At 46.0% G+C, this 144,179-nt stretch overlaps 1 long non-coding RNA gene across 1 annotated transcript; it reads left to right on the top strand.

Moving 5' to 3' along the window:
• The first annotated feature begins 34,044 nt into the window (after window positions 1-34,044).
• LOC144767012 (uncharacterized) lies at window positions 34,045-109,376 on the top strand. Its single transcript, XR_013598022.1, has 3 exons — window positions 34,045-34,162; window positions 107,252-107,568; window positions 108,780-109,376. It is a non-coding gene; the product is annotated as an uncharacterized LOC144767012 (long non-coding RNA).
• The last annotated feature ends 34,803 nt before the right edge of the window (window positions 109,377-144,179 follow it).

Here is a 144,179-nt window from a genome sequence, read left to right as displayed (position 1 = left end):
GTAACAAAACTAGCGCTGTGACAGAGAGAATGCCACGGTGTCGTGGAGTCAGCATAAACTGCAGGGCTGCGTTGTGAATTATGACAAAGTTTACAGCAGGTAAATTACATTTGTCTTTCTACCAACCCCAAAGAAGTTCCCTTGTTACTCACCCCTCCTCGAATATTTCCGTCGCACTGAGAACAGTGCAGGTGCGCGCCTGCATCCAACTTTTGGGAATCACCACGCAGTGCGGAACATTGCAGCCTGCGCCAAGTAGGCCCATCAGTATGCGCGGCCGGATGTGAGGCGGCAATACGTCCCGCACCGTGGTCATGAAGAGTAAGGGCGGGCTCCACTGCAGGCTCCAGAGCGACGTCAGTTAGGCTATGTTTCACCCTTGTATTTGGTAGACCCCGGGCTTTCCATTCCGGTAAGTCGCGCCTTTGCGATGTTTTTACACGTTTATTTTGACTAGCTGCTTGATTTAAATAGTTTACTTTTCACTTTACTTTTTTGTAGACCACATACCTCTTGCGTGTGTTTCTGACACAGTTAAGAGGTAAAACGTTATGCATTCACTTTTTTGTCACGGTGGCCACTCCTTCATAGTGTTTGTATGACTCGTTAATCTATGACGTCGTGACTCTTGCATACATCTGAGGTGCCGCTTTTGCCTATGTAATATCGGGCACTCGCACTGCATGTGGGATTTAACCTAATGCTGTCCTTAAACTAGTGCATGCTCTTGTTTGTTGGTTACTGCAGCCGGGGGTCTTTGAGATTCTGCATTCTGGAAGTCTGTTGTCATTGGTTGCGTGCTGGATGCAGCTCGGTCTCGAGCCTTTTGGGCTTTTGGTCTCTGGTCATTGCTTTTCAGGTTGGAAAGCCCACCCGATTATATTTTGGGGCTTCTATGGACGGGGTCTCTCGGCACTGGTAATAATACTGCGGCAGGTAGTCTCTGTTGCTATTGGAGTCTCCAGCCACTGACTGTGGGTGCATCGCTGTTTTCGGGGGTGTCTCTAGTCCTTATGCGTGGTCACTTGGCTGCTGCTCTCACTGACCTGCTCTCCGCAGGATCCATGGGGATGAAGGAGCTGTTCTGCTCATTCGAATATTGGAAGGGGGGCTGCTGCTGCTTCACTGACGCTGTGCACGAGAAGGCGCCTCTGGTCAGGTAAGGGGCTCAGTTGTGAGTGGGGCTGCAGGACCTATGCTCCTGTGATGGTGGTGGAACTTTCTGAAACACGAAATTGTTTCATCCTCTTTCTGACCTGTACCACAAACCCAGGAGCCTACATATTTGACAAGCTTACTTGCATCCCTCCTAGGCACTCCCACCTTCCGACCGTCACTCCATACCCTGCTGCACCATCACTCTTCTTGTGCTCACAAAGCCCCCTCTTCCTTCTTTATTTGGGTTTCACATTTCACTCATAAGGCCTTGCTCCTCACTGGGTGGTTGTTGCCGGTCACTGATGTGTGTGTGTGTGTGGTGGTCTTTCTGCAGTGGGTGATTGTTTGTCTGCACTGATGAAGGTGATAGTTTGTCATTGTTGCAGAAGCTTCTGCATCTCTGATCTTGGTGGTTGTCTGTCGTTGATGTGGGTGGGTGGTTGTCTGTCGTTGATGTGGGTGGTTGCCTATGTGTCAGTCATCCGCTAAAGTGTTTTCTTTTCTTCTACTGCCGTGAGTGCTTCTGTCTCACTGTCATTGTTACATGGAGATCTGCTTACCAACATGTGGTTATTCAATGTTTGTATTGGGTTACAGTGACTTTTATAATACAGGTGTTGCTAAGCGAGGAATCTAGATCTTCAGCCCTGGTACAGACCTGTAGGTGCACAACAGGAATTTTCTGTCCATGTTCTTCTATATTTGAAGCGATTTCTAAAACATTACAAATATCTTTAGCAGTATCCGAGGCAAGTTAAATCCATTTCAACCATCCATTTGTAAACTAGACACCTAACATGTCTCTCCTAACTTTACACAGCTAAAGAACCATATACATCCACTGGAAGGAAATTCTGGCACTGGACTAAAAGGGCACATTTGTTAAGTGCTTTGGTGCTATACTAATGATAACAGCGCTATACAAATGCTGATAACATGGTTTGCCTTCCTGGAACTATGCATCACTGCAGATACAGGCACTCCGGCCCTCCAGCTTCAAAGTTCACTGTCTGCTCCAGTGCTTTAAATGGGGGAAACCTATGTGCAGGTACTCGCCAAATGGACTTCTGGCAAGGGGTGGAGTTTGGGTCAGGACAGGGCTGTGTTACTAACCTTCCAGCCTTTACATACACAAAATCTGCATGCATTGGCAAAAAGTGGACAAATAGAATCATCTCAGCAGTTCTACCAGGCAAGAAATATGACTGACACCCTATGTTCAGGCGCACACAAAATCAACATCTGGGCGTGAAAGGGCTTGCCTCTCTAAATGAAACCTTCAGAAAACAATTTGGCAGTGCCAGAACGATGTTGGAATTTGCGAGTCATCAAATTCCTGAATGAAATTGCGACGTCCTAATAAATACTTACTACTGCATGTGTCCTTGTCTAGCAACTGCCCCCATTTAACTGTCTTGATAGAAAATGACCAGCAGAGGTCAGTAAAATACCAGAATCACTTCACCCAGGGTAATTGGCTTCATAGCTAAAAACGTTTAAGGTCCCAAAGGCGAAACCTATTGCATTGCAAATGCTTTTTAGGTCGAGCTGGCGTTGGAGCGCGAAGCGCTCCCGCCAGCGAGACTATAGTCACCTTCCTCCCTGTCAAGGGAGTAACAGCTGTGAACGAGCCCGATACAGACCTGGGCACGAGCCGACCCAGGTCTGTGAACGAGCTTCAAGGTTGAGTAGCTTGTGCACGTTTGTTGGACGTCAGGCGCTGCAAGCCCGCCAGACCAATTATCCCAGCATGAAACTCTACTTCCTGAGGCGCCACAAGACCAATTATCCCAGCAGGAGTCTCCACTTCCTCAGGCGCTGCAACAATTATCACAGCATGAGACCCACTTATCACAGCATGTCAACAGGCGCCCCAGGCTGCTGGAGCACTCAACTATAATTAATGTGCAGTTGAGTGCTCCAGCAGGTGGGGCGGCTCTCTGCATGCTGTGATAATTATCACTTTGGGGCCTCATGCTGTGATAATTATGGCGGCATGCTCTATTTGCAGCACTGAACATTTTCAAAGAAGGCGAAGCAGTGACATTCATTGGAGACACTCGCCCTCACCCCCTCACCCCTCACACACCTCCTCACCCTCACACACCTCCTCACCCTCACACCCTCACCTTCACACCCCCTCACACACACCTTCACATACCCTTACCAGCACAGCAAAACACAGCACAGCAAAACACAACACAGCACAGCAAAACACAACACAGCACAGCACAGCAAAACACAACACAGCACAGCACAGCAAAACACAACACAGCACAGCAAAACACAGCACAGCACAACAAAACACAACACAGCACAACAGAGCAAAACACAGCACAGCAAAACACAGCACAACAAAACACAACACAGCACAGCACAGCACAACGCAGCACAGCACAGCAAAACACAGCACAGCAAAACACAACACAACACAACACAGCACAGCAAAACACAGCACAGCACAGGACAGCACAGCAAAGCACAGCACAGCAAAACACAACACAGCACAGCAAAACACAACACAACACAACACAGCACAGCACAGCAAAACACAGGACAGCACAGCAAAGCACAGCACAGCAAAGCACAGCACAGCAAAGCACAGCACAGCAAAGCACAGCACAGCAAAGCACAGCACAGCAAAGCACAGCACAGCAAAGCACAGCAAAGCACAGCACAGCAAAGCACAGCACAGCAAAACACAGCACAGCAAAACACAGCACAGCAAAACACAGCACAACACAACACAGCACAGCACAATACAACACAGCACAACACAACACAGCACAGCAAAACACAGCACAGCACAGCACAACACAGCACAGCAAAGCACAGCAAAACACAGCACAGCACAGCAAAACACAGCAAAGCACAGCACAGCAAAACACAACACAGCACAGCACAGCACAGCAAAACACAACACAGCACAGCAAAGCACAGCACAGCAAAACACAGCACAGCACAGCAAAACACAGCACAGCACAACACAGCACAGCAAAACACAACACAACCCTCACGCCCTCACCCCCTCACCCCTCACACACCTCATCACCCTCACACACCTCCTCACCCTCACACCCTCACCTTCACACCCCCTCACACACACCCTCACATACCCTTACCAGCACAGCAAAACACAACACAACACAGCACAGCAAAACACAACACAACACAGCACAGTACAGCAAAACACAACACAGCACAGCACAGTACAGCAAAACACAACACAGCACAGCACAGCAAAACACAACACAACACAGCACAGCACAGCAAAACACAGCACAGGACAGCACAGCAAAGCACAGCACAGCAAAACACAGCGCAGCACAACATAGCACAGCAAAACACAACACAACACAGCACATCAAAACACAGCACATCAAAACACAGCACAGGACAGCACAGCACAGGACAGCACAGCAAAGCACAGCACAGCAAAACACAGCACAGCAAAACACAGCACAGCAAACCACAACACAACACAGCACAGCACATCAAAACACAGCACAGGACAGCACAGCACAGGACAGCACAGCAAAGCACAGCACAGCAAAGCACAACACAGCACAACACAGCACAACACAGCACAACACAATACAGCAAAGCACAGCACAGCAAAACACAACACAACACAGCACAGCAAAACACAACACAGCACAACACAGCACAGCAAAACACAACACAACACAGCCCTCACCCCCTCACCCCTCACACACCTCATCACCCTCACACACCTCCTCACCCTCACACCCTCACCTTCACACCCCCTCACACACACCCTCACATACCCTTACCAGCACAGCAAAACAACACAACACAGCACAGCAAAACACAACACAGCACAGTACAGCAAAACACAACACAGCACAGCACAGCAAAACACAACACAACACAGCACAGCAAAACACAACACAGCAGAGCAAAGCACAGCACAGCAAAACACAGCACAGCAAAACACAACACAGCACAACACAGCACAGCACAGCAAAACACAACACAGCACAGCAAAACACAGCACAGCACAACACAACACAACACAGCACAGCAAAACACAGCACAGCACAACACAACACAACACAGCACAGCAAAACACAACACAACACAGCACAGCAAAACACAACACAGCACAGCAAAGCACAGCACAGGACAGCACAGCAAAGCACAGCACAACACAGCACAGCACAACACAGCACAGCACAACACAGCACAGCACAACATAGCACAGCACAGCACAACACAGCACAGCACAACACAACACAGCAAAACACAGCACAGCACAACACAGCAAAACACAGCAAAACACAGCACAGCACAGCAAAGCACAGCACAGCAAAACACAGCACAGCATAGCAAAACACAGCACAGCAAACACAGCACAGCACAGCAAAACACAGCACAGCAAAACACAGCACAGCACAGCAAAACACCGCACAGCACAGCAAAACACCACACAGCACAGCAAAACACAGCACAGCAAAGCACAGCAAAACACAGCACAGCAAAGCACAGCACAGCAAAACACAGCACAGCAAAACACAGCACAGCAAAGCACAGCACAGCAAAACACAGCACAGCACAACAAAACACAGCACAGCAAAACACAGCACAGCACAGCAAAACACAGCACAGCACAGCAAAACACAGCACAGCACAGCAAAACACAGCAAGCACAGCAAAACACAGCACAGCACAGCAAAACACAGCACAGCACAACCAAGCACAACCAAGCACAGCACCACCAAGCACAGCACCACCAAGCACAGCACCACCAAGCACAGCACCACCAAGCACAACACAACCAAGCACAGCATAACCAAGCACAGCATAACCAAGCACAGCATAACCAAGCACAGCATAACCAAGCATAGCGTAATAAAGCACAACAAAAAATAGCATAACAAAAAATAGCATAACAAAAAATAGCATAACACAACACAACAAAACATAGCATAGCAAAACAAAGCATAGCATAGCAAAACACAACACAACATAGCATAGCATAACAAAGCATAGCATAACAAACACAACAAAACATAGCATAGCATAACAAAACACAACATAGCATAGGATAACAAAACAAAGCATAGGATAGCAAAACAAAACATGGCATAACAAAACATGGCATAACAAAACATGGCATAACAAAACATGGCATAACAAAACATGGCATAACAAAACATGGCATAACAAAACATGGCATAACAAAACATGGCATAACAAAACATAGCATAGCAAAACATATAATAGCATAGCAAAACATAGCATATCAAACACAACAAAACATAGCATAGCAAAACAAAGCATAGCATAGCAAAAGATAGCATAGCATAACAAAGCATAACAAAGCATAGCATAGCATAACAAAACATAGCATAGCATAGCATAGCATAACAAAACACAACATAGCATAGCATAACAAAACACAACATAGCATAGCATAACAAAACACAACATAGCATAGGATAGCAAAACTAAACAGAGCATAGCATAACAAAACAAAGCATAGGATAGCAAAACAAAACATAGCCTAACAAAACATGGCATAACACAACATGGCATAACAAAACATAGCATAGCAAAACATATAATAGCATAGCAAAACATAGCATATCAAACACAACAAAACATAGCATAGCAAAACAAAGCATAGCATAGCAAAACAGAGCATAGCATAACAAAGCATAACAAAGCATAGCATAACAAAACATAGCATAACAAAACATAGCATAACAAAACATAGCATAACAAAACATAGCATAGCAAAACAAAGCATAGCATAGCAAAACACAACACAACATAGCATAGCATAACAAAGAATAGCATAACAAACACAACAAAGCATTGCATAGCATAACAAAACAAAGCATAGGATAGCAAAAAAACATAGCATAGCATAACAAAGCATAGAATAGCAAAACAAAACATTGCATAGCATAACAAAACATAACATAACAAAACATAGCATAGCAAAACAAAACATATCATAGCCTAACAAAACATAGCATACCAAACACAACAAAACATAGCATAACAAAACATAGAAAAACAAAGCATAACACACACAAGCACACACACACAACCACACACACACAACCACGCACACATAACCACAACCACACACACAACCACAACCACACACAACCACACACACAACTATCTATCTATCTAGCGCCCTCACTCTATCTGTCTATCGATCTATCGCCCTCACTCTATCTGTCTATCTATCGCCCTCACTCTATCTATCGGCCTCAGTCTATCTATCTAATCGCCCTCACTCTATCTGTCTATCTATCGGCCTCACTCTATCTAATCGCCCTCACTCTATCTATCTATCGCCCTCACTCTACCACCCTCACGCTATCTATCGCCCTCACTCTATCTATCGCCCTCACTCTATCTATCGCCCTCACTCTATCTATCGCCCTCACTCTATCTATCGCCCTCACTCTATCTATCGCCCTCACTCTATCTATCGCCCTCACTCTATCTATCGCCCTCACTCTATCTATCGCCCTCACTCTATCTATCGCCCTCACTCTATCTATCGCCCTCACTCTATCTATCGCCCTCACTCTATCTATCGCCCTCACTCTATCTATCGCCCTCACTCTATCTATCGCCCTCACTCTATCTATCGCCCTCACTCTATCTATCGCCCTCACTCTATCTATCGCCCTCACTCTATCTATCGCCCTCACTCTATCTAATCGCCCTCACTCTATCTATCTATCGCCCTCACTCTACCACCCTCACGCTATCTATCGCCCTCACTCTATCTATCGCCCTCACTCTATCTATCGCCCTCACTCTATCTATCGCCCTCACTCTATCTATCGCCCTCACTCTATCTATCGCCCTCACTCTATCTATCGCCCTCACTCTATCTATCGCCCTCACTCTATCTATCGCCCTCACTCTATCTATCGCCCTCACTCTATCTATCGCCCTCACTCTATCTATCGCCCTCACTCTATCTATCGCCCTCACTCTATCTATCCATCGCCCTCACTCTATCTATCCATCGCCCTCACTCTATCTATCCATCGCCCTCACTCTATCTATCCATCGCCCTCACTCTATCTATCTATCGCCCTCACTCTATCTATCTATCGCCCTCACTCTATCTATCTATCGCCCTCACTCTATCTATCTATCGCCCTCACTCTATCTATCGCCCTCACTCTATCTATCTATCGCCCTCACTCTATCTATCTATCGCCCTCACGCTATCTATCTATCGCCCTCACTCTATCTATCTATCGCCCTCACTCTATCTATCTATCGCCCTCACTCTATCTATCTATCGCCCTCACTCTATCTATCTATCGCCCTCACTCTATCTATCTATCGCCCTCACTCTATCTATCGCCCTCACTCTATCTATCTATCGCCCTCACTCTATCTATCTTTCTATCGATCTATCGCCCTCATTCTATCTACTTATTTAGATACTGATCGCCATCACTCTATCTATCTGTCTAGCTATCTATCGCCCTCACTCCTATCTATCTATCTACCTATCTATCTCGCTCACTCAATCTCTCTATTGCCCTCCCTCTATCTATCTATCCCACTCACTCTATCTATCTATCCCACTCACTCTATCTATCGCATCACCACAGCATCACTAAGGGGCACAACAACATCACTATGCGCTACCACAACAACATCACTATGCGCTACCACAGGATCATTGAATGCCACAGCATCACTAGTCGCCACCACAACATCTCTCAGCCCCACCACAGCATCAATCTGTGCAACCATTTACCAACAACTGGGTCAAATATGATCTCTCAATGTTTCAAGCTTTATTACAAATGTCACAAAAAGAGGTTAGTATTTCACTTCTGTTCTTGGATTTTCGTCACAATAAAATACACTGAACATATTCTTCAGAAAAGTTATTTACAAAAGTTTAAGCTATTGCCATTATAAATTACAATAACTTTTATTTAAGTATTAATTATTAAAAAAATTCAAAGCCATTGTTATTTGTAATATCAATACATCTAAGTCACGTGAATACAACACATATTGCATTACAAATGCTATAGGTGTCACAAGTTATAACTATTGGCATTGTAAATGACAAAGCTATTATTTTTGCTATTTTCAAAACCAACACATATATAACAAATGTGTCATTTACAATACCAATAGCTCAAACTTTCCTAATGCGAGACCTTATGCATTGCAAATGCTTGTTTTTTACTGGAAGTGCGATAACTTGGTGTGAATACCTCGGCTTGAGGCTCAAAGGCTTTGTTCAGCTTTGCCGCAAGCGTGTTTTGTGTGGAGGTGTTCTTCAAACATGGCGGCGCTACGATCACGGGTTCTAAGCAGGGTGGGTTGTTTGTCTGGCACTTGCTGGAAGAATTCTTTGTTGGAAGATCACAGCTTCTAGAACACAAACTAATATACTCTAAAAGGTTTCTCAGTTTGACCACATGAGCCGTCTGTCGGCATCTGCGTCACTGTGTTCGCCCCCGCCCTTTGGTTCAAGCCCTCTAATCTCCCTCTGCACGCCCCGTTCTTCCTAACCAACCAGTAAGTGCACGTCACTGTCTTGCTTCATTATTTCTTTCTTTTCCTCCACCTAAAACAAAAAAATGCCAACTACCCGCTTCTTTTCCGCCCTCCTCGCTACAATGTCTGCGTGAAACAAGGGCCACATTGTGTGTTTTGGTCTAGCTAGTCCGACTTATGCTGCCAGCCTTTTGACTTTGTCAATGCATTAGCTTTCTCAATGCATGTTGGTTTTTGTAAAACATTGTTTGAGACTAACAGTTACCTTAACCCCTTTTCATGGCGCCCTACTGAAAACAAATGCTCTTTTTTTTATAGCAGTTGTGTAAGGCTTAATGACAAGACTTAATATAACAGCCAGGATAATGTGCTGCATAGGTAAATACTTTTAAGATCCTAAAGGCGAGACCGTTGCATTGCAAATCCTTGTTTATTCCAGTTACTTCCCAGTCACACAAAATGTAACCCAGAGTGCTTCTAGGCCTCCTTGTCAGTCTACAGCAGTACAAAACACACACACCTAGAGGCTTCTGAGTGCTTTGGTGCTTGCTTGATTTCCTTCCGCCCGATTTGAGAATCGAACAGGGTGTCTAATGGAGTTGGGCGTAGCCTGAATTCTCTGTTAGAGATTTGGCAGGAATAGGGGCTTGAGTGGAAGCTGACCAAAGGGTTGTGTGCCCCCTCTGGGGATGTTGGGCGGGGTGATGTAATTCAGATCAAAGTAAAGGTTTTTGAGCTACTAGCCATAATTTTGTAGTGGTTATACACTGTGGCGGTAGCATGGAGTAGGCAGGGAGAAGTATTTTTGGGGAACAGAAAATTTGATAGAGGAAAGGGATATGGCTGGGTGCGAGAATGTGTTTGTCGTCAAAATTCGGGTCGAGCAGGAGTGGGGCTGAGCTCGGCCTGTAAGGAGAGCGTCGGAGGGCATGGCAGTGACAGTCCTGGCATGCTCGTCGCCACGTCCAAAGTATTTTTTTTTTAATGTTTCTTTTTATTTAAAATATAAACAAGGAAGGCAAAAAAAACATGATATACAAAGTACCAGTTCAAACGAGGAAGAAAAAGACAGTACAACAAAATCAGCAATCGGTATAGGGAAAGCGAGGGGGGACAGGGGTCAACTCAATAAACATACAATGAAATAGTCAGAATGTGGGGTCGGGGAGAGTGGGACATCAGTTTTATCTACAGCAGGCGGTGTACATATGTTTCCACGATAACTATTCCAAGGTCCCCACACTCTACGCCATTTCCGGGGACGGCCCGGGCCAAATACACCGTTTTTTCCCTGAACATACACTAGTCCATGTTTTCCTTCCATACTTCGACTACAGGAGGTCTCTGGGACCCCCACAACTGAGCAATATCCCGCTTGGCACGTCCAAAGTATTTAAGGAACGTGAGGAACGCTCTAATGGGGTGCAAGCGCAGCTCGAGCAGTGTGGGAATGGAGCAGCGTGGCCGGTGAAGGCAACCACCAGTGTTCGCAGGGGAAAGTGGGTAGTTTTCTTGTCAGCGATAAGCAGAGGGATGAGGTGGAGACTTTAAAAGGGGGAATGGTTGATGAAGGCATCAAAGAAGTGGAGGTCCCCTGGCAAAGGCAGGTGGTGTGGCACACAGGGTAAAGGGGAAAGGCGCAGCCAAGGATGCTGCAGTAATGGGACAGGGAGAGTTGCAGGAGGCAGGGAATAAAGAGGGCAGGGGCATACAGGTCTGGCGGGGACACCAGGAGAATTCAAGGGAGTGCATGGTCCATGCAAGACAATGCTTCAGCTCTGGGGGAGTCACTCTTAGAATAGAGTGGAGATAAAGAGGAGAAGGAGGGAACACCCAGGTCAATATGGGGACAGATTAGAGGGAGGACGAGGCCTAGACAGTTTGGGGAGGCTGCACAAAGTCCTTATGAGTATGTATCAGAGGACCGTGAAAGAAAAGTGGCACTCTGGGCAGAAAGGTGTGAAACACAGGGTGATATGTAGGTAGCAGGGTGAAGGTCTCAAGTGGGATGAACTCAGGCACCCACTGGAGGGATGAGGAGGGCCAAAAAGGAGAACAGAGCAGGACCAGAGAGTGTAAGGGTAATGGGTGTGAACAGGAATGGGTATGGGTGCCTGGGCAGGGACAATACGAATACAGGGGTGGAAGCAGTGCCAGTATATCGGCCTTCCCTAAGTGTGCTTGGGATCCAGATTAAGACCGTTCCTGACTCAGGAGAATCTAGGGTGGCTTCATTACCCAGAGGAGTAGTGACCGCATGGTCCAGGTGGCCGGCCCCAACGTGGCGATGGACAGGACTGGAATGGCTGGGGAAGGTCCACGTGCAGCCATTTCACCTGACTTGCAATGGAGCTGCTGCGTGGATGTGGCCCACTCCAGGACTCTGAATGCTTCGCTTTCACTGGAGCGGGTACAACTTATTTCGGGCATGACTGCCTCAGGCAAACTTGCCCTATGCCAACAACATTAATTCCACTGTACCCACTGTAATTCGAAATTGCTTATAGGTCTGCGACATAATCTATCCACATAGAACTATATGGATCCCCGAATAGAGTATGCAAATACAGTTTTTTTATAATTAATACACTTTACTTACAAATAAGCTAAATCCTTAGTCTATCAAATTCATTGATACATATAAACATCAAAAAAGAAGACAATTCCTCTTAACCAAAGATACCCAGATAAACTACCCCACCCCAAAAAGAAGTTAAAAGCCCATTGTGTTCTACTGTATATCTCATTCATACTGCGTCCTTACTACAATCACTCAACACCTCTCACCATGATAAAACCGCGGCGTCTCGGACTGCTTGTGTTAGAAGCTGTAAATCGCGGAGCTGACTGGGGGCTGAGAACTAGCCTGTTTGTTAGAGTTCGACACCTGGGGTGCACAGAGGGACGCTCGCTGCAAAAGGAGGACTTCTAGTCCTTGGGCGCCCACACCTGCACCAGGGAATACCCAGCACCGCCCCCCGCCATAGACATATTTAATCATCCACCTCCTCAGCTGCGCGGGAGCCTCCCGGGATAAGGGCGGGACCGTCTGTGGCCATCTGTTGTCGGACGAGGCTGGGCTGGGCCCCCCTTTACCTGAGTCCTAAGAAGTGAGACATTGTGTATTTATTCTATGAATATTATGGATTTTAATATGCATCACTGTTGATTTGGATAATTTTATCGTTTTATCCTTCTACTACTCATATTATCTCCCTCGGTGTAATTAGCAATGGCGCTCCGCCCAAGGAAAGGGAGGAAGATCACACATGGTAGTATTGGGGGTCTGTGTCCGGAACCTTATATCAGTTCATAACTAGAGCGGCAGTTGTACTAGAACATGAAATTGTACTAACTGAAAAAAGGTTGTCTCTAGAGCCCCTATTTTCGAAGCGATCCTCATTGGGTACAATTATGGCTGCCGTACCCCCAGAGCAGCAACCAACCCATCAGGATAATGGTGATTCCTGCCCGGGAACTAGTACAGAGCTGGCAGGGTCAGATGGGTCTGTTGTTTGTACCTTATTAAATACAACCATAGACAGTATATCTACAGTAGGAAATAGACGAGTAGAACCGAATATCCCCACCACCCCCAACCTGTCCCCTGTTAAAATAACTGCTGCGCCAAGATTTGGTAAAGTTGCCAAACCTCTACCAAATACTGGCAAAAGAGAGCGCGGGGGAGGGATTCAAAAGGGTAGATGTGCAAAATTAACAAAAATCACTACACCGACCCAACCGTTACATACCAAAGTGCATCTCCAAACATCCACTACTGATTCTAGAAAATGGACAAACCAGCACACATCCTGCCCACCTGTAGTAAATCAATTTCCCAATGGCATCCTGGAAACACCAGAGCAGTTATTAAAATCGCTGATGCTACCACTACTCGATAGGGTCAAACTAATTAATGAGAACATGGGGAAACTGGAAAGAGCTGTAATGGCTAATTCAGTCATACTGGAAAAAGCCGCGGCGCTCATACAGGGTTTTGGGCACCCACCCCCTATGTTATGTTATGTTATTTGGATTTTTTAAGCGCACAGCTGCCCCAGCTAAGGGGCGTCCCGGCGCTGTATCTGAAAAGGTAACATAACTAACAACACAGAAAAAGTAGGGAATGATTAATAAGACAAAGGAAAAAAATGGGTTTTACAGCTTTTCTAAAAGCAAGAAGGTCATTCAAAGAGCGAATGTAGGCAGGAAGTGCGTTCCATAGTTTAGAGGCTAAGACCGTAAATGATCGGCCACCCAATCTACATTTTTGAAAGCGGGGGACAAGTGCCAAATTTTGGCCGGCAGAACGAAGGCTACGCGAAGGGGTGTACAGAGACAGAAGGTGCTGAAGGATGATGGGGGTGTCAGATTTAAGAATTTTAAAAGCAAAGCAGAGGGACTTGAACTCTATGCGCCTGATTACTGGCAGCCAGTGCAAATTGAAGATTGTACTGCGGGCTGAGCAGAAACGCGGCAGGCCCACAAGGGCCCTAGCTGCCGCGTTCTGCACCCGTTGAGAGTGGCTACTGATCCGAAGAGTTTTCCAATAGATACCCCGCAAGACAAAGTAACCAGCCCAATTGACCAACAAAATCCTATCGTTACTGAGAATGGCATAGTAACAAGAATCGTAACTGATCATAGTAGAGAGGGAGCTGAAGCAATTGGTAGTGAATTTAGAAAGAAGTTGATAACCCCTGAACGAGGTGTAAAAACAAAAAATAAAGGGAAGAATGTACTAGGGAGGGAGGGCATGCCATTGAAGATCCCCTGCATTAACTTACCCCCGGAGTCTGTACCGTACACGGTAATTTTGTCTGGTGTTCCTGGGATCCAAAATGACAAACTGGAAACCCATAGAGAGCTGAAGAATAAGGTCATCTTTTGGCTCAACAGAAACAGAACACTTCCAGCATATATGAATGCTGAGATTTTGCATGTAAGAAGGATGGGTTGGTTGGGGCACAGAATTAAGGATCTAGAGGGTGATTGCATAATTATGAACTTTAGGGACCCTAGAGTGGTAAGGTTCATATGTTATGAAACTGGGAATAGTGGTGTTAGTGGAATACAAACCCTCGATTTGAGCTATTTCTATCCCAGTTCATTCTGTGGTCTGACCTCTATTCAGCAAAGCAGGCGTGAAAAGATATCAAGACGCCCAAATACTGTATGTAGACAGGAGTTCCACCTCCCCCTGCTTAATCGATATGAGACACTATGTGGATTGGAGGGGGTGGACTGACTGGGCCCAAGTCGCAGGGGAAATAGCGCTGACCGGCATAAGGCGAACGGAAATAATGACTGGGCTGAGAACTGACAGTAGTAGCATTAACTGGGCGAAACTTGGTGTAGGTTTAGAGGTTCCAAATAAAGTCCCTCCCCGATTCCTAAAAGTATTGGTGCTCCACCTGGGTATGACACACTGGAGGGTACCCACGTGCCACATCTGCCCTGTATAAATTCCAGGACAAACCTGGTAGAGGAGCTAGCAGGGGAAGTCAAGAAGAAAAAAAAGGAGAGCACAAGAAAACTGTCTTTAGGCTCCACGAGTATGGGTGCTCCAGTATGGGTAAAGCCAGTAACATGGACCCCACAAAGGCCAAGGTTTCCCCACAGACTTGCTTAGCAAGTGCAACACACAAGCTTACTCTGGTCTCCTGGAACATTGCAGGCTTAAAGAGCAAAATATCTATAGTCGAGTGGTCAGATCTGGTGGAAGAACACGATATATTGATCTTCCAGGAGACGTGGGCTTTGGACCCTATTTATCGCCCAGGGTACCTTAATTTTCATAAAGCGGCAGTCCGAGGGACAAAAGGTAGACCTTCAGGGGGCTTAACTATCTGGGTTAGGCAAACTATTAACTTTAGACCTTTAGAATTTGTAGTAAATAGCCCGGATCTTCTTGTTATAAACCTGCATCGGCCAGACCAACAAGATATCCTTATTGTAAACGTGTATATAAGAGGACAGCCTGGTGGGCATAGATCTGGAACCTTTTTAGATCTGGATACCTTTTTGGATTCTGTTAGGCCCGACAGCCACATAATAATTGCAGGGGATTTTAACTGCTCATTTGAGCCTTTAAATTATGAAGGGGAAACTCTCCTGGTAGAAGAGGATGTCCAGTGGAATATTCCTCTCCTTGACCTCAAGCCCATCAAAAAATGGACTGAATCTGCTCTGCAGTGGATGGGTCTCTGCTTAGAGCATGGTTTTAGGGCGGCAAATGGACGGTCTACCTCTGACAAAACTGGAAGGGCAACCTTTGATAATGGCTTACACAAAAGTCGAATAGACTATATCCTTATCAAGATTGAGTATTGGTTCACATTAGAGGACATGGTGATTTTGGATCGCCCTGAGAGTGACCACAATCCTCTCGTAGTGAGTTTACAACTCAACGGTGGCTCAAAGCGTAACAACCAAACTGAGATAGCCACCTCTGACGCCCTGCTTACTAATGATTTACGCAGGGTGTGTTGGGCGAGGATCGCTATTGACCCCGGGGTTCTGGAAGAGATAAGGCTAAAGGTAACGCGGACTCTGGGAGTTTTGAGCTCACTTCCAACCCAGGAAGATATAAATGGGAAAATAACCTTGTTACATGAAGATCTATTTAATGAAATTAAATCCCATTTTTCCAAACCTAGGAAACCCCAAAAATCTACTGGCCAACCCACGAGTAAATCATGGTACAACAAATTGTGCCGGGAATCATATGGCATACTGGCGCTAGCCATTAGGTCTAAAATTACGCCTGACATTACGAAGGCCAGGATTAACTATCATAAAGTCCAGAATCGCGCCAAACTAGATTGGGACAACCTACATTGGCAAGAACTCCTTGTTGCTAGCAAGCTGAAAAACTTGACTTAGTTCTGCATATAGTTAAATGGGGAAATACTCACCATTCTCAAGTTCCCACAAATCCTCTCCCTATTGAGGTCTGGGTAGAGCATTTTGAGTCCCAGTTCTCTGGGCTGGACTTGAACAACGATTACTCCCCCCCCCTATGACCCTTGTCCTATACCTACCACACAAGTTATAACATTTAACTGTAGAGAAGTTGAGGATGCCTTGAAAAAGATTCCGTGTGGAAAGGCCCCGGGATTGGATTGTATCGCAGCAGATCTCTTCAAACATGATCCAACAAATTGGGTCCCCTACATTGTATTCCTGGGAAATGCAATTGCCATGGGGGCACCTATCCCGGACTCTTGGCGAGGAGCTGAGATCCTGCCAATACATAAGAAGGGTGATCGCTCCATTCCGGGGAATTATCGACCGATCAGTTTGATCGACTCCATACAGAAAATTGTTGCCAGGATGGTCTTGGCAAGAATACAGAGCTGGATTGAGCTTGAGGATATATGGTCTCCCTTACAGGCAGGGTTCAGATCATGCATAAGCATTATCGAGCAGGTCTTCAGGTTCCTATTGATATACTGGAAAGTAGTCAGTTTGGGAGGTGGCACTATCTATGCCGCTTTTGTTGACCTCAAGTCAGCATTTGACTTAGTACCCAGGGAAAAATTGTGGGGGGCTATAAGAAATATGGGGATGCCCCAGGAGCTTCTGAATGTTGTAATTAAGTTACACGAGGCAAACTTTGCACAAGTCCTCTGGGGTAAGCAAGGGCAGGTTACCAATAGATTTGCAGTGTCCCGGGGTGTCAGACAAGTTTGCGTTTTAGCGCCAACCCTGTTTTTGTTATTCATCAACAGGGTTGTGCAGTACTACTCAGCCTTTCCGACTGATGCCCCCTATTTGGGTGGCACCAAGTTTCCGCTAGTTATGTTTGCGGATGACACCCTTTTATTATCGCAGACACAGGTGGGTCTGCAAGCGGCCTTGAACAAATTTGAGGAATTTTGCCACGATCACAACCTGCAGGGTAATGTAACCAAAACTAAATTCATGATCCTTACAAAAAGTAGACCAGTGGTTGGCCATGTCACGATGAACAATACACAGCTAGAGCAGACTAATGTTATGACCTATCTGGGGATTGTTTTAGAGAGTAAACTAAGTTGGAAGCCCCAGATTGATATTCTATCTCTTAAGTTCGCCCAGCTTTCAGGGTGCCTGGTCAAAGAACAGAGATCTTCCCAGACCAAAAGGATAGGCCCAGCTCTTAAGATCTATAATTCCAGGATAGGTTCAGCGATCTTGTACGGTGCGGACCTCTGGGGTTTTGCGGACCTCTCCCCAATGGTCAAAGTTCAGAATACATTCTTACGGAACATAACAGGCCTTCCCCCGCTCTAGTCCCATGAAGCCACTATTAATGGAGTTGGGCTGTCACTCATTAGATGATATGGCTCGCTATAAGTCAGTGGCCCTATGGATGAGGATCTGGACCACCCCCGAACTGGCACTATTTTCAAAGGCAATTATGGATGTCAGATCTGTTATGGGCTCGGGTAACATCTTATGGTTCAAAAAAGTTAGACTGCTCTTAGAGACTATGGGTTTGGGCAATCTGTGGACTGATCCTGTTAACCATCCTTTTCCATAAAAAAAAGTATTTAAAAGCCTATATTGGTCATCAGTCCGTCAAAAACATATTGGACAATTATCAGCCACTTCCCTGTCCGATATGTTTCTGGAGCATAAAATTGATACATCCCTAGTAAACTACTGGGATACCATCACCAGGACCAGCGATAGGAAACTATACCACCAGCTAAGGGTTGTCTCTCTCTCAATTAGAACATTTACAAAAAAAATGGAAGGGCCAGGAGGTTGAATTCTGTCGATGGTGTATTGACCGTAAGGAATCTATTGGCCACATATTTTTTGAAGGTCCCGCGTATGCAGCCCCTCGGGCAAAATGGCTTAAACCTATTTGCCGTAACATGGGTACAAGGGTAGGGTTTGAAGCTTTAAGGATTATTAGGACTGACACAAGTGAACCTCTTGCAATCGCTGTAGCGAAATGTTTAGGATGAGTGTGGATAATCGGGGCTAAACAGTAAGCAATGGGTTGGTTTTATGCAGACCCGAATTGATTATGTTTTATGGAGTAGCATTTTTTTTATAATGTTTGTATGATATGCTAAAAGGGCATATACAATTTACTTTTATGTTTCTTAAACTTGATGTGTGTTTTTATGATGTATTTTATTACGGCAGCGTCTTTTATGATGAAATATTCAAAATAAAGATATATATATATGATGATGATGATAAAACCTATAAACGAGGATAAATGCGGTCATTTTAGGTCCATACCTAAAATGACCGCATCGTTATATGTGCTCAATATTACATTATTCATGTATACATTTTCTTCAATATAGATAAATTCAACAAATGATCTCCTCCTTAGGAGCCAAGATGAAGATCCTTTTATTTGCTTCTCTTAATGAAAGACCTAGACTACTCTGCTAGGTCTCTCTCGTTCACTTGGCGTCAATGCTGATGTGCGATTTGGTATGAGACTTCTTTTTGGTCATGCACCTTTCTCCGGGCACGTCATATATTTTACATTCTAAAGGGTGCACAAAGAACTGAAAGAAGGGCGGGGTGCTCCAGCAACATTAAATTCATAGTATAATGTAAAGAGACTTGATGGCTTATACTAATTTAATCAAACACAATGAAATCTCTCAAAATATGTGTGAAATTATACCAACAGTTAATAACAAAACACCACAGTGACAACACCCTGATGAAGCTCATACACCACCTGATGACAACATAAATTCACCACTTGGGACAATCTTGCAGGAGAGGCATAATGGAATTGCTGGTATTGCTAGAACCTCCTCTGTGGCCATCACCAGAAAAACTATATTCACATCTCTATGTAGAAATGGGAAATCAGCAATCCACATCCATACAACTTCCTCGTGTCAAGATAGGAAGCTGGTAAACATATTACAAGTGAATTTACTGAAAACAAATGGCAAAACAATATGAGGTAAAATTATACTTTCAATTATAATCTTATCTGTTACTATTCTCATGTACCAAGCCTATACCTTAGTCTGTCACGTTTACCTTCTTACGAGGCAAAACCATATTTTTTTACTTCCTCACCTTCAAATGCCTTGACTAAGTCAGAGATCATCTAACTCATTCCTCCTCCATCCACAGTCATACTGGTCGCATATCCAAATGGACTGGCCGGTCATCAAACAATTGTCAATACTGTGACGTGAAAACCATAACAAGAAATGAGTAAAAATGTGTGCAAATACCAGATATGACTTGCACTCTTGATTGCAAGTCAAAACTAGCCTTCCATACTAGTAGACCACTCACAGGGAAAATGCCACTAGCTAATAATTCTTAGTTAGAATAATGGGTCAAACTCTGGTCTACAAAATAAAAACACGTAATATTTTTACTTACTTGTATATCTAAGTCGACATTTTAGAAAGGGTCATTTCTCTAACCCCATATCAAGACGGATCAGAAAGCGCTGATAAAGTGACTGCAAAACACATGCGCTATATATTCAATCTGGCAATTCCGGATTTTTCAAGTTTTAAGAGGCACATCTCATATTTTGGCAGCAAGATTAATTACAAGGTGTTCTAAGACTGTCAATTTTTAATATTTTGCACGTGGCCACTTTATTATACCAGATGCACTGAACAACAAGAATAATGGATCTTGTACTCTGCATGGTGATTAAACTATATCCATGCTAATGACAAGGTCAGCTCGTCATGCAGTACACTGAACGTGTGCTTATGACGAGCTGACCTTGTCATGAACAATGGGAAATATTATTCTTCAGCACAGGAGAAAAATCTCCATAGCATTGAAGGTGTTAAGCAATATTTACAGATACTACAGCACAGTTCCCTGGATGTGAAAGATGCATTTTGGGACTTGTAGTAACATCCCTGTGTCACATGGTGAAATGAATATATAGCACCTGTGTTTGCACACCTCGATTCCTGTAATCAAATCAGGTGTTTAAGGTCAACTACTCCCGCTTAAGGGTCTCAAGGCGCTGGTGGGATGTGGGGGGGGGGTTCGTAGGTTCCAGTCCATCAAGGAGGGGGGTCTATCGAATAGCCAGGTTTTGAGGTTTCTTGCGAAGATGGGGAGCGATGTTATCTGTCTAAGGTGACGCAGAAGGTCGTTCCAGATTCTGGCTGCGCGGAAGGAGAAGGAGCGGCCTCCGATCTGGTCTCTGGTGCAGGGACCACAGCGTAGGAGAGCTGGGCTGATCGTAGAGTACTTTGGGGTGCATGGAATTTGAGTCGGGTGTTCAGGTATACTGGTCCGGTTTTGTGGAGGGCCTTGTGAGCATGGGTTAGCATCTTGAAGGCGACTCTAGCTTCAATGGGGAGCCAGAGGAGTGTGTGCAGGTGCTGGGTGATGTGGCAGTGTCTTGGCAGGTTGAGGACCAGTCTTGTGGCGGCATTTTGGATGTTCTGTAGCTTGCGGGTGAGGTTTTTGTTTATTCCGGCATAGAGTGCGTTGACTGTCTTTCTTTGTTGAGGGGGATCCATTTGAAGGTCTTACGTAGGAGGCTGAAGGTGTGGTAGCAGGAGGATGAGACAGAGTTGATCTTGCGGTCCATTTTGTGCTCTAAGTTCAGGATGATTCCCAGGTTGCGTATATGGTCAGTGGGGATGGGTGGGCTTCAGAGGGCGGGGGGCCACCAGGTGATGTCCCAGGCGTCTGGGCCCATGATGAGTACTTTCGTTGTGCTGATGTTTCGTTGTAGCAGCTGTTTTTCGTCCATTTAGCAACGGCTTTCATGCCTTCTCGAAAGTTGTCTGGCAGTGCTGGGTTCGTTAGATAGGGAGAAGATGAGTTGGGTGTCATCTGCGTATGATACAATATTGAGTCCGTAGGCTCTGACAATGGGGATGAGCGGAGCCATGTAGACGTTAAAGAGCGTAGGGCTGAGGGAGTACCCATGGGGGACTCCACAGGTGGTAGGTGTAGGGTCCGAGAGGAAAAGGGGGGAGTGTGACCCGCTGCGTTCTACCGGAGAGGATGGAGCAGATCTAGTTGAGGGCCTTGTCTTGGTTCCCTGCTTCGTGGAGTCTGCGCATTAGGGTGCTGTGAGGGACTGTGTCAAACGCTGCTGAGAGGTTGAGGAGGATGAGGGCTGCTGTTTCTCATTTGTCCAGTAAGGTACGGATGTCGTCTGTTGTGGCGAGGAAGGCGGTTTCCATACTGTGGTTTTTTTCTGAAGCCGGATTTGGAGGAGTTGAGGATGTTGTGCTCTTCGATGAATGTGGCGAGTTGGCTGTTGATGGCTTTCTTGATGACTTTCGCTGGGAATGGGAGCAGGGATGTGGGTCTGTAGTTTTTGAGGTCGGTGGGGTCCGCTGAGGGTTTCTTCAGGAGGGGATTTATCTCAGCTTGTTTCCAGTCAGGGAACAAGGCAGTTGCCAGGGAGTGGTTGATGGTGTGTCTTTGGTGGTGAGGGTTTTCCAGTTGTCGAATGCTGGCTTCTGGGTGTTGGGGTGGTTAGTGAGGGTTGAGTGTGTTGGTTGTCTTAGTCAAAGTTGTCGTAGATGCTCTTGATTTTATGGTGGAAAAAGGTGCTGAGTTTGTCACAGAGGTCTTGTGAGGGAGGGATGTCGGTGGACTCGCTGGTGGGTTGGACAAACTCCTTGATGATGAGTTCTTTGCTGTTGTGTGCATGAGTGGAGATTCTGTCTTCAATCGCTTTTTTCCTCATATTTCTGATGAGTTGGTGGTGGGCGTTGGTGGCGGCTCTCAAGTTGTTGTGGGCTTCTGTGGATTTGGTGTTCCTCCAGGCCTTTTAGAGGCGGCGGCAAGTGCGTCTGGACTCGCGAAGTTCAGTGGTGAACCATCTACCTTTCTTGGCGTGAGGGGGTGTTGTTTTTTTTGAGAGGGGCTATGGTGTTGGCGCTGTCGGAGAGCCATCTGTGTAGAGTTAGGGCTGCGGTGTTGGCGTTGTCTTTTTCCGTGATGGTTGGGGTGGAGTTGCGGAGTGATTAGGTTAGCTGGTCATCGGTGATTCTGGTCTAGTTTCTGCGTGGGAGCAGGTGCTGGTGTCTGTGGATGGTGGGTTTTCTGAAGGTGAAGTGGATGCATCAGTGGTCAGTCCATGGGAGTTTGGTGGTGTGGCTGAATGTGATGGAGTTTCCTGTTGTGAAGAGGAGGTTGAGGGTGTGTTCTGCTGAGTGCATGGGTTTGGTAATGATCTGGCGGAGTCCAATGTTGTGGAGGTTGTCCAGGATGGATGTGGTGCTGGGATCCAGTTGGTTGTCAAGGTGGAAGTTGAGGTTTCCCAGTATAGTGTAGTTGGTGGACGCAATGGCATGTGGGAGATATGATGTCCGTGATGGATTTGGCGAAAAGTCACCGGGGTCCAGGGGGTCAGTAGATGAGGGTGGAGGTAGGGCTGGGCAGTATATTGAAGTGAAGGTGTTCCATCAGGTCTGTGGGCTCGTCGAGGAGTGTGCTCAGGTGGAGGGTGGATTTGTGGACGATGGGGATTCCTCCTCCCAGGCGTGTGGGGCGGTCCTACCTGGAGATCTTTTATCCTTTGGGAATGGCGACGTCCAGTCCGGAGGTGGTGTTGGTCCAGGTTTCGGTAAAAAATGCTAAGTCCATGGTAGTGCTGACGAGTAGGTCCCAGATTTCTGTGTCGTGTTTGTGGAGGGATAAGACATTGAGGAGGATGAATTGCAGGGTCTTTGGTTCGGTTGTGTTCTTGTGGGTGGGTTGGCTGGGTCAGTGGTCTTGGCGGTGCTGCAGTACACCGCCTAGCTGCCTTGAATCATAATTGCATATAGTTACCTAGTGCATAATTGCTGATGTATCCTCCTCCCATGTTTCCTTGTCACCCAGGGCGATTGGTCAAGTGCTTTCCTGACATCACAAAGCTATAGCAGGGTGTCATCTGACATGAGGGACAATCAGTTGCCTAGCAAGCACTAGGATACATTTATCATGGTGTTGAAATGGGTAGCAGGGTAAACAGGGTGCCTGCTGAAGACCTAGATGGTTGTATGAAAGAAAGTAGGGCATTATTTGAGATTTGTGCATCTTTTTGAAGGTGTGGTTAATCACTGTGTTCTCGACTTCTCTATAGCTTAACTGATAGGGATGTACTAAGATGAAGATGTTAAGATGTCGTTTATAGTTTTTATTATTCCCACTAACTGTAGCGTAAACCTTCCTCCCTCAACTTCTCACATCACTTAATTGCTATTGGCATTTCATAACCTAAAAGAATTGCACTAAGAAGGGGACGCCGTCACTTGGCTGGTAATCACACCTTTTTATCTGCGTCCTGATGTAGGTGCTAGAGTGGTGTAGGGAGTGGTAGAAAATGAGGCACAGGATTGAGAGATGTACGCCAGGTTGAACATGACAACTGAGATTTAAATTTTTAGTAAGCTGTGGATTTTCACAATATTACTATCTCCATAGTAATATTTATCAAGGTTTAGAAAATCCAATGTTCGAGGCATATGAGCTACAGATTCTACACTTTGCATTAGATCGCCACCTGGTGTTGGGCTCGGATGATTGCATGTTGTCGTCTTGGAAGAAGTCTTTGTATGGAAAGGACACCATTCAAAAAATGCCCTGTGTGGAGCAAAACTTCCACACAGCGACCATCAGGTGGTGTGTAACCTGTGTTTATCACCTTAACACGACAAGTCGAGCTGCACAGCTTGTGTGTCCTTTCGATCCAAGAAGACCATTCGAGATCGGAGGGCCCGTCGACGCGACATGCAGAGATCAGCTACAGAACTGGTGGATATCTTAGAGAAAGGTCCATGTGTCCCTGAGGAAGATTCCGATGATCTCCAGATCGTATCTGAAGCAGACGACTCCGATGACTCCATACCATCAGGTCAACGCGTGAGTACGACTGCCACTACCCTAGCCCCAACCCATAAACCAAAGGCTAAGGTCAAAACTCCGCCTTCGGGGCCCAGTCGAGACCGAGACATTGCTTTGAAAGCCCCACCATCGACCCCGGCTCCAAAGAAAATATTAAAGCCTTCCGGTAGCTCCATACCGAGCAAAACCGCACGTGCCGATACTACCAGCTTCCTCGACACCGAAACCCAAAGAAGTCCCGGTTCCGAAAAAGACTCAGAGCTGTCGACTCCTAAAGACAGGATGGCACCAAAACCAATGAAGCCTGCTTACACCCCAAAATCTTCTGTGCCGAAACCCACAAAGCCTGCTTCCAATGCCTTCAAGCCCTCAAACTAGGCCTTGACTCCAAAAACCATACCTTCGGTGCCGAAAAGTACGCCAGAGGACTATACAACTACTCCTAAGGCTAAAGACAAGCAGAAACCAGACCCGGAGCTGAAAAAATTGGCGCCAAAAGCAATTTCTCAAGAAGAGGAGCTTTTAGGAACTGATCCTTTGCAAAAAAGGATATACATAGATCCAGAAACAGGACATGTTTCCACCACACCACACAGGAAGAGGAAGTCCGATACAGCACCTACACCTCCAGTACCTGTCAAGAAGAAGGACTCTGCCACATCTCCTATGCACCCTTCTTCTCCTGTATCTCCTTCTCCTGCTCTCTTTAAACATTTCAGCTAAAAATTCTCCTCATTCTCTACAACATACACCTCCTGAGGATGCTGAAGATGATCAGTATAGCATGGGGTGAGGGAAAGACCCAGATGACCCTTTTCCCTACCCAACAGGTTCACCAGACTGGGAGTTTCCAAACCCACAGGATATACCAGATATTCCTCACCCACATATATATCCATCTAAACCTTCTCCTCCAGAAGTCACTATTGGGTTTGGACACTTAATTAATAGGGCTGCCATCTATCACAATGTCACCATGCATTCAGATGGGGCAGAAGATTATTTTTTACTAGACACTTTTGAACAATCCCAAAAATCTGTGCAAATACTGCCAAGGATCAAAGGAGTCATTAAACATGCACCAGAAGTGTTTAAAGATCCTGTAAGAGCTAGAATCATAAACCCAAGGATAGAGAAAAAGTACAGAGCAGCTCCTGCGGGTCCTGCTTACATTAAAAGACAGATATCCTTAAACTCCCTAGTAGTTTCAATTGCTAGGAAAAGAGCAAATTCCCAAACATCAGGCAAAGCAGCACCTCCTGATAAAGAATCAAAGATCATAGATGCTTCAGGAAAAAGAATAGTTCCCCAAGCTAGCAATGCATGGCGCATTGCTAACACACAAGCCCTCCTCGCAAGATACGACAGAGCTCACTATGATCAGCTAGAGAAGCTCTTACAACATCTACCTGACCAACATAAGGCACAAGCAGATGACCTCATACAAGAGGGTAAGCTTATATAAAATGCCTCCATTAAATGTGCACTAGATGTAGCAGACCCTGCATCCAGGGCAACAAACACCAGTGTCCTCATTAGATGTCACGCGTGGCTATGTATTTCAGGATTTAAGCAAAAGGTACAGACTACTATAATAAATCAACCATTCAGCCAACAACAATTGTTTGGTCCAGAAGTAGACACCGCTCTTGAAAAAATGAAAAAAGACACTGACACAGCCAAGTCGATTGGAGCTCTGCAGTCCACCCAAGCTAGAGGCTCCTTTCGTTGCTCCTTCTACAGAGGAGGCTCCAAACAAGCTGGCGCAGACAATTCAGCTTCCTGTAAGACAAATACACAAGCATCCTCTAATAAAGGATACTTTAGAGGGGGCTACAGAGGTAATAATAATAATAAGGGAAGAGGTCGAGGTAACCACAACAATCAATCCTCTACCACCACTAAACAGTGACTGCCTTCATCTCCCCCAACAGCATACCACTCCTGTAGGGGGGAGATTAACACAGTTCCTACCTGTCTGGAATTCCATCACAACAGATAAGTGGGAAAGTGCAATAGAGCTAGTTCCATTGCAACATCAAAGAACAGGGGTCTACTCACTCTACTTCCTAATACCCAAAAAGGATGGGATACCAAGACCAATTCTAGATTTAAGGCCTCTCAATCTGTATATACACTCGGACCATTTTCACATGGTCACTTTACAACAAGTGCTCCCATTATTGCAACAGGGCGATTTCCTCTCTACACTAGACCTCAAAGACGCCTACTTTCACATTCCAATTCATCCTTTTCACAGGAAGTATCTCAGGTTTGTGATAGGACAACACTATCAATTCAAAGCCCTTCCATTCGGGGTCACAACTGCACCAAGAGTGTTCACTAAGTGCCTAGCAGTAGTAGCAGCACATCTCAGAAGACAACATATCCATGTCTTCCCATACTTAGACGATTGGCTCATAAAAGCCAAGTCATTCAACCAGTGTGTTCAACACACCTCACACAATTCAAACACTGCACAACTTGGGGTTTACAATAAACCACACCAAGTCACATCTACAGCCCTCTCATGTACATCAATACCTAGGGGCTACCATAAACACCAATACAGCTCTAGCTTATCCCAGTCCAGCCAGGATACAGAGCATTCAAGCCTTACTCACAAGGTTTCAAAACCAACACTCTCTCCCAGCCAGAGTGTTCATGCAATTAATAGGCATGATGGCATCTTGCATTTTTATTGTACCATATGCAAGACTGCAAATGTGCCCATTGCAGGAATGTCTAGCACATCAGTGGAATGCGGCACAAGGACAGCTAATGGATCTGGTGTTGGTGGACAGCATCACACATTGCTCTCTGCAGTGGTGGAACACCAAAAACTTGGCCAGAGGGCGGCCGTTCCTTGAGCCTGTTCCACAGATGGTACTGACAACAGACGCATCCCTCACAGGATGGGGAGCACATCTGCTCCGCCACACAACTCCGGGAAGATGGATCGCTCAACAAAAGGTGCTTCACATCAATCACCTAGAGTTGCTGACTATTTTCCTGGCACTACAGTCCTTCCAAGTGCACATACGGAACAAAGCTGTCTTAATCCGGACGGACAACATGACAGCAATGTACTACATACAAAAACAAGGAGGCACACATTCCCTGCAACTGTCCCAGCTCGCACAAAACGTTTGGAGATGGGCCAATCCACAAAAGATATATCTGCTTGCAGAACACCTTCCAGAAGTTCACAATCGGATAGCCGATCTGTTAAGTCGTCAGAAACAACAAATTCACGAATGGGAACTACATCTGCAAGTTCTTCAACCATTCTTTCACAAGTGGGGTCATCCAGACATAGACCTGTTTGCCACACACAAAAATGCAAAATGCACAACCTTCGCCGCCAGGTTTCCACACCCTTTGTCCAAGGGCAATGCGATGTGGAGGAACTGGTCAGGTAGATTTGCATACGCTTTTCTGCCAACCCCACTAATACCACTAGTGGTACGCAAGCTCAGACAGCAGTCTCTCAAACTGATCCTGGTAGCTCCCACATGGGCACTCCAACCGTGGTTCACCACACTGCTAGAACTCTCTCGAGTTCCACACCAAAAATTGTCTCCGACACCATCCATGCTAACGCAGAACCATGGAGGCATCCAGATCCAGGTCAACTGAATCTGGCGATCTGGCTCCTGAAGTCTTATTGTTTTGTTACCATAACCTGCCACCAGACTGTATGAATATCATTGAAGAAGCCAGAAGACCTACTACTAGAGCTTGCTATGCTGCTAAATGGAAAAGATTTGCCATTTACTGCAATAATAATCAAATTGATCCTTTAGATGCTGCCATCCAAAATATTATCTGTTACCTTCTCCATTTACAAAGATGTAACTGGCATATTCATCTATACGTTTACATCTTGCAGCCATTGCCGCATATCTACAAAACAGACAACATATGTGGTTTAGATCTGAAAGAGACACGTTAGTGATAGATTCCTTACCTTAGAATATCCCCAGGCGTCAGACTGGATCCGGAAATTTTTGCGTAGCAGTACCCTTGCGCGTCGGTAGGCGTCGTCTGCAGCTCCGCGTCCGTCATCGGCGTCGTGGGCGCCGTGATGACGTCGTCTGAGTACTTAGACGCCGCCTCCGCGTGCTGACGTCCGTGCTTCGCTTTTCCGCGCCAGCAGCGCAGATCCGGAAAAAGTGGTACCTTAGTCACTTTTTGACTAAACCTTTTTTGATCTTTTGATCTTTCTTTTTCGAAGGCTTCGACTCCAAACTGTGCCGGTAGGGATGCCAGGTTTTAAGCCCTGTGAGGATTGCGACCGGCTGATGTCGGTCACCGACCCTCACAGTCGGTGTCTCCACTGTCTCGGCGTCGACCACGACGACAAGACCTGTTCCGACTGCCGGACCCGGACTTCGAAGGCTAGACGGGAGCGGTCCCGTTAGCGGCTCGAACTCCGGCAGTCGGCCCCGCGCCTAGAGAGGTCCCGGTCCGGACGGAGGTCGAGGGACCGGTCGCGGGGAAGTCGTCAGGTGTAAGCACAAGAAGTCAAAGAGGCGTCATCGCTCTTCCGACTCCCCCGACGCGGCCGGGGGGGGGTTCAGGTGGCACTGCCCACGCGGCTCCGTCGGAGTCGCAGGCGCCGCGTCCGGCCTCATACCCTCCGGTCCCTGGGCCTAACGCGGCGCCGGAGGAGGTCGAGCGGTTCCTCATGGCCATGAGGTCCCTCTCTCCTCAGACGGGCTCCGCGGCGCCTTTGGGCCCAGCGGGACCCGTCTGGGGGTCCTAGCGGGTCTGGGGCTTTGGCCCCGATGCCGCCGGCACCTTCGGGCCCGGCGCCGCAGGGCCCCGCTGGATCCGGTTCCGGGTCGTCGCCGGTGGACTTATCGACCTCCCCGGCGCCGACCCCGCAGGTGTCACCCCCGGCGCCGTCCTCAGGTGGCGCCGTTCCCGATGCCTCCCTCGACCCGGTTCCGGCGCCGCTTCAGAAGCCGTTCGGAGAGTTTACTTTTCATGAACCGGCCCGATCATATTCTGACCCTGAGTACCAGGAGATGGGTGATGAGGAGGATTGGGAGGGATCTGAGGACCCTCTGGCACGTGAATGCCAGTCTCATGAGGACTAGGCAGGTGACCTTTGGGAGGCCAGTGGTATTGAGACTTCGCCAGACACTGGCTTTGTCTCACCTCCTACCGTGGCTACGGAGGAGGGGGCAACCTATAGTGTGGTGTTGATGAGGGCTGCCAAGGCCTTGGGCCTTGAGCTCCCCGTCGCGGCCGTGAGGACTAACCTCCTCACTGAGGTCCTTAAGGCGCAGTCATGCTCAGCCGAGCCTCTGCTGCCGTTTAATGAGGCCTTAACCAACGTTCTTTTGGGCACTTGGTCCAAGCCCGCTACGGGTTCGGCCGTAGATAGGAACGTGGCCAGACGCCACTGCCCGGCTCCGGGCGACCCATGTTTCCTGTCCACCCCCGAGAGCCTGGTCATCCAGGCCTCCAATTCCCAGACCGCATTCCCGTCGGCTCCACTGCACAGGGAATCCAAGAGGTACGAGCAGTACGGTAAAACGGTCTTCTCCTCCCTTAGTCTGGGACTGCGGTCTTCCAACACCGCATGCCTCTTGGGCCGCTACACCCACTCTCTGTGGCATACGGTTGCGGAAGTGCTGCCAGAGTGTCCGTTGGAGGTACGGGCCAAACTCGGCCAAGCCCTTGTGGAGGGCCGGGATGCAGCCAGATATTCTATCCGGTGTGGGCTGGATACCACCGACTCACTAGGTAGAGCGATGGCAACGACCGTGGCGGTCAGACGCCACGCCTGGTTGAGGTCCGCCAACTTTTCGGCCGATGTCCAAAACACACTGATGGACATGCCGTTTGATGGCCGTCGCCTTTTTGGCGACAAGGCAGACCATGCGCTTGAGCGCTTTCAGGACTTCAGGGCTACGGCCAAGTCCTTGGGCCTCTCGGCCCGCGCCAGCAATCGGCTGCCTTTCACTCCTTTCGCGGCCACGGAAGGGGTGTTCCCACACGTGCTGCCAGCCACGCTCCACAGGGTAATACCCAACGTGGTGGCGGCCGTGGAAACCGCCATGGCGGCGGTCGGGGTCAACGGCGAGGTCAGTCCACACCTCCCCCCCGCAGCATCCGCCTCAAAACCCTCCTAGTCCGTGCTTTCAGGCCCATGTGACGCCAGTGGGGGGCAGGGTTCGCCATCACCACCTCCACTGGCGCACTGTCACGTCGGACAGGTGGGTGCTGCAGATCGTCCGAAGGGGCTACTCCCTCCCCTTCGAGGCAACTCCTCCAGCCATGCCACCGCAGAACCACCGTGTATCGGGGGATCATTTGCGACTTCTGTAGGAGGAAGTTACGGCCCTCTTGGCCAAGGGGGCCATCGAGCGCGTTCCTGGGCCAGAAGTAGGGTGTGGTTGCTACTCCCACTACTTTCTGGTACCCAAGAAGGGCAAAGGGGGCCTACGCCCTATCTTGGACCTACGGGACGTCAACGGCTTCCTCCGGAAGGAGAAGTTCAAGATGCTGACTCTGGCTCTGGTCTTAGCTGCCCTGGACCCAGGAGACTGGATGGTAGCGTTGGACTTGCAGGACGCGTATTTCCACATCCCGTCCTGCTGGCCCACCGGCGCTACTTGCGGTTCTGGCAGCCAGGCGTCCCTCCACTAAGTCGGTATACGCCTGCAGGTGGAACAGATTTGTGGCATGGTGCACAGCAAAGGCTGTGGATCCTCTTGCTGCCCCTCTTTCTGCGGTTCTTCTCTTCCTTCTTTCTCTTGCCCAGCAGGGCTCTGCTCTGGGCACTATCAAGGGCTACCTTTCTGCCCTTTCAGCCTTTCTAAGGCTGCCTGATCAACCTTCTTTGTTCAAGTCCCCTATTGTAAATCGATTTCTGAAGGGCATATCACACACATTCCCTCCTGTTCTGTTTGTGATGCCTCAGTGGGACTTGAACCTTGTTCTTACGTTTCTGATGTGCGCTCCCTTTGAGCCACTTCACAACTGTCCTCTCTGTCTTCTTACCTTGAAGACTGCCTTCCTGGTTGCCATCACCTCTGCCAGGAAAGTGAGTGAGCTCCAGGCCCTTTCGTGTACTCCTCCTTTCCTTTCTGTCCATCCGGACATGGTTGTGTTACGTACTAAGCCATCTTTCCTGCCCAAGTTTGTCACGGCCTTCCACATCGGGCAGTCAATCACATTGCCCACCTTCTGTCCGCCACCGCATCCCTCTAAAGAGGAAGAGCGCCTCCACCGTCTGGACCCAAAACGTGCGCTTTCATTCTATTTGAATCGCACACGCCAGTTCCGGGTGGATGACCAACTCTTTGTTGGTTACGTGGGCGCTAAGAAGGGAAAAGCGGTGCACAAGCGGACCATCTCTCGGTGGATCATCTTGTGTATCCAGGCATGTTACTCCTTGGCTAAAAACAAGCCCCCTGTTGGATTGCGGGCTCACTCCACCCGAGCCACGGCGACTACAACTACCCTGGGCCGGGGCGTGCCCTTACAAGACATCTGTCAGGCAGCTACGTGGGCATCTCTGCACATGTTTGCATGACACTACTGCCTGGACAGCCAAGTCCGGAGGGATGGCTTCTTTGGCCGTTCCGTCCTCCAGGACTTTCTGGTGTGATTATTGGTTCGCAGACCCACCACCGGGGTTGGTATTGCTGGGGTATCTATTCTAAGGTAAGTAATCTATCACTAACGTGTCTCTTTCAGATGCACAAGTTACTACTTGTGTAACAATATATCTGTAAGAGATATTAGTTAGTGATAGATTCCTTACCGACCCACCCATCCTCCCCGTTATGCGAACCGATATCTAGGGTTAGGGTTACCCCCTTTCAGGGCCCTAGTTTCAATGGCACCAGTGTTGGTTTTTAACATGGCTCAGCGCTTCTGGCGCAGAAAATCTGTGTCTAAGAACCTACGTCAGCACGCGGAGGCGGCATCTAAGTACTCCGACGACATCATCACGGCGCCGACGACGGACGCGGAGCCGCAGACGATGCCTACCGACGCGCAAGGGTACTGCTACGCAAAAATTTCCGGATCCAGTCTGACGCCTGGGGATATTCTAAGGTAAGGAATCTAATACTAACTAATGTCTCTTACAGATATATCGTTACACAAGTAGTAACTTGTGCAGTACCAGCAATAAAAGTGTTTATTGAAGGATTAAAAAGAATTATTCCTCTTAGGTTACTACCCTCTCCAGTGTGGAACCTAAACATTGTTCTTACCAGGCTCATGGGACCCCCTTTTGAACCTTTACACAAATGTGAACTACAATTTCTCACATGGAAAACAGCTTTCCTCGTTGCTATTACATCTCTTAGAAGAGTTAGTGAGATTCAAGCTTTCACTATACAAGAACCATTCTTACAATTACACCGTAACATGGTGGTTCTAAGAACTAATCCTAAATTCCTTCCTAAAGTAATTACTCCTTTTCATCTAAACCAATCTGTTGAGTTACCAGTGTTTTTTTTCAAAATCCAGACTCTGTAGCAGAAAGAGCTCTACACACACTAGATGTCAAAGGAGCTCTTCTCTATTACATCGATATGACTAAGTCCATTCGCAAAACAAAGCAACTATTTGTAGCTTTCTCTCCACCACATAAAGGTAACCCCATTTCTAAATCAGGAATTGCAAGGTGGATTGTCAAATGTATACACATATGCTATCACAAAGCAAAACGCACATTAACAGTTCCTCCTAAAGCGCACTCCACACGCAAACTAGGAGCCTCCATGGCTTTCTTAGGGAACATTCCCCTAGAAGACATCTGCAAGGCAGCAACATGGTCTACAACACACACCTTCACTAAACACTATTGTGTTGATGTGCAAGCCAAGCAGCAATCTGTCCTTAAAACTCTTTCAAACTACTGCAACAGATTTGATTTGAGGATTTATAAAGTGCAACGAATGCCCATGGGCGTCTTGGCGCTGAGTGAAGTACGGGACCTGAGCTGCTGAACAATTGGTATATTAGCCAGAGGTGAAGAGCCATGTCTTTATCTCCACAGACACAGGTGACCACCGCTAGGGGAGACACTGCTGCACAATCGATGCAAAGTGTAGAATCAGCAGCTCATATGCCTTAAACGGAAAATTCTACTTACCAGTATGCATCTGTTCTTGGCATGTAGAGCTGCAGATTTCTACACGCCCTCTTGCCTCCCCGGGACCTGTATCTGTTCCAGTTTTATCTTAATTAGATATACACGCATGGACATCCTTTCTTTCTACTGACTCCCATCATTTCCCATCATGACAATAAACAATCTAAGGATGGAGCCGATGCCCATGCACACTATCGTCCAAGGGAGGAGTCACCTATCTCGTGACTAAAAAGACTTCTTCCAAGACGACAACAACATGCAATCATTAGAGTCCAACACCAGGTGGCGATCTAATGCAAAGTGTAGAAATCTGCATCTCTACATGCCAAGAACAGATGCATACTGGTAAGTAGCATTCTCCTTTTATTGCAGTGCATATTCAAGTTCTAATGGACTAACAGTGGACTTTTCCTTCTGCAGAATATACTGAAAGAACAGAGGTGGCAGTGCTGCAGAAGAGAATGTGTCTGCGTGCTGAGACACAAAAAGAAAAGCCATTCCTCAGCACTCTGCTTTCCTTCATCAATTTACATGGTAAGTCAAACTCAAGTTGAATACTTTTGCTTGTCATAAAAAAAGTTCATTGCATCGGAGGGCCCTGTGTTCCTTTATAGTGGGGTCTTTGGCATGATTATATTTCTGTCAAGACTGTAGCAAAATCTATGATGTTACAGTAATCATCATATTTTATCAAAGACTTTGTCTCCAAAGCTGACAAAGCCTGCTTCAGAAACCTGTGCAAATAATGTATCATCGGAGGACATTACTGTCTTAAGGCTAAAATGAGTTGCCTTAATTTGGTGCGATGGAGTTACTTTATCATAGAGTGAAGCTCATTTGACCTGTTTACCTGCACTCTGTATGTGTGACTCTGATACTCCAGATGGATTGCTGTTTAAGATACTCTGCGGTCTTGCAACTACATCCCATTTTCAAAAAGAGCCCAATGCTTTCAGTGGTTCAGAGTACTTTCCGAGTGCACCGCCTAGCTTCCCTTTAATCATAATTATATATAGTTACCTAGTGCATAATTGCTGATGTCTCCTCTTCCTGTGTATCTTCGTCACCCAGGGTGATTGGTCAAGTGCTTTCCTGACATCACAAAGCTAGAGCAGGATGTCATCTGACATGAGGGACAATCAGTTGCCTAGCAAACACTAGGATGCATTTATCATGGTGTTGAAATGGGTAGCAGGGTAAACGGGGCACTCTGCTGAAGACCTAGATGGTTAGATGAAAGAAACTAGGGCATTATTTGAGACTTGTTCATCTGTTTGAAGGTGCGGTTAATCGTAGTGTTCTCGACTTCTTCTCTATAGCTCAACTGATAGGGATGTACTGAGATGAATAAGTTAAGATATCGTTTATAGTTTTTATTATTCCCACTAACTATAGCGTAAACCTTCCTCCTTAAACTTCTCACATCACTTAATTGCTATTGGCGTATCATAACCTAAAAGAATTGCACTGAGAAGGGGACGCCGTCACTTGGCTGGCAATCACACCTTTTTATCTACATCCTGATGTAGGTGCTAGAGTGGTGTAGAGAGTAGTAGAAAATGAGGCATAGGATTGAGAAATGTACGCCAGGTTGAACATGAAAACTGAGATTTTAATTTTTAGTAAGCTGTGAATTTTCACAATATTACTGTCTCCATAGTACTGATTATCAAGGTTTAGAAAATCTAATTTTTATTGCAGTGCATTTGTTAGAAAATATTCAAGTTTTAATGGACTAACAGTGGACGTTTCCATCTGCAGAATATACTGAATGACCAGAGGTGGCAGTGCTGCTTAAGAGAATGTTTCTGCGTGCTGAGAACCCCCCCAAAAAAAAGCCAGTCCTCAGCTGTTAGATTTGGGGGTCTCTAGTTGGCACAGGTAGGTTCTTGTGACAAATAGGGACACTCTCCTCTAGTCAGGACAAGGGGATTATACTCCTAAAATAACCCCTGCTCACCCTCTAAGCTGCGTGGTGTGAGCAGTCAAGGCTTATTTCAGAGGCTTAGTAAGTTAAGCAGTTGTGACCACATACAGTAACACAGTGACAACACTGCAAATGGACACCACACAAGTTTTATATAAAAAATAAGTGGACTTTACATAGTTACCACAAGACCATAAACCACAAAAATACACACTATGATTACTTTAAGATGGTAGATTTAAGCTTAGTTCAGTTCTTAGATGCGACACTGCGACAATGTACCTTAAGTTGGGTTGCGCTTCCACGACGAGCAACGTTGCAGCGATGGGAAATGCGGACAAGTTCAGATACAAAGAAATAAAGACGTGAAGATCTTCCAGATGCGGCACGCTTCTCGGGGATGCGAGAAACTCTCTGTTGGATGCGTGGACTGCAGCGGCGACACCATTACGATGCGACGGCAACAGCTCCAGCGGCGACGCTCTTCTCCACAATGCGTGAAGCTTCCACTCGATGCAACAACTACAGCGGCGACATTCAAGATGCGACGGCAGCAGCACCGACGGCGGTGCGCTTCTCGGGGATTCGAGGGGCTCTTGGTCGATGCGGTGCAATGCGACCGTTCCAGCGGCGACACCCTCCTGCTTTGGAGTTGCGACGGCACACACAGCGACGGCAACACGCTCCGACCTCATTGCGAGATTCTTCTCCTGATGCAGTGCTGTGGGACAGCTCCAGCGGCGACACCCTCCTCCTTCGGAGTTGCGACGGCAGCAGCAGCGACAGCGACAGGCTTCCTCTTCGTTGCAGCACGCTTCTCTCCGATGCTGTGCAGTGCGACAGTTCCAGCGGCGACACCCTCCTTTGGAGTTGCGACAGCAGGCACAGCGACGGCGACACGCTTCTTCTTGTTGAGTCGCACTTCCAGCTCCTTGCAACACGCAGTTCCTCAGAAGGCCCAAAACAGCAGCAGACACTTCCAAAAGAACTCTGGGGAGCTGGGCGGTGAAGTCTGTTGTCCCTGAGACTTCAGCAGGAGGCAAGCTCTTTTCCAAGCCCTTGGAGATCCTTCACAAGTTGAAAGCAAAGTACACAAAGTTCCTTTCTCCTTCCTTTGGCAGTAAGGCAACCACTGCAGGCCAATCCCCCAAGCAGCACTTCAGCTTGGGAATAGTCTCTCCTCAGTTTCTTCAGGTTTTTCTCCTCAGTAAAGGTTTCTTCTTGTAGTCCAAAGTGATCTAATTTCATAGGATCATCGTCCCAATATTTATACCCCATAATCCTTTGTTCTCTGAGGGGAGAGTGGGCTTTGCCCAGTCCAAACCAGATCTGAAGCACTCTGTTTACCAGAATTCTCCTTTCCTTTCACAGTGCAGGGCATGCACATCAGACGCCCCACAGGAGGTGGAGCCAGCATTGTGGAAGGCAAGTACAGTCCTGGAGCACTTTGTTTACAGGACTCCTTCTCTTCTTTCAGTGTGCAGGGCAGAGACATCAGCCGCTCCCCAGGGGGTGGAGCCAGGATTGTGGAAGGCCGGCACAGCCCTATTCAAGGTTCAGGTGCAACTCCTCCCTCCCATCTAGATGCAGATCTCTCTATTCACCACTGGGTGACTCAGCCTGTCTCCTGGAATTCCCCAGCCCTGTCACTCCCAAAATCAGACATAGGAATACACAACCTAGCGGAGGCAGGTTTGAATGGTTAGACAAGCAAATACCTATTTTCTAAAAGCTGTATTTGCAAACACAGAATATTAAAATAACCTTTACTGAAAGATGTATTTTATTATTCTGAGTTCAGGCATACTAAACTCTAATTTCTACCATGTTCTCTGAGCCTGTTAGGATTATAAAGTGTAATAATTCTAACACCCCATTCTAGCCTATGGAGAACAGGTAGCCTTGCAATAGTGAAAAATGAAAATGGCTGTAATTCACTGTTAGGACATGCCACACACATCAGGGTTTGTCCTACCTCATACTTACAATGCACCCTGCCCTTTGGCCTACCATAGTGGTGACTGAAATGAAGAAAAGGGAAGGTTTCGGGACTGGGAAGTTGGTGCACTTGCCCAGTCAACATGACAGTACCAGACTGCACGCAGGCTATGCAATGGCAGACATTAGACACATTTTACAAGGCTGCTTCTGTGGGTGGCACAACCAGTGCTGCAGGCCCACCAGCAGCATTTGGATTTACACGCCCTGGGCACAGTGCACTAGACTATGGTGTGACAAGTAAACCAAATCCAAGCATGGAACCACTGATTAACATCAATTTACAGTAGGGAGCACTTGCACTGTGGCACTGGATAGCAGTGGCACAGTGCCCAAAGCATCTAATACCACCAAAAATACATGAGACAACAGCAAAAATGGAAGGGTGACCTACGCTAATGGTGCCAGGTCTAACACGTGTTCCCTCCAGCTGAAGAGTGGGGAGAACTACCCTAACTCCTGGGAGTTCTCTTCACTAAGTCGGCGTTGGCGTGTTCTGTTCTGTACCAGGGCGGTGTTCCACCGTAAAGTCCATACCCTGTAGGGAGATGGACCACCTCAACAGTTTTGGATTCTCACCCCTCATCTGCATCAACCATCTGAGGGGCCTGTGGTCTGTCTGAACCCGGAAGTTAGTCTCAAACCGGTATGGTCTCAGCTTCTTCAGTGCCCAGACCACAGCAAATGCCTCACGCTCAATAGCACTCCACCTCTCTTCCTGTGGTAGTAACCTTCTACTGATAAAGGCTACAGGTTGATCTAGGCCCTCCTCATTCATCTGTGACAGAACAGCCCCCACACCATGCTCTGAAGTGTCTGTTTGGATGATAAACTCTCTTGAGAAGTTTGGTGCCAGGAGCGCGGGCGCCGTGCACATGGCAGCTTTAAGGGCCTCAAAAGCTTTCTGACAAGTGTCAGTCAGTTCAGATCACCTTCTTGTGCTGCTTCTTAGAAGTCAGCTCTGTCAAGGGAGCAACAATGTTGCCATAGCCCTCGACAAACCTCTTGTAATACCCTGTGAGACCTAGGAAGGCTCTCATCTCTGTCTGGGTTTTGGGTGGCTCCCAAGCCAGGATGCTTTCAATCTTGGGTTGTAGGGGTGCCACCTGGCCGCTCCCAACTTGGTGTCCCAAGTACACCACGGAACCCTGCCCAATCTGACACTTTACTCGCCTTGATTGTGAGGCCTGCTTTCCGCAGCACCATCAACACTTCCCAGAGGTGGTGCAGATGTTCCTCCCAACTGGCACTGAACACTGCGATGTCATCCAAGTAGGCGGCACTGAACTCATCCAGTCCAACCAACACCTGGTTGACCAACCTCTGAAAGGTGGCAGGGGCATTCTTCATCCCAAAGGGCATAACACGGAACTGGAAATGCCCATATGTAAATGTAAATGTAAATTGATACTTGTATAGCGCACTACTCACCCGCAAGGGTCTCAAGGCGCTTGTACGAATACCGCTGTGGAACCCATCCTGGCTTTCCCTGTGAGTTGTCCACTCCTGGGCACCCCCAAGGTGGAGGCCAGGCATCCTTAGCGTTGTGGGGGCCGTTGTGGAGATTAAGCAAGCTATTGCCCAGAGTTGCAGAGTGGGACTCCATGATTGGAATAGGCACCGAGGCGAGAATTATCAGGTCCGTGGAATTTTTGAGCTCAAGACCCGCCGAAGCGGGGAATTGAACCCTGGTCCTGGGCTAGACATCTGCATCAGGGTCTGCCGCTCTAACCATTGAGCCACACTTCTCATCTGGTGTGGAGAATGCCGGCCTCTCCTTTGCCCCATCAGTCAAGGCGATCTGCCAGTACTCAGACGTTAAGTCAAACTTGCTGATGTACCGCGCAGCCCCTAGCCGATCAATGAGCTCATCAACTCTGGGGATGGGGTGTGCACCAGTCTTTGACTGAATTGAGCCCTCTGTAGACCACACAGAACCGGAGTTCAGGTGTGGCACCCGGCGCTGCAGCATTCGGGACCAAGACCACTGGGCTGGCCCAAGGACTGGGTCACTGGGTAGCAAACTCCCCTTTGCGATCCCCCGTAATTGAATCTCCATCTCGTCAACAGGACTGGTCCGGGCCCTTTAAGGACAGCCTGGACTTCCCGGACTTTGACTCCACCCCTGTAATGACGGAGTTTGTCGGCCTATCAGATCCGGCCTCATGGGAAAGATCGGTGGACCTGGAAGACGCTAGAGGGGGCGAGGTCCAGTGCGACTGGGAACGGAGGAAAGGAAGACAGCGGGAAACAGACCGGAGCGAAGCCACGGACCTGAAAGACGATGAGACCGGGAGAGCTGATAGCGGAGCGCAGGACCAGGAGGACGTCGGAGCCGGGAGTGCTGGCAGCGGAACCACGGACCTGGAGGACCTCGGAGCCGGGAGAGCTGACAGCCGAGCCATGGGTTGAGAGGACGCCCAGGAGAGGACACTGCAGGAGAAGCCAGGAGACCACCGTCCCCTCTCATCGCCCAGCCACGCACAGGAAGACGCGTGGCTAAGCCAGGTACGGGGTCGCCTCAGAGCTCTCTTAGGATTTAAGAAAGTGTGGGGAACCGGGTAGCAAAGGGAGGAGGGAGGGACTGTTCTAAGGGCACCATTTCCTTTTGAGCACTGAGCACCGCACTTATCGGGTTAGTGATCTGTCCTAGGACAAACGGTGATGGTTTATTCCTCCTCACTCATGTTACCCGCACACCCTACCCCCGAACTAAATGCGGATATTGAGCTGTTACTTAACAACCCCGTTTTCCTTTCTTTTTCACAAATACCCTGGCGAGACGGTGAGGAGAAAACGGAAACCGATCAAGCCTTGAAGTCACTGAAGACCAGCTGCAAGAAGCTTACCCCTTCGTTTCATTGCGACGAGTTGAACTTTGTGGTTAAACCCATTAATAAAAGAAAACTTAGTTACCTCACTTCAGTATTGGCTCCTTCTCTCCTTGTAGACCCCCAAGGTTACAAGTGGCGAGCCAGATAGGAGATTCCGTCTGATAAAGATGGAGAATCTAGTTAATCAGATGAGGGAAGGACAGGCCAAGTTGGAGTGGGCAGTGGGACAGTCTACAGAGCAAGCCGACAATGACAGGGCAGCTTTCACAGCCGCCATGCAACAACAAGCGGACAATTTAACCAAACTAGCTGAGGGACAAACCCAACTCTTAGCCACCTTGGGACAAAGTCGTGTTGCTGCTCCTCCGGGGCCATGGTACCTCTGCAAAAATATGTTGCTGCAGATGACCCCATTTCATATTTTTTTTTAATTTTGAAAGGGGTGCTAGAGCTAGTGCCTGGCCGGGAGAAAGGTGGCCTTTCTATCTTGCGCCTCTTTTATCCGGGGAGGCCCAGGCAGCCTACCAAATGGGCAACAAAGACGGGACGGCCTCATACGGACATGTGAAGCAAATTGTCCTAGACAGACTCGGAGTCGATGATGAAAGTCACAGGCTACCATTCAGACAGGAAAGAGGACAACCAAGCGATGCTCCAAAAACGTTGTTCTACAAACTAAAAGACGCCGCTGACCGTTGGTTGAAACCCCAGGACAGTAATATGGAAGAAGTTATGAATAAAATCTACCTTGAGCAGTTTCTTGAAGCGCTTCCTTATGGGACTCAAAGGTGGCTTAGACAGCATGCAGGGTTAACATTGGAACATGCTATAGAAATGGCCAATTCCTATGCCCGAGCCCAAAACCGTTCTACCTTCAGGGAAGCAGACAGACCCAACGCCAGTAAAATCCCGGTAAAAATGGAAAAGAAAGCCTACAAGGGCCCTACAGACTTACCTCTTAAACCCCGCTCCCATAAAATCGATCCTCCCGTTATGACTGGTCCACAATGTTACGAGTGTGGAGAGTGGGGCCACATCGCGAGGTATTGTTGCAAAAAGAAAGAGAAGAAGGAAGAACCCATGGAAGTGGGATACCTGCCCCGCGCCATCCTGTATGACCAAGAAACAGGACCTGCCTTTTATGTAAGTGTTCTGCTTGATAACCAGAAAACCCAAGCCTTATTAGATTCAGGATGTCGCCATTCAGTCGTTAGGAAGAGTTCCCTGCCTGCCCCTTCTCTCTTGTTGAAACGGACAGTCAGGATAAAATGTGTCCATGGTGATATCCGAACCTATCCTTTAGCCAGGGTAACCCTTACAACTGAGGAAGGTACACAAGTACAGTGCGAGGTAGGAGTACTCCCCGAATTACCTGAACCCCTTATTATTGATACAGATAATTCACGTTTTTCTACTCTGACGGAAGCTTTACAAAGGAGTAGACAACTAGAGAAAAACCTCCCTGGTTTATTAGTGGCCGAACCATGGGCAACAGATTCATATTTTCGTGCTGCCCAATTAAATGACGCCTCTTTAGCTCCAAATTGTGGGGTGTGGAAACCGCACTTGATTGTCTTAATTTACCAATGGTGTGATAGGTAGGTGGTGCGCTGGAGTAATGCTCCCTGTGCCAGGAGTCAATTGTACCATGAAATGAGCTCTGTTTCCCATGGGAGCAGAGTCCCTCCAGTGCACTCTAGGAGAACAAAGTTCTTGAAATGATGTAATCCCAGTTCTAGGTATCTGGTATCAAAGTTCATTTTTATTCTTTGTAAATGTCGAAATTTCACATTATTCCATCATAATGTTACATTACATTGTTATTTTGCGCCCAATGCATTTCGGGCATTTGCCCTTCATCAGGGGACTTAGGGTCTAAAAGTAACCAGAGTAAAGCATCTAATTAGATTGTACATTTCAAGCATAGCAGTTTCGTAAATGACGAACATTCAAGCTGCATGCTAATTAAACTTGCAATTTGTGATGAGTTTATGTGAGAAGGTGAAGGATTGAAAGAATTGGAAACACAAAAGATTAGAATAGGAAGGTTATGTGATTTCCGAAAGTCTCCGTGTGTGCATGCAATGAAGGCATGTCTCTTCCATTAAATGCGCTTGCTTACAAATAAAGATAACACCCGGTGAATAAAACAATTCGTTCAGGTATGCAGTGAGTTCTGACCTGTTTTGTAGAACACACGAATATGAGTCGCATTTGATCAATGTCAGCAAAGTATCACCTGAAATGGATATAAATGGTCAAACGACTGACGTGATACGGACTATGTCGTATCCAGTTCTGAAATGATAAACCCTGTGAGCTTACCGTGTATCTTGGGGCGGTCGGACGTGTGTCGATTTCGCGGTGCGATGTGAAATGATAGCAGTGTTAGTGCCGGTAATGTTTTGGCCGGCGAATCATTAACGTGCTTTCCGATTGGTTTCGGAGCGATCATGTGACTGAACTGGAAAAGAAAACGGTTCCTATTGGTGTGAACCGTGTTTGATGAAAAAAACGCTCAGTGCGATGTTTTTTGTTCAACTCCAATGAACTTTATGATCCCGAACGCGGTGTGTGAAAGGCAGAAAATGAATGTTGAACGAAAAAAATTGGATGAACAAGAAATTGCTGGTGTGGGTGATATGATAAATGTGGTTGAATGTGCTCATATAAACAATGAAACATGCTGAAATGAAAGACTGTTCATCACAAACTTCTACACGAGGGATTTGATAGATTATAAAAACATGTCTACTTAGTAATCAGGATACATAAATCACGTAGTGTGGGTGATATGATGAATTTGGTTGAATACGATCATATAAACAATGAAACACACTGTAATGGAAGACTGTACATCACAAAAATATGCACGAAGGATTTGATGGAGTGTAAAAAAATATATCTACTTAGTAATCAGGATACATAAATCACATAATGATTTAGCAGTGATCAAATTATAAGTAACAGCTGTACTCTAAACGTTCATTAAGCCCTTTCGGTTGTGTAGATGACAATCGGTGTATCCAAAAAAGTTCTCTCCTGAGTAAATATTGGGTGTTGTCTCTTCCTGGTAATATCGGTACCATTTCTAGGATGCAGAACCTCAGTTGACTCAGATTATGACTTTGTTCATTGAAATGATAGCCACAGTGGATTTCAAAGTTTTTAAACGGATGTTGCTTTTATGTTCAAAAAGTCTCGTTTTTATTTTCCTTGCTGTTTTTCCCACGTATGCGAGGCCACATGGCCATTTTAGTATATATATTATATTCGTACTATCACACGTTCCGTTGACGTTCAATTTGATTTTTGTCCCTTTTAGTGGGTGTGTGATTTCATTCCCTTTAATGATCGTGTTACAATTTCCACAGTTGTGGCAAGGTACTGTTACTTTGTATGTTATGGAAATGTCTTTTCTTTGATTCAGTAACTCCTTGATGTTCTTAGTTCTTTGGTAAGCAAAACGTGGATTGCTGCTAAATAGTCCTTTGAAATCCTCCTCTAGGGCTAGTAATGGCCAGTTTTTTAAGATCACTTTTTTAATGTGGTGACTTCGTGTTGAGTATTTTGATACGAATACAGCTCTTTGTTCATCTTTGGTTTGTGATGGTTTTCACAATTGATCTCTATTTAGTCCTTGTGCTCTGTCAACGGCTTCAACCATTGTGGTTTCAGGATACTTTCGGTCGTGAAATTTTTGTAAGATGATTTTCTTATGTTGTTCGTACGTGGCTTGTGTGGAGGCGATCCTTTTAACACGGAGCAGTTGAGAAAATGGTAAATGTTTTTTGAGTGAGGGAGGGTGAAAACTGTGAAAATGAAGTAGGTTGTTCCTGTCGGTTGCCTCTTTAGCTCCAGCATGGCAGAATGCCCAAGAGAACAAAAACCGGGGAAGGCTCCTTGTTAGACTGGTCAGCCCTAGGGTGGTCTTTCCCTGTGATTTTTTTGCCCTGGGCTCATTTTTTTCACCTATTTTTTTTTTTGTTTGCCCATAGGTCTTCGGGCACCTTTTCACAGCTAACCTGTGTTAGGGTGCAGGTGCTCTCTACTTTCAACATGGCTGCCACTGGCCCCTGCTACTGCAGCGTGGTCTTTTTAGTGTAGCACCCTAGTTGCCAGGAGCAGGCTGGGTCCCCATACATTGTTGCAACACCAGCCACCCAGCCCCTGTCCATAGTTAGAGTGGGGAAGCTCCTGGAACCTTCCAGAAGGAAGGCGGACATGACTTTTCCCGTCTTAGAGAGTGGTCGCCTGACCTGGGCATATATAAGCGAGGGAGGGAACTTTTTCCAGTCAGTTGGGGCATCACTGACCTGGGGAACCCACGCAGGAGTTTTAGGCGGGAGGGCCTAGTGAGGAACCTATGCTACTGGGAGTGACAGGATTTAGGTGCTGCCTCTTAAGCTCAGTGAGGTGTCCAAAGCTAGTGGTAGGGAACCCCAGGGCCCATCTGCAGTGACTGAGGAGAAATTCTTCAAGCCTTCAACTCATTGCTCCCCCCCCCCCTTTTTCTTCAACTTCAAGAAACAAGCAACTAAGGGCGCAGAACCATCCAAGCGCCAAGAAACCTACTTAATGAGACCAGGTACTGGACTGAGCTGCCCTGCGCATCCCCTGCCTTCAGCTGGGCCTACCTGTCTCCCGTGACTGAACTGTGTGACCAGCGCTATGATTTGCCCCCATCCTGCCTGCAGATCTGACTGACTAACTTGTGGAGCACTGTAATCTGCCCTCCTGCTAAGCGCTGTGTCAGATCCTGCCTTCCCTGTCAGGGATCGTCGAAATTGTCTTCCTGCCCTGCCGGCACCTAGCGCTGAGAAGCGCCTCCAAGCGCTGTACCTGGCCGCCTGGGGAAGCCCCCTCGTCACCGCGGCATCAGCGCCACCCACGTGACGCCTCTGAGGCCCTGCCGGCCCGCCCTGGGGCTGCCCACCTTCACGCTGTGTCCAGCGCAGTGTTTGCCCCCCTCTGCAGCCCTCGGTGCCAGGAGAGGGCCGCCGCATTGAAACTGACAGGCCGCGCTAGGCCTGAAGCCTACTTGGAGCCCGTCACGTGAGCGGGAGCGCCGCCGCGTCATCGGCCCCGCCCAAGCTGCCTCGCTATTGGCTGTTCCCACCGGGCCCAGCTGACAAGGCCCGGCGCTCGGGGAAAGCCGTGTCTCCCCTCAGAGGGGGACGTGGAGCCAGAGAGCCCCTCCGGTGGAGCCTTCCCCCCTGATCTCGCTCTGGCCCCGGCGCCTGGTGCCCGAAGCCAAGCCGGCACAGCGCTGGGCCGAGTGAGGCCCTGGAAAGGTCAAACACCCCCTTTCCCTCACCATCGACTACGCAAGGGCCCGGAGGGCCGAAGAATAGAGGTAACCCCCTGGGGAGGAGGGCGGTAGGCCGCGTAAGGCCCGAGGTCGCCCCTCCCCCGGGGTTAACTGTGACTGGCCCTGTTGGCCCCTTTCTGAATGTGCCTCATCGCATTGTTTTGCCATATTTACAAGCCTGCATTATCCTTCGAGAGCCATATTTACAAGCCTGCCTTATTCTTCGTGAGCCATATTTACAAGCCTGCAAGAGTGAAAGTGTACCATGTTTACAAGCCCGTTAATGAGAGGGAGAGTCACTTCACTGTACTGAATTTTCTTCCAGAGGTGGACTTCCATAACACTTTTGATGCTCTGATCTGGGTCGCAGCCGACCCGCATTCACAAGAAGAAAGGCTTGTCACAAATGACTAAAGGCTGTGTTCTTTGAAGTTCTTTGTTAGACTGATAAGTACTTGCTGATATGTTTTATTCCTTTCCTTTCTAGGAAAAGCGTCCATGAGAGGTTTGATGTGCTATTTAGATGCATTATAATTGTCGCTTCTTGTAGGATCCTCCAGGTTTATACCATTACCCCTTTGCCTGTCTAAGAGTCTGATGCGACAGGCGGGGTCAGTTGATGTTTCATTGCATAGATGAGCTGGCTGTAGTTTTGCTGAAAAGCCTTACTGAAATGTTTACTCTTCACAGGAAATGCAACCTGCATGTGATACATGAAATGTCTTAATGGAATGTTCATTTGAAATACTAGTGGATTACCAATGCCTTGCTCTAATTGAAATCCTATATAAAAGATCTTGATTTTTCAAATACAACATCTGGTGTGTTCTCCATTATTGCGCCACTGTGTGTTTTATTGGATGTGCGTGTTAAGTAGCTGCTTTACACATAAGCACCTGGCCGCCTTCCTGCTCGAGCCGTGCTACCCCCCGGAGAACTGGCGGTCCCAGTTCTTACACTCCTCTACCCCTGTTTTGTGGAAAAGAACGGACTCCTATATAGGTTAAGCCATGATCAGGCAACTCCGCAATTAATTGTGCCCACCACCTTTCGTGACCAAGTCATTTTTTATGCTCATGCCCACCTCCTGGCAGGGCATTCCGGTGCTGAAAAAACCACTAATTCGATAATACAACACTTCTTCTGGCCTGGGGTCTACGCACAGGTTAAAAAGTATTGTCATGAGTGTCACATTTGTCAAAAGCGCAATCCCTATATACCAACTAAAGTTCTTCTTCCCAATATAGGAAAACCATTTGAAAGGATTGGCGTAGACATAATTGGACCTCTCCCTAAATCACACCGAGCGTACCAGTATGTAATGGTTGTAGTGGATTACGCTACCCGGAGGCGTTTCCTTTTAAGGGGCGCCACTACAACCGCCATTTCCCAAAGATTAGTTGAATTTTTTGCTCGAATGGGGTTTCCCAAAGAATTGATAACAGACCAGGGAACCCCTTGTGTTTCACGTCTCATGAAACAGATCTGCAACGTTTTGAATGTCAAACACCTGCGCACCTCGGTTTATCACCCTCAAACCGACGGGTTAGTCGAACGTTATAATGGCCTTTTAAAAACCACCCTAAAGAAATTACTAACAGGGGACGGGAAACACTGGGACCAGTTGCTCCCACTGGCACTGTTCGTCCTACGAAGCCAATATCAGAGTAGTCTGGGAGCCTCCCCATTTGAGCTCCTTTTTGGGAGGAAACCTCGAACCCTGTTAGAGATCACTCAAGATAGTTGGGAAAGAGAAGGGGCGCGCGATGCCCAAGAACTCTTCGAATATTCACAACAACTGAAAACCCGTTTGCATAAGTTGAGAACTTTCTTATGACACCCTGGAGAAGGCCCAGGTAAAACAGAAAACCTTTTATGACAAAGGAAAAAAATGGAGAGAACTGCCCATAGGAGATTGGGCCCTTGTTCTCTTGCCCACGTCTACTCACAAACTCCGCAAGGAGTGGCAGGGACCGTTCCCAGTGATAAGGAAAATAGGAAAAACCACCTATGCCTTAAAACTCTCACCCTCAAGAACCCAGATATATCACATAAACATCCTTAAGAAGTGGTTGGGTCCCCCTCCAAGCTCACCTGTGGCGGTTTCCATGGCTACGTCAGTCCCGCATACCATAGAACAAATCGCAATGGAGCGCACACCGCTAGCCCCCTCTCCGGGTCGCCCCTAGGGACTCTGGTACATGGAGTTCTTGAGTGGATCACCCCAGTGGGTGCAAGTAGGTACTTGTAGAACTGATGATCTCTAGACCCGATACATGTCCCGGGTTTTTGGATATCGCCCGAGACATGGCTCGGGTTTCGGGATGGCTTCCCACATCAGTAGAAAAAATAGTTAGGGGTGGAAGAGAAGGCCGCCTAACAACCGTCAATGGCTTTGATGCCCGAACCGGCACGCAGGTGCGTCGTCCAGGAGCCCGTCGGCTCAAGGCTCAAGGGAGCCAATTTGTAGAAGCAATCGCAATGGAGCGCACACCGCTAGCCCCTCCTCCGGGTCGCCCCTAGGGACTCTGGTACATGGAGTTCTTGAGTGGATCACCCCAGTGGGTGCAAGTAGGTACTTGTAGAACTGATGATCTCTAGACCCGATACATGTCCCAAGTTTTTGTATATCGCCCGAGACATGGCTCGGGTTTCGGGATGGCTTCCCTCATCAGTAGAGAAAATAGTTAGGGGTGGAAGAGAAGGCCGCCTAACAACCGTCAATGGCTTTTATGCCCGAACCGGCACGCAGGGCTCCTGGACGACGCACCCAAAAACCCGGGACATGTATCAGGTCTAGAGATCATCAGTTCAACAAGTACCTACTTGCACCCACTGGGGTGAACCACTCAAGAACTCCATGTACCAGAGTCCCTAGGGGCGATCCGGAGGAGGGGCTAGCGGTGTGCGGTCCATTGCGATTGTTTCTACAAATTGGCTCCCTTGAGCTTTGAGTCGACGGGCTCCTGGAAGACGCACCAGCGTGCCGGTTCGGGCATCGAGGCCATTGACGGTTGCTTGGCGGCCTTCTCTTCCACCACCCCTAACTATTTTCTCTACTGATGAGGGAAGTTATCCCGAAACCCGAGCCACGTCTCGGGTGACATCCAAAAACCCGGGACATGTATCGGGTCTAGAGATAATCAGTTCAACAAGTACTACTTGCACCCACTGGGGCGAACCACTCAAGAACTCCATGTACCACAGTCCCTAGGGGCGATCCGAAGGAGGGGCTAGCGGTGTGCGGTCCATTGCGATTGTTTATACCATAGAACAAGCAGTCCTAAACCCGGAACTTCCAGAAAAGAAGAAAACGGAAGTGCTGAACATACTCCTTAAAGATCAGCCTATTTTCTCAGACCAGCCGGGTAGGACTACATTGGCAGTCCATTCAATCCCAACCCCTGATGGCGTCACTATAAAACGAAAGCCTTACCACGTCCCCGAGGCCCGAAGGTTGTTACTAAGTACAGAAATAAGGAAAAGGTTGGAAGCAGGTATCCTAGTCCCCTCCAAAAGCAATTGGTCTTCCCCAGTAGTTTTAGTGCCAAAACCGGACGGAAGCACTAGGTTTTGTATAGACTTCCTTGCCGTTAACAAGGTTTCAAAACAAGATGGGTACCCATTGCCAAGAGTGGACGAACTAATCGAACGCCTTGGTGAGGCTCAATACATAACAACCATTGACCTCACCAAGGGCTCCTGGCAAGTACCCCTTCTACCCCAAGATCCGGAGAAGACAGCCTTTTCGACACCCGAAGGGTTGTTTCATTTCACGGTTCTACCATTCGGCTTACATGGGGCCCCTGTGACGTTTCAACGTCTTATGGACACCCTACTAGCCCCCTATACCCTGTTCGCAGCAGCCTTCTTAGACGACATCGTTGTCCACAGTCCAAACTGGGAGGCCCACCTCCATCACTTAGAACAGATAGTGGGGGCTCTACAAGAGGCCGGCTTACACATTAACTCAAAAAAATCACGGATAGCATTTACCCAAGTCAAATACTTAGGTTATGTCCTGGGAGAGGGTCATCTATTTTTCCAACAAGAAAAGGTAAAAGCCATCCAATCACAGGTCTTTCCAACAACGAGAAGGGATCTTAGGGCCTTCCTAGGTCTAGTCGGCTATTATCGCCGTTTCATCCCGCACTTTGCCTCAGTCTCTGCCCCCCTAACGGACATGCTAAAGAAAACAGCTACTTCTGTGCACTTCAAAAAACCTTCCCCTCAAGGAAGTACAGCCTTCCAAGCCCTAAAAGACATCCTGTCATCAGCCCCGGTCTTGACGGACCCTGATTTTGAGAAACCTTTTTATCTACAAACAGATGCTTCAGGCGTGGGTTATGGGGCAGTGCTCTCACAACTAGACACCGAAGGCAGGGAAAAACCCATCTTGTACTTGAGTCGGAAGTTATTCCCTCGAGAAGGGGCCTACCCAACAATAGAAAAGGAGTGCCTTACGGTCAAGTGGAGCATCGAGAAACCTAGAAGGTCGCCATTTTACACTGTTTACCGACCATGCTCCTTTGACCTGGCTGCAGCAAAACAAGGGCCGGAATGATCGCATCTTGCGCTGGTTCCTTTCACTCAAGCCATATGACTTCGAGGTACGGCATAGGAAGGGGACAAATCAAACAAATGCTGACTTCCTGTCACGCTATATGTCACGGGGTAGCAAACTCCCCTTTGCGATCCCCCGTAATTGAATCTCCATCTCGTCAACCGGACTGGTCCGGGCCCTTTAAGGACAGCCTGAACTTCCCGGACTTTGACTCCACCCCTGTAATGACGGAGTTTGTCAGCCTGTGATAAGTTGGCCTGATATATGATGTCCACTAGTTCTAGTGACCACCTTGTATCAGTCCAAACAACCCTTATGGTGAATGGTTGTAAGTCAACCTTATAGACCAGCTATCCTAATGGTAGCATGGACAAAGCAGTCTTAGGCTAAACTCTTTTGGCATGTGAGGCCAGCTGTTTTACCACAATATAACCCCTTGAATACCAGATGAAAGGACACCACACAGGTTGTTATGAAAATAAACAATATATTTATTAATAACAACACCTCTGAACTCTTTATGAGATCAGAGGGCTAAGCACATGACAATACTAGGAAAGAAATACGAGTTTGCACAATATTTACACGTGTGCCTTAGGGGCACGACAAACCATATACTAAGAACAATGGAATGCGAGGAAGGAAAATACTGTAAGGAGATCCAGAGGCTGGAGGATCGCTGGGACTATGCTACGAACTAGGTAAGTACGGAGCAGGAGGCCCACGGGACTCACGTGCAGAGTGGAAACTCTCACGCGGGATGCGTACCAACGTCTATGGATACTACAGTTTACAAAGTTACGGATTCCGGACGAACCCAGCTGGATGGAGGGAAAACAGTGGACCTGGACACTAGGATAGTGAACACTGACTTCAGCACCTAGAAGCTTTAGTTACCTAACCCACAGGCTGCGGGTGCATAGGGCTGAAGTGGTGTCGGGTTTGCTGCGTTGATCCCGGTGATGCCTGAAACAATGAGTTGCTGGCAGGCAGCCAGATGGTGGAGTCCAGTGGTTCCAAGGATGGAACTAGGAAGGAGAAGTCCTGAAAGGGTAGGGGACAGAGTCTCGGTCACTAGCCAGTGACGGTGCTGGAACCAGGAGGGAACCAGATGCTGTTGCCGCGTTCAGGTGACGGAAGGGTCGCTTCTCTCTGTAGCTGCGCAGACCAGGAGCTGTTCTTTACGACCAGGCTGGAGGCCCGAGCCGTCCCACGTAGTCTGCTGCTGATGGCGGTGTTGGATCGTCGATCTGGTCAACAGGCCTTGGCCAGTGCAAGCCACGCGGTGAAACAAAGATGGCGTCTGGTGCGGACCAGGTGGGTCCGGGGCGCATCACTTTCACAAGGAAGCAAGGGCCAGTCTGGGGGACCAGACTAGCAGTGTCGAAATCTTCGGGTCGTCGTCTCAGAGGTCACGAGCCAGCCGGCAAGTGACCAGACAACAGGAAAAGCAGCAACCAGGCAAAAGGGCCCCACGCAGATCTCGTGGAGGCTGGGGGGCTGGTCTTTGATGCAGGTGCTGTGTCGGTGTGGGGCTTCTCAGTCCCCGATGCACTCACCCGAGGGTCCCTCGGTGGTCGTGCTGGAAGCGCTGTGCAGGTTTCTTCAAGATGGCCGTCTCCACGTTGCTCGTCGCACCCACGGGTCCCAGCTGTGCTGTGGATGTGGTTAGAGGTCATAGGGGTCTGGAGGTCCGGGTCTCGTTGAGCTGGGTTGTCAGATTCCGGGAAGGAAGGACTTGCAGCAAACCGCACAGGAGCTTGATGGTGCCTGCGAAGCAGGATGGTCACTCCCTGACCATAGGGGAGATTCTTCAGTCTTCTGATGTTCAGGAGGTCGAAGGTCAAGAGTTTCTTCGTGGAAGTTGTCAAGATTAATCTAACTGGGAATGGGACCAGCTCCTACCTTTATTCAGCTAAAGGGGGCTGCACTACGACTAGGTCCCTCCTCTGGGTGGGACCAGGAACGGGGGTGGTTACACCCCCTATCCTTTGTCTAGTTTCCCGCCAGAGCTGGGGCTGGAGTGCCCCAGCAACTGGTTGGAAACCGGTGTATGCACAGGGCACCTTGTGTGCCCCAGGCATGTCTCATTCCTTTCAGCCTTGGCCTACCTAATACACAAAATCCTGTCTGGGGTGGTGCTAGCACCTCCCAAGGCAGGAAACCCTTTGTCTGAGCCTCCCTCGCTGGAAGGACTCCCAGCAGCAGGAGGTCAGACTTGTGTCTGTGGTGGCAGCATCCATCTTGTGATGCTGAGGCTCGAGTTAACTTTAACCGGGGTTCACAGTTACATACATGTCGTGTCCCTCTAGAAGGGTGGAATGCTACCCCCGTCGCCAGAATTGGCGAGGGGGTAGTATTCCAATTCGTATGACACCTTACTCGACATGTTTTGATAATGTTATACCAGAGTTAGCATTTAACCGCGAGGATTATAATGCACTTAAGAGTATATGGTATAGCGTTATCATGGAACAGCTATTAGGACTTGGTTCTGCAAACTGCAAACGGGCTCAGCTCATGCCAGAGCACCATCTCACATAATTCCAAGCACTCTGCCTTCAGGATTGATAAGGCCTTCTCTAGGAGTGACTGATAGGAATATATGTGTCCATTTTAGGTTTAGATATAGGGAACTATATCTAAAGCAAAGGGTGATTACACCACCTTGCCCCAGCTGTCGTGCAGCCAGTTGTGTCTGTTTAGATGGCCAGCCAGGGGTGGCATAATACATGCTGCAGCCCCTGGTAGGCCCTGGGTACACCTATGCCCTGGATACCTAAGGTATACTGTACAGGGACTGATAAGGTGGCCCAGTACCAATTGGCAAATGCACCTAGGGTACATGGTTGTAATTTTAGAGAGAGAACAGCTAGGCTGTGGGTCTGATTAGCAGACCCACAGCCAGGGAAAGTCGTAAACCAGTGAAGCAAAAAGCAAAAATCTGGGGTGGCCATGGGATTGCAGACCCCACTCTCCTACACAGCCTATCAGATCCGGCCTCATGGGAAAGAAAGGCGGACCCGGAAGACGCGAGAGGCGGCGAGGTCCAGTGCGACTGGGGATCGAGTAAAGGAAGACGGCGGGAAAGAGACCGGAGGGAAGCCACGGACCTGAAAGACGACGAGACCGAGAGTGCTGATAGCGGAGCCCAGGACCAGGAGGACATCGGAGCCGGGAGTGCTGGCAGCGGAACCACGGACCTGGAGGACCTCGGAGCCGGGAGAGCTGACAGCCGAGCCAAGGGTCGATAGAACGCCCAGGAGAGGACACCGCAGGAGAAGCCAGGAGGCCACCCTCCCCTCGCATTGCCCAGCCACGCTCAGGAAGACGCGTGGCTAAGCCAGGTACGGGGTCGCCTCAGAGCTCTCTTAGGATTTAAGAAAGTGGGGGAACCGGGTAGCAGAGGGAGAATGGAGGGAGGAACTGTTCTAAGCGCACCATTTCCTTTTGAGCACTGAGCACCGCACTTATCGGGTTAGTGTTCTGTCCTAGGACAAACGGTGATGGTTTATTCCTCCTCACTCGTGTTACCCGCACACCCTACCCCCTAACTAAACGCGGATATTGAGCTGTAACTTTTTTCACAAATACCCTGGCGAGACGGTGAGGAGAAAACGGAAACCGATCAAGCCTTGAAGTCACTGAAGACCAGCTGCAAGAAGCCTACTCCTTGGCTTCATTGCGACAAGTTGAACTTTGTGGTTAAACCCATTAATAAAAGAAAACCTAGTTACCTCACTTCAGTATTGGCTCCTTCTCTCCTTGTAGACCCCCAAGGTTACAGACTGCTAGATGACTCAATCACCCCAAGTGCAAGCATCTTTGAGACCTTCTCTTTAATGCAAGCCCTTACCCTATCAGTTACCCTGTAAGACTTGTGCTTCACAGATAAGCTGTCTCCTGTGTCCGCACCAATCTGTGACACTAGGAACCAGGGAGAACAGATCAGAGAACTGTCCCAGCAACTAGCGGCAGTCATTCTGTTGCTCAGTGGTCAGGGTGGAAGAGAGGTTAACACCATCCACTGACCCATTCTGCTCTGAGGCTGACAGGAGGTCAGGAAGAGGCTCAGTCTCCTCCTCCATCCCAGCATCTGTTGCCAAGAGCATGCCCACTTCAGACCTCTTCAAGTGGGGCTTAAGGCGGTTGACATGTAGGACCCTCAAGGGGTTCCTAGGAGACCGCAAGTCCACCAAGTATGTATCTGGACTCTTGCACTCCACAACCTCAAATGGTCTGGTCTACTTATCATGGAGTGTGCAGGGCTCCACTGGGGCCATGACCCACACTTTCTGGCCAGGTTGAAGCTCTACCAGAGTGGCATTCTGGTCATACCAGCGCTTCATCTCCTTCTGGCTGGCTTCCAGATTCGCCTCAGCGAGTTGCCTGAAACGCCTAGTCCTGTTCCTGAAGGCCAGCATGTAGCTATATACATCCTGGGGAGGTTTCCTGGGAGATTGCTCCCAGCCTTCCTTAACCAAACTCAGAGGTCCTCTCACTAGGTGTCCATAGAGAAGCTCAAAGGGACTGAACCCTAGGGATTTTTGTGGCACCTCACGGTATGCAAAGAGTAGGCACGGTAAGAGGCCATCCCACTTACGCCTCATGGGTTGCTCAAGACCCATTATCATGCCTTTCAGGGTCCGGTTGAACCTTTCAACCAGCCCATTTCCTTGGGGGTGGTAAGGAGTGGTGAACTTGTAGGTTACACCACACTCCTGCCACAGGGACTTCATATATTTGGAAATGAAGTTGGTCCCCCGGTCAGACTCTACCTCGCGAGGGAATCCCACTCGGGAGAAAATTCCCGTCAGTGCTCGTCCCACCATGGGGGCCGTCCCTGTTCTCAGATGTATGGCTTCCGGGTACCGGGTGGCATGGTCCACCAAGACCAGGATAAACCTGTTGCCCATGTCTGTCTTGGGGTCCAGTGGCCCCACAATGTCAATCCCCACCCGCTCAAAGGGGGTACTGACCACAGGGAATGGCTGGAGAGGAGCCTTGTGCTTCCTCCCACTCTTTCCACGTGCCTGACAAGTCTGACCGGTCCTGCAATGAGTATCAGAACTCTTGCGCATTTGGGGCCAATGAAAGTTGGTGACAAGCCTTTCAAAGGTCTTGTCTTGCCCCAAATGTCCTGCTAAGGGCACATCATGAGCCAGCCCCAGTAGGTAGGCTCTGAATTTCTGGGGTACCACCAGTACACGGGCTGACTCGGGTTCAGCAACCTTAGGCTCACTATACAGGAGACCATTCTCCCAGTAAATACAAGTGTGACCCCGACTGATCACCTGCTGCCTGGCTTGCAGCCTGTTGCCGCAAGCCCACAAGAGAAGGTCACTCTCTCTGTTCCTTGCAACATTCCTCCCTGGAGGGGCCTCCTTCTTGCTGCTAAGGGGTCAACTCGGGCAGGTCCCCCAGTTCAGCTACTTGCTCCCCGGTGGGCTCCAGGGTATCCCCCTCAGGGTCTACTTCCTCCTGGGCCGTGGGAACTTCATGGGCCTGTTTCCCACTCCTTTTCCCACTCCTTTTGCCACTTCTCTCTTCGGCAAGGTCCTGGGCCCCCCTCTCAGGCTCCAGGTCCTCTTGAGAACCCCTACTGGCTGACATTGACCGAGTGGTCACGCACGCCCAGTCAAGCAGTCCAACCATCTTCAAGTGAGTTGTTTTCTCCACCTTTTCCCAAGGGGAGCTCTCCAAATCATTTCCCAGCAAACAGTCAACAGGCATGGCGGGCCTCACAGCTACCTGAAGAGTACCAGAGACCCCCCCCCCCCACCCCACTTAAAGGGAACCTAAGCCAAAGGACAATCACTCTCTGTGTTGGGGTTAACAACTCGGCAAAATGCATGAGGGACAATCTGCTCTTGAGACACCAGGTGACACCTGATAGCTGTCACACCGGCTCCTGTATTTCTAAGAGCCTCCACCTTTTGGCCATTGATGGTCACTCGCTGCCCATATTTCTTAGTGATCCTGGGTAGCTGAGCTTCTGAGACCATCTCACAGTCTCCTAAAGAGACTAGGGTCATCTGTGCGGGACCCCACCCACCTTGGACATCAATCTCCTCCCCCAAGGCTACACTAGCCATCTGCTGGGGCGGAGCACCAGTGGGTGCTTGTTGACCAAACAGGCGGCACCTGGTGTCATTCGCCTTATGACCCAGATCACCACACTTGTAACATTTCAGGGGCCCCTGGGGTACAGGACTACCTGTCGGCCCCTTGCTTTCTCTCAAGGGGAGGCTGGGAACCTTTCACGGGGTTCCCTTGGGGACTACTTTGGGGCCCTTTGCGGAACTCCTTCTGTTTGCCCTTGTATCCCCACTCTTCTGCTGGGGACCCTGCCCACCTTTGGCTGAGTCTCCCTTGTGACCCATGTTGACCCTGGTACTGACCCAGCGGTCTGCCTCCTCAGCAAGCTTCCTACGGTTAGTCAGCTTGTTATCTATCAGATGCTGGCGCAGCTCTGGAAAACAATTATCGGACAAGTGCTCCCATGCAATCAAATCAAAGAGACCTTGAAAATCATTAACCTTGCTGCCCTTTACCCAACCATCCAATGCTCTGCAAAAGAAAGTGACATATTCAACTAAAGTACTGTTTTCTAACTTTTTTCATTTCCTGAACCTCTGCCTATAGAGATCAGGTGTCAAACCATATCTAGACATCAATGCTTCTTTCATGTGGCTGTAGGAATTGTGGACTTCAGAAGGCAAGTCTAACAATGTATCCCGCCCCTCACTAAGGATCCTTCCCCACAACCCCGCTCCCTAATCTCTCTCAGGGACCCGGTGGGAAGACATGGCTACCTCATACGCTCTGAACCACTGACCAATATCCTCATTTTTGTAAAGCTCCTTCACCACGTCCTTGGGAATATACATGCTACTTTCTGAATGTACTGACGGCATGCTGCTACCAGAGGGAGTAACTTCCAGACTTTTAGCTTTTATCTCCAACTCCCTCAAATTTTTTTGTGCTCAAACTGTATTTTCTTTTTCTCAATATCTAACCTTCTATTTTCTATTTGTAGCTGCCTATTCACCTTGAACTTGGTCATCTCCATTTCATGCCTTCTTGATCTCTCTCTGTCCTCCAAGTTCTTTGGAGACAGACTTTTGTTAGAGCCAATGCTACCCGCAGGGGGAGGGGCCTTCCTTACTTTTGAGCCCAATGCTTCTTCCTGTTGTACTTCTGCATCATCATCATCCTCCTAAATCATAGTAGTTTACCTGGCTTCTACCCAGGCCCTCAGCGCCTTGTAGAATTCTTCCTTCACTTTAAATCCAGAAGTGGAAACATTGAATTTCTTGCAAAATTACTTCATCTGCTTTACTGTGTAGCATTCCAGCCTCTCTTCTTCCAATTCGCAATTAAGGGGGGCTACAGATTCTGCTCTCTACTGAATTAGGCATCTTTTAAAAATAGGCAATCCAAAAATCAAAAAGGAATCTACCAAAAAGTATGCGGTATCATTATGGTCTGCACTCACTAAGTAGTGTTCACCAGTCACTGTACATGAGTCACAAATGCAAATTCAGAATCCTCACTGCTGACTGCCAATGTTAGATTTGGGGGTCTCTAGTTGGCACAAGTTGGTTACTTGTGACCAATAGGGACCCTCTAGTCAGGACCAGGGCATTACACTCCTAAAGTAACCCCTGCTCACCCTCTAGGCTGCGTGGCGTGAGCAGTCAAGGCTTATTTCAGGGGCGTTGTAAGTTAAGCAGTTGTGACCACATACAGTAACCCAGTGACAACACTACAAATGGACACCACACAGGTTTTATATCAAAAATAAGAAGACTCATATAGAGTTACCACAAGACCATAAACAACAAAAATACACACTATGAATTTTATTTAAAAAAAAATACACACTATGATTACTTTAAGATGGTAGATTTAAGCTTAGTTCAGTTCAGTTCTTAGATGCGACACTATGCGTCAATGTACCTTAAGTTGCGTTGAGCTTCCACGACAAGCAACGTCGCAGCGATGGGAAATGCGGCAACATTCAGCTACAAAGAAATAAAGACGTGAAGATCTTCCAGCTTGGGCACGCTTCTCAGGGATGCGAGAAACTCTCGGTTCGATGCATGGACTGACGCAGCGACACCCTTACGATGCGATGGCAACAGCTCCAGCGGCGACTCTCTTCTCCACGGTGCGTGAAGCTTCTCCTAGATGCGACAACTACAGCAGCGACATCCAAGATGCGATGGCAGCAGCTCCGACGGAGGCACGCTTCTCGGGATGCGAGGTGCTCTTGGTCGATGCGGTGCACTGTGACCGCTCCAGCGGCGATGCCCTCCTGCTTCGGAGTTGCGACGGCAGGCACAGCGACTGTGACACGCTCCGACCTCGCTGCGAGATTCTTCTCCTGATGCGGTGCAGTGCGACAGCTCCAGCGGCGACACCCTCCTCCTTCGGAGTTGTGATGGCAGCAGCAGCGAGGGCGACACGCTTCCTCTTTGTTGCGGCACGCTTCTCTCCGATGCGGTGCAGTGCGACAGTTCCAGCGGTGACACCCTCCTTTGGAGTTGCCACGGCAGGCACAGCGACGGCGACATGCTTCTTCTCGTTGAGTCGCACTTCCAGCTCCTTGCGACACGCAGTTTCTCAGAAGGCCCAAAACAGCAGCAGGCACTTCCAAAAGAACTCTGGGGAGCTGGGGATGAAGTCTCTTATCCCTGAGACTTCAGCAGGAGGCAAGCTCTTTTCCAAGCCCTTGGAGATCCTCCACAAGTTGAAAGCAAAGTACACAAAGTTCCTTTCTCCTTCCTTTGGCAGTAAGGCAACCTCTGCAGGCCAATCCCCCAAGCAGCACTTCAGCTTGGGAATAGTCTCTCCTCCGTTTCTTCAGGTTCCTCTCCTCAGTAAATGTCTCCTCTTGTAGTCCAAAGTGATCTAATATCATGGGATCAGGGTCCCAATATTTATACCCCAAAATACTTTGTTCTCTGAGGGGAGAGGGGCCTTTGCCCAGTCCAAACCAAATCTGAAGCACTCTGTTTACCAGACTTCTCCTTTCCTTTCACAGTGCAGGAAATGCACATCAGACGCCCCACAGGAGGCGGAGCAAGCTTTGTGGAAGGTAAGTACAGCCCTGGAGCACTTTGTTGACAGTCTTCCTTCTCTTCTTTCAGTGTGCAGGGCAGACACATCAGACACACCACAGGGGGTGGAGCCAGCATTGTAGAGGGAAGGCCCAGCCCTATTCAAGGTTCAGATGCAACTCCTCCCTCCCATCTAGATGCACATCTCTCTATTCACCACCTGGTGACTCAGCCTGTCTCCAGGAATTCCCCAGCCCTGTCACTCACAAAACCACACATAGGAATACACAACCTCGCAGAGGCAGGTTTGAATGGTTAGACAAGCAAATACCTACTTTCTAAAAGTGGTATTTGCAAACACAGAATATTAAAATAACCTTTACTAAAATATGTATTTTATTATTCTGAGTTCAGGCATACTAAACTCTAATTTCTACCATGTTCTCTGAGACAGTTAGGATTATAAAATCTAATCACTCTAACAGCCCATTCTGGCCTATGGCGAACAGGTAGCCTTGCAATAGTGAAAAACGAAAATGGCTGTAATTCACTATTAGGACATGCCCCACACATCAGGGCTTGCCCTACCTTATACTTACAATGCTAACAAAAGGAAGGCAACAAGGTCAAAGGGCGCACAGCTATAAATTTGGCTAAATTCTAATGTCAAAAGTATCCAACTGACTGCTGCAAGACTGGAAGGAAGGTTACCAAACTTCCTTAAGTAATCTTGGAAACTCCAAGATAAAAACTAAATTCAGATTCCTGTCGAGCAATCAAAAAACAGTTGCTGTATATCTCAGCAACAACAAGACAATTATAAGACCAATAAGAGCACCAGGATCAATGTCCATACAAGGCCTTTCATGCACCAGATTCAAAGTACATCAATCCAAAGTATAATAGGAATGTCAATCCAAAGTTGTGTTCTGTCTCACGAGTTCTTTATTCACTCGAAGAGTTCCCAGGTTCCACGTTAACAAATTTCAAAGCAAAAGTTCAAGAATTCACAATTTCCAATATGCATCAGCACCAGCCAACACGTGTTTCGTTGGGCAATTATCAATGCCAACCAACTTCATCAGGGCTGCAAGCCAAAATAATATAGTATGATAATCAAGTATATACTCCAGACTATAAATGCAATTTAAGAGATGTTAAGTCATGTTACAAAAGTTCACCACCTAGGTGAGAGCATAAACACAGCACCCTTTTAATAGTGACACATCTAATGTACATTAAGTGGATCCCAGTGAAAGAAACATAACATACAGAAAAAACATTCTGTCCTTGTGCCAAATTCTTTCCGCCTAATTTTATTACCTTCATCCATTAATTTGTGTCCTTTATTCTCTAGCAGGTTCGAGCTCTAATTTGGCTCTGCAAACAACAATTCCTGGAATGACATAGGGAGGCTCTGAGCAGTGTCACCACAATTATCAAGGACCATATTACTTCGGTCCAAATACATCTAATTGGCCATACACGACCCTTGTAGATTATATAACAAAACTGATCTAAATATCCGAAGTGATTATATTCACAACTTCTAAACACGATAAGTATCAAGGTGTACCTCTCTCCGTTCTCACTCGCGTCAATATCTGATGCGGAAAATGTATCTCTCGTTAACCAGTCTGTCAAAGAATCAGAACATGCCTCTTTTAGTTATCTTACTTACTGTTACTACTGATTATATAACAAAACTGGTCTCAATATCCGAAGTGATTATATTCACAACCTCTAAACACAATAAATATCAAGGTGTACCTCTCTCCGTTCTCACTCGCGTCAATATCTGATGCGGAAAGTTTATCTCACGTTAACCAGTCTGTCAAAAAATCAGAACATGCCTCTTTTAGTTATTTTACTGTGTGTAAGAGGCATTAGCCATAATACTAGTTCGTCATACTTTCCCTTACCTCATCTTGCACCCGTAAAACATCCCGCACTCTCGTTCCGAGATGAGTCCGGTATACAGGGTCTGTCAAAGAGGGGCCACTAATTAAAAGATCTCCTTATCCGAAAACATACTTGATCTAGATAGCGGTACAGAGGATTACTCTTACCTATATCCCTCTGAAGACTCCTCGTGTATCAACAACCGGCGTGTATAGTAGCCGCCATCTTCCTGAAGTAGCACCAAGTAAGGAACTACCCAATTGGTAGCCGCCATCTTGAAGCATGTTCGTAAGATGCGTTAGTCTATTACAATATAGTATATTTGCCCCATTGTATTTTAAGCACAAAAAGATATATCAATAAACCGATATTACGACAGTATTTCTACATGTATCAAATATCCCTTTGTCTATCATACTCGATCGCGTTTTCCTACCGCCATCTTAGGACGGGTAGTGTTTGCGAGTGAGAAGTATCGGTCGCCAGGCCAATAATCTCTATCAACACATTTCTATCAAACTACTTGTGCTATTATGTAATTAAACTAGATTAATTAAATAATCAAAATGCCAAATTCATCACAACGAAGTTACATGAATCTCGTAAGTCTGATTTCCGCCGCCATCTTGGAATGGTCGGTATTATCACTATCCAATAGAGCAAGATTCCACTAACTAACTACTGCAGAACTACTAAAAAAGGGGTCTATATAATTTAGAGATATCATCAAATCCAGTCAGTAAGTGATAAACTCAGATAAAATATGAAGTAACTATTTTGGTTATGTGGTGACAGTGTGTTGAGCGTCCCGCGTCATTCTTATATTAAAATCAAAAAAAGGATTTTCAAGCAATAACAATCATAAGGGGTCATAGCATAAGCATTTGAAGTACCCAGGTTTCATTAGGTAATAAGGTTTTCAGTTGTAGCACTGTATTAATACCATACATACAGACAAAAGCCAGATCAAGTACTGTTACACAATAAACTAGATTAATCTCCTAAGAAATATTGTAGTTCTGTATCAATATTAAGTCCTTCTTCTACAGCCCGAAGGACCATAATCCAGCGTGCCTCTCTCCGTCTTAATTTTAGTGTTCTATCTCCTCCACGTTTATCAAGTACCACCTGTTCAATACCATGGAATGAGAATTTATGGTTCTCCTTATCATTGCTATATTGTATAAAATGTGACGCTATCGGATATCTCGTATCTCCATTCTTGAGTGCCCGATAGTGCTCCACCATCCTATCTTTTAGCCTCCTTACAGTACTCCCTACGTAAATTTTTCCGCAGGCGCAGGCAATAACATAGATAACAAAGTTAGAATCACAGTTGATGAAGGTATCTATGTGATGAGTACCTGTATCATTATATTCAAATGTCAAAACTTTCTTTCGTGCCCACCAACATGAACTACAGTTCCCACAGTAATAGAAGCCTTTGGGACGAACACGTAACCATTCACTGTATCCTGGGTGAACACTGGGTTGGGTCCCTAAACCCAGTGTTCACCCAGGATACAGTGAATGGTTACGTGTTCGTCCCAAAGGCTTCTATTACTGTGGGAACTGTAGTTCATGTTGGTGGGCACGAAAGAAAGTTTTGACATTTGAATATAATGATACAGGTACTCATCACATAGATACCTTCATCAACTGTGATTCTAACTTTGTTATCTATGTTATTGCCTGCGCCTGCGGAAAAATTTACGTAGGGAGTACTGTAAGGAGGCTAAAAGATAGGATGGTGGAGCACTATCGGGCACTCAAGAATGGAGATACGAGATATCCGATAGCGTCACATTTTATACAATATAGCAATGATAAGGAGAACCATAAATTCTCATTCCATGGTATTGAACAGGTGGTACTTGATAAACGTGGAGGAGATAGAACACTAAAATTAAGACGGAGAGAGGCACGCTGGATTATGGTCCTTCGGGCTGTAGAAGAAGGACTTAATATTGATACAGAACTACAATATTTCTTAGGAGATTAATCTAGTTTATTGTGTAACAGTACTTGATCTGGCTTTTGTCTGTATGTATGGTATTAATACAGTGCTACAACTGAAAACCTTATTACCTAATGAAACCTGGGTACTTCAAATGCTTATGCTATGACCCCTTATGATTGTTATTGCTTGAAAATCCTTTTTTTGATTTTAATATAAGAATGACGCGGGACGCTCAACACACTGTCACCACATAACCAAAATAGTTACTTCATATTTTATCTGAGTTTATCACTTACTGACTGGATTTGATGATATCTCTAAATTATATAGACCCCTTTTTTAGTAGTTCTGCAGTAGTTAGTTAGTGGAATCTTGCTCTATTGGATAGTGATAATACCGACCATTCCAAGATGGCGGCGGAAATCAGACTTACGAGATTCATGTAACTTCGTTGTGATGAATTTGGCATTTTGATTATTTAATTAATCTAGTTTAATTACATAATAGCACAAGTAGTTTGATAGAAATGTGTTGATAGAGATTATTGGCCTGGCGACCGATACTTCTCACTCGCAAACACTACCCGTCCTAAGATGGCGGTAGGAAAACGCGATCGAGTATGATAGACAAAGGGATATTTGATACATGTAGAAATACTGTCGTAATATCTGTTTATTGATATATCTTTTTGTGCTTAAAATACAATGGGGCAAATATACTATATTGTAATAGACTAACGCATCTTACGAACATGCTTCAAGATGGCGGCTACCAATTGGGTAGTTCCTTACTTGGTGCTACTTCAGGAAGATGGCGGCTACTATACACGCCGGTTGTTGATACACGAGGAGTCTTCAGAGGGATATAGGTAAGAGTAATCCTCTGTACCGCTATCTAGATCAAGTATGTTTTCGGATAAGGAGATCTTTTAATTATTGGCCCCTCTTTGACAGACCCTGTATACCGGACTCATCTCGGAACGAGAGTGCGGGATGTTTTACGGGTGCAAGATGAGGTAAGGGAAAGTATGACGAACTAGTATTATGGCTAATGCCTCTTACACACAGTAAAATAACTAAAAGAGGCATGTTCTGATTTTTTGACAGACTGGTTAACGTGAGATAAACTTTCCGCATCAGATATTGACGCGAGTGAGAACGGAGAGAGGTACACCTTGATATTTATTGTGTTTAGAGGTTGTGAATATAATCACTTCGGATATTGAGACCAGTTTTGTTATATAATCAGTAGTAACAGTAAGTAAGATAACTAAAAGAGGCATGTTCTGATTCTTTGACAGACTGGTTAACGAGAGATACATTTTCCGCATCAGATATTGACGCGAGTGAGAACGGAGAGAGGTACACCTTGATACTTATCGTGTTTAGAAGTTGTGAATATAATCACTTCGGATATTTAGATCAGTTTTGTTATATAATCTACAAGGGTCGTGTATGGCCAATTAGATGTATTTGGACCGAAGTAATATGGTCCTTGATAATTGTGGTGACACTGCTCAGAGCCTCCCTATGTCATTCCAGGAATTGTTGTTTGCAGAGCCAAATTAGAGCTCGAACCTGCTAGAGAATAAAGGACACAAATTAATGGATGAAGTTAATAAAATTAGGCGGAAAGAATTTGGCACAAGGACAGAATGTTTTTTCTGTATGTTATGTTTCTTTCACTGGGATCCACTTAATGTACATTAGATGTGTCACTATTAAAAGGGTGCTGTGTTTATGCTCTCACCTAGGTGGTGAACTTTTGTAACATGACTTAACATCTCTTAAATTGCATTTATAGTCTGGAGTATATACTTGATTATCATACTATATTATTTTGGCTTGCAGCCCTGATGAAGTTGGTTGGCATTGATAATTGCCCAACGAAACACGTGTTGGCTGGTGCTGATGCATATTGGAAATTGTGAATTCTTGAACTTTTGCTTTGAAATTTGTTAACGTGGAACCTGGGAACTCTTCGAGTGAATAAAGAACTCGTGAGACAGATCACAACTTTGGATTGACATTCCTATTATACTTTGGATTGATGTACTTTGAATCTGGTGCATGAAAGGCCTTGTATGGACATTGATCCTGGTGCTCTTATTGGTCTTATAATTGTCTTGTTGTTGCTGAGATATACAGCAACTGTTTTTTGATTGCTCGACAGGAATCTGAATTTATACTTACAATGCACCCTGCCCTTGGGCCTACCATAGGGGTGACTGATATGAAGAAAAGGGAAGGTTTAGGGACTGGGAAGTGGTAGCACTTGCCCAGTCAACATGACAGTACAAGACTGCACTCAGGCTCTGCAATGGCAGACCTTAGACACATTTTACAAGGCTGCTTCTGTGGGTGGCACAACCAGTGCTGCAGGCCCAACAGCAGCATTTGGATTTACACACTCTGGGCACACTCCGTGCAGTAGACTAGGGTCTGACAAGTAAACCAAATAGCCAAACATGGAACCACTGATTAGTACATCAATTTACAGTAGGGAGCACTTGCACTGTGGCACTAGATAGCAGTGGCACAGTGCCCAAAGCATCTAATACCAGCAAAAATACATGAAACAGCAAAAATGGAAGGGAGACCCACGCCAATGGTGCCAGGTCTAACATCAGCACTCTGCTTACCTTCATCAATTTACATGGTAATCAAAACTCAAGTTGAATACTTTTGCTTATCATTAAATAAGTTCATAGCATCGGAGTGCCCTGAGTACCTATTTAGTGTGGTCCTTGACATTATTATATTTCTGTCAAGACTGTAGCATAATGGATGACGTTACGGTGATCGTCATATTTTATCAAAAACTTTGTCTCCAAAGCTGACACAGCCTGCTTTAGATACCTGTGCAAACAATGTGTCATCAGAGGACATTACTGTCTTTAAGGCTAGAATGAGTTGCCTTAATTTGGTGCGATGGAGTTACTTTCTCATAGAGAGGAAGCTCATTTGACCTCTTTACCTGCACTCTGTATGTGGGACTCTGATACTCCGGATGGATTGCTGTTTAAAATATTCTGCAGTCTTGCAACTGTTTGAAGGTGCGGTTAATCAGTGTTCTCGACTTCTCTATAGCTTAACTGATAGGGATGTACTAAGATGAAGATGTTGTTTATAGTTATTATTCCAACTAACTGTAGCGTTAACCTTCCTCCCTCAACTTCTCACATTACTTAATTGCTATTGGCGTATCCTAACCTAAAAGAATTGCACTGAGAAGTGGATGCCTGCACTTGGCTGGCAATCACACCTTTTTATCTACGTCCTGATGTAGGTGCTAGAGTGGTAGACAATGAGGCAAAAGATTGAGAGATGTACACCAGTTTGAACATGAAAACTGAGATTTTAATTTTTAGTAAGCTGTGGATTTTCACAATATTACTGTCTCTATAGTACTGATTATCAAGGTTTAGAAAATCCATTTTTAATTGCAGTGCATTCGTTAGAAAATATTCAAGTGCTAATGGACTAACAGTGGACTTTTCCATCTGCAGAATATACTGAATGACCAGAGGTGGCAGTGCTGCAGAAGAGAATGTGTCTGCGTGCTAAGACCCAAAAAAAAATAAAGCCATTCCTCAGCATTCTTTTATCAATTTACACGGTTAGTAAAACTCAAGTTGAATACTTGTCATTAAATAAGTTCATAGCATCAGACTGCCCTCAGTACCTTTTTAGTAGGGTCTTTGGCATGAATATATTCTGTCAAGACTGTAGCAAAATGGATGATGTTACAGTGATCATCATATTTTATCAAAGACTTGGTCTCCAAAGCTGACAAAGCCTGCTTTAGATACCTGTGCAAACAATGTGTTATCAGAGGACATTACTGTCTTTAAGGCTAGAATGGGTTGCCTTAATTTGGTGCGATTGAGTTACTTTCTCATAGAGTGAAGCTCATTTGACCGGTTTACCTGCACTCTGTATGTGGGACTCTGATACTCCAGATGGATTGCTGTTTAAGATATTCTGCAGTCTTGCAACTCCATCCCATTTTCAAAACAAGCATTTACAATGCAATGGTTTCGCCTTTTGAAAAGTTAGAGCTATTGGCATTGTAAATGACAAAATTTGTATTTGTGTTGGTTTTGAAAACAGATAAATAAATGGCATTGTCATTTACATTGCCATTAGCTTAATCTCTTGCAAATGTGAGACCTATTGTACCCTACGGCGGAGCTCAGCAGACAGCAATTACTACCACACACACCCCCAGAGCCACACACACACACACCCAAAGCCACACACACACCCAAAGCCACACACACACCCAAAGCCACACACACACACCCAAAGCCAGCCACAGACACCCAGAGCCAAGGTCTTGCAAGTCCAAGACATGCCAAACGCAAGCACTTCATGTTATTGCTCCCGGCCCTGAATACTCTCCGAACAGTCAGCTTAGTCCTGTAAAGGCACTGGAAGGATTGCACGGGGATTCCGCTTCACCCAGTAAATCAGAACGCAGCATGAAGGATTGGTGCTTCTCCGTCACGTGCCTGGATGAAACTTTTGACTTTTTGGTGGAGAATGAGAATCATTTGTCAATCAGACAGGCACAAGACAAGTCTAACCAGCCATTCTAACGTGACACGCTTGTGACTCACTATATATAGAATAGAAGGAAACATTTGACAGTGGAATAACACCTGCACAGCAAAGATTTGTGTGCCAATGGAGCAGGTCAAGGATGTGGTGGAGGGGGAAAGAGTGAGAGGTGGGGAGAAATAAACCATTACTAAACACAGATGAAGAGCAGCAAATGCACTAGGTAAACTTAGCAGTATTAGAAGTCAGACGTAAATGAAGACTAGAAAGAAATAGGAAAATAAAAAAAGAAGCATTGGTAAAGTCAACAGGCATTGGGTACCAACCTTTTGAATTGGTCAATGCTTGTTTTTACGTTGTCATGCTTTTCGTAATAAATGATTGTTGTCGTTTCTGGGTCAATGCCAATATAGAATATTTAAAAATAATTGCTCTCAAAAAGCACATATTGTATAGCAGTCCTTAGCAATGTAGTTAACTACTTTGTGTTTGCCGAGCTGCTCCTCGAAAAAGAGCAGAATGCCACTGCACTCGTGCTTAGGCCAAACACTGGATGAAGTGGGCCGACCCACTGCCTCAAGCTGTATGGTGTAGTGGACAGAAGAAAAACTGGAATGACAGACAAATGGATGAAGAGGGCTATCTGAAATCCCCTTTAAGTATATTAGGTATATAATTTTAGTGAAATCAAAAGGTCTTGGCTAGCGCCATACTTAAAAATAGGGGTGCCAAACTATAATCAGACTACATATTGTTCAGTATATTCAGAGCTTCGCAAGCACCTGCAGCACATAGTACAGTCCTCCTTCCTTGGCACATTCCAGTGCCTGCCTATACCTGTTCCAGAAGTAACGCATGCTAAAGACCGTACACTTCGTTTCAGGTCGTTTGTCGTCTTTCTGCCATTTCAGACAACGAACAGTGGCAAGTCTTGGCCTTACCCATCCAATAAGAATAAAAAACTTCCCCTGCCTGCTACTTTTGCAAGGACTCTATGCTACATCTTCCTTCTTCTAAACTCCCTAGTCGCTGCACCAAGTACTTGCACCTAGCCGGCCTAACTAGTCCAACACACTCACCCTACTACATTGCTGCCTCTGGCGTGCGGTACTCCAGCCGCTACCAAGGCATCAGAACATGACAGGGTGACAACCGACCCTTCCAGGTTCCAAAGTTCTCCCATTCCTCAAGATAGATTGTATTGTAGGCTCTCAGCAGATATTCTCTAAATTGGACAAAAACAGTTTTGAGTAAGTTACCCCAACATGCAGAAATTGCTGTTTCTATTCTGTGTGTTATTTCTGCCTTTCCGACTCTCTCTTTAAGACTATCCCCAGGTCCAGTGAAAGTTTTAATTAAATTAAATGTGGCCTTGTCATCCTGCAAGCCACACTTTTTTGGGGCGACTATAAATGTTCAAACAAGCATTTCCACCGCATACTATTGCAGCTCCAGTAGAATTCCAGTCTGCTGCGCCAGTGGGCATCCTGATCCCTCTGCAGCGTGGGGGGTTGAATCCGAGGACACTGCTTGTAAGAAATCAACCATCATGAAAAATGTGCAGCGTTGACTGCGGCTTTCTTAATCAGATTTGAGAGCCGCCTCGTGGCACAGGGGGTCTTTTTAGGGCCAGAAACCATGCTGATACAATCCCGCGCTGCAGTATCAAACCGGTTAAGGAGAGATGAACGCAGATATCGCAGGATAACGTGATGCATGGACAGTCGCTACCACCTGCCCAGCAGCTGCATCGTCCATCATGTGTGCATCACGGTGGACACTCGAAACCCGCTGAATGTTCGCGTTTGCGCCAATGCCTGGCACGGGACCACACACTATACAGCATGCCCAGTGTGTGCCAGCTGCTCCGTGGCCATATCCCTTAGATATGACATGAAGCCACGATTAGAAACCGAGGCTTCCCGGCCGAAGCGTCATCAAGACGCATCGGGCAATCTTGACACAGGTACATGGCAGAGACACCCCCGGCTGTCCCTTGTGCCAACAGAGCAGCATTTGAATCCCTTTCTGTGAAGGCTATGCGGCCAAAAGAAGGTCGCTCGTGATCACTCACGCTCAATGAATGACCCATTCAGAAGTAAAAGTGTTGAATCTAGGGGAAAGTATATTTAAAGAAACCTTGCAAACGATGCACAACAACCTAAGAGCAAATGAATAATTAAATACACGAGTGGCGCAAGTCCTGCTCCAGAAGAGTTGAGCCTCACGGGTTTGTAATCCCCCGTCTGCATATGCAGCAATCCTAGGGCCGGCCTGCCTGCCTGCCAGGATCTGCGCCGTCAGCACTGACCAGCACAGATGCGTTCCAAAACATGGCTCGATCCCAGCATGCCCGTCCAAGTTGGTGCTGCTGAACAGAGGCCACTAGGAGCCGGCCACTGGAATTATGTGGTAGCGGAGGCCCAAGTTAGGCAGCCGGGGAACTAAATTATGCAGCAAGAAAAGCCAAATGATGTAGTGTAATGCGGAACATTCTGTTACACCATTACTGCATTATTTTGTCAACTTTACACATTGCAACAACTAACAAGGAAAGGCACGAACAGCGGTAGGGGGGGCGGGAAAGGCACGAACAGAGGGAGGGGGGGAAGGCACGGACAGCGGGAGGGGGGGCAGGCACGGACAGCGGGAGGGGGGGCGGGAAAGGCACAGACAGCGGGAGGGGGGACGGGAACGGCAAACGGCAAGAAAAAGCACTCACCTGGGCGTCTTCCGGCGGCGGTCGGCCTGCAATGATCAAAACAAACCTTCCCCCCCCCCCCAAAAAATAGGAACCGCCCACCACCTCAATGACGTTACCAAAGGGGCTGAATGCCTAAAAATCGCCGGAACGCCCCCGAATCTGCTCCGGCATTGACGGACAGATCTCTGTTCCAATGGCTAGCCTCCATTTATGGAGCTAGCCAATGGAACAGAGGGGCGGGACTACACACATATACTCTACACAAGTTTTTGACTGCGCGAAACGCTGCTTGCGCAGCTTTCGACAGGCGAAACCTAAAGAGCCCAATGCTTTCAGTGGTTCAGAGTACTTTCCCAGTAAACACCTAGCTGCCTTCCAGTCATAATTACATATAGTTACCTAGTGCATAATTGCTGATGTCTCCTCTTCCTGTGTTTCGTCATCACCCAGGGCGATTGGTAAATTGCTTTCCTGACATCACAAAGCGAGAGCAGGATGTCATCTGACATGTGGGACAATCAGTTGCCTAGCAAGCACTAGGATACATTTATCATGGTGTTGAAATGGGTAGCAGGGTGAACAGGGCACCCAGCTGAAGCCCTATATGGTTAGATGAAAGAAAGAAGGGCATTATTTGAGACTTGTGCATCTGTTTGAAGGTGCGGTTAATCAGTGTTCTCGACTTCTTTATAGCTTAACTGATAGGGATGTACTAAGAAGAAGATGTCAAGATGTTTATAGTTTTAATTATTCCCACTAACTCTAGCGAAAATCTTCCTCCCTCAACTTCTCACATCACATAATTGCTATTGGCGTATCATAACCGAAAAGAATTGCACTGAGAAGAGAGCGCCGTCGCTTGCCTGGTAATCACACCTTTTTATCTACGTCCTGATGTAGGTGCTAGAGTGGTGTAGACAGTGGTAGAAAATGAGGCATAGAATTGAGAGATGTATGTCAGGTTGAACATGGAAACTAAGATTTACATTTTTAGTAAGCTGTGGATTTTCACAATATTACGGTCTCCATAGTTCTGATTATCAAGGTTTAGAAAATCCAATTTTTATTGCAGTGCATTCGTTAGAAAATATTCAAGTTCTAATGGACAAACAGTGGACTTTTCCATCTGCATAATATACTGAATGACTAGAGGTGGCAGTGCTGCAGAAGAGAATGTGTCTGCGTGCTGAGACCCCCAAAAAAAGAAAAGCCATTCCTCAGCACTCTGCCTTCCTTCATCAATTTACATGGTAAGTCAAACTCACGTTGAATTCTTTTTCTTGTCATTAAATAAGTTCATAGCATCTGAGGGCCCGGAGTATCTTTTTAGTGGGGGTTTTGGCATGATTCTGTTTCTGTCAAGACTGTAGCAAAATGGATGACGTTACGGTGATCATCATATTTTATCAAAGACTTTGTCTTCAAAGCTGACAAAGCCTGCTTTAGATACCTGTGCAAACAATGGTTCATCAGAGGACATTACTGTCTTTAAGGCTAGAATGAGTTGCCTTAATTTGGTACGATTGAGTTACTTTCTCATAGAGTGAAGCTCATTTGACCTGTTTACCTGCACTCTGTATGTGGGACTCTGATACTCCAGATGGATTGCTGTTTAAGATATTCTGCGGTCTTGCAACTCCATCCCATTTTCAAAAAGAGCCCAATGCTTTCAGTGGTTCAGTGTACTTTCCCAGTACACACCTAGCTGCCTTGCAGTCATAATTACATATAGTTACCTAGTGCATAATTGCTGATGTCTTCTCTTCCTGTGTTTCGTCATCACCCAGGGTGATTGGTCAAGTGGATTCCTGACATCATAAAGCTAGAGCAGGATGTCATCTGACATGAGGGACAATCAGTTGCCTAGCAAGCACTATGTTAGAAGGGGCGATCTCAGAGGGTCAGGTTGTGCTCACCCGACCACTCCAGGACCCACCTCTCCCACAGATCTTGCCGAGTCTTATCGCGAGGTCCTCACCTGGGAGGACTTCGGGTCTAGGATCGTACACACTGAGCTCACACCACACTTACGAACGGACACCACACCGATGGATTTCAGTAACAAGTTCTTTATAAGCAGTAAAAGGAAAGTAGCACTCTTATGTACAAATGATCGAGGGATCACAAAAGTCTTGGAGGGTTCGGGAAGGGGGAAGCGGGACAGTCTTTCGCCTTTGGGCCAGTACGAAACGTACCCTACGCACAGCTCTCAATCCTCGAGCCGGGGGATACGAAAGATGAGGGTCGTACAGGCTGCTTCACTTCCGTCGAATCGTCTTCGGTCGTGATGGTGGTCTCGATGGTCCAGCTGGACCAGAGTACTCCTCGAGTCGCGACGAGGTCAGCAGGGCTCGATCTGGAGAAGTTCGTGAGGAGCCGCAACAGCGTCAGCAGGGCTCAGGTGGTTTTAGTGAGGACGAGCCGCGACAGCGTCAGCAGGGCTCCGATGGTTACGAGTTCAGCTCGAGCCGCGACCGCGTCAGCGGGGCTCAGGTGGTTCAGTTCCTTGTTGCGAAGAGGGAGCCGTGACAGCGTCAGTAGGGCTCAGCGATGCAAGGTTGAGTTCTTCTCAGAGTCAGCCGCGATCAGATCAGCAGGCTTCAGGTCCAAGATACAACTGCCCGCTAGTTGTCGAGCGGGCCCAGATATAGTCCATTGGCCCTTTGATGTCCGGACCCTCGCAGGCGGAGGTCTCATGCCCTGGGGGTTGGTCGTTGGCGAGGTCCGGCGGTTGGCTCTTTGATCCTTTGAAAAGATGGGTCCGGGAATTCCCAGACGCCCAGCGGGTCTGGAGCCAGCCCTGGGGAGGCCAGAGGTGCAATCAAAACTGGCCCCCAGGGGGAGGCCAAAGGTGTGACAGATGCCGGTCTCTCAGGGGAGGCCGGAGGTGCCATCGAAACTCCCTGGCTTATCTCACTCGGGGAGCCCTTTACCCCCCCAGCCGGGACTGGCACGCCTTTGGAGTCTGGGTTTCGCTGGGGCCGGGGTCACGCTAGGCCCAGGGAGACAGGGATCTCGGGAAGGGATAATGGCTGCCGGGCCTTGTGGGGCATGCAAGGTTAGGCGCTCGGAGCTGGCAGTGGAACGGGAAAGGCAGGCCTGGTCGTTGGTTACGGGGGTCTGGGCTTATCGGGCGTCGGACGACCAGGCTCGGGGTGCAGGCTACACTAACGGGGATGCTGCGCAGGGGACTCAGGGTGCAGGCCTACGCTCACAGGGTGTGGAGGGACAGAGGCGGACCACGCCACGAGGCCGGGTCCAACACACTAGGATACATTTATCATGGTGGTGAAAGGGGTAGCAGGGTAAACTGGGCACCCAGCTGAAGACCTAGATGGTGGTGCAGTGCGGCTCCAAAAATTCTTCATAAACCATCACCTTAACCCGCGGAGCTATCTACTATTTTCTCTCAACTGGGCCCATTACTCTTACCTTTCATTCACTCACACATTTACTCTACTCCGAGGATGCAGTGAAGACTAAAAGGAGAGTCGCAGTGCTATAGCGGAGTGCCTCAACTTAAAATGTATACATTATTTACACCTGCACTTGTAATTCTAATACCATGGTTTTCTGAAAGAAAGAATTTAAAACGCCCCACTATTCATTCCTTCGATGGATCAGCTAGTAAAAGTTAACAAAAGGACAACAAGACCTGCTTAATTTTCCATTTATTTGTATTTAGAGATTTAATCTCCTAGCATGATCTCTACGTTTTACTTGACGGAAATAATTCAGTTATTCATTAATAATCCTGAAAGAAAGATTACATTTTAAAACATTCATTTATTAGCATGACAGCGTAGAAAAATTAAGTTGGAGACCGATTACCCAGATTTAGAGATGCGGACATCAGCATAGAACAAAATAGTTCCCAACAAAAACCTCCCTGTCTCTCTCGATATTCCCCTCTCTGAAAGGACTTCGCACCCATTCAAATGTTAAAGTTCAGGAAAATTTCAAGTCCCTGCACCCTAGGAAAAATTGCGTAGACCGACAGCATCTCGGGGTGCAAAGGTCAGGTCAAAAAGCAAGCTCCTTTCAAAGTCCCAAATGTCCTCTTTTATACCTTTTTTCACTAACTTATCTATCTAAATTCGTAACTCTTAAGTCCTAGAATGTCCGTGATTGGTCAATTTGGAGTTGGATGAGCATCACCTCATCACTTTACTGTGCCCCATGAGGCAGGCCACGCGGTCATTGATCCATACTGCTCAGGCACAGGCAGCTCGCATCTCTGATTTGGCGCATGCGTACTTCGGCCGCCACCTCTGAATTTCTGCCAGCATCCATTTTGTTTGCTCACACAGGCCTCAATTTAGGAACTATTACAGAAACAAACACAAATAAATGTAAGTTTACGAAATAAAGCCTTTCTGTTTACCTCCCCCTTTTCAAATGATATCCCAGTTAGTATTTACCTAGCTTTTATAACACATATGTGTTTTCACTTACCAATCTTCATGATTTATGCCACAAATAAACAGACAAAAGCACATTCATGCAATTTTCAATTAGATTACGACAAATGCGTACCCTTTATGACACAATATACGACAAATTAGTAAATTATGCTTGGCAATTTCATGCAAATTAGTATCCCACATGTACTTGTGTGTGTGCATTCTGTTCTATGTTGGTTAATTTCAAAACCACGCGTTTAGTACATATTACTGTTATGGAAAGTCAGTTTCACAAGGGGTATACAAAAAGTTTTGTTTCCACCTTGCTTCATGAACTTCCCCCTTTGGTGATTTTATCACCAAATATCTCCCAAAATGTAGAAAATGTTTCTCAACATGTTTTAAATTCTTTTAATTAGTATATGTTACATTTTTGTTTCTTCTAACTTCTTTCAATCTTGATATATCCTTTTTCTCTTTCCCTACCTTGTTTTTCTTCAATCTTTTTCTTCAAAGACCTTTTGACATTTCTTTTCTGCCTACATTGACAACTTAATCTCAAAACTAAGATCACTATTATTATTATAGTTACTGGTATTTGGATAACTTATTCCTTCTTTCACAGAAACTTTTACAGGATCTACGTTTTTCATCAACCCAATATCTTCTCCTGTGAAATCCCACACTTGCTCTTTGACTACTTTTTTCAATTCATCAGGTATTTTCTCTCGATCAAACACAGGAAACATACTATTCTTTTCTGCTTCAATTAGTGTGATTGTCATTTTATACAAACTATCCTCATCTGGAGTTCGAAGCTCAATGCCATCTGGTGAGCAATAAATGGCACAGTTCATTTTACACAGTATGTCCCTTCCAAGAAGGTTTACAGGACTGTCACACACTACAAATCAATGCATATCTTTGAAATTACCAATATCTATCTCAATTGGTTTTGTTAAGGATGTTTTAATCTGCTGATTAGCTACACCTACAACTTGAATATGTTCACCCGAGAGAGGAAGATTTTGAATTTCCACTGATCGAACAGTAGAACGGGTAGCACCTGTGTCCACTAGGAAAGTCACATCTACATCATTCACCTTTCCATTCTCATATGGACCGGACTAATCTACCTCTAGAGTAGCGCCAAGCACGTACTCTTCTCTCTCTCTCAGGCACCGTCAGAAACTGTCATCCAACTCTCTTCCGTCCTCTTTCAGCCACTATTGCGGACTCACATGCACTCTATTATTTCTTGTTACCTGGTCTCCTGCACAGAATCCTATCTCTGTACTGTATCTCTGTAGGTTTACATTGTGCGGAAATGGAGGTTGTGGCACCTGACACTGTGGATTAACTACCTGTTGCTGTGGTGATGGTTTCCTCCAATGTCCCATCCTACCGCAATTATGACATGGATATTTCTTCTTTAATTCTTCTATATTTCCAGTTAATTTTGGCTTACTAGAATTTCCTTTTACTCTATTTTGGTTCCCTTCTGCAATCTTATTTTCTAATTGAGCTACTTGATGTTCTGCAACCTTTACTTGTGCACACATTGCTTTCTCTTTGAGTTTCCTTTGATTTACTTCAATTTCATCACTACAATATTTTGCATGTCTCAGAACTTCATTCACAGAACATGACTGCCATCCCATCGAATTATGCTTAATCATATCCCCTATTTCTGGTCTCAATCCAAACACAAAGCGATATACAAAGTGACTCATGTCCTTTTCATTCAATTCCTCATATCCACTGTACTGTTTAAATACCAATAACAGTCTTTCATAGAATGCATGAACTGACTCTTTGGGTACAAATAGACAGGACAATACAAGAAGCCAATCTGTCTCTTTTGGTGGAATTATATTTTTCAAAAACACTATCACTTGCTCAAATTTTCGCATCACTTCAGGTCCTGGAGCACCTGTCACTTTATCTCGTGGATTTTCCTCTTTTGACCAGTTCACTGTAATCTTACATTCTGACCATAGATCTGCTTGTACTACTAAGTCAAACAACCCATTTAAGTCTTTCCACAAAACTTTTGAAACTTTCACAAATCGATCTACTTGCCTGTACCACTCTCCTGGTTTCTCTCTGTCTGGGAAAATCATTTGTGAATGATCAAATATCTTGTCTACTCCAAGGTACATGTACATATCCTCCTCCAGGTATTTCTCTCATAGGGATTTCTTTTACCACTTCCTTTTCTCTTACTGGAAATTCTAATGTGGATTTGTCACTGCTTTCCTCTCTTTTCTTTGTCCAAATCATTTTCCACTTATCCATATCTCCTCATTTTCTCAATAACACAATTAATTCTTTTATTTGAGTAATTCTCCCTGCTGTATTCATGTTTTCTATATCCTTATCAGTAAAATCCACTCTATAAGGTTTCTGCAATATTTTGTATTTTGTAAAATCCACATCCATTTCACTTGCTAGGCTTTCAAACCTATCATGCATGATATTTATTTTCCACGTAATACTCTTGCACATGAATGTGATCTCCTCATCCTGATCATTTTTCAATCTATCTGTACCAATTGTTCCAATTATTAGTTCCTCCATATCAACTTTTAACCTTGCTAAATCTAACCATTTTGGTTCCGTTTCTTTCAGTTTTAAGGTTTTGATCCAATCACTTAATTCCTGCTCTGTCGGCGCTACTGGAGTTTGTGTTAAATCGATTTTCTCTACACTTTTCTCAAGAGTTACAGAACCTGATTCCGCTCCCGTTGGAAATTTATACGGAAGACTGATTAAAAGTCAAATCTGGCAGTGTCATTGGGTTGGTACGTTTAATTTCTGACAAATCTGGATAAACCTTTTCTTTTACTTTTTGTAAACTTTGATTTAAAGGAATAGTTAAAGATTGCTCTTTAGTTTGCTGGTTTTCAAACACTGGGATTATAGGACCTATTGTTACTGGAACAGTTACAGCTTCTATATTTTTAGTAAGCTCCTGTATCTTTTCAGTTAATTAATTTGTTGAACGTATATATTCAGAAGTACTCTGTTGTGCTTCACTTTGTTGTTCTACTCTATTTCCAATACTCTCCATTCCATTCCCTTGGTTAGACGTCCCAGTATATCTAGTTCCGATTAATGGAACACCTGATTCATATCTCATTTCTACTCTCTCTGGGAGATCTCTGAAATTTGAGAATCGTTTTTGAGTTTCTGCTAGTCTATCCTCTAACTGTGGAGCACTTGGAGTTGTACGCATAGTTTGCCTGGTATGGCGGTGGTCTCCTATTTAGGATTTCCTCCAACACTGCATCCTCGGACCCACAATCCTCATAACTCCTTGTTCCTGTTTCTATATTATTCCTTTTTACTGTATATTTTCGCCTTTTTTCCTCATCTACCAATCTAACCGGATACATTCCATCACATATGTTGGCATTTCTCCACCTTCTCATTCTAATCTCATGCGTTTCTCCCCAAAATCCATGACCTCTATTTCTTGGCCCTATGTAGTCTCCAAACCTTTCTTGCTCTAAATCATGCATTTCATCTTCCCACTCAGCTAAAGCTTCAAATTAAGTTGGTCTAGGTCTTGGTTCAAGCTTCATCATCTTGTCTTTCAAGTTTCTTAATACCTCAAGACTAAAAGATCCTTCTTCTGGGAAAGCTAATGCACCATCATTTCTGGTATACCTTGCCCAATTTTCTAACCATATACATGTATGGTAGCCATATTTTTTCATCCTGTATGAAGCAGGCATTTTCGGCGGAAGAATTATTTTTACCTCTCTAGTTTCAATTACTTTATCCTTTTTGAATACATTTTTCAATTTTTGAAACCATGAAGATTTCTCTTTCTCCATTCCGTAGTAAAATCCATTTTGTTATTCTCCTGTCTTTTCAAAAGATCGCACACACTTCCATAAACTGCTCCGTAACACCAGCCTATCGCAGTGCGGTTCACACTATCGCACTAATTAGAACAAGATACGTTTCATTAGTGTTCAAACAATTATTTAGCTGCTTCTGCTCTATGCACCAATCAGCCCGTACTCTGTCTTGGTCACGTGGGCCAATCCCAGCGCAATACCTTTGACGTCAGCCCTGCTCCGGCTTCTGCAGCTTCGACTGAACCCTCCTTTACAAAATTTATCGGTACTCTGTATTTACAATTTTATAAAGCAAAATCAGTAATTAAGTACATAAAACAACTCCATTGATATGTTTTGCTAAAACCAAAAGGATAGTTCTTCAATCACACAAGAATTCTGTATTTCCAGTAGACAGCGCTTACCTCTTCTCTACCACAGAATTTTCGTTTTTGCCGCTTGAGTAGCACTTCCCTCTACTAGAGTTTTAAGACCGAATACGCATTGATCCCTGTACTCAGCCCCAAAATTTCACAGGTTGCCCTCGCTATACATTCACCACTTTAAAAGGTCCCAAAACTTGTAACATACGATGATGTCACCACTTTGAAACAGACTATGCGACTTCACTTGCCACACTTCCTCTGCCTGCAGACAGTGACCAGCTTCCCACACTTTCCAGAAGCCTTATCCAAACTATATCTATATTACACTACATGGCGCCCAACGTTTGGTAAGGCACTAATTTAATGCTAGATAGTAGAGTAACTCAGTCGTGCTTTTCACAGAGACCCCTTTTTCTAGTAAAATACTCCAATAGATGTCTGGAGTGGGTAAAAGGATAAAATATCCACCATAACTGAGTAGGACAAAAATCCTATGTATTAGTTTTTGGTTTGTTCAATGGTGAAGGATACAGTGTTTCAAAATATTGTGCACCTTATCTTTGTTTCCTTGAAACTTGCTCTGCAAACTTTCAACCAACGAAATGACTGAAAGCGAGGACGGTGGGGCGGCAGAACCAACCGGGCTTAGACGTTACAAGTTGCCAACAAGACGACCCGAATGCTATAATCATCCCGGAAAACTTAAGGAAAACCATCACTATAAAGCTTATAACAAATGGCTTATCAAGAGGTGGTAGGGTAATATTTGTCATAGAGGAACATGAATATCGGCAGACAGAGGTATTCTATTCATGGATTGTCTTCCCTGAAGCACATCCAGTATCACATGTGTTTCACTTCTACAAAGTAGAGGAACATCCAACGGAATACATTCCTTTCGAGGATGTTGAAATTCCACTAACATACCTAAAGCATGCGCTCTGGTTTAAAGACGCCCTACAACATCAAAATCACATTACCAGGCTCGGTCCACTAGGGAAACCAGGAGCAACATGGCCGGTTTTAGCCAGCTATGCACCACATCCTGCCATCGAAGGAAAGACGGGTGCGGAACTATTAGTTCAATTAAAACAACTAATCAAAATCCATAGACAATTTGTTCAATATGTCATGCCGACTCTAACAGTCCAACCTCCTATAAGGATTCCACAACACAGCCCTTATCAGGGGAACACAAATAAAATCACACCACAGACTATACAACCAGTCATTGGTAAACTGCCCGCAAAAAGGGAACAAATTCCATTCTGGATAGCTCAAAAAATTACTCAAATAGAGGCAGTATTTCCCGATACTACCCCTCATGAGGAACACAGGATTCTAACAATCTGTTTACCAATGGGGATCGCACCACACCTGGAGGACTGTGACACTTGGGGTACAGTCTTTGCTGCAATCTATACAAAAACACATGGTGTGCTGTCTATGGCGGTAATACCAGATGTCCTGAAACAGGTTCAAAATGAATACGGGGCAGAGCCTGCTTTAAATCTGGGTATGAAACTACTGAAAGATTTCAAACCGGTCTCAACAATAATATTAGCCAATATTAAAGGTGAGGCAGCATCCGTGGCGATCCGCCAACATTTAAGAGAATTTGATGTAACTGAGCAACCATATGAGATGGCCAGAATAATTGAAAAATCCTATGAAGAACTAGGTAGAGATAGTTTGGGTGGGAAACTAACTAACTGAAAGTCCTGAAAAGGTCTTTTTTTAAAACACTCTCACTTTTCCCAAAAAGAAGTGGGAGAACACTAAACAAACTTCTAAAGAGAAGCGTTCTCAATCCCGAGGTAGGTCTCCTTAAAAGGAGCCCTCTGAAAAGAGGTAAAACCTCAGGAACAGGGATAATTTGAAAAGATGATACACGTTCCTCTCGTACCTTTCAGACTTCCTCACAGAAATCTGAAAGAAGAGGACGGTCAGAACACAAGGAAGAACACATGAAGTCCAAAGACGATCAACACGTTCCAAAAAATAAGAAAACCCAATTCACCAAAAAGAAGGTAGCAGGTCTACAAATCAGACATGCCGAGGATCTTGAGGACACAACTCGGCATGTGGGCCCAGACAATGCTGGACAGCGCAGCAGAAGTAACCGTAGCTCCCAAGATCTTGAAGGATCATCTGGAGACAGTGGACTTGAATAAGTAACCCTGGTACCAGCTGTTTCATTTGGATGTAGTGTACCCCATAAGTTATATGAAGTAGCGCTCCGGATGGAGGGTGACATAACTAGGGAAATAAGAGCATTCTTTTGGGAGAAGCTCTCTAAGGGTTATGACATTATTCTAGCTGAGAAAGACTGGCCACCTACATTTGTCAGGGAGTGCCCACATGGCGAGGACATAATTATGCCAGTCTTCTCCAATCATATTCCAAATCATTTAAAATACACCTATGCCAGAAAATGGGCTATAGCCCAGGCTCCAGCATTATATAAAAATCATGTAGGATGGGACGAGGATTCTCCTCACCATAAAATCCAGTTAAAAAAACAACCAACTGCACTAATGCAGTATCCAGTTAAGCAAGAAGCTAAACAGGTCAGGGAGATATTAGATCAACTTGAATTCCAAGGGTTGATTGAAACATGCACCTCGTCAATGAACAATCCTTTGTTTCCTGTATCCAAACAAGACAATACATATGGTCCAGTTTTGGATTACAGACATCCAAACTCTTGTTGCAAAACCTTTGCAGTACAAAATGCACACAGTGCAGCACTAATGAATAAGATTGTGCGTAAAAAATATAAAACCACACTAGATAATTCTAACGGTTTCTTCTGTCAAAACATTGCACCTGAAAGCAGGTACTTAACCCTTTCTCAATTATGGGGACACGGCGTCACTTCTGTCGTCTCCCCCAGGGATTCAAGAATAGTCCGGGGTTATTCTCAGCTAGAGTAACAGAGTTACTACAAACGTATGATGATGAGGCATTATCTTATGTCCATGACTTCTATCTAACAGACGATGACTTGGACAGGCACCTGAACAGAGTGAATACCATAATACTTGGATTCGCCTCTGAAGGGTATAAATTCAATTTAAAAAAATCAAACATTGCCCACCTCAATGTCCTTTTTCTAGGATACGAGTTATCAGGTGAAGGAAAAAGCCTGGCAGCCAACTTTTTAGAAAAGTGTGTGCTGTTCCAACCTCCAAAAACGCTGAAAAACGTAGTTAATTCTAGGCTTCCTAAATTTCAGAAGAACATACATTCTAAACTACGCAGAAAGGGTTAAACCTCTCTACGAATTAATCAAACCTGATTTCAAAACAACAAATTGAACTCAAAAACAAACAAATTTTGTGTTCAGTGCAAACGGACATGTTAGCAACGACACATTTACAGACACTCGTAAACTTACGCACCCTTGTAATCCGAATCATTCCAGGAAGATGCAGATTCACGTACTTAACATTTAACGAAGGGGAAAAAATACCAATTGCTTATAAATCACACTTGTACACACAAGCTGAAATGAAATTCACTTCTACAGAAAAAATTCTAACAGTGGTTCAGGCTGCAGTAGCAGAAGAGAGAGCCCTCGCACTGGGAAAACGCATAATGGTCGTTACTCCTGTACCTGCCTTAGAGGCAGTGACAAAAGCAAGCATTCCGAATGCAAAGGCTTTACATCCAAGATGGATACAATGGGTTAACTCTCTTGCTGCAATAGATGTTGAATACGTTTTTGACCCATATTTGAAAACACAAGAATTTCCACAATACGAACAAGAATGTCCTCTGCCCACTGAGATTCTGCCTCTAGAACAGTACGAATGTATAATTCATAAAGACTGATCAGCACAGCCCGCAATTGGGGGATAAACAAGGTTTTAATGCTGCGTGCGCGATCGTTAAGTCGCTGGCGCGATGATAAACTCCGACCTATGGTCACAAAAACGCCATCTCTCGGAGATTCTACAGCTCAGCGAGCTGAACTACAAGCATTCAAGATGGCACTTGAAAATACCGATTGCGAATTCCCCTTACTACTAGTGTGCGATTCGTATTACTGCGTTCAATCTTACAATGAATGTTTGCAGAACTGGAATCAAAACTGTTTCAAAGACGCAAAAGGTGGCACAATCAAGCATAAGTTGCTTTGGGAACCCGCGAAGGCAGCTGTGCAAACTGCTTCCGTAGCTGCAATCACTTGTTCAAAAACTAAAATAGCGAAATAATGCAAGCTGTCACCGCTACCAACAAAGCCAGCGGTAAAACATTACCAAAAGGCTTTCCCCTCAAATACTCGTATATAACTGATGCAAATAATGTTCCGTTTGCTCAAATCCATGGAGTGGGGGATAGAGTAATTCCAAACATGGAACATAGATTAGGACTAATCTTAGCAGCACATGAAGGGATTGCCTCTGCACATGCAGGTGTTTTTGCCACAGCGTCGTTATTAAAACAAAGATACTGGTGGCCGCGCATGAGGAATCAGACCAGAAACTGTGTTTTGGAATGTGAAATCTGCCAAAAGATGAAAGTCTCTACGGTGAAACGCCTGGCGCAGACGCCCCTGTTAATTTCAGATAAACCATTAGCATGTGTTTACCTGGACCACTGTGGTCCCTTACAGAGGGATGGTAACTACAAATATATCATGGTCGCAGTGGATCCGTGTTCAAGATTCATTTGGATGTGGCCTCAGCGCTCGGCTGACGCCCGAACTGTTATAAATGAGTTGTGAGTCTTTATCGGCACATATGCAGTCTGCACGCTACATTCTGACCAGGGTCCTGCGTTTAGCTCCAAAGTTTACAAGGAGGCCATGGCCAATCTGGGCGTTGCATTGCGGTATTCTAGTTCCTTCCATCCTGAGGGAAATTCTGTATTGGAGAGAAAAAACTGGGACATAAAGCAATCTATAACAGTGGGGATATTAGGCTCGGGTGACGGGTGGGTCAAACATCTGGTAAGTGCCTAACGTAGTCTAAACAATCAGCCAAGAAGTTCTCTGAGTGGAATCACTCCATATGAAATCATTTTTGTTATTATAATGATTGTCCAGGACCTTGATCATCACACTTCGGTGGTAGAACAAAAACCTTTTGATATCAAAGGCCATTTGACTGTTTTGCAGGACTTAAATGAAACAAGGAGAAGTCAAAGCAACACAATACAGAAGCCAATGACCACTGAAGAGGAACCACCCGTCCTAGCAAGGCCTGCCTGGATTCCAAAAATTGGGGATCTGGTCAGAGAAAAGATCATGGACAAGAAGGAATTTGGGCCTTCTTACAGACAACCAGTACCTGTGCTAGCAATCCACGGATCAAGAACAGTGTTACTGCCGCCCCTTGCTGGAAGAAAGGAGAACAGGTTTGTATCTATCGACCTGGTAAAACCACATCATGTGGCCAATCATACGTAGTAGGCCAAGTGCACTCCAAAGATGTAGCAGACGACCAAATCTGGCTACTATCCAAGAGGTTCAAACTGAAAGACTCATCACCTTTGAGGAATCTGCAGTACAAAAAGGACTAAGCAACAAAGCCATGGAACTTGTGCCTCTTGAGACCCAAATAACAGTTTGTCAAGAAACACCGGTCTACAATGATATACCATCTGACTATACTAATATGACAAGGGATCCAGTAGCTCCAGTGATTTCAAGTAATCCTGATGCAATACCTACAATTGACAGAACTGCATCTGGCAATTTCATTAAATTTGTTTCGTTTCACGAGGATCCCAGTGAACCTGAAACAACGCCAGCAACAAAAACTTTTAAAGAACAAGCAACAGAACTTTTTCATCTACTGGAAAAAATTTATCTGGTTTCACCATGGGTTGAACTTTCTATTGTGCTAGGTGTACTTTTTCTCCTACTTTAGCTAACTCTTGTATTAAGTTTGGGAATGCTGATAAAGGGAAGATCTAGTAAAATGGACACCGCAAGTAAGAACATCAACTTACTCCTCAAGCCACACAAATCATCCCTCGTGAACAAAGATTTGACATCCGTAAACATCACAGCCGTTCCTATACCTGGTGGTATAGCCTGGGACAGAACTGATTATGACATCTTTGGTCCTGCAGAGCTGTTGAAGATTCTACACCAATTCAAGGTTTCCTTGAGTGACTTTGTTTCACCCAGCACATTTTCTGATGATTGGGACTTTGAGACTGTAAATAATATGATGTCAGACTTAGAGATGTCTGCAAAATTTACAAAACATGAATACTTAGAATGTTCATCGGATTATGAACAAATGTACTGTTATAATCACTATGGTCATCCATATTTGCACAAATCTGCAAACCCTAGAAATGTTCATACTTTTAATCAATGGGAACATTGTCCAACACCACCAAAGGGTAGCTCAAAAACATTCTATGAAAAATGTCCATACTTCTCAGGTTTTAATGTCTCAAATCCAGAAACATTTTACTTTAAAAATGTTAATAAGACAGGAATGAAAAGTATGTTGACTAATACTAAGCAAATTTATTCTGCGGCCTTTTATGCCCAGCTGTCCACGTTAGGTTTTGACTTTTGGCGAGACAACATTGAGACAAAAACTGTCTGGGGCACAAAAGACTGGCAGGTGCAGGGAATAGAGGCTTTATTTCATGCCTGCATTATCCCTGAACATATGTTTTTGAACGACACTGTCCAACAGTCAACCTGTCTTGGCCTAGCTAAGTTAAAAGATTTGAACAAATCGTCCATACCTACACCTACACCTAATAGTAAAAACCCTACAGAGGGGGGTGGTCGACGTAAAAACAATTTTACTAAAGAATAGAACTGATTGGAAAAAATGGTTAATCTGGCACACAGACACAAATAACGGTCAAGATAGATTCCTGAATAAGACACAAGGGTTTACATTCACTAGGCCAGATCCAAGATATGTCTAGAGACAACATCCAGCGATAGTAACATACAGTGTAGGAAAACTGTGCCTTGATTGGCTACAAAAATCCACACTAACAGAGGTAAAACAACACTTATCTTTACTTCAAGATGGTGTTGATTTAAGGGACTTCCTACAAGGACCTGCAAAACGGCGTCATGAACGTTTTATATATGCTGGTATATATGCCATTTATAATGAAGCTTGGAAAGCGACACAAGCAGAGACTGCAGAACGAATATTAGAAATTGATCGTATTCATTTAGAGAAATCTCCCTCTGTAGTTGACAATGGGTTAACGACTGTCATCCAGAATGTATTCTTTAGACAGCATAGTATCCTCTGCCATAGACATAATGGAACAGGACTTGCTCAGGCTACAGCATGGACAGTCACAGTTGCGTTTTATTATGCTTTTAGGCTGGATGTTACAGAATCTTCATTCTGGATGTGTGCCATGCCGTCTAATCAACACCACGTCATTGTTTTCTGTATTTGACCTTGCCAATAAACAAATCACTTTGGCACAAAGAGGAGCAGACTATACGGTGCTGAGCATTGAGAAACTGTACAGATTACCATTAACTGTTTCAGGAAAACCTGCAACAGAATGGCTAATACACGGGACAATCACTCTGCCGGTCACAATTTTCCATTTTCAGTATTGTTTCAAACATATACCAGCTGGGGTATATGAAAGGTTGGGTAAAGAATACATCAAATCAACCTGGGATTTTCCATATACACACAGATGTTGGAGTGGGGGAAACAAAGTATTTCTTAGTGGTACAAATTGCAAAAGCGCACTAAGCGGTACACTTTTATGTCGGGGTATTAACTTACACGTGCCTACGATGATTCTTCGACAAACTTATCCTGCCACCCGCAAGGTTCTCCAGCTGCAGTGATAGATCCAATTTTTAGGCAGCTTTCTAATGGAAGCTATATCATGTTGAATTATCACAGCTGCTGTGGCATGTTGCCAGGAATAGCCTATCTCGTAACTGTGTCAGCCAGGGTCACTTGTTGCATGCAAGTATTGTTTCCTAAAACTAAGACAGATGGGGAGTCGCCGTTATGGCCTTCACTGAACATCTCTTCTATACGAATTGATACTTTAAGCAGAATGAAAGCCATTCTTTTACAAAAAACTGTGCCACTGACCTCGTCCAAAGAGACGTATGAACTACAAGTTGCAAGGTCTTCTGCAGAGATACATGCCCTTTTATCATCAAACTGCCCTATAAATTTCGTAGAAATGTTAGGACGTATCTTAAACATGTCTTATACCAGTGGTATTGTACATGTATTTAAGACCGTTTTGTTCGGGACTGTTAGCACAGTTTGAAGCAGTCCTTGGCATAGTTGCAAACTTCGTGCACGCTGTGTTCGGTGGCCTGCCTCTCATTTTGGGACTCGTGGCAGGAATACTATTTTTGTTCCTTCTTCTCCGATATGGCAAGTCAAGCCACCAGCGATATCCACATTACCTTAGAGAACACTCTCCTGGCAATGAAGTGTCGTGAGCGCATGATACAGATTCTGAGCTAGGCTTGTTAACGAGATCTGAATGCCATGTGGTTTCTATCATTCCGACCAAACTGGCAAGATTGCATATTACCTGTTCTACGATATTACCTGTTCTGCTATGTGGAGAAGAATGCGTGTTAGACATCTGTCTGACACTCCCATCAGTCCTGCCAATGGATGTTGATACTTTTCTTGGATCGGTAACGGCTCATGCATTGTGTTTTCCCCAGCGGCTACCAATCATGATGACGTTATTCATTGAGGTCTCACAGACGCAAACTGCTGACTGTGAGATACGTGGAGCGACAGGTACACAGGTACCATCTCCTTCGAACATTGCTAATGTGGCTGATGCTTCTCATTTTTGTGCAATCGATCTACTTAACGAGGTAGTCCAACTTTCACCTACTGTAGTTGACAAATTCTTTACAAACTTAGAAGATTTGATGTTTTCTCCAAACAAGGAGACTGACTTTTGAAGTTAGCACACAGTGTTCTATGGGATTCTGTATTCGACTGTCACTTTTCAAAACAAGCTTCTAACTTTGGAACTCTATTTTTCCACAATTTGACTTTTTCTAAAATGTAATTTTTTTTGGCACAAAGTACTCTGCTTAAAGTAGAACTATTCCTAGAGAACAATAATTCTTTGAATACTTCCAAGAGACAATATTTGACCTTGTCTTAATACAAACAGTTTATATAATCTGCAATGGAATGGTCTCGATTTATTTTTATTTTTTTCTGTATTTAAGAGCCATTTCATAAATGTATTTTTCATGATTCATTCGGATAGCATTTCCAATATAATACTATATGCTTTGAATGAAAACATTGCTTTTAAAAGGTGTACAGCACAAATGCTCTTTTTATGTACAACCCATTTTAAATGCATTTCTCTATATTTAAGTAGGGTTTTTTTAACACATCATGCTTTAGATATGTTTTATGTGCTTAGAACTTAGTAATGTCGAACATAATAAAGTGGAGTGGGTGTTGTACGGCGTTTTAGGATCTCCGCGAAATTTCCCGATTCATGCCCTTATACAGGTACAATTCACATTGCCCTAATATAGGCATAGAAATCATACCCATATTTAGACACAACCCTTCATAGACCTTTGCCTTGCTGCCCTCTGTGAAAGGATTTTCCTCTACTTCTCGCGGAACCCGCTTCGCGGGTCCCGCATCGCCCAGGCTGTGTATCCGGTGTGTGGGCTCCTGCTGGGTGAGTGACAGGGCTGCGAGCGCTGGGACCGGGACTCGCTCTCCCAGGAGTCCCGGCAATCCCGAGGCCGAGTCACCTGGCCCGCTCTCCCTGACCGCCCCGCCCCGCCTAATTACTTTAAAAGATTCTGCCTGCTGCTGCTACGTGGGACGCTTCATAGACCTTTGCCTTGCTGCCCTCTGTGAAAGGATTTTCCTCTACTTCTCGCGGAACCCGCTTCGCGGGTCCCGCATCGCCCAGGCTGTGTATCCTGTGTGTGGGCTCCTGCTGGGTGAGTGACAGGGCTGCGAGCGCTGGGACCGGGACTCGCTCTCCCAGGAGTCCCGGCAATCCCGAGGCCGAGTCACCTGGCCCGCTCTCCCGGACCGCCCCGCCTAATTACTTTAAAAGATTCTGCCTGCTGCTGCTACGTAGGACGCTTCATAGACCTTTGCCTTGCTGCCCTCTGTGAAAGGATTTTCCTCTACTTCTCGCGGAACCCGCTTCGCGGGTCCCGCATCGCCCAGGCTGTGTATCCGGTGTGTGGGCTCCTGCTGGGTGAGTGACAGGGCTGCGAGCGCTGGAACCGGGACTCGCTCTCCCAGGAGTCCCGGCAATCCCGAGGCCGAGTCACCTGGCCCGCTCTCCCTGACCGCCCCGCCTAAATCACGCCTTCACGCCTTAAGAAACGGTGATTCCCGCTGCGCGGGAGCGCCCGGGGCTAAGCCCGGGCAAAGGGCGGGCCGTCTGTGGCCGTCGGGGGCCGTAGGAGGCTGGGCTGGGCACATCCTCTAACGTCGGCCTCACGCTCCAACTTCTCCTATCCGGCCACCGTAACTTGAAACGTAAGTTGCCATCATCCCTGTTTTACATTCGCCCAAGGATAAACATTAACTTTTGGAGCGTTGCACTAATTCATGTTCATAAACCATCTACCATCTCTTTATCATCTTTCCAACACTGATCCGAGGCACTAGCATGTCTTCAAACGTGTTAAATTCTTCTTTACCTTCCACTATAGGGGTCACTATTTTAGGGCCTCTAGACCAGTATTTTGCTCGGGCAACTAGGGAAATAGACAGAGAGATAACGCTGGCAGAGAAGCGAGCTGAGCGTCGCTTCTCTATTGAACTGCTCAAACATAAACTCCCAGCCCTGGCACAAAAAGAGGTAATAACACCTAATTTATCAAATAACGCTCTATCTATGGGAGAGTCGGATGCAGACTTATTTAATACCGATGACTTCCCTCTGATTTTTCAGGAAGGACCACCCCTATTAACTATAAATGGGCCAAAAAATGCTATCAACATTAATGAGTTACCATCTACATCCATTTGTCTAATTGACCTGAATTCGCCTATAGTGTTGGATCATGTCTCCCAGCTTAATTCAAGTCCATCAGCTCTGGTATCGAATCGATTCTCGGTGGAGGATATACAAATGGAGACTCAATCACTGCAAATAGCCAGTCCTCCCAAAAAAAAGACACAGAAAATGAAAGGCCAAGAAGTGTGTCACTCGCCACCAAGGAAAAAAAGGAGGAATGCTGGGTCAAGGAAAGACTGTAAGCATAAACTCACCCTTACTTACAAAGAATTCCTTAACCAAAACTAGTAAGGAACTAGAGGCAGGTGCATTAAGCAACCTACCAGCAGATATGAGTATGTTCCCAGAAGCACTGACGCCCAAAGGACTTCTTGAAGACATTGAACGTCTCTTGAAATCTCTAATGCTGCCACTCCTAGAAAGGGTTAAAAAGTTAGGAGAAAACATGGATCGCATATTACTAGCACACACACCTAAGGAAGCCCTGAAAGAAAACACTTCAAAGGAAATTCGTCCTTCAAAAATACAACCGTCACGGAACACTTTGACTCCAAGACAGGATAGATCTAAAAAAAAAAACACGATTAACAACAATAGCCCTAAACCAGTGGCCACACAAGCACCACAAAAGGGAAAGGTTAAGCCAGCGCCTTTGAAAACCATTGTTCCTACGGCCCGAGGTTAACAAATGTACCACCACAGAACATGGTAAAAACAAAAATAAAGGGAAACGTCGACTTACCCCCAGAATCATCAAAATATGCGGTAATTTTGACTGGTGTTCCTGTGATAACAGTGGGCAGTATAGAACCAAATACCAGTCTAAAAAACAAGGTTATACATTGGCTGCGGATTAATGGACCTCTTCCACCTCACTTAAACGGGGACATAGCGTCTGTTAGACGGTGTGATTGGGTAGGGGTGAGACCCAAAGATATAGAGGGAGATGTGGTAATAATAAACTTCAGAGACCACAGAGTTGTAACCCACATTTGTGACTGGTTTTCGGGGAGAAAGGAGGGCAGTATATCTCCTCGAAACTTACGTTACTTTTACCCCGAAGCCCTGATGAGGCCTCGTACTCACCCCCAAAAATGGGGCCGCCCCGATTCCCAGCAATCCTCTAATCGTAAACCACATCCTAATCTCACAAGACACTATATAAATAATTACCAATCTTTTTTTCCATCTCAAGACAGATCTGTTATTCCCTTTGACTACGCCCACTACCCCACAAATCCGACCGAATACTGGAATGTACAGATACAATACCTTTTTTAACCCCTCTTAGGCATGGACCTAAATGATTGACTCAGCTGTCCTGCCTCTGAACTGGGTAATAATTTGGGGGGTGTAAAGATGCCGTACCCGAGTGTCCCGCATCTGAGCAGATGCACTCCAAAATCGCTACCTTTACAACTAGAGCTAGGGAATTGGGGTCCAAGCAAAACAAGCATTGGAAATGCAATAGGGCTCGCATTAGGAAAGTTAGAGCTATTGGTCTTATAAATGAATTTTTTTTAAATTTATGTTATTTTTTTGAAATGGCTAAATTAATAGCTTTATGAATGAATGAAGGGTTCTGCACTCGTGTTTATATGTTATTTAGTACGTTTGAACGGTAGGTGTGCAGTACCAGATTAGTGCCTGCCCACTATTAAAATGTGTATGGGGCCCAGTGATTGATCTGGGAACTTGATGCACAAATGTATAATTGTGCACGAACACATTCGTTGTTTGAGTAATTTGCGGAAAGGCTTCTCTTTGAACACATCTTCACAGGCTAAACCCGATAGTCTGTTGGCCATTTCTATTTCTCACTGATGTGAAAATTTAAACAGCGAGGCAGGACGATAGTATCCGATGGAAGTTTCCGTTCACGAGCGAGGACGTAGAAAAGATACTGTGATAAGAGTTACACGTTTTCACTAACGGTAAGCCTCGAATTGGCGTGTATTGAAAGCATTACCCTTTGGGTGCTCGCTTGAAACTTACAAACGGTATTGATTGGGTTTATTGTTTCATTCCGCCTGCAGTTTATGTGCACGAAAATGACAGCGAGGTCGACGCCTGTAATTTAGACCTACAGGTAAACGCGCTTTAACTCTTATCATTTCATTGCGTTAACACACTAAACTCATACGTGTACTGATGGCAACTATTTATTTAACTTCAGGTTGTTTTCTTGTGACAACCGGTCCGACACAATCCACAGGTGAGATTTCGATTCACTGTAAAGATCAAACATGCATTACATTATAGCTTGGGCATACGCAACGAAATGGCGTTTTTTGACTATCGTTTCTTCGATTATTTTTTTGTCTCCTGTAAAACGCAGAATCATTGCCTCGAGTGAGCTTGAAGGTAACACTTTATTATCCCGTGTATATATACCTGAACAGTCGACACTGAATAAATTAGCATCGCATTAATAAGATTAGATTATACGACATATTTATTTTGATTCTTCTATAGATAACTACTGGAAGCAGTATAAGATAGACTACAGGTTACACGTCTTTTCCTATGATTTAGGTAAGAGTGGATTAAATACGGTTTTGAAAATTAGCATGATGTCACATTGTTCAGAATTTAATATTCTCCTTGTTTGTACCCCTTCTTTTCACAGACCCCTGACGAAGGGGCAATTATGCCCCGAAATGCATTGGGTTTTTATTATATTTTGTGTTTGTAAACCTGTGTTTGTAAAATTTGAGACATGTATGATTTCATACTACTGTGATAATTACAACATTGATAAATAATGATACAGTTGATGACTACTTAAATTTTTTTTTTTAATATAAAGACATGTTGAAATAAACTAAATGGTTTAAAGGATTATTGCTCTAAGTAGTGCGTACCAGAGTCCCAGTGGTTCACAACACTGGGCCCCATACACATAAATTAATAGCTTTGTCATTTACAATGCCAATAGTTATAACTTTCGCAAATGTGACACCTATAGCATTTGTAATGCAACATGTTTTGTCCACCTAGTGACACAAGACCATTGCTGAAGAATTCTCCGGCTCCAGGCTAGCGCCTTGGGATATAAGAACAGTGATGATTCTGCAGTAAGATAGAAGTAGTCTTCAGAATATTACAAAGATGTATGTTTCAATGGCATATGTTTGTTAGAAGAAACCGAGCTGTGTCCATCCTGAAATCATTTGGTGTTACAACCCCTCTCCTGGCTGACTGGATGTTATTGGCTACAAATCAAGTCACACTCTGGCGCTCTGCCTCATTGTATTGCTGAACGCATTCAGAATACAACAGAACGTATTTTAAAATATAGGAAGACTGCTGAAAACTATAAATGAGTGCAACCGCCGCTCTCTTACGGTTTTTCTACAAATAATATTAAGAAACGATTCATTATGCTATATTTTACGAACTCGTATTTGTTGCATGGCACGAACTAGAAGGATACTTTTCTTATAATGTTTTTAATGAGCAGAGAAGCCTGCACGTGTGGTACCAGCAATGGGTGCAGTGCCAGGCCTCTCTTGTGTAAGCGGCTGCGTGTCCTTCCCCGTCCCTGTGCAAAGCAGCAGTTGTATATCGCTGCTCGCGGCTCGGGACACTTTGATTAATCACCCCTCTCACGTCTAAGCGTTGCTGTTGCTCCCGGCGACCACAGTTTGGCCTCAGGAAACTGGAGGGTGTGAGGGCAGGCAGGGTAATTTAAGACCTGCACGGTGCGCATGAGCACTGCAGGAACAGCGTTAGACACCCTTTAATCTCCGATGCAGCTGTGGCGGGCAGGGAGAAAGAAAGGCTTGGGGGGGGGGAGGAGGATAGACAGACAGCAGGCTCTGGGCATGGGAGACTGCTTGACAATCTCGCACTGCACCTCTACCCCTAGCACACTGAGATTGAGTAATGTACACGAGACTCATTAGGAGCAGAAAAGTGCGCTCTATCACTACTTTAAAATGGGTTCATATTGAACTGAAGAGGGTGAATATCTGCGATCAAATTTGGATACACAATGAAACTTTTTACACATGTATGAATTCTTCAATTCACTCTTCGTCCTCCATTAGCAATGTGCTAGCAATACAAAAGAGTTTTTAATTATACAGATAAAACAGTTTCGCTTGTAGCTTCCTGCAAAACAAGCAAAAATAAAAGGAGACACGGCCTGAAAGTAAACTGAAAGTAAGGCCGGCCGGCCGTGAATAATTAGGGGATGAGCGCACGCTGAGAAGCTGCCTTTGATGTGGTAATGCGAGGCAGGCAGGCAGGCGGCTGGTGGCATTGTGCATGCGCTTTTTAGGGCTTGCGCAATGACCTAAAAAGCACATGCACTTCAAGGAATCGCCAGTGGAATCGTGCTTAGTTAAACCCTGGATAAGCCTCTATAGAGCTTCGCCAGCTATGCGCATCAGCAGGCGAGCCCTAAAAATAGGATGTGGAAGGACGCCCGGGTGAAGGGAATTTTTATTGAGGGGGTTACTTTGGAGGATGACACGATAAAGAAGACCTCGTGTAAAATAACCAAAAGTAAACACATACCTAAACTGAAAGATAAAGGCAATCATGAACGCCAAGTAAGTGTAGTGTCGTGGAATGTGTGTGGGCTTGCTAACAAAGTTCAAGAACCAGCGTGGGGGGAGTTTGTTAACAACATCGACATATTATGTGTTCAGGAAACCTGGGTACTTACTGAACTACGCATAGATGGATTTAAGACTTTCCACGTCCCTGCTGTGCCCTCGAGCTATGGTAGGCACAAAGGGGGACTATGTGTGTATGTGTCTAATCGCCTAGACACTAGTAGTAGCTTTGGAAGATCAATTTCACCTTACTTTCAGATGGTTAACATTCCTCTGAATTCCAGCGACATGTTAATAGTGATTAATTTCTATAATAATATCAAGAACTCTAATTTCAGGGAAGAATTATCAAAATTGACAAAAGAATTAGGGGAGGTAAAACCCACGAAAGGGAAAGATCTAATATGGGTCTGGGTAGGTGGTTTTAACGTAAACTTATGCACTAGTGAAACATGCGGTTTCCAGGAATATGGGGAGGGGGATCATGCGGATAGTAGTCACTTCCAACATAATGATAAAGGGGAAATATTAAATGGCATTATGGCCAAGTTTGATTTGGGCTTTGCAAACAGGCTTTGCTTCCCCAAGGTTAAGTTCACTTCTACCTTTTTGGCGAGGGGACTTCACTCAACTATTGACTTTATCATCCTGCAGAATATATTTGGTGGCCGGGTGGTAAACTACGAGACCCTCACTATCGGTTTGAGCGACCACCTACCGCTAAAAATCCTTGTTAGTGCCCCAGGATCTAAAACTGTAACAATAACTGAGACCCTGGCATGGTCGCAAAATCTAGCTGTAGCACGGCAAAATGGCATTGCCCTAAAATGGAGTATGGTAGACCCAGTAAAAACCCTTCAGGAAATTGTGGAAGGTGCTCTTCCCTCATTCTTGGTGTGTTTAGGGGAAAAGTCCTCAAACGATGAAATCTTGGAGGCATTTAGCAACATTACTACCACCATACAGGGTGTCTTGACAGGACACGCTCTAAAAAAAGTAATAGTTCTACGGGCTGGTTTGACACTCAATGCACTAAGACACATAAGGCCCTCAAATTGGCTTTGAGTGAAACAATAAGGGACCATGTTGCAATTAGGTTACTTAGAAAGGCTTACAATTTAGCGAGGCACCAACGAAAGAAGGCAATCAAAGAAAAAGCATGGCAAGACCTAGTGGAAGCTGCGGAGAGCAGAGATGCAAAATTATTCTGGCAGGTAGTTAATCTACCGTTCCTAAATAGTAAAGTGGCAGCAAGGATGGAAATAGCCATCGACGAAAAAACTTGGGTGGATTGTATATTGTAACACCCAAGAGGACTCTCAATCAGTAAGTAATCATTGCCCAATCCCAATTGAGTTCAACTTAGATGAGGTACTATTGGCAATAAATTCCACCCAGAAGAATAAAGCCCCGGGACCAGATGGGATCCCTAGTGATCTCTATAAGATGAATACTGACCTATGGGCACCAGTCTGTTTGCGGGTTCTGGGTGCTTGTTGCTCAAAAGGTTTTATTAAAACATGGGCAGAATCATTAATAATCCCAATATATAAAAAGGGAGATAGGGAAAGCCCATCAAACTACAGACCCATATCTCTGTTAGACTCATTAATGAAAATCGCAGGCAGAGTGGTTTTGACTAAACTACAGTCATGGGCAGAGGAAAATGACATTTTAACACCCGTACAATACGGGTTCAGGGCCCGGATGGGCACAGTCGAACAAGTCTTAAACTTTGTCCTGCTACAAGGGAAGTACACCAGAGCAAAAGAGGGCTGTCTTTATGCAATCTTTGTCGATCTCTCCTCTGCATTTGATTGTGTAATACATACCAAGCTCTGGGAAACACTAGAGGAGATGAACGTGGACCCAGCTATTGTTCTCTTTTTGAGACAATTATATTCAAATGCGACCGCCAAAGTTAGGTTTGGACTGGGGGGGGAATGTACCGGGTCTTTCCGCATACAAAAGGGGGTGAGGCAAGGCTGCGTGCTGGCCCCATTCCTTTTTTCACTATATACCAACAGTCTAGAGAAGGAATTAGGAGCCTGCAATATTGATTCACCAAAGTTTGGGAGTAGGCAGATTTTCTCACTTTTTTATGCGGACGATGCCGTGTTAATGGCTAGAACGAAGGTCGGAGCTCAAAGGGCCTTAACCAAATATGTAGACTACATGGAAGTAAGGGGCCTTAAACTCAATGCTAAAAAGTCCTTCGTGATGCGCTGTGGTAAAAGTGGAGCCAGATTTAACCAACTTGATGTAGCAGGACTCCAAGTACAAGCCACTAAAACATTTCCATACCTAGGGGTCACAATTGAGGCATCCGGGGCTTGGGTTTCCGAGGTGAAAAATAGAACTCTAGCCTTCAAGCGATCCATTGCGGCCATAAAACACTTTGCAAGCAAATTGGGCAAAAAACAACCTGAAATTATGCTCAACATATATGTGGCAAAATGCAGAAGCATCGCACTGTATGGAGCAGGCATATGGGGGTACCAAGATGTAACATCGCTCCAAATTGTAGAAAATAACTTTTTAAGATATCTTCTGGCCTTCCCGAAGAGCATATCGGTCTACAATTGCCATGCGGAATTGGGAGTGGAACATTTGACAGATTTGATTAGAATTCAGCCAATTCTGCTCTGGCGCAGAGTATGGGCGACACCAGAATTGGGCCTAAACCGAGGATTAATCAGCGACGCTATGGCCCTAGACAATGCAAAACGTATTAAATGGCTGGAGTACGTTAGGAGAGTTCTAATAGACATTGATAGGCCAGAATGGTACAACAACCCCGAATCAATTGGGGAAATCCCGAAAAAAGCACTGAAAAAACTATGCATGGAGCACTTTAATATACTAAGGTTTGGAAGTGAAGTCGGCAAAAAAATCTGTGCTTGACCACCAGCTGTTGCTGACTACCCATAAAATACAACCTTACCTAAACCTTGTGACTTTGGGGTTTGAACGTTTTATCCTCACTAGATTTAGGTTCAATATTTTTCACCATATACTTTCATTCCCAATCAAAAACGACTGGAGCATAACTCTGGCTGTCTGCCCATGCGACAAGGTGTCTTCCCAGACCACTTTCCACCTGGTTTTGTTTTGCAAATTGTACAATAAAGAACGCTCCAGATGGATAAAACAATATCTGAGAGGTGGGGCCTGGCGGCAGTGTAGGCCTGCGTATTTGAACTTGCAACTACTGGGAAACCCTCTATGCATAATGACTATGACAATGTTTTTAAAAAGTGTACTGAAACGACGGAGCTCATTATGAACTATTAATTATTCGATTGAATCACTCTAATGGATTTAATACTTTTTTTAAATGGATATATCTTTTGTATGAATTGCTTTTATGATTTTTAACATGTTTATTTATTTATTTATTTATTTCGGCCAACGGCCATAAAAGACACACATAAATACATTCATTAACTCATACATTTAGAACATAATACATGTGTAAGATCAATTAAAACAATAATTACAGTAATAAGGTGTAAAGTTAATTCTCACCAATTAAATCAAGGACATAGTTCATTCAGCAGGCAAATACAGTTTTAACAGCAGAATTCACTATTTAAAATCTATCCATCTTCAAAGTACCTGTCCCATTTTCTTTCGGACAATAAAAACTGAATGAAGAAACCTACTGATACTGAATACGATAAACTGTGCAGTATTAGTTTTTAGGATCCTGTATGCTATATAACAAGATCTAGTGCCTAAAAGAGCACACATTGGTTTGAGCCATTTTTTTCGAGCTTTCTGGTATGCTTTGCATATGAATAACATATGCACCTCATTCTCCTTACATATATCTGAGCACATAGGGCATCTCTCACTTATATTATTGGGACAATCCAGTTTTTTATTTGTCCAACGCTCAGTATTAGATTTCAGCATGAGGTTCCCATACCTGAACTTCAGGAAGAGAGTCTTAGCAAGGGGAGGCTCTATTTCGTCCAAAAACGATTCAAAACATGGTTCAGTTTTAAAGGTTAAAAAATGATTGGTTAGGGTGCCGGTTCTACTATCATGAATATATCGGTCATTCATGAAACACCAGTATGCTCTTTTTACTGTATTTTTGGCAAGAGCTGGTAGATTCTCTGGGTTTTCCCAGAAGGAACTCAACCCCAGATTGTTAAACCATTTTTTAACATGCCCGAACCACCGAATGGAATTGAAGGAGTCCAGATTCAATACTTCTTGGAGACCATTTCTGTAATCTACCAGTTCCGGAGTGGACCAAATCCTAATCCAGAACATTAACGGTCTTATAATAACTAGGTGGTCGGTTCGTTTAAAGTTCAAATCGAGATGGAGAGGTATTAGAGGTGTGCTGGTTGGGACCTTTACAATCGATCTCATAAATTTGTTATCGAGCCCTTGGAAACTCTCCCTGGCCCAAGGACCCCATATCTCAGCCCCATATAAAGCTGCGGATTGAATTTTAAATTTAAAAAGTTCAAGTACGGGAGTTACACTTTTACTTGTACTAGCATTCAATCTACAAATTATAGGTTTTGCATTATGGGCATATGACACCTTACTTTTTTCGATTTGCGCTTTCCATGTCAACTTTGAGTCAAGTACCACCCCCAAATAAGTAAAATTCTCTACAGTACCTAAAGTTTCCCCATTCAGGGTCAGGTTCCCTCTATCCGGTCTAATAGGATTTAAAGCCATACATTTTGTTTTGTCAATATTTATTTCTAGCCCTTTAGTCTCACAGTAACTGCTGAAGGAGTTTAAGAGTGCCTGGAGGCCCTTCTTGGTTTGGGATATTAAGATGGTATCATCCGCGAAGAGCAACGCAGGCACTCTCTCTCCATTCAGTTGTGGTGAATCGTTATTGCAAGTATTGAGATAATCAGGCACATCATTAACAAAAATAGAAAATAGAGTTGGGGCCAGGACGCATCCCTGTCGGACACCACGCTTGATCGGGATATCACGCGTCAGTTCACCTTTCGGACCCCATCTGATATTTGCGTGATTTCTAGCATGCAATTCAATAATGTGGACCAAAAGGCTTTCTGGCAGACCGGCTATGTTTAATGATCTCCATAGCAGATTGCGAGGAACAAGGTCGAATGCCGCCCTCAAATCGATAAAGGCTACATACAGGTGTCCTTTCCGAATGTAAACATACTTCCAAATCAGACAACAAAATCTAAAGACCTGGTCTATCGTGCTGGTCTTAGACCTGAAGCCTGCCTGAAATTTGGAAAGTATGGCCGAGTCCTCCAACCAGTCATTTATCCTGAAAAGCAGATGCTTGGCATAAAGTTTTTGCAGAGTGTCCATTAAACTAATAGGTCTGTAATTAGAGGGAACAGACCTTATTCCCTTTTTAAAAATGGGAACAACTTCTGCTGCACGCCAACTATCAGGAAAACTACAATTAATGGACAGAGCATTAAACAAACGATTAATATAGGGTGCCCAAACTTCAGGTACATGTTTATAGAGGTCACCCGATATTTTGTCTGGCCCAGGGGCTTTGTTATGTTTAAGTTCATTGATTGCCCTATATGTTTCTTCCAAAGTAAAATCAAGACACACAGGTAGTGGTAGTGGACATTGGAGCTCCTCTTCCTTACCGTCATCATATGGTTTATACAAATTGGAAAAGTGCGTCACCCATGTCATTTCATCAATGAACGAGTCCCTCACAGGTCTACCGGCATGGCCCCCATTTGCAACCAACCTCCAAAAGCCAACATTATCATTAAGTTTTGCAGCAGACAACATATCAGCCCAAATTGACTCTTCCCATGTTTTCTGTGCTACCCTTTGGACTCGCTTGTACTCCTCCCTAGCGAGTCTAACATCATCTTGGGTTTTGTTTTTAATCGCATAAAGGAGGTTCCTCTTAGCCAATTTACAAGCATGGTCATACCAAAGTTTCCCATGGCATCCCACGCGTACATTTTGCTGATTCATCTTGGGCAGTTTGGACATATGAACTCTCAATTCATCAAAGAAACCTTTGTGTAACTCAACAAAATGATCACAGTTATCAGTAGATAAAGATTGTCCTACTAGAGGTGAAAAAATGGTGTTAAACAATGAATAAACTGCAGCCAAGGTCTTACCCTCCCTTAAAAGATGTGGCCATTTTAAAGCACGTCTGTTGTTATTAATTATGTGTGCCTGCTCACATTGGACATCAGTAACCACCTCACATGTTGCCAGGTCGTAAGTGTCTCTAATTATGTGCGGATCAATAAAAAGTTCCAGGGGAAAGTGATCACTCTCTACCCTCGATGATACTTTAAAATCAATCATAAAATGCCAAATAGTCAAAGAAACAAGAATAAAATCTAATCTACTGTTCGATTTCCCAAAGGTAGGTTGTTTTATAAGATCTGACGAAAGGCGACCATTGCACGCTCTGAGGCCATGATCAACTGTTAGCCTCAATAATTGAACCGCCAGAGTGCTACACGGGACATAATTCACGGTGTCAAGCTGGGGGATGTTATATGCTTGGTCTTCTTCTTGAAGAACATCGGAAATCCCAAGGATCGGTTCAAAGTTGCAATTTAGATCGCCCCCTAATATTACAGGGATTTCTCCCACCACCCTCTTTAAAAAGGTATCCAGAATTTCCAAAGTGGGCGAAGCTTTGGAATACCCTATCGGTCTATTATAGACATTAATAATGTAGTATTCACCCCCTTCAGTTGATGTAATTTTTAAGGCCAAAATGTCGGGGGTTCCTGTATCTATGACATCAACTCTTATGGCTAAAGTAATTTTAAGCCATATGATCAATCCCCCACATGGCCTTCCCCTAGCGGACTGAGTGGCCTTAATGCCAAAAGTTTTGTATCCCATCCTGTGTGGAATATCCAGTGCCCAAGTTTCTTGCAATAGGCAGAAGTCGCTGGTGTCGACATAATCTGCCCATTCTGGGTCTCTCAGATTTTTGCCTACTCCGGCGATATTCCATGACAGGAAAAGCAAATGTGGGGTTGACTCTGTACCGGGGGAATCAGATTCAACATTAGGAACCGATGGTACCAAGGGGGGGGCTACACTATCTTGCTGTGGATCGTCTAACCTTAATTCTGCGTCCAAAATCAGTACCCTGGATAAAGAACTAGTCTTATCAACTGTACATTCCTCAACATTATCAGTTTGTGCTAGTGTCGGAGTTGAATAGCTTTCCATATGTCCATGATTGGAGTCGGACATTATAAAAGGACTTACAAGAGGCCCTGCCATAAAAGTTGCAGAGACCATTAGTTCTACATTGGGCGTTGGATGCCTTATAAGTCAGTCTACCTCCTCAAGGCTACCAAACCTATTCTGGGTGGGTAGGCCATTCCAGCACATAAAGGAATCTTGGTAATTAGAGGAATAAGTCCTCCAAGGATGACGCTGTACCAGTGACCATCCATCATTCAAAGGTTTTTTAGGGGGTGGAGGGTAGAAAAAGGACAAGAGTCTAGGGATAACATAAGAACCTTCCCCGTTGGGACAGGAACATATGTAGCGTGCTGTATGTGGGTCCTCAAAGGTCACCACTACACAATCTCCAACCACAGATTTCTTTGTAGGGCCCACCCAAGGAACACGTCGAACCATCAGCACCCTGCTTTTTCTTCCGTTAGGAATTGCACGGTTCATATTGAGCCAGTGCATTGTCTTGTTCCTCAGGGACCAATGGTTCTCGTGGTGATCATTTTCAAGCTCAGAAACACCCGTCAAAACAACCACATAGTCATTAGCCTCTGGGGGAAGATCAATATAACCCCCTCTAAAATTGGTCTTTACAGAGGTACCCCGGGAGTGCTGTTGACGAGAGTCTGTGGGCCGTGGTTTTGAAGAAGGGACTACATTAGAATTTGTAGTGGGTATAATACAAGAAGACCGGGGGGGGACAGCAGGTTTAGATGCAACAGTTTGATTCACACCCACTGTACGTGGTTTCGGAACTGGACGTTCCAGTGATGTTACAGGTAGAGGAATAGAAGAGGACACCTGTGAGATCGAATCCTCGACCCCAATGCCCTGATTTTCTAGGCTTCTCAAGCCAAGAGTAGCCAAGGCTATAATACTTTTCTCCATCTCCAACAGACTGTTTTCGATGGATGAGAGTCTATGAGCAAGAGGGGAGAGTAGTTTCTTAAGTGTTTCCCAAACTATGCCTATGAATTCCCCGTCCTTCCCTTCCTTGCCTTCCTGGCCCTCAGCAATTAGGCCCCCCTCTTGGGGTATATTAATGGTTTGGACGGGTTCTGACATCCCCTTAGCACCTTCTAGTTGTATCTGTTCCTTAGGAATAATCCCTCCAATTGTTTTTGGACTTTGTATAGGGGGCAATTTTGGTTTCTGTCCGGCTCTTGCCCTTTTCCCATAGTAGGTATACCGGGGGATCTTTTTCCTCTGCGGGAAAGTACCCAAATTTAGATTAGTTCTAGATGAGTTAAAAATTACGGGGTCAGGGAAATTAGAGCTAATGACCTGCGTATCAGCAAGGGGTTTTACAGATGCTGGAATAGAAAAGTTAAAAGAAACATTTTTCACAGGAGACGATACAGATGAAATAATATCACCGGCATCTTCAGTTAGCTCTACAGCCTGTGGAGCAAGCTGTAGAGTTGGAACCTGGTGGACCTCTGCCTGCAAAACTAGTGACTTAAAAGTGGCAGGTCGCTCCGGGGTAACAGCAGTGGCGATAGACCCCAGAGAAGATTTTTTTGAGGTAGTAATTACCTCCGATAATCTTCTAGCAGCTGCCAACTCAAGGGAAACACGAGTCTGTAATTTGGAAATTTCCTCATCAATGGCCAGGTTAGTACGAGTGATGAAGTCATCCATAGGGCCACTGATTGAAGTGTTTCCCTTGCCAGTTTTACTACGGGTTATCCTAACTGACATGTTTATTAACAATAACAACCTAAAAACCTAACCTGATAAAAACCTTCTATAAATTATAAAAGTTCCTAGCAGCTCCACCCACAGTTTGGCCTTTTCCAGATGGGCGAAAGAGAGTAAGCCAGTCCAGTCCTCGGCCGTCCTCGAACGGCCTCAAACGGCCCAGTCTTTGCCCTGTCTTCGCCCGGGCTGCGTCCCGCGCTGCGGGAGGCGGATGATGTAATATAGGGGGCGTGGGGGGCGGGCCAGCAGGGAGAGCGGACCGGAAGCTCTCCGTCGGTCTAGCAGGGACTTCTGGGAAATGAAGTCCCTGCACGCTCGCAGCCCCGCTGACGCCTCGCGCCCACAGCCGCCTTACCGCCACACAAAGATGCTCAGCTGGTCCGGTGTCCGCAGCCTGTGAAGCGGCACCCGCGAAGCGGGTGCGGCGAAGAGTGGGCTTAAAAGCGCTGGTCAGGAAGTGAGGTGAGGTAAACTCCGCTGTGCTCTGCCTTGACAATTAAAAGCTGCCGCTGTAAAAATAATGTCCCAAGTGTTGGCGGTTGGGAACTCCTCTTTAAGCACCTCGTGGGGGGGGCGGGGGGCGGGCCAGCAGGGAGAGCGGACCGGAAGCTCTCCGTCGGTCTAGCAGGGACTTCTGGGAAATGAAGTCCCTGCACGCTCGCAGCCCCGCTGACGCCTCGCGCCCACAGCCGCCTTACCGCCACACAAAGATGCTCAGCTGGTCCGGTGTCCGCAGCCTGTGAAGCGGCACCCGCGAAGCGGCACCCGCGAAGCGGGTGCGGCGAAGAGTGGGCTTAAAAGCGCTGGTCAGGAAGTGAGGTGAGGTAAACTCCGCTGTGCTCTGCCTTGACAATTAAAAGCTGCCGCTGTAAAAATAATGTCCCAAGTGTTGGCGGTTGGGAACTCCTCTTTAAGCACCTCGTGGGGGGGGCGGGGGGCGGGCCAGCAGGGAGAGCGGACCGGAAGCTCTCCGTCGGTCTAGCAGGGACTTCTGGGAAATGAAGTCCCTGCACGCTCGCAGCCCCGCTGACGCCTCGCGCCCACAGCCGCCTTACCGCCACACAAAGATGCTCAGCTGGTCCGGTGTCCGCAGCCTGTGAAGCGGCACCCGCGAAGCGGGTGCGGCGAAGAGTGGGCTTAAAAGCGCTGGTCAGAAAGTGAGGTGAGGTAAACTCCGCTGTGCTCTGCCTTGACAATTAAAAGCTGCCGCTGTAAAAATAATGTCCCAAGTGTTGGCGGTTGGGAACTCCTCTTTAAGCACCTCGTGGGGGGGGCGGGGGGCGGGCCAGCAGGGAGAGCGGACCGGAAGCTCTCCGTCGGTCTAGCAGGGACTTCTGGGAAATGAAGTCCCTGCACGCTCGCAGCCCCGCTGACGCCTCGCGCCCACAGCCGCCTTACCGCCACACAAAGATGCTCAGCTGGTCCGGTGTCCGCAGCCTGTGAAGCGGCACCCGCGAAGCGGGTGCGGCGAAGAGTGGGCTTAAAAGCGCTGGTCAGGAAGTGAGGTGAGGTAAACTCCGCTGTGCTCTGCCTTGACAATTAAAAGCTGCCGCTGTAAAAATAATGTCCCAAGTGTTGGCGGTTGGGAACTCCTCTTTAAGCACCTCGTGGGGGGGGCGGGGGGCGGGCCAGCAGGGAGAGCGGACCGGAAGCTCTCCGTCGGTCTAGCAGGGACTTCTGGGAAATGAAGTCCCTGCACGCTCGCAGCCCCGCTGACGCCTCGCGCCCACAGCCGCCTTACCGCCACACAAAGATGCTCAGCTGGTCCGGTGTCCGCAGCCTGTGAAGCGGCACCCGCGAAGCGGGTGCGGCGAAGAGTGGGCTTAAAAGCGCTGGTCAGGAAGTGAGGTGAGGTAAACTCCGCTGTGCTCTGCCTTGACAATTAAAAGCTGCCGCGCTTGGAGTTAAAAAAGTCTGTTAACCGCTACACTCTTTCTCCTCCGCTGTTCATTGGCGTCTGTGCTCTCGATAACTATATTAGCGGATTTTAGTGAGAAACCTAAAGCCCCGTACGTACCGTCCGCTGCCACATGTGAAAATCGAATAAAGCTTTGAAACTTGAACTTGACATAACGCATGCAGTCCAAATACAGGCATGGCTACTTCCACCCAAACCAAAACGTCACAACGATTTCTTGGAAAATCGGCTTAAGCAGTCAGGGACCTCCCTTTGCTTGAATATTGATATGTCCAAGAACTCATGGACTTTACAAAGAACTACTATTCCCTTTGGGTTCTTTCCTGATGTTATCATGCCCGACTTTACATCAAACTAGGCACCTTCAAGGTATAAATATGCCCTCACTTGCTCTAGCAAGACACAGTTGTTTGGAGCAGCTCGACTATCTACTTGCCCGACGATGCTCGCTACAGCAAGTGCCGCAGGAAGCCAACCCTCCAGCTGACGCACTGATCGAGAGGCTGCATTTCTCTCGGCGAGAATCCAGCTCCAGTGTTTCCAAGCTCCCCTCGCAGCGTTTTGGGAAATCGAGTCCCGAGACCGAGATACCATTACGATTGTCGCAGTTCACTTTACTTGCATGAGAAAGAAGACTGTTCAATAAATCCTTTCATTGAAAACGCTTGTCTCTCTATTTCTCTGCACCTCTGTTGAAACAAAGCATGCATGATTGACTGAGTAAAATATTTATCTATTGTTTCCATTACTCTGAAGACATGTTTATTCTTGGGGAAACAAATTTGTAATGTTCATGCGGTTGTCAAAAACGAATCCCTTCTTGTGTATTCGAGTAAGTTTCTAGTGACCTCTGAGCTAGCTGGCACTCACTATTAAGTTTAGTATATTCGATAGAGACCTAGTTGACCTCAGTCTACATCAAATCCATAGGATATATTATTCCAATGCGCAGAGCCTATTGGGAATTTAGGAACTACACAACAGCTCTGTGGTCTTATAACTCCAGCCCACTTTCCAAAGAAGCCCAATTCTTTCAATGGTGCAAAGTACTTTCTCATTACACCTCCTACTTGCCTTGCAGTAACACATACAGATAGTTACCTTGTGTATAATTGCTGATGTCTTGTTCTCCTGTGTACCACCCCCCAGGGCGATTGATCAATTGGTGCTCTGACATGACAAAGCTACAGGAGGATTTCATCTGACCTAGGGGGGCGATCAATTGTCTAGCAACCAATAGGTTGCATTTAACATGGCATTGAAATGGATAGCAGAGTAGTTCGGACACCCAGCTATAGACTAAGATGTTGAGATGAAAGAAACTAGGGTTTTATTTGACTTATACATTTGTTATAAGGTATGGTTGATAATATTATTTAGTTCTCTACAGGTTAACTGATAGGGATGTGCTAAAATGAAGATGTTAGAAATTCTATTATTCCCATTACCTGTAGCATAAACCTTCCTTCTTAACTTATCAGATGACTTAATTGCTATTGGTGTACCATAAACTAAAAAATTGCAGTGAGAATGTTACGCTGTCACTTGGATGGCCATGAGATCATTTTATCTACGTCTTAATATAGGTAGCAAATAAGGCATTGGATTGAGACAAGTATGCTAGGTTGGAAATAAAATGATTTGAATTTTAATGAGCTGTGGATTTTCACAATATTCTAGAATTCAAAGTACTAATTATTAATGCTTTATAAAAATCTATTTTTTGTTGTGTTGCATTGTTTTGGAAATATTCAAGTTCTAATATTTTACTAACAGTGGACTTTTCCATCTGCAGAATATATAATATATTAAATGACCAGCAGAGGCACTGTGCAGAAGAAAGTTTCTCTGCATTGCTGAGACAAAAAAATCTGGTTCACTAGCCTTCCATCTGCAGAATATGTTGAATTACTGGAAGAGTGTGTTGCAGAAGTGAATTTCTCTGCGTTGCTGAGACCAAAAAAAAAAAACTCGTTCACCAGCCTTCCATCTGCTGAATATATTAAATGACCGGAAGGGGCAGTGTTGCAGAAGGGAATTTCTCTGCGTTGCTGAGACCCAAGGAAAAAAAGTTGTTCATCAGCCTTCTTCATACATTTATCAATTTATATGGTAAGTCAACCTCCCATTTAATCCTTTTTCTTGTCATTAGAAGAAGTTCATAGCATCTGACGGCTCTCCATACCTGTTATTGGGGTCTGCCACATAATTATAATTTGTCAAGATGGTAGCAATGTGGAGAATGCTATGAGTGTCATCATAGTTTATCAATGACTTTGACTTTCTAAAAGGCTGCCAAACCCTCCTTTAGATACTTTTGCTAGCAATATTTCATCAGTGAAAATTACTGTCTTTGAGGCTAGAATGAGTTTTCTTAGGTTAGAGCGATTGACTCACTTTCACATAGGGGGAATCTCTTTTAACCTGTTTCCCTGCACTCTGTATGTGTGACTCTGATACTCAAGATGTATTTCTGTTTAGGATGCTCTGTGGTCTTATAACCCCAGCCCAATTTCAAAAGAAGCCCAATTCTTTCAATTGTGTAAAGTATTTTCCTATTACACCTCCTACTTGCCTTGCAGTAACAAATACAGATAGTTACCTTGCGCATAAATGCCTTTTATCTTGTTCTCCTGTGCAATCATCCCCCACGGTGATTGGTCAAGTGGTGCTCTGACATGATAAAGCTACAAGAGGATGTCATCTGACCTGAGGGGCAATCAATTATCTAGCAACCAATAGGTTCCATTTATCACGGCATTGACATGGATAGAAGAGTAGACAGGATGCCCGGCTGAAGACTAAGATGTTGAGATGAAAGAAACAAGGGCTTTATTAGACTTATACATTTGTTCTAAGGTGTGGTTGATAATATTATTTGGTTCTCTACAGGTTAACTGATAGGAATGTGCTAAAATAAAGATGTTAGAATTTTTATTATTCCCATTACCTGTAGCATAAACCTTCCTCCCTCAACTTATCAGATGACTTAATTGCTATTGGTGTACCATAACCTAAAAAATTGCAGTGGGAATGGTAAGCTGTCACTTGGATGGCCATGAGATCTTTTTATCTACGTCCTAATATAGGTGCTAGAGTTGTGTCGAGAGTGCTAGCAAATAAGGCATTGGATTGAGAGAAGTATGCTAGGTTGGAAATAAAATATATATGAATTTTTATAGAGCTGTGGATTTTCACAAGATTATAGAATTCAAAGTACTAATTTTTAATGCTTTATAAACCTCTATTTTTTGTTATGTTGCATTGTTTTGGAAATATTCAAGTTCTAATAATCTACTAACAGTGGTCTTTTCTATTTGCAGAATATATTGAATGGCCAACAGAGGCACTGTGCAGAAGAAAATTTCTCTGCATTGCTGAGACAAAAAGAACCTGGTTCACCAGCCTTCCATCTGCAGAATGTTGAATTACTGCAGAGTCAGTGTTGCAGAAGAGAATTTCTCTGCGTGGCTGAGACAAAAAAACCTGGTTCACCAGCCTTCCATCTGCAGAATATATTGAATGACCGGAAGAGGTAGTGTTGCAGAAGGGAATTTCTCTGCGTTGCGGAGACCAATAAAAAAACTTGTTCACCAGCCTTCCATCTGCAGAATGTGTTGAATTACCGGCAGAGGGAGTGTTGCACAAGGTAATTTCTCTGCATTGCTGAGACCAACAAAAAGATTGTTCACCAGCCTTCCATCTACAGAATGTGTTGAATTACCAGCAGAGGCAGTGTTGCAGAAGGGAATTTCTCTGCATTTCTGAGACCAAAAAAAAACTCGTTCACCAGCCTTCCATCTGCACAATATATTGAATGACTGGAAGAGGCAGTGTTGCAGAAGGGAATTTCTCTGCGTTGCTGAGACCCAAGGGAAAAAAGCTGTTCATCAGCCTTCTTCATTACTTTATCAATTTATATGCGAGCAGGGTCAGAGGTCGCTCCTACGCCACTGCGTGGCCTCCTTAAGAGGGGAATAGGGAGGGAGGAGCAGCTGGGAGGCGGGAGCGGGGTGGCCAATGGGGAGCAGGGGGGCACGGCCGCAGCGGCGGAAAGGAGTGGGAAACAGCGGGAAAACAGACGGGCGGCAGGGAGCAGGCACGAGGCAGCTGGCGGCCATGTGGTGGCGAGGGGAGGGAGCTGCCTGCGAGCAGGGTCAGAGGTCATGGCAGTGTTGCAGAAGAGAATTTCTCTGCGTTGCTGAGTCAAAAAAAAACTGGTTCACCAGCCTTCCATCTGCAGAATATATTGAATTACCGGCAGAGGCTGTGTTGCAGAAGTGAATTTCTCTGCGTTGGTGAGACCAAATAAAAACTTGTTCACCAGCCTTCCATCGGCACAATATATTGAATGACCGGAAGAGGCAGTGTTGCCGAAAATAATTTCTCTGCTTAACTGGGACCGAAAAAAAAGAAAAAAAACTCGTTCACCAGCTTTCCATCAGCAGAATATGTTGAATTACCGCAGAGGCAGAGTTGCTGAAGAGAATTTCTCTGCGTTGCTGAGACTAAAAAAACCTGGTTCACCAGCCTTCCATCTGCAGAATATATTGAATAACCGGAAGAGGCAGTGTTGCAGAAGAGAATTTCTCTGCGTTGCTGAGACTAAAAAAACCTGGTTCACCAGCCTTCCATCTGCAGAATATATTGAATAACCGGAAGAGGCAGTGTTGCAGAAGGGAATTTCTCTGCGTTGCTGAGACCCAAGGAAAAAAGCCGTTCATCAGCCTTCTTAATTACTTTATCAATTTATATTCGAGCAGGTTCAGCGGTCGCTCCTACGCCACTGCGCGGCCTCCTTAAGAGGGGAATAGGGAGGGAGGAGCAACTGGGAGGTGGGAGCGGGGTGGCCAATGGGGAGCAGGGGGGGCAGGGCCGCAGCGGTGGGAAGGAGCGTGAAACAGCGGGAAAACAGGCAGGCGACGGGGAGCAGGCACGAGGCAGCTGGCGGCCGTGTGGTGACATGGGGAGCGACCTGCCTGCGAGCAGGGTTAGAGGTCGTGGCAGTGTTGCAGAAGAGAATTTCTCTGCATTGCGGAGTAAAAAAAAACCTGGTTCACCAGCCTTCCATCTGCAGAATATATTGAATTACCGGCAGAGTGTGTTGCAGAAGTGAATTTCTCTGCGTTGCTGAGACCAAATAAAAACTTGTTCACCAGCCTTCCATCGGCACAATATATTGAATGACCGGAAGAGGCAGTGTTGCAGAAAAGAATTTCTCTGCTTTACTGAGACCAAAAAAAAGAAAAAAAATCGTTCACCAGCAGAATATGTTGAATTACCGCAGAGGCAGTGTTGCAGGAGAGAATTTCTCTGCGTTGCTGAGACAAAAAAAACCTGGTTCACCAGCCTTCCATCTGCAGAATATATTGACTGACCGGAAGAGGCAGTGTTGCAAAAGAGAATTTCTCTGCGTTGCTGAGACCCAAGGAAAAAAAGCTGTTCATCAGCCTTCTTCATTACTTTCTCAATTTATATGGTAAGTCAAACTCCCATTTAATCCCTTTTCTTGTCAGTAAATGAAGTTCAGAGCATCTGACGGCTCTCCATACCTGTTATTGGGGTCTGCCACATAATTATAATTTGTCAAGATGGTATCAATGTGGAAAATGCTAGGAGTGTCATCCTAGTTTATCAATGACTTTGACTATCTAAAAGGCTGACAAACCCTCCTTTAGATACTTTTGCTAGCAATATTTCATCAGTGGAAATGACTGTCTTTGAGGCTAGGATGAGTTTTCTTAAGTTAGAGCGATTGACTCTCTTTCCATGGAGGGAAGCTCTTTTAACCTGTTTCCCTGCACTCTGTATGTGTGACTCTGATACTCAAGATGTATTTCTGTTTAGGATGCTCTGTGGTCTTCTAACCCCAGCCCAATTTCAAAAGAAGCCCAATTCTTTCAATTGTGTAAAGTATTTTCCTATTACACCTCCTACTTGTCTTGCAGTAACAAATACAGATAGTTACCTTGCGCATAAATGCTTTTTGTCTTGTTCTCCTGTGTAATCATCCCCCAGGGTGATTGGTCAAGTGGTGCTCTGACATGAGGATGTCCTCTGACCTGAGGGATGATCAATTGTCTAGCAACCAATAGGTTCCATTTAACACGGCATTGAAATGGATAGCAGAGTAGACAGAATGCCCGGCTGAAGACTAAGATGTTGAGATGAAAGAAACTAGGGCTTGATTAGACTTCTGAATATTCAAAGAATGAGCTGGGAGTGCTGAAATATCTCAGAAGCATCCAATCATTTAATCGTTAATGATATACAAATGAATCAATAGTCAAGCGATACACATAAAAATTCAAATAATGTTTCAATCATAGAAGCAATGTAATTCTTGTGTTTCAAAATATTTTTCTTTATATTGACCGCAGCCGACGCGTTTCGTCCTATAGGCAGGACGTCATCAGGGCTGCAAATACAAACACAAAATACAATTGCATCAGTCACATGATCAATCTTGGTTATTCTTGCTGTAGAAAAAAACCAAGTCATTGATTAACATTTTCTTAAACACAGCCCATTGTACCTTGTGCTGGAGAAATAACATTTATTTTAATAAACTGCAAAACTTGCGGGAACTATTTACCCATATTTACAAAACTTCATTTGAAACTCATTAGATTTACATACAAATTCATTCAACATCCTGGGATAAAGTTGGCAAACCGTTTAGAAAATTTTTGATATATAACCCACTGAAAAGAATACATTATCATGCTCACCTTGCATGTTTGTATTAAATCTCTTCTATATCCGAGTATATTTCTGAACCTTTAGCCAAGGAAGCTTGCTACATGAGGCCCGATTCTTCAATAATCTACTGGTATAATATCAAACTGGAATTAAGGTAAACAAGAGGAAACCGGTCAGTCATAAATACATAATATGTCTCTGTTATCCTGATTTCCATATTCACTACCCAACTATTGAGTTCTAATTGTTTCTAATAACCCAGTCACTAAAAGTTAAAGTCACGGCAATAAGAAGTCATACCTTGTAACCACTTAGTCAATAGAAATCTCCATTCACTCTATCTCTTGTATTCTACATCATGATTCTTTAAAGCACTTTGCCAGAAGAATATCACACCTAAAAATGAATAAATAATACTTCAAACTCATCATGTGTGAAAAAAAGTATTGTATTAAACAATCACCAGTCATATGGAATGACTGTAGCCTTGAAATTCACTCACCCAGAATCAATTTACTAAGAAAAAGGAATAATTATATTCTCCTTTAATCCGATCCTATCACTTCGTTCCAACCCGACAATATCTGCAAAGATGAAGAAAACAGACAAATACATCGCACTGTCAATACCATCTCAAAAAGCTATCTGTTTTGCAAAATTCCTCCTATTTGCCTCTACTTACCAACAGTAACGAAGCCTCGTGTTCATCCGCCGCCGCCCGGGTACGATAAATCCCGATAGTGAACGTCTACAAACTCCCATTTACTAAAAGGAGCCCAGTATCCAATCACAGCCTGCTAAATTTCCCGCGTGCTATATAATTCGAGCCATCTGTGTAATCCTATAAGTCTCCACCCCGGTCCGCTATATCTATTATATCCGGTTTGTTCCCGGCCGTTTCCGTTCATGCGCAACTCACGATTAGTGAAAATGTGACAGCTTCCAATCCGGGCTCGACCTACGAGTGACATCCGGTTTGTATAAGTTTGCCTGCCTTCCGTTCCTGCGCAACACCGATATTCTATTGCATGCTAGCTCCCAGTCCGGTCCGATCTACTAATAACATTGAGTGTTATTGTTGCTGCCTGTCAAGATATGTCCTGCGATTAAAGTCCGATCTATGTACATTCGTGCGATAGTCTCCCAATCTATTTAACTTGTCTCCCTTTACTGCGCACATTCTAACTCTCAGTCTAATCCGACCCGTAAATAGCATTGAGTATGTCCGCGGATATTTTGACGGTGTTCTAAGGTCGAAGTAGCCCAAACATGCTCTGATAAAAATAGCCAATTCCTAAATGTAAATAAATAACTGTATTGTCACCAGTCTATCTAAAAGAATGTGTATCATATTCTCAGCTCTTATCGATTCCCAAATATATAGACAAATTAATGAGGTTATAATACTTTAATGAGCCTCATTTATCCCACGGAATGGGCAGTATGTACATAAAGTAAGCGCAGTGGACTGGGTAGTACATGCCAAAACAATATTACCGGACGCTACATGCAGGTGCTACCTATTTTTTTTTTTTTTTTTTTTTTTTTATTATTAGAAATTTTTATTGGTATACAAAAGAAGGTCGTACAAAAATATATATATACAGATATAGGTACACAGACGACGGTTATATATATCTACTGTTCTCCCTCCACTGGAGAAGAAAAGAGAAGAGAGGGGGTGGGGGGTGCGCACGTAGTTGTCTTTGATTGTCCTTTATTGGGTCGTCCTCAGATGTGTTTTGAGCATATCGTTCAGGAAAGTGTTGATTTGTGCCCAGAACTTCCTGACTTTCACGCAGGTGAAGATAAGGTGTTCGAGGGTCCCTTCCTCTTTCAGACAGTTCCAGCATTTGTCTGAGTCTGCTATGCCGACCTTGTGGAGTTTGGATGGCGTCCAGTATGCGTTGTGGAGCAGCCAGTATTTTGTTTGCGCTAGTTGTGGGGTGATTTTGTTTGTTGTCGCTGAACTCCACATTATCGCTCGCTCCTTTTCATTTAATTGCCTGCCCAGGCGCATTTCCCATGTGTTGGTTGCTTTTTTGTTCTGCGCCATCTTGGATGGGCTGAGTAGTTTATAGATTTTTGCCGTTTGATGACCTGCTGAGTCGATGAGCTGCAGATACTTGATGATCCCCGGCTCTCCTCCGCATAGGTTAGCCTTTGTTATTGCTGTCTTAATTTTTAGGAAGTTATAGAACTCTTGGTTCGGGAGGTCATGTAGCTGCTGCACGTTCTGGAACGTCAGCGGTTTTTTCTTTGTTTCCAATTGACTGGGCGTGCTGATACCTTCTCCAATCCACGTATCATTGTGCAGTGTCGCCCCTTGGTAGGTCACTTTAGTGTTGAACCAGATGGATTCCCAAGCAGTGCCCTTCAGTTTCTGCGCCATGTGCCTGTCCACTTTCAGCAGGGCATCTCTGGTGTGTTTTAGTATGGCGCTCGTTTTCAGTGGGTGCCGGTTCGCTGTTAGGAGTGCTATTGGCTTGAGTCCTCCTAGGATGTCTTGTTCGACCTCCAGCCATACTGGCCTGTACGTTTGTGTGGCATCTACCCAGGCGATACCCTGTCTCGCCAGACAAGCCGTCTGGTATGTCTTGAAGTTCGCCAGGTTGAGGCCTCCGAGGTCTCTTGACAGTCTTAGTTTTTGTAGGCTTATCCTTGGCTTCTTGTTTTTCCACAGGAAGATGTTTATGAGCTGGTCCAATTTTTTGTGAAATGTCTCTGTCATTGGAAGTGGTAGCATTGATAGCGTGTAGTTTATTACCGGTGTTATCATCATTTTGATCGTTTCAATGCGTCCCCACCAGCTGATGAACTTTGGTGACCATAACTCCAGTCTCTCCTTTATCTTCTTCAGCGTGAGGTCCTCGTTGTGTTGCAGGGTTGACGTGAGGTCTCTCCCAAAGTGGAGCCCTAGGTATTTCAGAGGTTTCGTTTGCCATGCTAGGCCGGAATCGCCTAGGACTTCTCTTGTGGTATGGACATTCATTGGCTTACACTCCGATTTCTCCTTATTGAGTTTGTAGCCTGAGGCTTCTGCGTATTCACCTATTGTGGCCATCAGAGCTTTTATCGACGTGGAGGGGTTCGCTGTTGTGATTAGGATGTCGTCGGCGTATGCTGCTAGTTTGACGGTCTTTCTCTTGAGCTTTACGCCTGTTATCTCGGTGTTGTCCCGGATTCTGGCTAGCAGGGGCTCTAGTGCGAGCAGGAATAGTCCGGGGGAGAGGGGGCATCCTTGTCTGGTTCCTCTGCCCAGCGTGAGCGTTTCGGATGCGCTCCCGTTTACCACTATTTTCGCCTTCGGTTTGTTGTAGAGGGCCATGACCATCGCCGTGTACTTCCTGCCTAGGCCAAACGCTCCCAGACAGTTACCCAGGAAGGGCCACGAGACTCTGTCAAACGCCTTCTCCGCATCCAGCGCTATCATGACTGCCTGCTCGTTGCTGCTTGCTGTGTGGTTGATCAGGTGGCACAGTAACCTTGTGTTGTCCTGCGACAGTCTGTTCTTTATATATCCCACTTGTGAGGGGTGGATGATGTTCGGCAGGATCCTGTTTAGTCTGTTGGCTAAGACTTTTGCGTAGATCTTGCAGTCGACGTTTATTAGCGATATTGGTCTGTAGTTCTGGGGGTATTGTGGGTCTTTCCCCTCCTTGGGAATTATGGTGATGTTGGCCTCGCACATGGACTCCGTCATCCTCCCTTTCTGGATGCATGTGGAGTATGTTTGTGCCATCAGTGTCTTGATGTGTTCGCTGAAGGTTTTATAGAATGTCGCCGAGTAACCATCTGGTCCTGGCGCCTTGTTCCGTTTCAGTTGGCTTATGGCAATTCCAATCTCTTCCTCCGAGATATCAGCTTCGAGCGATTCCCTTTCCGCCTAGTCCAGCTTCGGCAGATTGGTTTTACTGAGTAGGTCACGTCCTGCATCTTTGCTCAAGTTTTGATCCTCAGTGTACAGTTCTTGGTAAAATTGTCTGAAAACCTCTAGTATTCCTTTGTTCGTTGTTTGGGATTTGTTCGTGCGGTCCGTTATCGCTGCTATCGTGTGTTGCCTTTGTTTTGCCTTTAAGTAGGACGCCAGCTGTTTCCCTGCTTTGTTTGCTGCACATAGGTTGACCGACTTGAACTTCGTCAACCAGGAGCCCGCTCTTTCGCTTAGGATCTTGTTCAGCTCGTATTTCTTTTTTGTGAGCAAAGTGAGCGTGTTTTTGTCCGTTATGTTAGCACAGTGACCTCTCTCCAGTGCTGTTATTTCCTCCTCGAGCTCACGGAGTTTTTTGTTCCGCCCTCTGTTCATCCTGGCCTTGATGTTTATCAAAATCCCCCTTATTGTCGCTTTGAGGGCATCCCATACAGTGTCTTTCCCTACCTCGCCATTGTCGTTGTGTTCGAGGTACTCTTTGATTGTGGCTTCAATTTCTTTGACGTTCTCCCTGTTCTGGAGGATGTCATCGTTCAGTCTCCACCTCCTCGTTGGGTTCTCATTGTGTTTCCCACTTAGAGTGAGTGTTATGTGAGCGTGGTCTGAGATGGTGATTGCGGCTATCTCCGTGTCTTCTATGAGGTGCGTGTGTGTGTTGGACATCAGTATGTAGTCGATCCTGCTGTAGGAGTTATGTGGGTGTGAGTAGAAGGTGTATTCTCGCGCTGTCGGGTGTTGGAGCCTCCACGGGTCTGCCAGTTGATGTTTGGTGCATAAGTCTTTCAGGGTGTTGTTGTTGTTGTTGGAGTTGTGACTCGGTCTGTTTGGGTGTCTGTCTGTTGCCTGGTCCATCGTCTTGTTCATATCCCCGGCCGTGATCAGGAGGTCCTCTTGGGGGAGATCTGATAGCTTGCTGTCCACTCCCAGCCAGAATTGCTTGTCTTCCGAGTTCGGACCATAGATATTGACCATGTGGATTGTGTCGCCTCCTCTCTGGACGCTTGCTATGAGCACGCGGCCATCTTCATCAGTGTCTACTGCTAGTGTTGTCATGTTGGCCTTCTTGCTCAGGATAGTTATTACTCCTCTTTTTTTCCCTTTTGCCGGTGAGCAGAGTACCTCCCCTATCCATCTGGCTTTGAGTAGATTCGCCTCCTCTTTGGAGAGCTTGGTCTCTTGGAGCATGTACACATCTCCCTTTAGTTTGGACAAGTAGTCTAGGATTTTCCTACGTTTGACTGGGTGGTTCAGTCCTTTAACATTCATGGACACTACCTTCAAGTCAGTGGACAGGCCCGCTCTAGTTGGATTTGTCATGGTGGTTTGGCTTCGTCGCTTGTGCTTTGCGTTCTGCGGCCCCCCCCGGGGTGCTGGATGGGAAAAAAGAAATAGGAAAAGTATAGGGTGCCTGTGGAGAAAGGCAAGATTCTAGGTCCTTTGTTCAAGACGCAACCGGCGGCTCTGCCATGTACTATCATATCCGCCGACTTCACTCCCCCCCCTGGCCCGACCCCCTCCCTCCCTCCCCCCTCCCCCCCGTCAGTAGTAAACCGGGTGTGCGACAGCAAGGGTCCTCACACTCCCCCCCCCCCCCAAGTTCTTCCTGAGTCTTTTAGTCCTTAGCATGTTATCCAAACAAAAAAAGAGAAAAACCCCCGCCCCTCATGGTCAATTTCAAAAGAAAAGGATATGATCAGCGGATTGCCCGCCCGTTCTTCCCCTGGCCGCCGTGGCCTTGCTGAGGTAGGTATGGTTGTTCTTGCTGTTTGGTGGCTTACGGCATGTTCTGTATCCCGGTGGCTGTGGCCAAACTCGTTCTGCGGCCCTCTGAGGTAGTATGTTGATATCGTATGAGGTAGATTCCCTTTATTTTTTTTGAGGTAAGTTGTTGTTACTGTCAGAGTCTCCTTGCATGGTTGCGCATGCTTGGTACTCCAGGCTATTGTTCGTAGCAGTCAAGAGTCTCGGTGGTTGCTGTAGCTCCTGTACATGGTTGTCTGCGATACACGTGTTCCTTCAAAAGCACTCCTTCTTATTCACCTCCTTCGTGTGTTTCGTCAGGTGCTACCTATTTTAATTGAATATATTTTGTATGTGAAACCGTTTGCCTAAAATATTTATCCCAGAATGTGTACATAGCAAAAAATGTAAAATTAATTTCCTCAAGTTTAACATCTACTACTATTACTCATATACTTCGTTTGAATTCAGAATTAGTCTGTGATTATGCCAAAAAATGATGTAATTCAGAATCAATGTTCAAACCGTGTCTCATCGTTCTACATTTGATTATCCATCGCGCTTCAGTTTGACGGATTTGTGATTCCCAGTCCCCACCTCTCACATGTTGAAACACTTTCTGTATTCCATTAAATTTAAAACTTTTGTTGGAACCATGTTCCTTCTCCATGTGTGCATACAGTGGGGATTTCGTGTCACAATTCATTATCGCCCGCCTGTGTTCTTGTATCCTTATTTTAAGGGGTCTTTTGGTACTCCCTATGTATACTTTGCTACAACTACAAACAATGGCATAAACAACTCCCGTGCTATTACAATTAATGAATTCATTGATACGGAATTGTCTCTTGCCATTGTAGTTGAAAGTTTTGGTTTTGTTCATACCATGTGCACATATTATGCACGTACCACAAACATAAAAGCCTTTAGGCTGTGGCGGAAGCCAGTCCTGAGTATGTGTAGTTAGTGGACGAATATAATTGGTAGATATCTTGTCTCTAATTGTAGGACATTTTTTGAAAATTATTGAAGGCTTGTCATCCAATATGGTTGACAAGCCCGGCACACCTTTTAATAAACTCCAGTTTCTACTTAGGGCTTGCCTGATCTTATCTTTTTGCGTGCAATAAGTTGTAACAAAAGATGGTCTGTGTCTGATTACCTCTTTCTTTTTAGGGAGTAAAGTAATTTCTCTGTTGATTTTTGATGCCTTCTCACTGGCCCGTGCTAGATCTTTATTGGCATAACCTCTCCTGCTAAGTCTTCGTTGTAATTGGTTTAATTCTATGGAATAGTCTTCCTCACGACTACAATTCCTTCTGATTCTAACCATTTCTCCATATGGTATCCCTGAAATAACAGATCCTGGGTGAAAACTGTCTGCCCTCAAGATAGAGTTGGTGGCAGTCTCTTTTCTAAACAGTTTGCTATTTATTTTGTCTCCATCCGCCATTAGCTTCACATCCAAATATTCTATGCTCGATGAACTTTGGTTCATTGTAAGCCTTACATTAAAATCATTGTCATTCAAATAGTGCAAATAGTTTCTCAGTTCATCGGAGGTGCCTCTCCATATTATGAGCATATCATCGATGAATCTGGCCCAAAATACCACCAGATCCATCCATTCCCCTGCTCTGCTGCTCCAGGCATGCTCCCTCTCATACCAACCCATGAATAGGTTGGCATACGAGGGAGCAAACCTGGAACCCATCGCAGTACCCCTGATTTGATGAAACCATGCATCCTCAAATAAAAAATAGTTGTTATTCAGTATCAACCGGCTCATTTGTACCAGCATTCTAGAATGATGTCTTAAATTCGCACTTCTGCTGCTAAGAAAATGTTCTAAGGCTTCTATACCTTTATCCATCTGAATGCAGGTATAAAGACCTACCACGTCTAACGTGGCCAGAATCATGCCTTCTTCCCATTTGAAATCATTCAATTTGTTGAGAATATCTGTGGTGTCCCTCACGTATGAGGGTAAGTTTACCACTAAGGGTTTTAAAAAACCATCTACAAATTCCGAGAGATGTTCTGTGACGCTACCAATGCTGGAGACTATAGGTCTTCCTGGTGGGTTATCCCTGCACTTGTGGATTTTGGGTAATGTGTATAAAAACGGAGAAACGGGGTGATTGACATTTAGATACTTGTATTCCGATCCGTCAATCAGACCCTCTTCCTTCCATACATAAAGATGTTCAGATATGTTTTTGAGTACTTCTTTCATGGGATTGGCTTTTATTTTCTCATAACAGTTGTGATCGCTCAGTTGTTTTCGTATTTCTGATGTATAACTTATTCTATTCATCACAACAATGTTGCCCCCCTTGTCTGCTTCTCTGATTATAATTGATGAATCTTGTTTAAGGTTTGATAGAGCTAATCTTTCCTGCTGGGACAAATTATCTTTATAATGGTATTTTCGTGCAGGTTTATCTTGTAATTTGTGAAACTCTTGTAGAGTTTTTTCCATGAATAAATCAATCGCTATGTACTGGCTACCATGAGGAATAAACTTGGATTTACAACGTAATCCACTTGTACAATGGTAATCTGTTTCTTTATTACAGAGACTGGCTACATCATCCAAGTTCAAATCCATTTCCCCCGACATAGTCATCAACAAATGAACATTCTCTAATTCTGCTGTTGTCATTTCAGAATTTTTATTCAATATTTTTCTCTGTACATTTACATCCAAAGTTGAAAAGAAACTTTTAAGTTTTAGATTTCTACAAAACTTAAACAAATCAATATGAAGATCCACGTAATCACAGTTATATACCGGACAATATTTCCATCCTTTTTTTAGTACAGAAATTTCATGCTCATTCAAACACCTATCCGACAGATTAATGACTTCTAATTCTCCCTGATTAGCCTGATCCTCGTCTAATTCTTTGTTCTGTTTTGACTCCTGGTACCCATCCTGGTATTTGTGGGATTTCCTCCTCCCCCTTCTAGTCCTCCTGTGAACTTTTTCCGACCTTTCTTTATCATTTTTAATTCGTCGCAAAAAGAAGAATTTGTTTTAGGAGTTCCTCCCACAGCTCCAGTCATATTCTCTTCAGTAGAGGAGATGCTGGAGCTACTGTAATTCGTGGATGTACTCAGATCACCCAATTGTACTGTCCCAGAGGTTTGATTAGACTTCTACAGTTGTTCTAAGGTGTGGTTGATAATATTATTTGATTCTCTACAGGTTAACTGATAGGAATGTGCTAAAATGAAGATGTTAGAATTTGTATTATTCCCATTACCTGTAGCATAAACCTTCCTCCCTCAACTTATCTGATGACTTATTTGCTATTAGTGTACCATGACCTAAAAAATTGCAGTGAGAATGGTAAGCTGTCACTTGGATGGCTTTGAACTATTTATTTACGTCCTATTATAGGTGCTAGAGTTGTTTCGAGAGTGGTAGCAAATAAGGCATTGGATTGGGAGAAGTATGCTAGGTTGGAAATAAAATAGATTTGAATTTTTAAAGAGCTGTGGATTTTCACAATATTATAGAATTCAAAGTACTAAAAAACCTGGTTCACCAGCCTTCCATCTGCAGAATATGTTGAATTACCGCAGAGTCAGTGTTGCAGAAGAGAATTTCTCTGCGTTGCTGAGACCCAAGAAAAACAGTTGTTCATCTGCCTTCTTCATTACTTTATCAATTTATATGGTAAGTCAAACTCCCATTTAATCCCTTTTCTTGTCATTAAATGAAGTTCAGAGCATCTGACGGCTCTCCATACCTGTTACTGGGGTCTGCCACATAATTATAGTTTGTCAAGATGGTATCAATGTGGAAAATGCTAGGAGTGTCATCCTAGTTTATCAATGACTTTGACTATCAAAAAGGCTGACAAACCCTCCTTTAGATACTTTTGCTAGCAATATTTCATCAGTTGAAATTACTGTCTTTGATGCTAGAATGAGTTTTTATACTCGAGATATATTTCTGTTTAGGATGCTCTGTGATCTTATAACCCCAGCCCAATTTCAAAAGAAGCCCAATTCTTTCAATTGTGCAAAGTATTTTCCCATTACACCTCCTACTTGCCTTGCAGTAACAAATACAGATAGTTACCTTGCGCATAATTGCCTTTTGTCTTGTTCTCCTGTGTAATCATCCCCCAGGGTGATTGGTCAAGTGGTGCTCTGACATGATAAAGCTACAAGAGGATGTCATCTGACCTGAGGGACGATCAATTGTCTAGCAACCTATAGGTTCCATTTAACAGGCATTGAAATGGATAGCAGAGTAGACAGGATGCCCGGCTGAAGACTAAGATGTTGAGGTGAAAGAAACTAGGGCTTGATTAGGCTTCTACATTTGTTCTAAGGGGTGGTTGATAATATTATTTGGTTCTCTACAGGTTAACTGATAGGAATGTGCTAAAATGAAGATGTTAGAATTTTTATTATTCCCATTACCTGTAGCATAAACATTCCTCCCTCAACTTATCAGATGACTTAATCGCTATTTGTGTACCATAACCTAAAAAATTGAAGTGAGAATGGTACGCTGTCTCTTGGATGGCCATGAGATCTTTATATCTACGTCCTAATATAGGTGCTAGAGTTGTTTCGAGAGTGGTAGCAAATAAGGCATTGGATTGAGAGAAGTATGCTAGGTTGGAAATAAAATAGATTTGAATTTTTAAAGAGCTGTGGATTTTCACAATATTCTAGAATTCAAAGTACTAATTATTAATGCTTTATAAACCTCTATTTTTTGTTGTGTTGCATTGTTTTGGAAATATTCAAGTTCTAATAATCTACTAACAGTGGACTTTTCCATCTGCAGAATATATTGAATGGCCAACAGAGGCACTGTGCAGAAGAATTATCTGCCTTGCTGAGACAAAAAAAAACCTGGTTCACCAGCCTTCCATCTGCAGAATATGTTGAATTACCGCAGAGTCAGTGTTGCAGAGGGAATTTCTCTGCGTTGCTGAGACAAAAAAAACCTGGTTCACCAGCCTTCCACCTGCAGAATATATTGAATAACTGGAAGAGGCAGTGTTGCAGAAGGGAATTTCTCTGCGTTGCTGAGACCCAAGGAAAAAAGCTGTTCATCAGCCTTCTTCATTACTTTATCAATTTATATGCGAGCAGGGTCAGAGGTCGCTCCTACGCCACTGCGCGGCCTCCTTAAGAGGGGAATAGGGAGGGAGGAGCAGCTGGGAGGCGGGAGCGGGGTGGCCAATTGGGAGCAGGGGGGCAGGGTGCAGCGGCGGGAAGGAGCGGGAAACCGCGGGAAAACGGGCGGGTGGCAGGGAGCAGGCACGAGGTAGCTGGCGGCCGTGTGGTGGCGTGGGGAGCGAGCTCCCTGCGAGCAGGTTCACAGGTTGCTCCTACGCCACTGGGGGGCCCCCTTAAGAGGGGGATAGGGAGGGAGGGGCAGCTGGGAGGCGGTAGCGCGGTGGCCAATGGGGAGCAGGGGGTGGGGCCGCTGGAAGGAGCGGGAAACAGCAGGAAAACAGGTGGGCAACAGGGAGCAGGCACGAGGCAGCTGGCGGCCGTGAGGTGGCATGGGGAGCGACCTGTCTGCGAGCAGGGTCAGAGGTCGTGGCAGTGTTGCAGAAGTGAATTTCTCTGCATTGCTGAGACTAATAAAAAAACTTGTTCACCAGCCTTCCATCTGCAGAATGTGTTGCATTACCGGCAGAGGCAGTGTTGCACAAGGTAATTTCTCTGCATTGCTGAGACCAACAAAAAAAATTGTTCACCAGCCTTCCATCTGCAGAATGTGTTGAATTACCAGCAGAGACAGTGTTGCAGAAGGGAATTTCTCTGCGTTGCTGAGACCCAGGGGGAAAAAGCTGTTCATCAGCCTTCTTCATTACTTTATCAATTTATATGCGAGCAGGGTCAGAGGTCGCTCCTACGCCACTGCGCGGCCTCCTTAAGAGGGGAATGGGGAGGGAGGAGCAGCTGGGAGGCGGGAGCGGGGTGGCCAATGGGGAGCAGGGGGGCGCGGCCGCAGCGGCGGGAAGGAGCGGGAAAACAGGCGAGCGGCAGGGAGCAGGCACGAGGCAGCTGGCGGCCGTGTGGTGGCGTGGGGAGCGAGCTGCCTGCGAGCAGGTTCAGAGGTTGCTCCTACGCCACTGCGGGGCCTCCTTAAGAGGGGGATAGGGAGGGAGGGGCAGCTGGGAGGCGGTAGCGCGGTGGCCAATGGGGAGCAGGGGGGCGGGGCCGCTGGAAGGAGCGGGAAACAGCAGTAAAACAGGTGGGCGACAGGGAGCAGGCACGAGGCAGCTGGCGGCCGTGTGGTGGCATGGGGAGCGACCTGCCTGCGAGCAGGGTCAGAGGTCGTGGCAGTGTTGCAGCAGAGAATTTCTCTGCATTGCGGAGTAAAAAAAAACCTGGTTCACCAGCCTTCCATCTGCAGAATATATTGAATGACCGAAAGAGGCAGTGTTGCAGAAAAGTATTTCTCTGCTTTACGGAGACCAAAAAAAAGAAAAAAACTCGTTCACCAGCTTTCCATCAACAGAATATGTTGAATTACCGCAGAGGCAGTGTTGCAGGAGAGAATTTCTTTGCGTTGCTGAGACAAAAAAAACCTGGTTCACCAGCCTTCCATCTGCAGAATATATTGACTGACCGGAAGAGGCAGTGTTGCAGAAGAGAATTTCACTGCGTTGCTGAGACCCAAGGAAAAAAAGCCGTTCATCAGCCTTCTTCATTACTTTATGAATGTATATGGTAAGTCAAACTCCCATTTAATCCCTTTTCTTGTCATTAAATGAAGTTCAGAGCATCTGACGGCTCTCCATACCTGTTTTTGGGGTCTGCCACATAATTCTAATTTGTCAAGATGGTTGCAATGTGGAGAATGCTATGAGTGTCATCATAGTTTATCAATGACTTTGACTGTCTAAAAGGCTCACAAACCCTCCTTTAGATACTTTTGCTAGCAATATTTCATCAGTGGAAATTACTGTCTTTGAGGCTAGAATGAGTTTTCTTAAGTTAAAGCGATTGACTCGCTTTCCATGGAGGGAAGCTCTTTTAACCTGTTTCCCTGCACTCTGTATGTGTGACTCTGATACTCAAGATGTATTTCTGTTTAGGATGCTCTGTGGTCTTATAACCCCAGCCCAATTTCAAAAGAAGCCCAATTCTTTCAATTGTGTAAAGTATTTTCCTATTACACCTTCTACTTGCCTTGCAGTAACAAATACAGATAGTTACCTTGCGCATAATTGCCTTTTGTCATGTTCTCCTGTGTAATCATCCCCCAGGGTGATTGGTGAAGTGGTGCTCTGACATGATAAAAGAGGATGTCATCTGACCTGAGGGATGATCAATTGTCTAGCAACCAATAGGTTCCATTTAACACTGCATTGAAATGGATGGCAGAGTAGACAGGATGCCCGGCTGAAGACTAAGATGTTGAGATGAAAGAAACTAGGGCTTGATTAGACTTCTACAGTTGTTCTAAGGTGTGGTTGATAATATTATTTGATTCTCTACAGGTTAACTGATAGGAATGTGCTAAAATGAAGATGTTAGAATTTTTATTATTCCCATTACCTGTAGCATAAACCTTCCTACCTCAACTTATCTGATGACTTATTTGCTATTGGTGTACCATGACCTAAAAAATTGCTGTGAGAATGGTAAGCTGTCACTTGGATGGCCTTGATCTTTTTATTTACGTCCTATTATAGGTGCTAGAGTTGTTTCGAGAGTGGTAGCAAATAAGGCATTGGATTGAGAGAAGTATGCTAGGTTGGAAATAAAATAGATTTGAATTTTTTTAAATAGCTATGGATTTTCACAATATTATAGAATTCAAAGTACTAATTATTAATGCTTTATAAACCTCTATTTTATGTTGTGTTGCATTGTTTTGGAAATATTCAAGTTCTAATAATCTACTAACAGTGGACTTTTCCATCTGCAGAATATATTGAATGGCCAACAGAGGCACTGTGCAGAAGAAAATGTATCTGCCTTGCTGAGACAAAAAAAACCTGGTTCACCAGCCTTCCATCTGCAGAATATGTTGAATTACCGCAGAGTCAGTGTTGCAGAAGAGAATTTCTCTGCGTTGCTGAGACAAAAAAACCTGGTTCACCAGCCTTCCATCTGCAGAATATATTGAATGACTGGAAGAGGCAGTGTTGCAGAGGGAATTTCTCTGCGTTGCTGAGACAAAAAAAACCTGGTTCACCAGCCTTCCATCTGCAGAATATATGGAATAACTGGAAGAGGCAGTGTTGCAGAAGGGAATTTCTCTGCGTTGCTGAGACCCAAGGAAAAAAAAGCTGTTCATCAGCCTTCTTCATTACTTTATCAATTTATATGCGAGCAGAGTCCGAGGTCGCTCCTACGCCACTGCGCGGCCTCCTTAAGAGGGGAATAGGAAGGGAGGAGCAGCTGGGAGGCGGGAGTGGGGTGGCCAATGGGGAGCAGGGGGGCAGGGTACAGCGGCGGGAAGGAGCGGGGAACAGCGAGAAAACAGGCGGGTGGCAGGGAGCAGGCACGAGGCAGCTGGTGGCCGTGTGGTGGCGTGGGGAGCGAGCTGCCTGCAAGCAGGTTCACAGGTTGCTCCTACGCCACTGCGGGGCCTCCTTAAGAGGGGGATAGGGAGGGAGGGGCAGCTGAGAGGCGGTAGCACGGTGGCCAATGGGGAGCAGGGGGGCGGGGCCGCTGGAAGGAGCGGGAAACGGCAGGAAAACAGGTGGGCGACAGGGAGCAGGCATGAGGCAGCTGGCGGCCGTGTGGTGGCATGGGGAGCGACCTGCCTGCGAGCAGGGTCAGAGGTCGTGGCAGTGTTGCAGAAGAGAATTTCTCTGCGTTGCTGAGTCGAAAAAAATCTGGTTCACCAACCTTCCATCTGCAGAATATATTGAATTACCGGCAGAGTGTGTTGCAGAAGTGAATTTCTCTGCATTGCTGAGACTAATAAAAAAACTTGTTCACCAGCCTTCCATCTGCAGAATATGTTGAATTACCGGCAGAGGCAGTGTTGCAGAAGGTAATTTCTCTGCGTTGCTGGGACCAACAAAAAAAATTGTTCACCAGCCTTCCATCTGCAGAATATGTTGAATTACAGGCAGAGGCAGTGTTGCAGAAGGGAATTTCTCTGCGTTGCTGAGACCAAAAAAAAAGAAAAAACTCGTTCACCAGCTTTCCATCTGCAGAATATGTTGAATTACTGCAGAGTCAGTGTTGCAGAAGAGAATTTCTCTGCGTTGCTGAGACAAAAAAACCTGGTTCAGCCTTCCATCTGCAGAATATATTGAATGACCGGAAGAGGCAGTGTTGCAGAAGGGAATTTCTCTGCATTGCGGGACAAAAAGAAACGTGTTCACCAGCCTTCCATCAGCAGAATATGTTGAATTACTGTCAGAGTGTGTTGCAGTAGGGAATTGTTCTGCGTTGCTGAGACCCAAAAAAAAACTAGTTCACCAGCCTTCCATCTGCAAAATATATTGAATGACCGGAAGAGGCAGTGTTGCAGAAAAGAATTTCTCTGCATTACTGAGACTAAAAAAAAGAAACAAACTCGTTCACCAGCCTCCCATCAGCAGAATATGTTAAATTACTGCAGAGGCAGTGTTGCTGAAGAGAATTTCTCTGCGTTGCTGAGACCCAAGGAAAAAAAAGCCGTTGATCAGCCTTCTTCATTACTTTCTCAATTTATATGGTAAGTCAAACTCCCATTTAATCCCTTTTCTTGTCATTAAATGAAGTTCATAGCATCTGACGGCTCTCCATACCTGTTATTGGGGTCTGCCACATAATTCTAATTTTTCAAGATGCTATCAATGTGGAGAATGCAATGAGTGTCATCATAGTTTATCAATGACTTTGACTATCTAAAAGGCTGACAAATCCTCCTTTAGATACTTTTGCTAGCAAAATTTCATCAGTGGAAATTACTGTCTTTGAGGCTAGAATGAGTTTTCTTAAGTTAGAGCGATTGACTCACTTTCACTTGGAGGGAAGCTCTTTTAACCTGCTTCCCTGCACTCTGTATGTGTGACTCTGATACTCAAGATGTATATCTGTTTAGGATGCTCAGTGATCTTCTAACCCCAGCCCAATTTCAAAAGAAGCCCAATTCTTTCAATTGTGCAAAGTATTTTCCCATTACACCTCCTACTTGCCTTGCAGTAACAAATACAGATAGTTACCTTGCGCATCGCATAATTGCCTTTTGTCTTGTTCTCCTGTGTAATCATCCCCTAGGGTGATTGGTCAAGTGGTAGATAGTATCCCAAACACACACACGAGCAGAACAGTATCCCAAACACACACATCAGCAGAACGGTATACATTTATTTGTATCTATTATAAATCACAGGCATCTTGAAAATATATCCAGGTTTGTTTATCCGTTACAGGAAATAGCAGTAACATGACAAAAATAAAGTAGCTCAGTTAATCAAACATACATTATTGTGTATATGCTCTATTTGCATGTTTTGCTTTAAATAGAATTCATACAGTTCCAATATTGAAATGTTCAACAATGGAGAAGGTAGTCAATTTGTCACATATGCTGCACCTAACGTCTCTGGATTAGGAATCTCAGCACTCACACTTGTAAAGATATGTTATGGAACTTCCAAGTCTAGAGTTGTAGAAACATATGAAAGAAAAATGATACTTATGATGGGATTCTAGATGGGAGATTGTCTTTGGCTGCTACACCAAAAATAGGAAATGAGGACCCTGCATTCACCCTGCATTCAAAGGGATAGGAAGTTTTCCTTGAATGGATTTGAGTGAGGGGATATGGTTCAGAGGAGTGAGGTGATCTGGTTCAGAGGTGTGAGGTGGAGGGGGTAGAATGGCTGGAAAGATGAAAGGTGGAAGTGGTGAAAAAGGGGCAAATAGTAGGAGAATACATTTAGGCGGCAGACAGGAGTGGATCGGGCCAGCGGGTATGCACATAAAACTTTCCAAGGGGCAAGGAGGAAAGGGGGCGGGCACAAACAGTATGTAGACCTGGGAATTGGGATGGGATGAGCAATAATGTGAGTGTGAAGGATGCACAGGAAGATTAGTAGGAAAAGATCAATATTTGTAGAAGTCTGGCTTAGTATATGGTGCACACTTATTTAAGTGAAGCACCTTCCACCAATCCAGGCAACCCTTATGGTGATTTTAGTGGTCTTAAAGAGCTTCTAAGATTGTCTAAGTGGTAGCTGTGGAGCGCAGCCTTCAGGCTTATCTTGAATTGAGTGTGAAGCAGCATGTTACGAGATCTAATCATGTAGTGTAGGTTAAATGAAAAAGAACCACACAGTGTATGTATAAACAAATGTGTCTATTTATTACACACCGCTCACTAACACATTGGTATGTCTCCTACCCAGAAATATTTATACAAATACACAATAATCCTTCAATTACAAATAGGTAAGTAAGCACAATACACAGTGGTCTCCAGAACTGTGACAGAAGTCGGGACTTGGACCAGGAGCTGGGGGCCCAAGGAGCCACCCAAGGTAATTACCCATGAACCCCCTGGAGGCTGTGTGCAGAATGGGGAAACAGCCACATACTCAATAGAAGTCAATGGAAAAGTTCAGGTTGCAGTTTTGAAGAAGGACCCTCCCCAGTGGACCCTGAAGAAGCCCTATGGAAGACGGAATTTTGGAGAGTCACCCCACTTGTGGATACCCCAGGAATCAGGATACCTACATTACGGAAGCTGGGTGCATAGGTACGAAGTGACGTCGGAAACCGCCATAGACTAGGAGGCACAGAAGAGCAATGCCCACCGATTTCGGAAGGTCCAGGAGTGATGCCGGTGACCTTGACTCTGCAGCTGTGAGGACCAGGCAATGCTGAGGAAGACCAGGAGCCATGCACGAGCTGTCCCACATTGGAAATCGAGAACCAGGGAGTCTGTGTCCAGCGGGAACACCAGCAAGCCTTGGCAGCTGCAACAGGTTCGGAAAGCGAAGGAGGAGCAACATTGGGACCGGCAAGGTCCAAGGGACGCCCCACAGGCAGGAGAGTAGGAGCAGGCCCTGAGCATGCAAGGAAGCCCACTTGAGCAGAAGACCCGAGGACCCACAGGCTAAAGGCACAGGAGTCGCAAGTGGACCTCGAGCAGCTCACTGAAGAGGAGGCCCATGGTGCAGAGAATGTGGTGAGAATACTGATCTTGGCAGGAAGAGATGTTGGAAGCTAGAGCTTCTTGTAGCCCAAAGGGCTCTGGAGTGCAGAGCCAACAAGCCTTGGCAACGGCAAGTCACCGCGGTGCACAGGGGTTCAGTACCAGTGGTTTGAAGAGGGATACTGGCCTCAAACTTGCTGAGAGGGCAGGCCAGGCCTCAAGGAATTTGCAGAACCACCACCTGTGTTGCCAAGCCTTTCAAAGTCCATTGACGTCAGGAGCAGCAGACCAGTCAGCTTTGTTGCGGTGCCTGCAGATGCAGGGGAGTGACTCCTTCACTCCAAGGGAGATTACTTTGTGTCCTTGATGCCCACAGGTCTGTTGGACATCCTGGAAGAACCACAGACACAGACGACTAAGATGACTTGCAGAACAGCACGACCAGGAGTAGCAGGATACTTCCATGATGCAGTCTCTGGACACTTCGATCATCTGTTCCAGGCAAAGTCTAAGAGTGTGGTCTTGTCCCATGACGAATCTGAGGACCCACCCACAGATAAGCCCTTAAATACCCTAGGAAAGGGGTTAGGACTTCTCAGGGGTACCTCCCAGATGGGCGATACTCCCATGTCCTTCATCCAGTTTCACGCCAGAGCAAGAGCAAAGGGCACCGTGAATTGGCTGAAACTGGAGTATGCAAAGAGGGGACCAAATGTGCCCTTCAAATCAGTCTGGTGGTGCTGGCAGGCACCCCAACCCCAGCCCAAAACACGAAGTCTTGTCTAGGAGGTGGTCACACCTCCCTGTGACAGGAAACCTAATTTTCTACCTTCCTCTGCTTGAGCTCAGCAGCAGGAGAGCAGAATCGTATCTGTGGTAGGCATTAGCACTAGCTTGCTGCCCGACGCCTGGAAGGCTGTTACCAGGAGTATGGGGGGCTTCCTGGAAGAGCCCCCAGTGTATGGAATAATACCCTTGCCACTGGTAATGGTGTTAAAGTAGGATTCCAACATATTTGATACCAAACATGCCCAGGTTCGGCACAGCCACTATATAGTTAGTCATTGCTTAATGACGGGTGGCCACTATATGTATCAAAATGGCTGCCTGCATTTATAGTTCCTGGAGAATCATTTCCCGGGTTTGTAACTGTGTGCCCCTGCATGAGCAGGATAACCCTACAAACTAATTGCTTGTACGCACCTTACCCAGATTCTGACATGCCTAGTGGTGTGAGTAGAATCCACTGTATCCGGATAGGCACACAAAGCGTTAGAACTGGGAACTACAACTCCCATGAGGCACAGCCAGTTGACGCTGTGTGTGGATGCATTCCGTATTTTAAGCAGAAGACTGACTCCGAGAAGCTGTCAGAAATTCTTTCTGATTCCCGATCCTGGAAGGACGACGTGTGCCTACCAGTGTGGTAAGGGTGCTCTGCACCACTCTCCCTTTCCCTTGTTGCTTCCCTTGTTTTACAGGTTGACTCTCGTAACTACATTGTGTGTTTGGACAACTTCCCTGTTCCATTGTCCAACACGATGAAAACCTCGTCAATTCCCGTTGTGTATTCTTGTTGCTTTCAATATAACGGGAAGCCTCCATTTCACATGTATTGTGTTGGACAGCGGAGCAGGAAATGCTGTCCCAACTTGCAGCATCTAACCTCTTGTGCCCAAAAATATTTATTTGAACCACTTTAGTTGGATGTATGTTCGTTATTTAAACTTGACTTCAGTCCAGATAGCCTGAGGAGGATTCCGCATTTATGGTTTCAGTTCTTGTAGACTTTTGATTCACTCAATTCTGCAACATGGAATCACGGTTGTAGGTTCCCTCTGTGTTTAACTTGACATTGCTATTTGCTTTATGGTAAAGATATAATCAACCTAGACACTTATTATTTGTGAAGATTTTACGTGGAGTTGGCTGATTGTTCGTATACAATGAACTCCGGTATTACATTACCTTCATGGCAAACGAGGAGTGTCAACGTGGGATTTCTGATTAATTCGTTTATACGTTTGCTGGTTTTTTTGGCTCTATTTAACAGGGGTGGTTCCGGAGGGGTACTGGTTTATGTTCAACCCCTGTGATGTCATATGGCGTCGATAGAAGGGTATGGCATGTTGAAAAAAGCATTACTTCATTAGCTTATGTGCTTGACTTGTATTGTTATGCTTTTGATGTATAGAAACATTTGTTTATGTGTATCTGATAGAGATATCTAGCTGCAGATTCCTTAACTTAGAATATCCCTCCAGGCTGGATCTGGAAAATCCTTTTTCCCAGCAAAACCTCTGCACACCGGGAGGTGGTGTTGCCCGGCTCCGTCCTGATGTCGTCCACGGAAGTGAAGTCAGTGGAGCCATCTAAGCCCCTCCTGGTGGGCTGACGTCAGTTTTCTTCTTTTCCGTGTCCTAACGCGGATCCGGGAAAGTAATACCTCTGGCCTGTTATTGTCTTTTCAGCGCCCTTTCGCAACCAGGAACAGTGTCTTGGATGCCCTTTGTGGGCTTCAAACCATGTCGGTCCTGCTAGGTCCTGCTTACGGCAGATGTTGGTGACGGACCTTCACGAACTCCGGAGGTGGTGCTTGGAGAGCACCATAACTCGGTGGACTGCGACGTTTGCCGCATTAAGCTGCTCTCTGCCCAGATGTCCCGAACGGACCCCTCGCGATGCTGGTATCTTTCTCCAGCGGGGTCGTCCACGCAGCAGGGCCGATCCCAGCACCATCACCGTCATTCGCCTACCTGGCGTGCCTCTGGTCCACACAGGGGGGTAGGGACTCAGGTTGGGACACAGCCGGTGGGTTTATCTTTGGCTCCAACTGAGTACCCTGACTCTGACATTAGAGTCACCGCAGGTAAGCATTTGCCCCCCCTCCCTGGTGCGCCTCTGGGCCTCATAGGAGGGGTAGAGTCTCGGGTTGGAACACCGCTGGTGGGTTTACCCGTGGCTCCATCTGAGTGCTCTGACTCTGACACCAGAGTCGCCGCAACGTCAGGACACGGTCCGGAGGGGCATCCCATGACGTTTAGCCTTCCATAGCGCTGTCACACAGCCTTCTGAGGCTCCCTGCAGCATCGCTGGGGGTGGCTGCTGCGCACTGCATGACACCGCTTCGGCGTACTCTCCTGCTGGTTTCCACCTCGGGGAATGTTGAGTCTACGCCGGTCCGACTTCGAGCAGTCGAGGCCTTTTTGAAGGTTGCCGTCGCTGGCTCAACTTGGACGGTCGGGACCTTTTCGGAGGTGACCAACGCCGGGTCGAGGAATCGAGGCCTTCTTCAGAAGTCGCCAACGCCGGCTCTACTCGAAGAGTCGAGGCATATCTGAAAGAAACAGGTTAGTGTTAGATTCCTTACCTTCGAATATCCCCAGGCGTCAGACTGGATCCGGAAAGTTTTGCGTAGCAGTACCCTTGTGCATCTGTAGGCGTCGTCTGCGGCTCCGCGTCCGTCGTCTGCGTCATTGGCACCGGGATAACATCGTCGGAGTACTTAGACGCCGCCCCCGCGCGGTGACGTCAGTTCTTCTTTTTTACGGGCCGGCAAGCGCAGATCCGGAAAAAACAGTACTTAGTCAAAATTTGACTAAACTTTTTTGATCTTTTTGATCATTTTTTTAGTCTTTACGACTCTCGGGGCCGATAGGGATGCCCGGGTTCAAGCACTGTGCCGATTGTAGCCGACTGATGTCAGTTATAGATCCCTACCGTCGGTACCTCTATTGGCCCGACTGCCGGGCCTTGACTTCGAAAGCTAGGCGGGAGCAGTCCTGTAAGCACCTCGAGCTCCGGCAGTCGGCCCCGCGCCGCTCACGGTCCCGGCCCAGGAGGGGTTCGAGGAACCGGCCGCGGGGCCACAGTGGTCGAAGCTCCTCGAGTCGTCACCATTCGTCGGGCTCCAAGTCCTCAGGTAGGAGGCACAAGAAGTCGAAGACGCACCATCGCTCTTCCGACTCCCCCCATGCGGCCGGGGGTTCAGGCGACACCGCCCACACCGCAGGGCCCCACTGGATCCGGATCCGGGTTGCCGCTGGTCGACCTTACCACCCCATCTGCGTCGACCCCCAGGGTGTATTCCCCGACGCCGTCCCTGGACGACGTCGTCCCCGGTCCCTCCCTCGGTCCGGATCCGGCGTCGGACCGAAGAGCAATACTTTGATGATCTGGCCCCATTCTTTGAACCTGAATTTCAGGAGATGGAGGGTGAGGGAGAATGGGAGGGGTCTGAGGACCCTCTGGCATGGTAGTGCCCGTAATTACAGGACTGGGCAGAGGAGCTAAGGGAAGCTTTGCCCAACACTGCCTTTGTCTCCCCTCCTACCGTGGCTACGGAGGAGGGGGCTGCTTACAGTGTGGTGCTGACGAGGGCGGCCAAGGCCTTGGCTCTTGAGCTCCCCATCACGACAGTGAGAACTAACATCCTCACTGAGGTCCTTAAATGGCAAGCAAGCTCTTTGGAGCCTCTACTGCTGTTTAATGAGGCTCTTATGGAGGTCCTGTTGTGCACCTGGTCCAGGCCCGCTACAGGCCCTCCTGTAGATAGGAATGGTGCCAACGCCCAGCTTGGGGCGACACTAGCTTCCTGTCCACCCACCCCAGCCCGAGAGCCTGATTATCCAGGCCTCTAATTCCCAGTCCGCATTCCCGACTGCGCCTCCAGATCGGGAATCCAAAAGGTATGAACAGTTTGGCAAGAAGCTGTTCTCCTCACTTAGTTTGGGGTTGCGGTCGGTCAACACTGCTTCCCTTTTGGGCCTTTACATCCACTCTCTGTGGGACACGGTTGCGGCTGTGCTGCCGAAGTGCCCGGAGGAGGCCCAGGTGAAGCTCGCTCAAGCCCTTGCGGAGGGACGAGACGCAGTACGGTACTCTATTCGATGTGGGTTGCATACCACGGACTCGCTGGGCAGGGTGATTTCCACGACGGTGGCGGTTCACCGCCACGCCTGGCTGAGGTCCGCCAACTTCTCGGCTGATGTCCAGAATACGGTCATGGACATGCCGTTCGATGGCAGCCACCTCTTTGGCGGAAAGGCAGACAGTGCGCTTAAGCGTTTCAAGGACTCCAGGGCTCCGGCCAAGTCCTTGGGCCTGTCAGGCCACCGCCAGCAAACTTCTGCCTTTCGTTCCCAAGGAAGGGGCGCCCCCTCACGTCCTGCCAGCCACGGGCCACAGCCTACCATCCTGCGAGGTGGCGGACGTGGTAACCGTCAAGGCGGTGCCAGGGGACAACAAAGAGGCCAGTCCACATCCACCCCCGCAGCATCTGCCTCAAAGCCTTCCTAGTCAGATCTTTCAGGCCTATTTGACGCCAGTGGGGGGCAGGGTTCGCCATCACCTCCTCCACTGGCGCACCATCACATCAGACAGGTGGGTGCTGCAAATCGTCCGAAGGGGCTACTACCTCCCCTTCGAGGCGACCCCTCCAGCCATGCCACCGCAGTAACACCGCGTCTCGGGGGATCACTTGCAACTTCTGCAAGAGGAAGTATCGTCCCTCTTGGTCAAGGGGACCATCGAGCGCGTTCCTGGGCCAGAAGTAGGGTGTGGTTGCTATTCCCACTACTTTCTGGTTCCCAAGAAGGGAAAAGGGGGCCTACGCCCTGTCTTGGACCTGCGGAACATGAACGGCTTTCTCCGGAAGGAGAAGTTCAAGATGCTGACTTTGGCTCAGGTCTTAGCTGCCCTAGACCCCTAAGACTGGATGGTAGTGTTGGACTTGCAGGACGCATATTTTCACATCCCCGTCCTGCCGGCCCACCGACATTACCTGCGGTTCACGGTCGGCCACGAGCACTTTCAGTTTACCGTGCTCCCCTTCGGTCTTACCAGCGCCCCACGAGTGTTCATGAAAGTGATGGCGGTGGTCGCAGTTCATCTGCCCAGATTAGGGGTGTCTGTCTTCCCGTATCTCGACGACTGGTTGTTGAAGGCGGTATCGCCCCAGACAGTCGTGTATCCTTCTGGTGCATCACGCAAGGTGGCGGATACGGGCTGTGCAGTGGGACCTGAAGTTTCAGTGGGCCCAGCATCAGGGCAACCTTTCCGACCACATCCTGATCTCAGAGGGCGCTGTGGGACAGTTGCAGTGGTGGCTCACGGACCACGTTTGGGTCAGCGGCAGATCCCTCTCCCTACCCCAACCGGAGCATGTAGTTGTGACAGATGCGTCCCTCCTGGGTTGGGGGGTCACATGGGAGAGAGGGAGATCAGAGGCCTCTGGTCTCCGGCGGAGTCACGGCTCCACATCAACCTTCTGGAGCTGCGGGCGATCCTTCTTGCACCAAAGGCTTTCCTTCCCTCTGTCCGGGGAAGTGTAGTGCAGGTGTTCACGGACAACACCACCGCCATGTGGTACTGCAACATACAGGGCGGGGTGGGGTCGTGGACCCTTTGTCAGGAGGCTCTGCGCCTCTGGCAATGGCTGGAACACCAGGGCGTCTCCCTGGTGGTTCAACACCTGGCAGGTTCCCTGAACGCCAGGGCGGACAAACTCAGCCGTCGGTGCATGATGGATCACGAATGGCGCCTGAACTTGGACGTGGCGCAAGGTCTCTTTCGGCAGTGGGGAGAGCCTTGTTAGATCTATTCGCCACAGAAGAGAACGTGCACTGTCATCAGTTCTGCGCGTTGGAATTTCCAAGGCGACACTTGCTCGGAGACGCTTTTCGTCGTGAGGGGAGCTGCAGTCTGGTGTACGCCTTTCCGCCTATACCACTTCTGCCCAGAGTGCTGAAGAAGATCAGGCGCGACCGGGCCCAAGTCATCCTTGTGGCTCTGGACTGGGCATGAAGATACTGGTATCCCGAGCTACTCAGCATGTCATTCAATCCCCGGATTCGTCTGCCTCTTCAGGAGGACCTTCTGTCCCAGCAGCAGGGGACGGTCCTACACCCGAACCTGTCCATCCTCCACCTCCATGCGTGGAGATTGAGCGGCAACAGTTGAGGCCATTTGACTTGCCTCCTGAAGTCTGTGATGTCATTCTGGCAGCCAGGCGTCCCTCCACAAAAACGGTATACGCCTGCAGGTGGAACAAATTTGTGGCATGGTGCACAGCAAAGGCTGTGGATCCACTTTCTGCCCCCTTTCAGAGGTTCTCCTCTTTCTTTCTCTTGCCCAGCAGGGCTCTGCTCTGGGCACTATCCAAGGCTACCTCTCTGCCATTTCAGCCTTCTTAAGGCTTCCTGATCAGCCTTCTTTTTTCAAGTCCCCTGTTGTAAATAGATTCTTGAAGGATATCACTCATATGTTTCCTCCTGTTTCTTTAGCGATGCCTCAGTGGGACTTGAATCTTGTTCTGACTTATCTGATGTGCACTCCCTTTGAGCCACTTCACAATTGTCCTCTCCGTCTTCTTACTCTTAAGATTGCATTCCTGGTTGCCATCACCTCTGCCAGGAGAGTGAGTGAGCTCCAGGCTCTTTCTTCTAAACCTCCTTTCCTCTCTGTCCATCCGGACAAAGTTGTCTTGAGAACATTTCCCTCTTTCCTGCCCAAGGTAGTCACAGCCTTCCACATCGGGCAGTCCATCCCCTTGCCCACCTTCTTTCCGCCTCTGCATCCCTGGAAAGACGATGAGAGGCTCCACTGTCTGGACCCAAAACGTGCACTCTCATTCTATCTGGACCGCACACACCAGTTCCAGGTGGACAACCAACTCTTTGTTGGTTACGTGGGCGCTAAGAAGGGACAGGCGGTGCACAAACGAACCATTTCACGATGGGTCGTTTTGTGCATAAAGGCTTGTTATTCACTGGCTAAAAAGTAGCCTCCGGTGGGGCTGCGTGCCCACTCCACTCGGGCCACAGCAGCTACTACTGCCCTGGGTTGGGGAGTCCCCTTGAAGGACATCTGTCAGGCAGCTACGTGGGCCTCGCCTAAGGTAAGGAATCTAACGCTAACCTGTTTCTTTCAGATGCACAAGTTAATTACCTTCGGTAACAATATATCTGTAAGAAACAGTAGTTAGTGTTAGATTCCTTACCGCCCCACCCATCCTCCCAATTCTGCGAACCGATATCTAGGGTTAAGGTTCTTTCCCTTTGAGAGCCCTAGTTTCATGGCACCAGTGTCCGTTTTTATCATGGTTCTGCGTTTCTGGCGCGGAAAAGCTGTGTATAAGAACTAACGTCAGCTCGCGAGGGTGGCGTCTAAGTACTCGGACGACGTCATCCCGGCGCCAACGACGCAGACGACGGATGCGGAGCCGCAGACGACGCCTACCGACGCGCAGGGGTACTGCTACACAAAACTTTCCAGATCTGGTCTGACTCCTGGGGATATTCTAAGGTAAGGAATCTAACACTAACTACTGTTTCTTACAGATATATATTGTTAGAAAAGGTAAGTAACTTGTGCTTTCGGAGGTCACGGACGCCAGCTCAACACCGGTTCTTCTTTGCCTTGACGCCAGTACCGTCTCCAGCCTTAGTGGTGGAGGATGTGATGCCGGTGGGTTCCCCACCCCCTGAGTCATTTCACTGCTCTCCTGAGCAGGCCCCAGTGGAGCATTGGCCTACTCGTCCTGCTGCTGAGCCTCTATTAAGTGGCCAGTTTAGCTTGCGTCCATCACCTACAGAAGACTTGCTTTCAACCACCTCGCAGGGCCACGGAGGCTAGTGGACGTTCATTAGGATGTTTGCAGGGCTGCAGACATTTTAAGGATGGAGCCGCCCCAATCTCTAGTCCTTTGGAACCCTGCTGGATATTCTCCACCAGGGCATGGGGAACATAGAGCCATTGTTACCTTTTGCTGGGTCATTGTTGACATCCTTCTCGGGACGTAGGCACGGGCCTCCTCGGGGGACCCCGTAGATCGTGCTGTGGCACATTGGCCGGCTCCCACTGACCCTGCCTGTTTGACCCTCCATCCTGGAGCTGGAGGACTTGTGCTTCAGGCAGCTCTCTCTGTCACTCCTGTTCCGTTGCATCCTCCCACTCTGGATCTCGCTGGTTGGAGTCATATGGCCGCGATGTGTTTGCATCCGCCAGTTCGGGACTCTGGTCCCTCAACACGTTGTGTGTATTTGCTCGGGCTACATTTGTCCTTTGAGACGCTGTTGACCGGCTCCTCCCCTCCTTTGCCCCGGATCTCTTGTGCCGATCTGGCCCACCTAATCAGTAATGGCCATGATATGGCGCACTTTTCAGTTCGGTCTGCCATGGACACTAGGAACACTGTGGGTCATACTATGGCCAGGTCGGTTGCCATACGCTTCGAAGCTTGGTTGCATGATGGTGTTTTCCCTGTGCATGTTAAGAAGCAGCTTAAAGATATACCATTTAATTGGGTCACTCTCTTTGACGCCCATGCTAATTTGGCAGCCAGGTGCCGGCTGTATATGTATCTCTTTTCTGTTACCCGTTGTGGGCCGCAGATGTTCTGGGTTGTGTGGCTGCTCAGCCGTGTTTTTTACTTGTTCTGGTACAGCTGGTTAAGATGTGTGTTTACCTTTCTTTTGAACCTCTGCCTACGAGCTTGTCTCAAGAGGGACCCTTCTTTTGTAGGGTTGTGCCTTACCCTATGCGGGGTATTTGTTGGCAATCCTATTGCTACTCTTCTTCCCCCAGGAATTATTGATGCAAGCGGACTCTTCCTACTGTTGTAGGATGTCTCCTCTGGTGAGATCTATAGGATTGGTTTCTCTCCAAGGGTTACCAATGGTTGTCTATGGTTGGTCCATAATAAATCCAGCCTCCGTAGGGGGTTTTGTCACCCTGACGTGTTCCTACAACCTCGCTGTACACGTTTTACCTGTCTATCGGTGGACATGCTCCCCGAGGGGGAGGGGGTTGGGGGCAGGTCTTCCCTGGCACGGTCTCATGTTCATTGCTTCTTGCAGGATAAGAACGGTTGTCCTTGCCTGTCCTGTTCATCTTCCCAGTTCTCAAGGAGTGGCTCTGGTCTATACCTTTCTGCCTCTGATGTTTTCTGGGTGTGAGTTCTTACTCCTACTATGGCACAGGTGCTTCTTTAGGTAGCATTACTGTGTGTGTTTTCTTCCCGGCGTTCTCCATTTTGGTAGACGGTGTTGGCCTTTGGCGGTGTAGGCTTTTGGTGCCAGGCTTCTGTCTGTGCCTTCTTTCTGTCCTTTATGGGCAGTCTTGTGGTCTATGTTTCTGCTGTCTCACGGGAAACCAGGATTCTTCCCCCTTGGGGACCGGTTATTTTTTCTGCATTTTTAACTGTTTTGCAGCACACCGGTGCCGTGGTGCCGCTTGCATTACTCCCCTATTAGTATTTAGTCACTCCACGTACGTTTATCGACATTCCTGTATCTTGTGTGTATATAGTGGATTCTACACGCCACTGGGGTGCTCTCATACTGAGTCTTTTTTGCCTTAGTGTCAAACATTCTTGCTTTCTCTTTCCTAAGGGATAGTGTCCTCTGTGTGTTCATAGTCTTGCAGGTTATCCACTAACAGGGGTGCCTTTTAACTTGTTTTGCTGCTTGTCTACCTCCTGAGCTTTTGCTCAACTGGTGGCTCCTCTGTCTCTGTTGGCACTAAGCTCTGGGCTAGGCCCTGCCACTGTCGTCACATGTCCTAGGCAGTACACTTTGTGGTGTTTTTTCTCCCGCCTGCGGGCCTCATGCTGCGGCTCCGGTTCTTGTGCGGACAGTCTTTTGACTGTCCCCTGTTTCTTGTGCCTTCCACCGTTGTGTGTGTTCAGGCGGTATGCTCTACCGTTGTCATATTATTTTGACCCTTGGTACTTCGTTCCTCTTGGGTTATGGAGACCGATGCCTGGATCCTTCTTTAAAGGTCTTGCAGCATTGTTCCTTATGTTGGCACAAAACTTTCTAGTTCTGTCTTCCTTTCATCTATGTTTGGGAGAGAGAGGTCCCACTCCGTCCCTCGTCAGATTTGGTGTCTTTACCATCCCTTGTTCATGCTCCTTAAGGTGGGTCATGGGTCTGATGCCTATTGTCTTGGCATTGCGGTTTCCACCATTTTTTCATCAGCAGTTGACGAATATGTTCTCCTGGAACTTGGTGGTTGTTTCGCAGACCCTCCTCTCAAGGGGTATTTCTTTGGTCTCTATTCTAAGATAAGGAATCTGTCGCTAGATGTCTCTTATCAGATGGAAGAGTCACTTACCTTCGGTAACCATATATCTGGTAGAGACAGTCTAGCCGCCAATTTCTTAACGGCCACCTATCCTCCCCTCTCTGCGCAAACCTTTTCATATGGTGTCTTTCCACCTAGCCTCCCTCTTTCTGGTGGCTTTGGTCTTCCGGAGGTGTGCTCTCGCACTTCACTCTGGGGTAGTGGTGTGTTGTTCTACGTGGGGCCCTTTGGACTTCTTCAGTCCTAGTGTTTGGTTGGTGGTGTGCTCTTGCACCTTCTTTTGGCAGCTTTTGAGCCCTTTGGTTCTCCACTCAGTCCACGTTTTAAGGTGGTTCAGGTCTATACTTTTTACTACCTTCTCATGTTTTTCCTCCTGTGCTACTCACGCGTGGAGTTTTTCTGTTTTTGATTCCCTCCCACCGCCCACTCCTATGCCTTCTCCTTTCTCTGGCAATCAGTTGGGATGGGTTCTCTTGGTGCTACAGTTCTTCAATCTCTGGAGAGTGTGTATGGTGAACTTTATAGTGGTTGTTCACTTCTAGTCCCTTGTCTTGCAACATTTTTCTTCAATATTGTGGTTCTTTTAATTTCCCTTCTGCGGTGACAAGCTATGCCTCACTTGTCATATCTTTTCTACCGCGGTCGTTGCTCCCTCGAGGTGGGGCACGGCTTGGCAATTTGTTGGGCCCTTGCTCGCAGCAAGTACTCTGTGAGCTCTCTTCAGTCCCTTCGGGTACTGAGTGCTTTTTCAATGATTTTGTTATTTTTTAACACACGCTGCTCCTATGCTATCGCAGTTGTTTGCACGGCACCGCGTTGGTGCGCAGAAAAGTTTCCTGTAGAAAACTGACGTCAGCACGCTTGGAGGGGCTTATATGGCCTCCCGGCATGCAGAGGTATTGTTGGGAAAAAGGATTTTCAGGATCTGATCTGGCGCCTGGGGTGATATTCCAAATTAAGGAATCTGTGGCTAGACTGTGTCTCTACCAGATATATCCTTACCGAAGGTGAGTAACTCGTCCATTTGGATAGAGGAATCACAGAGGAAGAATAGTTTTAACCTCACCGGACCTATGGAATTTGTAGAATATCAAATGCTGCATAGAAGAGTTATTCTCTGTTACAGGTATTTGAAATGCTGTATATGTTGAGGAATTGCAACCCGTTAAGTATATGCTGAGGCCCTCATCCAGATGGTATATTTATGATCTGTTGCTGTATTTTCAGATGTCCATACTTGCTGTTCCCTCCCTTTCCTTCCCTCGCTTGATCATCCCACTGTCCTGTTCAATTACAGCTGTTCTGGCTTGGGAATATGAAGAGGTGGATCCTTCTGAGCTTCATACTAAACCTGAGGAGTTCTATTGTGGCACACCCACACACTTAAATCCTATAAGTCACCCCTAAAGGCAAGCCTTTTAATCCTGAAGGCAGGGTGCTGGGCTTTAAGTGTAGTGACCTCATATAATCGAAAATCTATATATGTCGTAATTGGTGCTAGCACCAGTTTACACAGGCTCCAATGGCATGCCTGGAGTCACAGTTTGTGTGATCTCTCATAGGTGGAAACCATGCTGCAGCCCATGGGAGGCCCCATGTGTACCTATGCCCTGGGTACCTTCGAACCATATACTAGGGTAAACCAGTAGCCAATTACGGAGGTACAGAAGTACGTATCATGGTCAAATCTAGGGAGGAAGCACAGTGGCTGGGGTCCTGATTAGTAGAATCCCAGTCAGACTACTCAAACAACATACTGACAACAGCAAAAAGTGGTGGTAACCATGACACCAGATCCTAATTTCCTACAACAATATACTTCATGTTTTTCTAGAAATCAATGACATAGAAATCTTTGAATTAAAAAAGTTTATTTTGATAGCTGTTGTCCTATTATATTACATTTAGCAATGTGGTAAAAGGTGCCAAGCACTTTTTATTTATTCTGTGGTCAGCGACTGTAACATCCGATTAGAACTTTAATACATTTTTACTTTATCCTTACAAAGAATACTGTGTTCTACACACAATTCACAAAGTTTATTTTCCTCACTGTATACTTGACACCCTATTAAAACAGTGGCATATCAAATAGTAAAGTGAGTACAAGTACTAAGTGGGGCACTTTAGTAGGGATAGAGAAACACTTTGAACTCAATTGTTTTACGAACTACCTGGCTGGGCATACATTTCAGTTTTTTATTGTAGCTCCAAATATTGCTTTTTAACCTATTCTGAATATCTACAATAATATCTAACATAATGTGATTTCCTCGGAACAACAATCTTTCAACAGCCACTCATTTTCGAAAACACAGAAGGCTGCTGCTTCCTAATGAGGGGCATGAAATAAGAAGCATTGCCATGCAAAAGAACACATTTCAGGACCATTTCTAAATGGAGAATCATTTCCAATTAAAAAAAAGTTTTAATTAATTTGACTTCAGTAATCATATTCTAAAACTACTTAGAAAGATTTAGTGCCATACCTCATATTTTAGAATGATAGCCCCACCATGTAGAAAAATTTGGGTTGGCCGCAAACCAGGATTTTGAATGAGTGACCATCTAGCAACCGGTTTTGGTGTTCTCACATATGAGTTGTCTATTTGTACCTTATTAATCCTACACATTACAAAGTCTTAACACATATACAAACAGGGCTGCATCTTGAGAAGCAGGCTCCACTACAGCAGCCCACTTCCAATGTGTATTTCATTGGCTGGGTGCTATTGCCGTTACCTATAAAGGATATCCTTAAGTATGGCTCTAGTATGGAGGTTGTGAAAAGGAATGTTGCCAGAGTGGGTATGCCTGCCTCTTCCAAAAGTTGGCAAGAGTAGCATTGCATACTACCCATACCTGAGCCCAAGATAGGCCCTGAATGTGTCTACCCCCCCTGAAAGTGCTAAGTAGAGGTGGGAAGTCAAACAATTGCTACTAGGCACAGCCTTATACACAATGATAATTAGGGTATGGTGTGGGTACAAGGTATCTGCTCCATTAAATGGAGTGGTTCAAATCGCAAAGTTTGCATACTCCTGAACACCCGCTCCGCACGCAAACACGCCCTCGAACACTGGGACCTGCTCAACACGTCCTCCCCGGAAGTCGCCTTCCTGACAGAGACCTGGATGAACAACTCCTCGGCACCCGACATCGCCACAG

The sequence above is a fragment of the Lissotriton helveticus genome, chromosome 7 (genome assembly GCF_964261635.1).
Source record: "Lissotriton helveticus chromosome 7, aLisHel1.1, whole genome shotgun sequence".
Classification (NCBI taxonomy): Eukaryota; Metazoa; Chordata; class Amphibia; order Caudata; family Salamandridae; genus Lissotriton; species Lissotriton helveticus.
This window is presented reverse-complemented; position numbering and strand designations above follow the sequence as displayed.